The 121,896-nt window shown below is 39.8% G+C and overlaps 2 protein-coding genes across 2 annotated transcripts; one reads left to right on the plus strand and one right to left on the minus strand.

Annotated features, from left to right (window-relative positions):
• Positions 1 to 42,080: 42,080 nt before the first annotated feature.
• rnd2 (Rho family GTPase 2) lies at positions 42,081 to 84,021 on the minus strand. The gene is made up of 5 exons (XM_085404489.1): positions 83,703 to 84,021; positions 83,134 to 83,221; positions 48,739 to 48,848; positions 45,373 to 45,507; positions 42,081 to 43,201 (listed from the first exon to the last, which is right to left on the minus strand). Exons 1-5 carry the CDS (start codon positions 83,802 to 83,804, stop codon positions 42,932 to 42,934), a joined length of 705 nt encoding a protein of 234 aa, XP_085260615.1. The 5' UTR covers positions 83,805 to 84,021; the 3' UTR covers positions 42,081 to 42,931.
• A 7,082-nt stretch (positions 84,022 to 91,103) lies between these two features.
• On the plus strand, positions 91,104 to 119,302 carry vat1 (vesicle amine transport 1). Its single transcript, XM_085404492.1, has 6 exons — positions 91,104 to 91,751; positions 98,019 to 98,226; positions 110,278 to 110,448; positions 111,584 to 111,673; positions 113,412 to 113,653; positions 118,705 to 119,302. Exons 1-6 carry the CDS (start codon positions 91,326 to 91,328, stop codon positions 118,999 to 119,001), a joined length of 1,434 nt encoding a protein of 477 aa, XP_085260618.1. The 5' UTR covers positions 91,104 to 91,325; the 3' UTR covers positions 119,002 to 119,302.
• Positions 119,303 to 121,896: the final 2,594 nt, after the last annotated feature.

Below are 121,896 nucleotides of genomic sequence, written 5' to 3' on the forward strand. Positions count from 1 at the left end.
CTGCAGACTAATCGTGGAGTACCCATGGTGATGCCTATACAAAAGCACTTAAAATGTGTGTGTGAGCATCAGACTTGGATCCAGAAGTGATGATGGTGATGTCTAATAGATCACACCGGGTATATGTGCTTGTGACTTACTTGGAGAATAGATAATGTGTACTCCTTTTCATTGCAATTGTATGCCTGGATGGCAGAGGTGATCTGTTATTGTGCTTGAGCTTTAGTGGAAGAGAGGAAGCTTCACAATATTTTTTTTCAAGTTGGTGCTAATAGTATGTAAATATATTGTAACAGGGGAATTTGTCAAAAAGTAATAAAGTTTTATGTTTTTTGGGACTCTAAATTGTGGTTTGTTATTAAGTGTTCTCTATTTTCTTTATAATCCCCGTGTTTTGAAATCTTTGGTTTATAGATTTCAGGGTTTTCTTAACTTTTATAATTATAATATGCCTCTGTGTTTAGTCTTAGCATTTATTTGGCGTAATCCATTTCTGTTTTTTTGTGATCAGTATAACCTGTGCGTCTAGCCTCCCCTGTGTCTCCTTGTATCTTCATCTTTGTGTTAGGGCTATCCCTGTTATTTTAATTCCTGTTTTATTTTGACACACTGTTCCCTGATCCCTCTTTTGTGACTGTCTACCTATGCGCCACTGGTTAATGTATATCATGTATTATTTTTGTTCCCTTTTGGATTTTATGTTTCAGGCTGTTACAGCTGTTGCAGTTGTAACAAGGTTATCCTTCCTGCTGAGCTTAACAGTTCTGTTAAGCTATGCAAAACCATGCAACAATCCCAATGCAAAATAACAAATTTTTTCAATGTTCATTTAGCAAAAGATGATAAAACACGGCAGAAAACAAAGTGCATAACATCCTTACCAAAGAAAGATGAATTTGTAGAAGCTTGACTGCATAAAACACAGAAAACAACCTCAAAAGCATTGCACATTCCCAGCTGCATCCAGCTACAGCGAGTGAGGTAACAATGAAAAGCAATGTTGCTTCTGTCTTGCAGAGACTAGAAGCACAGAAAAGATGAACCACAAAACGGAGAGAAGCTGAGACAGAACAGAGCGGACTGCCTGTAGTTCACAGACTGACTGTCCATCATCTCCCACAGCCTCACCACTCTGCACATCAAGGTAGAAGACTTGAGGATTTCTCACTATATAAAAATACTTTAGAGGAGCAATAAGTCAGACAGCTCCAACATGTCTGTGAATATGTATCAATCGTCTCTGAAACTTCATGCACAGATTCAAGTGGGACCCTATGCCTGGCCTTATTCTTCTCATCCTCTCTCTTCAGTGAATTTAGAAGAGGAACTTTCTCTTTTTTTAGTATTTTCCTTGTCTGAGCTTTCTTCTGAGAGTTATTTTAAGTATTTATGGTGTAAATTAATCTCTCAGAAATTAATATAAATTGCTTTCATGTAAGAAAATACAATTTGTCATGGCATTTCTTCAGAAAAGTATTTTACATCTTCAAAAATTTAGCTTGATTTCAGCATTCTAAAAGCAAAATATGTACAATTCACAGCTGCTTTTAATGAAGGAAAGTAGCGAAATCCTACATTTAAATCCTGAAACAAACACATTTTTAGCATTTTTAAGTTAACGAGTTGTCAGATTGTTGTCTTTTCTTTTTGTTGCTAGAGAAATAGGGTAAAACGGTGTCTTTCTATCTTTCCATGGCCACGCATCTCAGGTGCAAGTATAGCTAATCTGATCACCTCGTGCCTTGAAGGCACTGGCCTGGTGTGACCGAGGCGTCCGTGTGAAAGGCCTCTTTGTTGAGCCGTGTCATCATTTGTATTCAGCAGGATCAAAGTGTCCTCAGCTTCTTTAAAATTTATCCTGTGGCTTGTGTTGCTGGAGCAGTGAATGACAATGTCAAGGGATGCAGAAGAGCTGGGAAATTTACATAGAAATGGCCCTCAATATGAATGTGTAAGGAATCAATTCAGAGTCTGCAATTTGGGATTGTGTGGGCATGTATCTGTGTATGCTTTATGCTGGTTTGGGTATTGAGTGTGTGTTTGTGCCATACACATGTAAGAGACTTAGAGGGGATTGCTGAACCAGTCTTAAAGCTACTTTTCTCACTACATCACTTTTTTTAGTCTTAAATGTTCTTTTTTTCCCCTTTCTCCATTATTTCCAGCCCCATGATGCTCAGTTTTAACAAGATAATAGGATCATGCCTCTTCCATCTACTACCAGGGGGTGAGAGGACAACCTGAGGAAGTGGCCTCAAGCAGCAGTAAAAAAGCAAGTCAAGCTAAATGTGTTAGCTATGTGATGCAGTGATGTGGGACTGAGTTGAGTTGACTCTGGCTTTGTGTCTACTTTAAGATAGAAACCCACCTCCTACCTCCTTTAATAAACCTTACTCAACTTTATTACTCTGAAAGCACTGACAAGCCTTACAGCTTCTCAGACTGTGCATCACTTTACTGTGGGTAGAATCAATAATGCTGTCCCATATCTGTGGCTGCTCAGACAAGTAAAATAAACAGTAGGGGTATATTCTTGCAAGAAGTCCTAGGTCTAAATCCCGGAGCAGCCTCCATTTTTACCACAACCTTTTGGTATTTTGGTATGTGTATGAGGACTTTTGTGCAAGCAAAACAAAAAGAGAAAACAATTCTGTTATATACACAGGGTGATAAGGTTCTGGTAAGGTTTCTTTATAGTTTCCTAAGCTTAGCCTGCTCAGATGTGCTGCATACTTAACTCACAGCCAGCAAGTAAAGCAGAGCCCTGAAGGAGAAGTTTCAAAAGGTCAACCCTTTGGCCCACACACCTATCAGTTTCCAGATAACCTTTTATCTGAACTTACAGTAGTAATTACCAGGTGTGCAGTTAGAGATGATTGCAAACATTTCAAAAAGTGTTTTGCTTTTGCCCTGAAGCATATTGGTTTGCTTCTTCCTCTATGGTGAGGTAGGTTACAGCTCCCCTTGGACCTTATGTTGGATGACCAGTCAAGAGTTCAGCAAGGTTATTATGCCTCACCAAAACCAAACTAAAAGCTGAAAGTAAGAGTGGGTATTATTAATTCAGAAAATCTTTTAGTTTTTTTTTTGCCTTAGCCTGGTCAGATTTTATTCTGAACAAATGTACATGTTGCTTTTTTGACAAATACCCCCTGTATTCTGACTAAAAACTAAAATTAGCATGTAAAATAATACTCTAAATTTAAACTAAAAATAAAAAAAAGCAATCCTATGAAGGAAACTGAAAAAAATAATAATAAGGAAAATACAAAACTACATTAGTGATACATAAGAACACAAATCCTGTGACATTGATTAATCGGTGTGAATAAGTAAGACAAGTCATTTGTTATAAAAAGTGAAAATAAGGCAAACTCTTGAAATAAGATGATTGTTTAAACATTTAATATGTTTACAAATACGGTCTTTAACCTTTAATACCGCTATATACAGACACACTTTAAAGACTGATGACATCTTGAATTGAATTTCCCCATTCCCCGGCACCTTTGTGTCACACCTTGGCCTTTCTCATTTTCATCACCCAGAGAAAGGCTGTCAGAACATACACAGATTACACTGTGGCTGTTCTGACATCTGCTGCCTTCATTATTATGGGAGACGTGCACCATAAAATCAATAGGGTCGTTGTAGACTTAATAAAGGTAATTTCTCTACAGTCCTGCCTCATGCTGCACCAAAGTGCTTGGCTTATTTCTCAACTTATTTGATCCTTCTGCGCTGTTCAGAGCAGGAGAGATTGATTCATGAGCTATTAAAACTTTCAAAAGCAGACTGTGTAAGAGAAAGGTGAAGGTTTTGGTTTGGGTTTTGAATGAAGCAGACATTTTCAATTGAATAGCTTGTTTAGGTCTGTGGATAGGGCATTTTCTATGAAGAAAATGTTAGAATAAAGGGTGAATATGAATCAAACTACAGCCTTTCAGCCTTCTTCACAGTACCACATCAACATAAAATATTCACTGTCTCTGTACAGTATCTGCCCCACAGAAAGATCACAGAACAAAAGCATTAAACCAGGTTCACATTTCCATGCTCTGAAGTATTATCTGTACCTGGACCATATGTTTCACATTACATTAGTATAATAGAAGACTTTACATTACATATGTTTCTGCTTTTTCCCCCCTTCATAGTTAATTACAGCACACACTGAGTACCATATTTTACGTTAATCTGTCTTCTCCATCTAGATTTTTTTTTATAAAAGGAACAGCCTGCTTTGCTTGTGTGCAAATGGTGATGTTATCTAAAGCTTCACTTTGAATAAATGTGATAAGACACAAAGGTCATTCATATGCACAGGTGTTTTCTATAGCATAAAGTCTCTGCTGCCAGCTTGTTATTATCAAGAAAAATACTTTCAAATGAGTTGCTTTAATTCTCTTATTATGCCTTTTGTTTTAGTGCTTTTTATGTGTCAGAGATTCTGCTTTACTATCAATCATTTTGCTTTTGTCTGCTGAACAAATATATTGATGAGGAAGATCCATATATCCAGTGACATATAGCAGCTATATTCATATATTCCATGCAAATGCAAGGTTCTGTCAGCAGCAAATATTGAAGAAGTATTATTTCTTATACCATCTAGTTTTTGCTTTCATTTTTGTGAAGACCTTTTCTATTGATTGTAATACCATACACAATATAAATTCCAGCAAAGTACCAGCAAACAAAGATATTTTAAGCAACATATTTGGTGCACAAAATAGGAGGACAGTATAAATTATGATCAGTATTGTACATATATACACTCAGTGGCCACTTCAACTGGTTCAGCTGGTTCAAGGAACAAGTTTGACATGATTTGACAAACAATGGTTGGGTGCACTGAGGTCACAAAGGAATTGCAATAATATCCAGGTAGTTAGGCTGTGGCATTTTAACAATGCTCAATTAGTGACTAAAAATGTGCTAAGGAAATATCACCCACCACATTACACCACCACCAGCCTAAAGCATCCAAATGGTTTGAGGCAAGGTTATAATAGTTAACTTAAACAAAAAAGTAAAACTAGCAAGGGGAAAGAAACATTTAAGTCAACTAAAATAAAAATAAAAATGAATTAGTAAACACAAATCTATAATCACTCTGGTTTGGGCTGGGTCGAATGTCACAGCAGAAACAGACTCATCCAAACAGATCAGTCCTTTTAGTTTTGGTGAGCCTGTGAAAACTGTACCTTCAGTTTCCTCTTTTTAGCTAATCACAGTTTGAGTTGTTGTTAAACTTCCAGATGCCTCAAAAACATTTGTTCTTGATTTCATACGCAAGCATTTTCAGGGTTACTCTGGCACTGATTTATGTAATGTTTGGTACTGGAGGATGGTAAGTAAAGCTATGTTAATGTGTGCCAACATCTTTTCTGATGGGACTTTGTCAGTGAGCCATGAGAGTGATCATACTCTCATACTTTTGTGACTATCTTGAGTCCAGCCACAATCTTTATTCTCTGTTCAATGAATGCATCTGTTATTACAGGTGGTTTAATTCCATGCAGTTCATTAACACTGCGCTCCTCTACTAGGGTCAGCTCATTGTAAGTATGAGTCACTGCATCTTAATTTCTAACTCTGACTCAGCCATAGTTTCAACAAACACTACTGAATTTAATTTCTGTCACTGAGCACGAGCATGGTGTCATAGTACTATTTAATTTCAATGTTCCTCATATCTGAATTTGTGGTATGGCTTTAGAGAGCTACCAGAAGATCTACAAGCAAATTGATAAGATTCCAAGGATTTCAGCTACAGCCAAACACCTCCAGAGTTTAGGTGCTGAGAAGAAGCCAGCTCGGTGGCTGGAATAACACCCATGGATTCAAGCTGTATGCCCTGCCACCCATCAGATAACCACATGGAACAAGAGGATGGCTACAGGGGATGATGCTGAGACATAAAAACTCCTCAGAGTGCATGGAAGGTTGCACCTAATACATTTTCCTCCTTAGCCCTAGTTGAACTTATGTAAGAAATTGGCTCATCTTTCACCACTTGCATGCATCTTTTCCATACAAATTTTGAAGTGCTATAAAGTTATATATGTGTGTTACCATTTCTATACCCTTCTGCTCCAGTAGAACTATTTTTATTTCAAGCTCCTGCTCCATCCATTTATTTGTCTAGCAGACTAAAGCTTTATATTCTGCATATAAACAGTGTTTGTCTCTGCCCTTGGAAATGAAGGTAATATTGCCCCTAAAGAAAAATTTTCAGTGGCAGGGTGAAATGTCTCTGAGAGGTGTAACGAGAAGGCGCTTAAATGACTGTCACAGGGTGGACAAGAGGCTGGATAAGAAGCTGTTTAAAAAGGATTGTCTAAGTTGGTGTGTAGCCTTTGGGAAGAGATTATATTATAAATAGGAAACTGTGGTGGAGCTTGCCTTGCAGCCATGCATCAGATCAAGGACATTTTCAGCTTGTACACTATTAAGATACTTTTTAGGATTAAAATTCTTTTAAAGTCGGATTTTGGTGTGCTTAAAGTTTCTTCTCCGCTCCACTTGGACAATCAGGCTAATCTGCTGCAGCTAGAGCACAGTAGCCATCAGAAAACCACTCTCAACCCTTTCGAGGGAGGATAAAGCTGGACCAGAAGAGTTGTATAAAGCTACTGAACCATCCGAACCAAGATTAGTATTGTCAGTGTCCTCTTGAATTACTGGAAAAGCTTTAATGCTGTGAGATCTAATGTTCAATTCCAGATACTCTTTGCAAGGTAGTTCAGCTATTCTGTGTGGACATAAATGCCAGCGGCGAGCACGGGCGAATTCACTGAAAAGGCAGCGGCTTTGCTTTGGCCCGAGGGTTGTTGTCTACGCAAGTTGACCTTAGGCTTACACGTTTATCATCTCATCTCTTCTCTCCGCTCTAACATGACTTCAAGTTTTAAGCACCACATCATAATGAATATTAATGTACACTCCTGAACTTGATCGTCTGGCAGAGCTGAAAATCTTACATGATAACAACACTGACATTCATTCCCAGCATGCACATCGTGTCCCAACAAAACTAAGCACATGTTTGCAGTCGACACAAAAAAGTGAGGAGGAAAATAGAAATTATATATATTGGGAGTTTGCTGGCTACACAAAATAAACAGTAAATATGTTTAAATAATGTTTATGTTGGTTTTAGTGCAGTTTTGGCATTTGTTTCTCATTTATAAAAAAAAAAAAAAATCAGATTAAAGGATTTCCAGTAAAAACCCAGAGATGTTCCAGAGAAAAGTTGTATTTTCATTGTTTTCTTGCACTGTTACAGTAATTATGAGACAAACCTGTTCTGTAAAATTGAAATGATGGTTACATTGTACAATTCTGATTAGAATTTATACCATTATCCTTTATTTTGCGTACCTATTATTTCACTTAAAATATTTCTGCTTGTCTACTAATTTTGAGAGTTTTGCCAGATCTACAACAATAAAAACAGTTATATTTTATTGTACGCAATAATTCAAATATGAACTAGATAGACCTCAAATTTATGCAGACAAATTCTTGTCAAGCTCATCCTGATATGCTGATTATTTTAAGATAGTCACTGATTTTAATGACTGGTCTCCAGCTATGAACCAAAGACAGTCTGCAGCTTTTTTTTCTTTTCTTTTCTTTTTTTTTTTTGATCAGCTTAAAGTCTCCAAACCCTAAAAAACTGCTTCGGGTCAGGAGAGCATCAGAAAGACCATGCCTCTGGCCTCTGATGTTTACTAGATGGTTCACAGTGGTTCAAATTCTCAGTACTGAGGCAAGAAACACGCTGCCCAACTCCCACAAGTGTTTTTGCCACACCAACGCAATCATCGCTCACCACCTGCCCTGTTTGCCTTGTTAGCTCTGTTCCTGAAAATAAAATTCAGGTTGAGAGGTCACTGACAGAGTATACTGACACAGCAAAAGAAAAAAAAATCTTTTTGTTGTGATGGCCCTCTGCTTTGGCCAGGGCCTGTTGTGTTTTCCCCTGTTTGTCCTGTAGTCTTGCAGGTTCCTGGTTAACCAGTGCAGCTGGGAGCGCCTGACCAGTCTCCCTGGAGCATTAAAGAGCTGGCTGTCGCAGTTCCTGTCCCTTCTCTCCTATTTGTGTGGTTGGCTTTGGTTAGTCACCCATCCTACTGCTGACACACTGAACACACTGATTAGCACACCTCATGGAGTACAAAGCGTTTCTGCTTTAGTTGGTAAATAAATTGGTGAGTTATGGTTTCCCATTATTCATCATGGCCTTTGTGCCAGACTATGACAAATTTGGTTGCTCTCCTCCCTGAAACACTTTTTGGGATTAGATTTAATTTTCAGCACAACACTGCATACAACATGCACTCATTTACAGCACTGATTGTACTGACTCACACATCATTTTTAGTTTAAGTTCTTTTCTCATTTCTTTTAATTGGTGTTTGTGTGCATCTCTCCTTCTCATGACTGTGCCGCCTGGTTTGTGAAAGGAAGGACGTGAAGGAGAATTCACAAGAATTTAGAAGAATAAAAAAACTACATTTATTTGAACGTACATATTTTTACATGTATGGTATATTCTTAATCTGGGTCTACAGTGTTCCAAGGATGGACTACAAGATGATGATCTACTATAATAACATTTTAGATACTTGGATTGTTTGGTTTGTCAAATGTTGTTGCTAATTGCAGGAGGGGATTGCCTACTTTCTTTTCTTTAAAGCTTTGCAACATGTCCTTTAAAGAATCTGACCACCTGTCCCTGGGATACAACAGGGTTTTGCATCAACACCTGACACCATCACATATTCTAACATGCATGGTGTTTTTATTCATACCTTCCACCCTATTTCCATTCACCCCTTATTCACCTACATTCTCTTAGCTTGAATTTACTCTCTCTCACACAGACACAGACACACACACACACACACACAGACAAGCAATATGCATTTAATACGGTGCCTGTCATGCCAGAGAGATCAGCAGTCGATGCAAATCTCTCTACTTTGTTTCATGAAGAAGTAACACTGAGGCTGGGTAGTCCAACCCAGCACCTCGCTGCCTCCTGACTGCTGCCTTTTTCACTTTAAAGGCTATGCTCGCACACCTTCTGTGACTGTTTGTATGCAAAGTTTAGATTAACAACTACACAGCAGAATACAAGCAGTAAATACAGAGAGCAGTCACACTGTTTTGCATGGCGTTCCACAGATTATCTTTGCATCATCGCAATCATCAATGTTTTCATCTACATATCTCATTTGTCTCCAAGTTTGTGTAGGTGTGCAAGATATGAACATGACTACATGTTTTTTGTTGTTGTTTTTTTGTCTGAAAGCATGCAGTCTTGTTTATGTGCTGTATCGCTGCGTGGCTGAGTGCTTTATGAAGGATTCTCTCGACAGGCCAGGGTATAATGAGATCCCTGGGGCTGAACGCAGGCAGCCTGTAAAACAACAGATGTGACTGGACTCGCTCAGTCTCCACATTCTCCCCAATAGCTGACAGAGCTGTCACTCATCAGGAAGGAGGATGTCTACCAGGGGAGGAGGGCTCTGGTGTAGGCCAGAAGATGGGTGAACTCTGTGAAGAAAGGGGAGGCAGTCACCTGGGCTGACACCTGATTCCACAGCATGTCGCTCTCCAAACAAAGCAGACTGACAGCTGAAACATCGCAAATGTCAACAGTTCTATCACACCAGAGATGTGATGATGATGATGATGATGATGATGATGATGATGATGATGATGATGATGATGATGATGAGACCTTATACTTCTACTACTGATGCTGCAGTTCAAAAGCAAGTGGAATAATCTGACATTTAAAAGACATTTTGAGACTTTCAGATAAGGTTCCATCTATATTCACATCGGAAATGATGGGTCATTAATCTGTCTTAAACGCAGAAAGCTTGAAAGCGGTGCAATTGGATGAATAAAAAAATGTGTTTTTAATGAAAAGTTATGCTTTCAATAAATCCTTACATTTTATTTGGCATTTTGCCCTTTCCAGAATACCACTCCGATTCACACGTTTCATATGAAATCTAATTCAGGATGCAATCTTTCACCTGTCTTTCTTCTTGAAGTTTTAAGAGAGAGCCAGGCAGGGGAACTGGCAAACGCCCCCAGTCAAATGTTACTGCAGCATGCCAGAAACATCACAATAGAGCCTCTGTGCAAGGAAAAGACCAAATGGGTGCACACACACACACAAAAACATCCCTCTGCTCCTGGGCAGACAGCCACTGACCCAGTGCAGCCCCTCTGTCAATAGATGTTTATTGTGCTTCCTTTAGCAGGAATCTGCAGCAGAAACCTGTTACTGTGCTGTATGCAGGCTAGCACAGAATTGAAAAAAGGTAAGCTCATCTGTAGTGTGTTTGCACTTTTATTTTTGTTTTACAGATCATCCAAACTACATACACCAAAAAAAAAAAAAAAAAACACACATTGTGTGTCAACAGTTTATGTTTTCTCATAGAGTTTTTCCAAAGGCAAGAAGCTTTGGGGATTTTAAAAGTGATAATTTATTGTGTTTAAATTCAGATATGGCTGTTGGTGTTTTCTTTGCAGTACTATAAAACACATACTCTGTTTTTCATGCATTTACTTTGACAGATTAGTGTTGTCTCGAAATACATGGAAAGTTTCTTACCAGAAAGACAAATGAGTGATGAAAGAGGCTATAGCAGTATCATTTGGAGCTTGTCAGACCTCTGACCACACATGGCAACACGTTTGCATAAAATAATGAATGATACCACAATGCAGTAATGCTTTAGAAACTCACTCATACTCTTACTTCTAGCTAGCCAGGGTGGTTTCTCCCTATCCGCTATGTAGCCAAAATGGAGACCACTGAAAGTGAAGGGGTTCAGTAAGGATGGGCATGACTTTCAACTATTTGATTAGTCAATATATTATAAAAAATAAAACTTCAAATAATTTGCACAACTTTTTTAGTCTAAAATACATATTCATACATATTGAGTTCTTCCACACCAAACCCGCACATCCATGTCTTTATGTACCTTGTTTGTGCACTTGTGTGCAGTCATGTTGGAACAGAAAGAGGCCATCCCCAAACTGTTCCCATAAAGTTGTCCAAAATGTCTTGGTTTGCTGAAGCATTAAGAGTTCCTTTCACTGGAACCCCACTCCATAATCCCCCTCCAACAAACGACACACTTGGCACAGTGCAGTCAGACAACAACCGTTCCTCTGGCAACCAACAAACCCAAACTCGTCCATCGGATTGCCAGACGAAGAAGTGTGATTTGGCACTCCAGAGAACATGTCTCCCGTGATCTACAGTCCAGTGGCAACATGCTTTACACCACTGCATCTGACACTTTGCATTGCCCTTGGTGATGTAAGGCTTTATGTAGCTGCTTGGCCATGGAAACCAATTCCATAAAGCTCACTACATACTGTTCTTGAGCTAATCTGAAAGCCACATGAAATTTGGAGGTACAGTGGGGCAAAAAAGTATTTAGTCAGCCACCGATTGTGCAAGTTCCTCCACTTAAAATGATGACAGAGGTCAGTAATTTGCACCAGAGGTACACTTCAACTGTGAGAGACAGAATGTGAAAAAAAAAATCCATGAATCCACATGGTAGGATTTGTAAAGAATTTATTTGTAAATCAGGGTGGAAAATAAGTATTTGGTCACCTCAAACATGGAAAATCTCTGGCTCTCACAGACCTGTAACGTCTTCTGTAAGAAGCTTTTCTGTCCCCCACTCGTTACCTGTATGAATGGCACCTGTTTGAACTCATCATCTGTATAAAAGACACCTGTCCACAGCCTCAAACAGTCAGACTCCAAACTCCGCCATGGCCAAGACCAAAGAGCTTTCGAAGGACACCAGGAAAAGTAGTGTAGACCTGCACCAGACTGGGAAGAGTGAATCTACAATAGGCAAGCAGCTTGGTGTGAAAAAATCAACTTTGGGAGCAATCATCAGAAAATGGAAGACATACAAGACCACTGATAATCTCCCTCGATCTGGGGCTCCACGCAAGATCTCATCCCGTGGGGTCAAAATGATCATGAGAACGGTGAGCAAAGATCCCAGAACCACACGGGGGGACCTGGTGAATGACCTGCAGAGAGCTGGGACCAAAGTAACAAAGGTCACCATCAGTAACACACTACAACGGCAGGGAATCAAATCCCGCAGTGCCAGACGTGTTCCGCTGCTGAAGCCAGTGCATGTCCAGGCCCGTCTGAAGTTTGCCAGAGAGCACATGGATGATACAGCAGAGGATTGGGAGAATGTCATGTGGTCAGATGAAACCAAAGTAGCACTTTTTGGTATAAACTCAACTCGTCGTGTTTGGAGGAGGAAGAATACTGAGTTGCATCCCAAGAACACCATACCTACTGTGAAGCATGGGGGTGGAAACATCATGCTATGGGGCTGTTTTTCTGCCAAGGGGACAGGACGACTGATCCGTGTTAAGGACAGAATGAATGGGGCCATGTATCGTGAGATTTTGAGCCAAAACCTCCTTCCATCAGTGAGAACTTTGAAGATGAAACGAGGCTGGGTCTTCCAACATGACAATGATCCAAAACACACCGCCCGGGCAACAAAGGAGTGGCTCCGTAAGAAGCATTTGAAAGTCCTGGAGTGGCCTAGCCAGTCTCCAGACCTCAACCCCATAGAAAATCTGTGGCGGGAGTTGAAAGTCCGTGTTGCTCGGCGACAGCCCCAAAACATCACTGCTCTTGAGAAGATCTGCATGGAGGAATGGGCCAAAATACCAGCTACTGTGTGTGCAAACCTGGTAAAGACCTATAGTAAACGTTTGACCTCTGTTATTGCCAACAAAGGTTATGTTACAAAGTATTGAGTTGTATTTTTGTTATTGACCAAATACTTATTTTCCACCCTGATTTACGAATAAATTCTTTACAAATCCTACCATGTGGATTCATGGATTTTTTTTTTTCACATTCTGTCTCTCACAGTTGAAGTGTACCTCTGGTGCAAATTACTGACCTCTGTCATCATTTTAGGTGGGGGAACTTGCACAATCGGTGGCTGACTAAATACTTTTTTGCCCCACTGTATGTAGCAACTGAATCAGCAGAAAGTTGGTGACCTTTGCACACTATCTGCCTCAACATCCTCTGATCCCACTCTGTGATTTTACATGGCCTACCACTTCATGGCTGAGTTGTTACTGTTTCAGTCACTTTCACTTTGTTAGAATGCACCAGTGACCCGTGATTATTTCACAACCTGACTTTTACACAGGTAGCATCCCATTTTGGTGCATAGTTGTGGACTATTTTTTACCAATTTTCAGCAGAAACTTTCAGTTGGATTGGGACTATTTGTTGATCATGTCCTTTAGCTGATATTCCTTCCCTGAAGAAAAGCTTGAATACTCTTACCTCTGTAGCAAGACACATTATCATTCTGAAAAATGGCATCATCATCATCATCAATCTTACTTTCTATCAATGGAATCAGAAAAGTGTCCGAAATTTGAGTGTAATCCTGTGCTTTTACCGTTGAAGTAATGGTTGCCATTTCCTCTAGGCTTTTACCTGGCATCCAACACCATGTCATATAAGTGGTGAAATATGGTTGTTTCGTCAGGGAGTTGTCTTAATGTGTTTCACTGGAAACATAGTGCAGATTTCTGAATCATCACTGAACTTTCATCCAGTCAGTCGGACTTTTTACTTTTTATTTTACTTGCTCAGATTTTTTGGCACATCCTACAAGTTCAGCCATCATTTTTTGCTGTTGGATTTCATTCTCAAAGTTGTCATATAGTTCTTCTCATTGTTTCCTTCCTTTTAATCTGCCAGGTGCAACAGCTCATTAATGTCTGCAAGCTCTCTCTTTTAAATCCAAATTATTTTGTGTAAGAATTTGTTTCAGGAATGGAGATTACAATGTGATTCCAAAATGTTTTCCTCAGCATTTGATATTTTTCCTCTGATGAGGAGAGAAAAGGTAATACTACGACTACTTCCACCAGGGATTAAAGTACACTGGCATGATCTGTAACTCTTAGTGATAATCAGCAAGGGGTTGATCAGACTATAAAAAGTACCCCCTCAATGGCTAACAGCTTATTTCATTTAAAGCATCCTTTCTGACACCTTTCTGAATCATAATTTTTGCAAAATGGAATAAATATTTTATTAAATTTGACCCAAAACAAGTGACAGAGCCCATAATCTCATCAGACTTAGTATACATGCAGATCAGACATTTTGCCATTGACTTCTATAGGTCTGGAAGTATTTTGATAACACCTTCTTGGTGCCATTAAAATGAATGAACATTTAAGTCGATTCTAAGTTGGTTTCACTTTCCAGGCCAAGCATTTGCCTCCAAGTACCGCTAAATGAAAAGCTTCACTGACCTACTCACTTTTCAAGTCTTTGACAACAGAAAAGACAAATGGATTCATTGGATTGGATGACTAGTGCATGGATAGATAGCACTCAAAAGAAAATAAACGTACTCTAGCAAAAACAGCCTTGATCCTGCCTTTTGTTCCCTTATCATATTGTCACATCAGTTCTCTACCAGCAGTAAAACAATGACGTTCCAAGCTAAAATATGTTTGCACACTAGAATGCAGTGTTCTACACTAGTTAATGCCTGTGCTGTAGTTCCTTGGTTTCATTATGAGACATGTCATTAGCTAGATAATCAAGCTTGTTCCCATTATCGCTACTCATTTTAATGAGGTGTGTACAACCACAGCACGGTCTCCAGAGATGAGCCATCATACAACACGGCCCAATTCTCTTCTGCATTTTCTAATGCTCTGCTAATGGGCCTAAATAAAACAACATTTCTTTTAGTTAGTTCACAGTCTTCGGGGCTAGACATTTACTCAGGCGATGTGCATAGACCTTTGTTTGTTTAAATGAATAGTAATGCTGGACCTGCATAGCAACTTCATTTCTGCTCCACTGCAATTCGATCAGCACACACTGGTTGGATATTTTCCAGAAGAAATATGTAGTGTCTCCACCATCAGAGAAGGCTATGATGCATAACCTGGTTGACTCGGCTGATAAATGATTTATCAAAAGCACACATAACCAGTCTAGGTCAGGTTTGTGGACACAGCCACATGCAAAGAGAGGCAGGAATACGAGAAAGCAGTGAATGTGAGAGCAGAATGTCGAGGCTCCAGATGGCGTCGCTGACAGGTGTGATCATCATTGGGAATTACACTACACTTGTGATAGTCTGACTGTAGACCTCACAATTTGTGATATCGCGTCTGTAATTTCAGCCACACATCACACCACAATCAAATGTCTTGAACGTGGGTGACTTTTGAAATCAACAACAGCAACATAACTAAACAGAGAGCCAACATTTGTATATAGGTAGGTAGCCTAGAAATAACATTATTTATTTATTTTTAAAAAAACAGCTTTTCAAATCATAAAATCAGATCAGTAAAATGAAAATTAAAGGGAAAACTCAAGCTTAAAAGAAAATCAATAGTAAATCAACTTCTGCTAGACTGATGTGATACATGTGGTCAGACAGAAACCAGATCAGTTTGTCAGCCGGAAGTTATTTCTCAGCTGTTTTTCTAACTGAGATAGCTGCCTTTGACAAATCTCATTACTAAGGCCTGAGAGAATCATTTCAATAAGAAAATCACCATAAAAAGACGATTTTACGTTTGCTTTATCACAGAACTTATCAGAAATTGGTTACATTAAAATGTAGAAATCTAGTTAAGTCCCATTTGTTTTACCATTTAGCTTTCAGCTCAGTGACTGTTGATTAGACATGCTGACTAATTTGACACTAATTTGAAACTAATTTAAAACTGTACATCAAATTGGTGGAAACTGTCTAGATTAATGTTTTAAATACATCTTTTTTAATTGAAGACTAAAAATGGGGATAAAAGGTTCACTGCCCTTGTATTTTACTTTGCTTTGCTCACACTATTTTTGGTTTTGGTTTTTGGATGTTCTCATGGTCGTTCTAGCGCTTTAAGTTTCTAATTTTTGTGATTATTCAAAGGCTAAAGTTTGGACTCCTGTTTAGATTTCATTATTATCCTACATCTTGGTGATTACTCTGTGTTTTGTTGTCACTTCTAGACAAAGTTTAGTATTTATTAAATTTTGAGCTCTCCTTAAAGTTACCTTTTTTTCCTCATGATATCTATATATAATTTGAATCTTTGATTTCTCTCTTCATGGTCTCCTACTCTCTCTACTCTCTCTCCATCTGTGTGAGTGTGTTTGTGTGTGATCAAGGTAACCCCACTTTTGGCTTTAAGGGGCGGGATCTTCACCTAGGTAACGAGCTCACCTGTTCCCAATCATCTCATCCCCCTTACTGCAGTTTAAGGTTGAGGAAGACGTTCAGTTGATCCCTGCTTGTTAAACTAACACTGTTGGTGAAGCTGGCTTGTTTGTACGTTTTTACTTTATTAATCCTTTATTTATCCAGGTAAAAAATCTCATTTCCAAGAGAGACCTGGCATCATGGCAACAAAAGTCACATACCACATAGGTATATAACATTTAAAACGAATACAATATCCCATGTGAGTTTTGCTCACCTTTTTTTCCCGTCTGTGCTTTGGCCTTTATGTGAATCTGAGAGCGAGAATATTGTGGAGGAAACAACCTGTTTTCAGATCTTGAATTTCACTAACTCTAAACCTTTTTGCCTCTAGCTCTGTGACTAACTGTGTGTGTAATTAAACCTGTGAACTTTTCTTCAGACTCCTGCGTATTAACTTCAATCACTCCATTGGACTGGACAATGATTTTGCTAGTCAGATGTTCTGCTTTGTAATCCTGTGTTTTTGTTCATGACGTCATTGTTGTCTAGTCTTACTAGATTGTTGAAATTCTGTCTGTCTGTCTGGCTGGCTTTAGTTTTTATTTTGATTTTGTTTCTCATGTAAGGGTGAACAATATAGGGAAAAAATCATAAATATCACAATGCACAGTGAAATAAATTAAAGCACTACATCTGTCAAGCTTAAAAGTTCCCTTTTACTCTTAAGTGAAGATATACATTGGTTTAAATATTTTCTGTACATATGGTTTTAAAACAGTGTTCGCATCTTTGTTATGCTCTCTGTCCCAGCAAAAATGTAAAAAGGCATAAAAAGTGAAGTGAGAAATGAGGCTCATGTAGGGATCAGATGTGCAACTTGACCAATTCTCGCCACACTCCTGTATAGCTGGGAAAGTGCCGTCTTGTTTAATGCTTACGGCGAGGGAAACTGGTAACAAGGGTCAGCTGCTTTACCAGCTGACATTTTTCACTGTGCTTACTTGCATCATAACTTTGCTATAAAGTAGGCTGCTGCATTTGTGATTTTGCTGTGTCTCTTCATTTTCATCATAAGGCATTATAGAGGAGAGCAGAGTATAAAATCTTACTTTGTGCATGCATTGCATTTTACAGGTAAGCTTTCAACTGTGCATTGTGCAATAATTGCACTGCTTCAAATGGCAAAAATGTTTCGTGGTGTTACTTGTCTTTGTGGAAACATACTTTTGACACAGTTTGCAGTGTATGCTACTCTGATTCTTTGTCAGAGTTTAAATAGCCAAATATACCCACGCTGCAGAATCCCACATAAACCCTTCTTTTCAGCAGTGTCCTTGTCTTTTGAGCCTTGGGCAGTGGCCATCCGGTTGTTCAGTCTGACGTCACTAGCCGTGTCTGGGTCTAAACTCCGCTGCAGGTCCATATATCAAACGATCACTATGGCATTACTGAGAGTTGAAAAACTGTCTAAAGTCTTTCATCTTTAATAAAATGATCAGCGTTCTGCTCTACCAGGTGTAACAATTGAGTTTAACATCCAGGCATCCATGAAAACGGAATATATGACATTTAACGGAGTTAGAAGTTAGCAGGGAGTTAGCTCGCTAGCTTCTATCGAAATACAATATAGCATGTCCTGACTGCGGGGTTTTGGAAACAAATTAAAACGTACAGCTCTGTTATCACTTCCAACATAAATGAAGACAGAAAACTAAACAGCAGTGACGTTTGTAGGGTTACTGAAGTTGGGCTAGCTGGTATATAATGATGTGCTACGTGACCGCTAGCGACACAGCTATGTTAGCATAATATAAACAAGCTAACTTTTTTTCCACTCGATAAAAGTTAACGTGAGTGTTCTCGGTGGTCAGGAACAAATGTAATCGCATGGCAGGATGCTGTAAAAGGACCAAACTTCAGCCAGGAGAACAACTGAGATAATCCATCCACAATACGAGGTTAGTCATTCATATACTGCTGCATGGGCTGGGCTGTAGCTACATCCTAAGGTTTTAAAAACTGAGCTTAAATAAATGATTAGTGGTAATAAAAGCCGAGGGAGGTCAACAGTGATCACTGACTGTTTTAGGAGCTTTTTGAGATCAAATAGAAGAAAATACATAACATTAAACATGTTAACAACACAAAAGCCATATTAAACGCAGACTACTTTAGACCCGGAAGTAGGATTCGTCGCGTCATCACTGAACAACCGGATTGGGGTGTCGTGTTCAGGACTGCTGTTTTTCAAGTTTTTGTTCACAATTTCCACTGACAGTTTGTCTTTTATCTCACTTACACTCTTAACCTCCTGCTGCTGGTATGTACGGCTGCTACTCTACTCTCTGTGGAGGAGGAGCAGCCATGTCGAGCTGGCTCTGTTCCCACCACTTGATTGGTTCGGTGCAGCACTACTCTCATTGCCATTGGTCTTTTATGTTGTTAAATATGGATCTGTTGACTTTATATTTATCTTGTCTCATATTTCTATCAAGGTAAAGTTCATTCTCAATATTTATCTTTGTCATTTTATCTCCCAGCTCTAGTGCTAAGTTTCCACAGCGTTCCCTTTGCATTAGTTTACATCTAATGCAAGTTTACATCCATCTTTCACTAAAAGAGTAATTTCCTGTTTTATTCTAATAGCCAGTTTTATTTCTTGTTTTCTTATGTCTTGATTTATATTTTACTTCCTGTCTCTTGATTGTCCTGAATATCTGTACTTGTGCCTCATTCCCCCAGCTGCGCCTTTTCCATGATTAATAGTGTATTATTAGTTCAGTCTTCACTATGCCTTGTGTCAAGACATCTGTAATACTCCACAGTTGTTTTCCTTGTTTGTTGTTGTGTTTGTTGGATTTTTTTTTGTTGGATATCATATTACATTTGCAAAAAAACACCAAGAAAAATGTGTCCGCTCTTCTTTCACGGCTAAAAAGACTTTGGCTGATGGACAATAACGGGTAGAGGGAAGGAGTGTTGGCATCGAGACATTCTGTGCTACAAACAAAATTTCTTACAGGAGCCTTGATTCAAACATCCCGTGTGTCCCAAATGGTTTGGGACAATTACACATATCATTACATCTCTAACTGAAGAACAAGACAGGACATGTTTATTTTATTGACATTTACCACTTTTGTGTGTGTGTGTGTGTGTGTGTGTGTGTGTGTGTGTGTGTGTGTGTGTGTGTGTGTGTGTGTGTGTGTGTGTGTGTGTGTCATAACCAACTGAAAATACCACACAAAAAGTACATAGTTTTTTATTGTTACATATTAAACACAAATGGACTATGAAATTAAACTAAGTTCATTTTAAGGTCCCTCATATAATGCTTTCAATTAAGCAGTTCCAATGCTTTGTTTGGACTTTCACATTTCCTTGTTTGTTTAATGATTTTGTTGCTCTTTATTACACCAGTGAACAAAATACATTTACCAGCAAAGACGTAAATGCTGCAAAGTGTGGGGACATTTATATTGTCTCTGCTCAACGCTGTCGGACAGAAAAGCTGAGTTCTGCCAGTAAAAAAATGTAATTTGACCTAATGGTAACTTATCTTACGGTGCTTTGTGTGAATGTGAGAGAAAGAGAGTCTATATTTATGTCTTCAAGCACTCACTGTAGGCTGTTTTCAAAAAACCGTCACAAAATAACTGTTTAGATTACCTTGTCTTGGTTGCAGTTGAGCAGCTACAGCTGTGTGGATTGAAGTGTACTCTTCTCAAGCGGAGTGCTTTATCACTATTAACTTCCCTCCCAAGTGCTATCATTTTCTCTCTGTTTTTCTCTCCTCCTCTCATTTCCAGACATAACAACATTTTGTCTCATGGTCCTTCTCTCACTCTCACTGCTTACTGTTAACAGCAAAAAAAAAAACCCATGCATGATGTATATAACATGTCTGTTACCATGCTCTTCATTTTTGCAGGCTGTCTTTCAACGTCTTTTTTTTAACACCACTTCACAGAAAGGAGATGGTGCAGTGAGAGAAAAAGAAGTGGGAATAAAACGCGGCTAGTGTTGTCTGAATACAAATTGCAGCTGTCAAAAGCTGTGATATTAACATTTGGCTCAGACAAATATGCTCCTTTGGCATAAAATATAGTTGCTGTTATTACTGCATCTTCATTTCAAACACTCATTATAATTTGCATTAATTCAGTGTTAGAAAGCTGTGAAAATGTAATTTCCAGTTCAAGAGCTCCAGCCAGAGCTTAGCAGGAGTGAAGAGCATTACACTGTCTGTTGAATTGGTTTTGCCCAGCTGAGATTGCCACGACTCCTCTGCTGAGAGGGACGGGTTAATAGAGCGACGTCTGAGGAGGCAGAGAGAGTGATACAGACGGATAAAGAAGAGCAGGAGTGTGCTTATTTAGATGTAAGGGGAGGAGTGAGGGATGCGCAGGTGTGAAGGGGGATTGAGTGATGGGCTTGATTTCACCTGTGTGTCTGTCATTAATGGACAGCTCGTCTGGCTCCATCAGCTGGCCTGGAGCTCCGATGCAGCTCATAACGCCACTCCTACCTACATCACATGGCTATTTCCAGGAAGCCGCTGTAGTTTGATGGTCAGACATATTGGTCATCACTGACTCTTTGCAGGAAATGAACAAACTGAGGGGGAAGGCAATTTCTTATTTGGCTTCCCTTTCATTTCTCTCCTATAAGCACAGTGAACAGACTTGCTGTATCGTGTTTATTCATGCTGAAAATCTTTTATTATCAGCCTCTGCTTTGTAGACAACAGTTACCATTTTTTCTTTCTGTGCTTTTGTTTCTTTTTTTTTCTTTTCTGATAAATGTTGAACGCGTGTGTGTGTCTGTGTGTGCTTCTTGCCTGTCAGCTGCTTTTGTGCTGCTCTGTTTTAAAGTTCTGTAGGATTTGTTCTGCTTATTGGCTGTCTTGTTCCTCCCTGAACTGTTTGGCTCCAAAACAGGTTTGTGTGATAGTTGGATTTCTCTCAGGACTCCTTGCAGCTAGCTGGGCAATGCTGGCAAGTCTTCGTGTTTATGAGACAGCGGGCATGTGTTTGGTCCCACCTGGCAGGGGGAGATGGACGGGGAGGGGGCTTGAAGTAGCGTGAATGAGAGGCCTGTTGTGTCCCTGTGGGGAGCGGGTGGGCATATTGGAGAGCAGCAGGTGCTCAGCCAATCTGGGAGGTGGCCTAAGCCCCCAGAATGGTCACCTCGAAGAAGGGAGATCCTCTGATTGGCTGAGGATCAATACTGACAGGGCCAGCGATCATGCTGGTTTGCCAAGTACCCAGTCAGAGTGCACCTGGCCTGGAGTCACATGACCGGAGATGTCTCAGACAGACCCTGTGTGTGGTGTTTGTCCCTGGCTCCTTTGAAGTCCTTGATTCTGGCTTATTTGTGCTGTGACCACATGGGGAGAGGAGGCCCTTCTCTTCCTCTCAGGAGGGCCACTGGGAGTGGTTTTGTCAGTCTGCCAGTCACCATGGATGTAGCTGCTTTTCAGCGGATGCCTTTTTGTTTTTGAACTAATTTGATTTTTTTTTTCCTCAATCTCTCCAGGGGTGGCCAGTCAGTGTTCTGCCTCTTTGCTATCAGAATACCAATAACACACCCACCAGTGCCAACTTAACAGTCACCCAACCAGGAGTCCAGAGGGTCTGCTTTCTGTTCTTGGGTCTTTTGAGTGTGTAGATGCAGGCCAACAGAGCTGCCTGGACAGAGTATGAGTGTTGCTGTCACCCATATATTTCACTCCAGCCTTTGAAGCATTGTTAGACGTAAATCAAGCGTTATGAGATCACTGCAAAGCTAGCGGTTGGTCTCATTTATCAAGAAAATGAGAAAATGAGCGTAGTGATGTGCAGCAAAAGTGCCAAAGGACAGTTGTGTAACTCAAGAGGTCTTAGAAAGCACTTTATAGCACACAACTCCAGCAACTCCATACTCAGTGGGTCTTTCAAGAGGAGCCATGTGCACATGCTTGTAGTCCCTGTGATTTATCTTTTGATAACGAATATAAAAATACATTTTATAGGCCTATAATATTTCACATCTGAACTTTAACCATAAAGAAGTGATCAACAGGGCAGAATAATTTACTGTGTCCTTTGCCCTCTACAGTTCACCGCTCTAGCACTTTTCTCCTTGACCGTGAATGACCCTGAATCTGGGTGGCCAGAAACCAGAAAGATGAGGTTACCAAGAGGAAATAACAATCTCCCATCTCTGACTGTGGGTGATCCTCATCTGCTGCTTGCAACGAAAACCTACAGCTATTATGTCATTATTTCCAGCCTCTGCAATAAAAGGCTGAAAAGGAAAATGAAGAGAGATAAGAGCAGGGGAGGGAACAGAAAACTGAATAGTGCAGTCTATTGTTGTAAAATTGTTCATTTTTCTGTGTCAGGACAAAAGGGAAATCAATAGGAGATATTGATGTTGAGCTCAAGGCTCACTTGTATCGTTCCTGCTTTGTCATTTTTCTAACTGTCTCTAAATTGTGATTGTAAAGGTGTGTGGTGTTTGAAGTTGTGTGTTTTTGGTTGTGTGTGTGTGTGTGTGTGTGTGTGTGTGTGTGTGTGTGTGTGTGTGTGTGTGTGTGTGTGTGTTGTTGATCCCAAGAGCAGATGGCAGAAAGACACCCCTGTGTCAGGGAAACAGAATTTCAGCACCATGTCTGCCACTTATCCCTGTAAATAACTAGTGTAGATTCTATGAATGGCACATAGGATTTATGAGTATGTGTGTTTTTTTTTCTCTTTGGTTATACACCTACGTGTGAAATTTAAGTAATACATAAATATAAATACCGGTAAATATATCCTGACTTTATATTTCAAAACAAATATCATAACCCCGTGGGCTGGTGGGCGTAATGGAAGGGTGTGATCCTAAATCCTGCGATTGCAGAGATCATGAGCTTGGAGGATTTATTTTGCTTCCTAAGAGCATTTACACCTATAGTTTGTTTGGTATGAATCAGCTGATGAGGTTGGTCAAGTTACTTGAAAAAAGTAATCAGTAACTAATTACTGATTACTTGCCCCAAAAAGTAATTCCATTACTTTACTGATTACTTATTTTCAAAAGTAATTAATTACTCAGTTACTTTTTTAAAACATGATTTACAACCTGAATAGGTGATAAAGTGATAGATCTTTCAGCCAAATTCTACTTTTTCTGCATAATCCATCATACAAAATGTAATCAAATGGAAAAGTCTCTTTTTAAAACTTGTTTTATTAGTTTTAATCTTTTAACTTTATTCCATCAAGCAAAAATTAAATTATATGCAACATTCTCTGAATGGAAGAAATTTGTTTAACATTTAAACCTATTTTCTGCACATTCCAGGTCCTGTATCCTCTATTTTCAACTGTATAGCAGGTGGAGGTTTGCCCTAATGCAGGTCTGCCGCAGCGGTCATTGGAAGAATCCACGAGTTTGTCTGTGAATTTCCCATTCCCTGGTAGCGTACTCGGTGCTTGCGCGGAAGTTGAGGGGTTTTTTCGCTGTAAAAAGAAGTTTTCTTCCCACGTAGTGAACAGCGGACGCTAATATTTTTGTCACTTTTTACGGAATCAAACTCAAAGTAAGGTCAGTACTTCCACGCTTTAAACACTGCATGCTCGTACTCTCTCCTGCACTCGATATATTATCCATTGTTGATCTGCACACAGCTGTTGCCACGAACGTTGCACTCGCTTGTCATGAGACACTCTTGCAAAACGCAACGTGCTTACGGGAAAGTAACAGTAATCTAATTACCTTTTTTGCAATAGTAATCCCTTACTTTACTCGTTACTTGAAAAAAGTAATCGGATTACAGTGTTACTGCCCATCTCTGTACAGGAAAAAGGTGCTGTGTAAAAAAAACAAACGACGAATTTATGTTTATTTCAAGCCTAGTTGCTAGCCCATACAGACCTTTGCACATCTATAAAGCCTTTCCACATTGAGAATACAAAACAAACCCAAGGTTGATTTAAATGAACTAAAAAACAGCTTTAAACAAGGAAACACAAACTCATAAATGAATTCCCATGAATACCTGCCACGTATTCATAGGTTTTGGGAATGTTTGGAGGGGGTTGGGGGTTGTTTTTATTATCTTTGTATTATAGTTCTATATTCTGTATGACTGACATTCTGGCTTTTTGTTATGGTTATGTTCCAGTTATATGTGTATTAAGTTAACAGGAAGTTGTTTATCCCTATTCTGTTTATTCAGTCTTGTCTCCATGTTTTCTTATCTTCTGTCTTTGTGTCGAGCTTGTGTCATGTCTTAGACCAGGTCTCAGTGTAAGTCACTTCATTGTTTTACTTTGATAGCCTCTCATCCCTTGTGCACTGTGTTCTGTTTTGTCATTAGTTCATTAGTTCCTTATTTCTGCGCCATCAGGATTATTTTGTATTTTTTGCTTTCTTTCATTTAGCAATAAATCTGTTTTGAGTTTTACTTTGTACTTTGGTGTCCTGGTTTGGAACCTGACCTGCCTGCTACATGGCCATCGTGATATAATTAACAACCTTTTGTAAAGTATGTTGTCACAGATGTTGATACATTGTCAGGAATTGCATGAATAACCTAGCAAGTATAATTACATGGCAACTGGAACACAACAAAGTAAATCATATGTCCATGACCGTTTTTCTTCTTCAGTGGTACTTGAATTGCACAATATAACGCATAGCAAGTCCGTAGTAAATTCATTTAATTACATTAAATTACATTAATTACTGCATTTGCATCACCTTCACCTTATTTCAATAACACAACATATGTCAATAAGCCCATTTAGCTTACTGTCACAAAGACCATTTGTGCTTCATCAGCTTGGATATTTTACTTTAAGCTCACTTTACCCGCTAGTGACAAGTCTGTTAGCATGACCTTGCACTTAATACTAGCAGTTACAATCTCATAACATTTTATTTTATATTTAAACTTAAGTTTAACTGCTTCACAACAGTCTTATAATTTCTAATATTTTACGTACACGTCATTTTGAGGACTATTAACCTATTAATAACAGAAAGAGGCACATTTCATGACCTTGGATTTAACTGATTTTATTTTGTTAACGCTTGCCTCAATAAAGGTTTACGTTCCTCCTGAGCGCTATGCGCCACCTAGTGGCATCTTGAAGTAATGCCCTACGATATTACACATACAGTGCAGTGACATAACCATTGAATCAGTAATTAAAGGCACTATAAAATCAAGCAAAAATGTATATCTTAACTTTTTAACTACTATTTTAATCCATATTTATGTCCTAAACACAAATTTTCAGTCTAAAAACTAAATAAATAGGTAAATATATTGGACAATTGCAGAACTTGATTTACTTTGAGTGCCTTGTTCGGTGAGAATACCAGAGAATACAAATGTCAGTACTCTGACATTTGTGCAGGATTTTGGAATATGCATCATGTCTCAGACCTGTAATTAACACTTGGCTTTTTATTAACCTCAGCCGCTATCTGCTCTTAACCAAGTCAGTCATCTTACCCCCACTGTACCTGATGAACATTTTATATGACATAGCTATCATTTCTAATCCTAAAAAGTAACTTGATACTAAAATCAAAATCATTGTTTTTTTCTCCTCTCTCAATGAATTTGCAGGCACTCGGCTACAGAACAAAACAACCACATTAAGGCCCCTTGGAAGAGGAAGCCTATGGTTTCCAACAAACTCTAGAGCAATTCAGTTAGTTTGTTTAGTAAGAATGTGATCTTGATCTAACCCCACCTATTAGGTTTATGCTGCTAAACAGAGTTAAGTCTGAGCTCAACACTTTCCCATAGCCAGGCGTGCTTTGCATTCTGGTATACAGTAGAGTACAAGATAAATGCAGATTACATAAACTATAAATATGAATGTTATGAGTAAATTCTCCATGTTATCTGCTTGTACCAAACACCGCACCTTCTTCTTGTACTTATGTGGTTTGTAGTGATGCATTTTGGCTCCCTTGTTTTGTTGAGTTCATTTGGAGTTTTGTCTGTGTGAAAAGAAAACAAACCACGAGAAAAAGCTGCAAGTTTACCAAGTCATTAACTGTTTCAGACCACAGGAAATAACCTACAGGTGTAATAACACCATTAAACAACTGTGCAGTAAGAATACTGAATAGTTCAAGGTTGGCAAAAACAGGATTTTAAAGGTGTATTAAGTAATTCTTTATACATACAGTTGTTTTCATATACAGCCATTGTCAAAGGGTAAATTTAAAACATGACTTCAAGGTTGTCTCCTTGCCCTCTATTTCCCAACTCTCCAACCCTGGAAGCCCAACTCTGACCACTTGCAGGTGCACATTTGCAATTTCACCTTGGAATGTAAGTTGTGTAGGGAGCACATATGAACGTGTTGAACAGAACACAACGTTCATGTCGATGATCGTAGGTGGTGGAGAGATTTGGCCTCTAGCTACGACTCAGAAACAAAGGAGTAAGGGAGGACATTTGACACAATGCCTCACCCTAACAAGCTTTCCCCATCTGCCCTACTCACCAGAAGCCCACCCGCATCTTTTTTTAGTTTCCAAAAGTTGTGAGTTCATTGTTTTGACATAATAGATGGGGTTTAATTCAGTTTATTTTTATTTTTATTGCACCACTTCACAACAACAGACACCACACAATTCTTCATATTGCAAGGTAAACGCACTACAATAATACAAAGTGAAGCCAAAAGCCACTGGTATTGGTGAGATAAAAAAGAACTCCATTTTAACTGGAAAAAACATCTGGCAGGACCAGACTTAGGGAGGGGCAGCTATCTGTCGCCACTGGCTGGGGATGATGGGGGGAAGACCGGGTAAAAGAATCACTGTGAATGAGAGCCAGAGATGAAAAATAATGATTAAAAATGTAATGTAATTACTTTTCTTGATGTGGCGTTATGGCTCAAGTCAAGACTTTTTAGAGCGCTTTTAGAGTAGCCTCATAACAACAAATTACAATAGTACAGCCTAGAACTATAAACTAGTTTTTCACACAGCCACATTACCCACAAAGTGGATAAGAATATTTACAGTATGTGTCTGGACTGACGTATGCAACTTTTTGGTCTCATCTCCTTAAATCTTCATCAATTGTGAAATGTAACATTCCCATCTGGTGACATGGGTTAAGTCAAAGCGGTGACACACGAGAGATGACCAAACAACTATTTACTTATTTATTATGAATTTATCTCAAGGGTTCTACAATGAATATGTCCATTCCTGCAATGAGTCTCATTCTCCCAATTTGATTGCCAGGCTGGGCTTTCTTTTTTCCACTTCTACCCAGCTTTAGAAAATATATAGTTCTGCAAATAACAGACATTTATTTTTGAATCACAAAAGCCCTCGTTGCTCGTTTCTAGGAGACAGACCTGAGTCAAGCTATCATTACTAGTCCCATCATTACTGGTGCCCACATATGTGCTACTTTATAGTCAAACTACTTAATTTTCATTACCCACACAAATGATTTGTGCACATGTGCTGGAGAACACATCACGGCACTTATAAACATTTACACCCTGCAAGACACGCACACAAACACTTACACAAGTAATTACGTCTGAAAATCTGAAATTAAATCACAAACAGGCTAATTTCCTGGGAATGGCATGGGGAAAACATCTCTCCTCATAACTGGCAATTGAGAATGGGCCTATGTCATTGTCTTAGCAAAAAAGTAATTAGTGTTAGCGAGATAGAGACTGAATTATAGCCGAATAGGTGACAGGAAAAAAGAGAGGTTGAGAGGATGGGAGTTTGACAGAGAAAAATAGAGAGAACCTTTGTGAAGGCAAGTGCTGGATGTATACATCTATAATCTGCTTAATTTTACATGGTGTTTAAACAGGCAATCCATTTTTAAATACTTCCATTTTCCTTGGCAAGCACTTTCTGTTCTGAGGTAAGGGAGCTCTTTTTTTACTGCCATTTGTTGTCTGGCGTACATACTGTGACACTAATAGCCAATGTAGTGCTATTTTAATCACAGCCACAACTGTACTTGGAAACAGTACCCTGAAAAGCATCTGAAAGACTAGCTGTTTTTTGTTATTCTGCTTGTTTAACCACATTCACGATCATTACTTGTCTAAAATTAATCTTCCCCATACCCTGTCGGACTACAGGTCTTAGCATATGCTGTGCGTCAGAAAGCGAAAGATAAGCACCATTTATCAACATGAAGTGTATTAACTAAAATGCATTTTCTTGTTGTTCTTTTCAGCCTGGTGGCAAATATTGGATTTCTAAAACATTATGTTACAGGTGCTCGTTAAAATCAAAAATGTACATATCAATTTCTTCCCTAGTGGGTATAATGTAATAATAATTAAGATGCCTGCAGTACATTTTTGTGGATTTAAGTGGTATTTAAATGAAAGTAGCAGTCTGTACAAGAAAGCCATGCACGATGAAATGTCTCCATGTGGAAAATGGGAAATGGCAGTGCAGCCAGGGAAATAAAAGACAAACTTGGTGGTGGTGGGGGGGGGGGGGGGGGGGGGGGGGGGGGGGGGGGATCATAAGTATTTCTTTCAGGCAAGCAGCTGAAAACAGCACCTCTGACGAAATCACACATCGTCATAGTCAAGTCAACAAACCTAATACTTGTGCACTTGTTTTTGCCGTGGGAAATTTCCCCAGTGTAAGATGCATTTACGCTTGCATGGCTACAGTGGCCAGCTCTGGGCATTCAATGTGCTCTTCTGACTCTGTTGAGATAACTTTCCACCAGTGTGCCAGAGTCTGACCCTGGCTCCAAGCCTGCCTGAGGGGCGTGCGACTCATTTCTAAGCCAGAATGACTTTCTGGTCCTGGATGCTTCCTCATAACTGTCTTGGCTGGTTTCTGACTGGTCTGAAATTTTTATTGGACAAGCCACACGCAGCAGCTTGTGTCTTATAGGAATGTGAATGGACAAAGATCCTACCGCTTTGATTTTTTTCTCCTCTGTCGTTGTCAGAAGTTTTCAGATGAAATATGAACTAAGAACAGAAATACATCTCTGTATATAAATATATATATTTTAAAGGGTAGTAAAGAGGACGGTGGTTTTCTTCTTAGTTTTGCTTATTGAAAAACAACACTATATATAGATTTTGTGAATATTCGGGGGGTAGCAAAGTGTCTAATAGTTCGGGTGAAGAAATACTTTGTTGGGTATTTCTTTACTGTGGCCAGAGTTGTTTTCGGTGATGGGTTTGTGTGGTGTAAAGTCAGTCAGCAGGGGAGACAGTGATTTATGTGTCGTGCAGGAGGGAGGCTACACATCTTGCTGACACAATCCAGCCATCCAAAGGAGTTATGTCCACCCAAGTACACAAAGCAAACTGAAGGTGGACCAAAACAGGACATAAAATAAACTTTAGTTATTACCTCACACTTTCTCACTCTCTCACTCACACACACACACACACACACACACACACACACACACACACACACACACACACACACACACACACACACACACACAAACAAACAGAAATATGCACACACAGGCGTACAAAGCCTCCAGGCCAACCCTCCTTCATTGGCTGTTTGCTCATCTGCTCCTCTTTGCCCAGCAAGAAATGTATGCATTGCCACGATGCATAAATAAACATGGATCAACACATGCACACAGGCATAGATGCACACATGCGATGCAAAGCAAAGAGACCAAATCACACAGTAAATAAGCATGTTTAAACACATTCACACATGCAAACAGAAATACCCTCCCAGTTTATGAAAATCAGCTGCAAACGTATGGGCATTCAGATGGACGGGAAACATGCTAATTAGAATTGGTTTATTAGTAGATTGTTTCTCAGCAGTATCTTTTTTTTTTAATTAACAAGGTCTATAGTCATTATCTTATCAGAAGGACACAGGCTGATGGATGCAATTGTTGTCCGTGACAATATGGAGCAGAACTCAGAGAATATACTATTGTTCTCTTTATGCATGTAAGTGCATGATAACACACATAAATAACATGCATAGATTTGTGGTCATGGTCTTGAGGTGGCAGCCTCTTCTTCGCTTCACTCTTCTGAATTACCAATTGCAAGTCAGAGCCAGATAGCTTTTATACAGCTGCCATTTAGTAACTGCAGAGGCAACATACAACAAGCTCTGCAGAAGCGCTTCACATAACAAAGTTGCCAGTCTGTTACTCAGTCTGGCCTCCGAGTCTGACAGCAATTGCTGCCAAATTGGTCATATGCCATCCAAAACTGGCCACTACTGCTCATCTGGGTCTGGACTACAGCCAGCATAGCCCCCCCACCCACAACCTTCTTATGAACTACACGTGCTCGCAGAATAATAGACAGCTGTGTTCGCAAAGCCAGTGCAAATTTACAGCCCCTTTACCCCAAAAAGCTAGGGCTTTGTGTTAATTATTTAAAACTCATTTTAAATTAATATTTGTAATAGACAATGTTACAAAACAAAATCATATGTTGATTTTTTTTATAACATTTCAGAAGCTCAACAGCTGAGTGCCTGCTTTGTCTTTTTTTGGTTATACCTTAAAATGTTTATCTCACAGACTCTTTTATTACAGAGCAATGCTGGTAGAACATGCATAGAAAATGGTTTGGCATTGTCTTTTCCCTGAAATGGATGGATGGATGGATGGATGGATGGATGGATGGATGGATGGATGGATGGATGGATGGATGGATGGATGGATGGACGGATGGATGGATGACCATGCATATACACTAATTTGACCAATTTTTCAGATTCACCCATTCAACTGCTCATTAACACAAATATCTAATCAGCCAATTACATGGCAGCAACCCAAAGCTTTTAGGCATGTAGACATGGTCCAGATGGCCTGCTGAAGTTCAAACTAAACATGGGGGGGGGGGGGGGGGGGATGTGATTTAACAAACTTTAAACATGGCATGGTTGATGTAATTTACACACACAACCATCTCTAGGTTTTACAGAGAATGAATTCATGCCATTATCCTAATCTTTGTAGGAAACTTGTGTTCTAACCCTAACTCGGGATAAAAAACAAAGACATATATGGTACTCCTGCATATCAGAAGGACCAATGGAGGTGGTATCTTGTTAGGAGAAAGGTGTTTCAAGGTACTCCCCACTGGGAAGAGATGATAGGGTAGAGCAAGAACCTGGTCAAGAAATTTTATATCTTGTCCAGCCTTGGAATTCCTCCAGGATGAACTGGAAGGTATGGCTAGAGAAGAAAGACATCTGGAATACCCTGCTTAACCTGCTGCCATGATGACCCAATTACGGATAAGCAGTAGGTAATGAATCAATGGATAATGGATCTAGTGAGCGACAGTTCTTTGGACAAAAATGAGTTATTGACTTCAGAGCTTAGATCAGAATGGCCCGACAGCTTCGAGCCAAAGAGTAACTCAAATATCAAAGTGTCCAGTGAGTGTTAAGCCCAAGCATTGTACTCATGCCACGTGCATTAATGATTACACTTTCCCTCTGCTCTTCAGCTGGATGATACTATATTTATGTTTTTTCAAAAGGAATTTCAAATATTGATTACCCAGAGGACAGTGTTCTGCTGTGCCTCCACGAGTACAGCAACATTTATGTATTCTGCTTATGTTTTTTTTTTCTTTTGGAGTGCTGAGTTTTAAATTGGATTTGTGATTGCGGCAACAAACTGTTGTCACTGACACTGGTTTTCACAAGTGTTCTGGAGCCCATTCAGTGATTTCCACTACAGTGCCATCCCCATTTCAATACAGTATTGGTGTTAAAGCCTTGTCCTTTACATAGAATAAAGATTTCTCTGGGTTCTTTTACTGATATTATGTAACATAGATGATGAAATCCCTACATTCTGCAGTTTGACAATGAAAAGGGCATTCTTTAACAATTTCCCAATGCGGTTTCTTACAGAATGTTGAACCATTCCTTATCTTTAATTCTGAAAAATTAAGCCTCTCTCATGGTTATTGACCTGTTATCAATAAACTTTAATAGCTATGGGGATTTCTTTTCTAGCTTTATAGAAATTCGTTCTGCCTTTTGTTCTCTTGTCTGAACTCTTCTGAAACATATTGCTGTCACCACAGATGAGCATATTTTGAAAAAGTAATAATTTTACAGTTTCAAATTTTCAATATGTAATATTTTGTCAAATGAAGAATACGGCTTAAATGATTTGAAACTGCGACATTTTAGATTTCATTACATTTTACAGTCCCTCTTCTTCTTCTGTTTCCTCTCAACAAGTTGAGTCTTCAGTGGAAATTGAGTTGTAGACATGTTCTACATAAGCATGTTTGTGTTTACTGCATACAGATCTATAGAGAGAAAGACACACACACGTATAAATCCACAAATACACAGAGAACACCAAATTACCAAAACTCATCTGAGAAAACTCATCTAAGACAGATGCGTCGCAGCTTAAAGTAAGGGTTTTTTCTAAGCGTGAGGAGTTTTGGTCCTGACAATTATGGCAAAAAATGTCCTGAGTAGTGGGCCAGACAGAAGTGACCTTTTATAATGCAGAGGCAGACAAAGCAGGATGAAGAGAGAGGAGGTGGGCAGCCGTCTAAACACACTCCAGCCTTTGCGTCATATTGGAGTGTGTGCTTAGGGCTACATAGGTCTGATTAGGAATGGATCGGTGACTTTTTCCGTACCAATAAACCAAGCATGTCCACATTTTCTCTCTCGCTCACTTGGTTTTTTTCTCCTTCCTCTTCTTCTTCTGTTTCCTCTCAACACGCTGCACTTTTTGTTTGTGCTCTGAGTGACTCACCTCTGCCAGGTAACTGACAACATATATTGGACACCAGTGAGCCCATTAGCATTCTGAAGCATCACCACCGGAACAGTTACATGACGTCAGCGTCTCTGTGGAAACTCATTCGGGGATAAGGGTCAGATTCACATTGTGCCGCAACCATATTAAAATTCCTTCTGTCAGGTTGTCAGAGAACACACTTTGAATAATGTTGTGTGTCTCTCAATCTGTTTGCTGTTCCCATAATAGCTATCATTTACAATCAACATTGTTGTTCTGTGCTGCTGCTGCTGATAAATAGTCTGAAACACCTGCAGGGCACATGTATAGGAAGAGAAATCCAACCGCGGTGAGAGGTGACAAAACACCTCACTGACTCGCTAATGTGTGTTTAATTGTCCAAACCAGCCTGAAAGCTCATATGAGCAGGAGGACGGATTTCGGCCTGAGATTAGTTCTGTTCTGTGATACATGAGTGGACAAGGGTTTTATTACGCCGTACTCACCCCTACTGAGTGATTGAGACACTTTTTTCCAGAGACAATAAATAATCACAGCCTCGTTTTCCTAGCGCTGGGATAGCTTATTTTCATATGCAGAGACATTGTAGCGTGAAGACCTATGGACACAAAACTCAACTTTATTTCTTACAGATGAATTCATTATCTCTATGGACTAATGTATTTTTCTTTTGCTTTCTGTTTGTCTATATTAGCATCTGGACAGATGGCATCAACTGGGACATTCATGAGGGATTATAATCCGTCCAGTATCCATGGCCAAGAGAGTGGACATTAGCAAAGGTGGGCTAGTGCAGACTGGCCAGCACACCGCTGTCTTGCCGCTAAGTTGGCTAACAATGCTAACAAAGGAGTTATCCTCAGTGACAGACTCTACAGTTACACTCAGGACCAAACAGGATGGAAGGCCTCACACCAACCAGGCTGAGGACATTGCATTTCCATTGAAGTAAGCTCCCTCCTCTTCTTCCTGTGATATACACAGCATGGTGGGACAGATAAGGGCGCCTCCTCTTCATGGATGCTCAGCGACCAATGAGTGGCAGCATTCGCACCAATCCAGGCCTGCAAGGATTGGATTAGTTGATTCAGGGTTGATGTGTGAGGTCTGCATGAGTGTGTGTATGGGGCCCACAAAGGTATAGTATTGAAAAAAGAATAACTTCAGAAGTGTTTAAATCCAAATTTTGCAAGTGACTGGTTTTTTTCTGTACCTCAGTAAAAAATTCCCTCAAACGCCATCAGTATTTTTTTAAATGCTGTGTGTTATGTTTTCTCCATTGTTAAATTGCAGAAATGTGCTCTGAATGGTTACATCTGCTATGCGTGGCTCATGTTTCTATTACATATCAATGTTGGTGGAATAACAGCAATAATAATTGTGTGTTCAAATCACAAGATATGCGGTTAAATTGGTTTTAAATCACATCATCTGCACTTTTGTTAACGTCAGCATAATTTCACCACACACATCTTCCACAACAAAAGCCACAACCACTTCATCCCTAGTTTAAACATCATTGAAGATTATATTTGATTGGTTGACAATACTTGTATTTAGCTATGTGACTATGTGCTGCAGGGTTCAGCAGCTGCCTTATCTATCTTAATTATATCTGTCTCTCTCTGGGGGTGGGGGGGGGGGGGGGTGTGTGCCTTTTTTTTGTGGCTGTATATGAAAGACTGTTTTAACCTTGAAGATAATAAAATTAAAATTTAAACTTAGACAATATCATCATAAGGACTGCTGAATGCAATGCCATTTTTCTTGCATATTAAATATCAAAATTAATTAGCACTTACTACTGAAGAGGGCAACAACAAGGACAAAAGTTTTATTTCCAACTTTCTGCTATGCCTTAATATTGCTGTTCTTTTTCCAACATAATTTATTGACAAGCTTCATGGCAGAAATATAGTGAGCTGATTACACTATTGATCAGACATTTTCATTTTATCTACCTGTGGAAGTGGAAAAACAAAATAGCCCTACCAGTGTCTCTAAACTACTAAGCAGCTTTGTAGTGCATTAGATTGAAGGCCAATAAGACTAAAGGTGGATTATGTAAAACTGTTTGTTAAGCAACAGCTTAAAGTTTAACAGTTTAAAACATTTGAGAAAATAATGACTGGTCTTTTATTTCAATCTGGTTTCATTATTTTCTGGCTATATTCCTTCACTGTGTGTGGATAACAAGTTGAGAGGAAACTGGAGCAAGAGTGTTCTTCTTGACAAGTCAAAGTATTTGTGTTTAGTATTTGTATTTTCGTCACATATGGGCTCAATTAAATCTGGACTTCACTGTCGCTTGATTTTTTTCACATTTTGTCCCAATTTCTTTTAGCACTGATTGTTGTTTACACAGCTGTTGTTTACTTGGATTTTTAAATATATTTGTTGATGATGATAATGCAACAGCATATGCTCGTATCTAATTCAGTCATCATACACTTACATTTGAAAAATTTTTGTGCTGAAGAATACCTCAAACAGTTACAGGCACCATTGGCGAGCAGGAGTAAAAGTAGACCCAGCCAATTAGATCTTATGCTCTTATTCTGCTTTTTACATCGCTTACAACGGACCCTACCCCAGTAGATGACACTGAAGACTAGAGGCTGAAATCCTGTAACTCCTACAACAGAAAATCATGCTGGTTGGTTGTTGGATAATTTCTATGCTGCTGCACAACATCTGAAGAAGGAAGACATCACCATGTCCATGTGCCGCAGAAATTAAAGAAAAACAAGAAACCCCACCCATTTTTTTTTCTTTTTACATCTGGCACCTTTAACATTTTCCCTTTCATAACTACTAGACATAAAAATGCTGCAAACTTTAAAATCCACTTATAAGTAAATTCCATTCATTGTGCGACTCGCATGTGGGACATAGTCCACTTTCTATAGTAAACATTCTGCGTACCCTTGTGCAGTATGTGAGTCAGAGGGTGTGACAGCTTAAGGCCCTAAAGAAAAACATGTGCAAGCTTTTGTAATGTGTTTTCTTGTTATGTATTCTCTGCTTTTGCTCACCATAAGCATCTCTGCTGATCCTCACTATAGATTTTAATCAGCCCCAAAATTACTTTTATGCTCTGATTATATTTTCTACATGAGCTGGCTGACTAAACTATGAAAATAAAGCAATTATAAGAAGATATTGATCTCTTTCAGGTGAAACTGAAGCAGTGTAGCAGTGATAGGTGAATGATCTTACTCCATTTGACAGAATTAAATAGATATTGCTCTCCCCATCCTTAGAGATTGACAGTGACATGGCCTTTATTAATGCACTAAACCCCTAGCTGCTCCACTCAAGCTGCTCGGTGGCCAAACAGTGAACAGCTTAAAGGGCATCTCCCTAATGTGTCACTATGTAAATGGGAAACACCCTGCAGCAAATATGACAATTCCAACCTGGAGTGGCTGGTGGGGGGGTGGGGGGGTTGTGTTGGGATTTATTGACCCACTCAAGCTGACACAAACAGACGAGAGACTATTTAAATAAACTGTTCACCTGCATTGTTGCACTACACGCAGGCATAAACTGATAAACTGCAGTAGTATCTGTGCTAGCCAGCTGTCTGTCATCCTGAGTAACATTTACATCCTGAGTCTGGAACATTTGAAGGTGTGTGTGCTCAAAGAGTAATTAGTGCTTGCCAGCATATAGTGTGATGAAGGTAATCTTGGCCCACCTAGATGTTTTTATGTTTTGTCTTGGCCTCTCTGCAGTTTCCATATAGACCAAATCTGAGAGTCGATGCTCCAGAGAGCTCAGTCACATTTAGATAGTTACAGCGGGAGAAGTGAGGTGATCACCTTCTTTGAGTTCCCAAGTGCATTTAACATGATTCACCTGCAGCTACTGAGAGAGAAACTGCAGGAAATGTCAGTAAAAACATCCAACATCATGCACTACTGACTACCTGACAGAAAGGCCACAGTATGTGAGATGGGCCAATGCTCTGTCTGATTTGGAGATGTGCAGTACAGGAGCTCCACAAGGGACTCTGCTGTCTCCATTCATGTTCACCTTGTACATCTCAGACTCTCAGTACAATTCTCAGTCACGCCACCTACTCTGATTATTCTGCAATGGTTGGATAGATAAGGAGTACAGAGAATGAGGGGATGATATTATGGAGTAGCCTTGGAGGAATCATCTGCTTCTGAAAATAAAACCAGAGAGATAATGATTGAAATGGACACCAGCATGACCTGTGTTTTTACTGGGAGGGGATGCTGACATAGTGAAGTAAGTAACCATAACTGCATGCCAACTGCATGCCAACATCAACCACAGGTTGAACAGGAAGATTAATACAAATGAGCAGGTGCATGAGGTTATGTGTTTGGCAAAGTGTGTGGTGAAAAATGATGGAGATCAGTCAGCTGTGGCGAGTGCAGTGGTCTGTTGAGGGAGCACCATTGGAGTTGGTGATACCAACAAACGAAATAAAGCTGATTAGGAAGGCTGGCTCTGTGACTGGCTGCAGATTGGTCAGGTTTGAAGCTGGTGGTCACTAAACAAACTGTTATTCATCGCGACTGATCCTGACCACCTTCTCTAACAATTACTGGACAGCAAAGTGGAAAAGGTTCTCTGACAGACTAATTCATCACAGCTGCCATGAGAGATATAGCCTATGGTATTTCTCATTTTCATTCATTCATTTTCATATTTTTTTTACTATACTAACCATGTTGATATGGCATCTTTGGCTAATGAGAAGAGGTTAGACCATTCTTTAGTATATAGAGCATTTTTTTTTATTTTTGCAAGCAGTTCTGAGCCTGGTTTTCTGTCTTGAACTCTTGGTTAGTATCCATAAGTTTTATACCCCACCCTCCACCCTGTGAACCTGGATTGGATAAGCAGAAAAGAATAGATGCTTCCTAATGTGACTTTTTTGCAGAGTTATCTTTGTATTATTTCCTGTTTTACTTTAATAGTTGTTTCTTGTCCATTGCTTTTAGCTATATTTCCCTCCTGGTCTCATTGTATAGATTTAATTTAGCTGTGTCTCGATGCCCTTCTGTTTCCACCCTCCCTTTGTGTATCAATAGCCCTGCCTTCTATTTAATATTTGTCGCTCAGCTGTTGTACTTTCCAGTGTGTTTACCTTGTGTACTCCTGTGATTGCTTTGGGTTTCACTTGGCTTGTTTTTGGACTTTGTGTTTTCTTCAATAGCCTAATAAAATGTCTTGCTTTTTATTAATTAAGTTTCTCTTCTGTGTCTTCCATCTGTGTCATGATATTGCAATCTCTGAGAGAAATGTTTTGGTCAAAAAAATAAAGTTGTTCTGTAAACTGCTGCTGGAGCTCTGACCCCATTAGACTTTATGCTCTTTGCTCTGGAATTAGGTGAATTTGTGCCAGAAACTTCTAGTCTGTTTCTGCGGCCTTTGCCAATGAAAAATAAAAATTAAAAATTAAAAAAAAGAGTAAAGCTAATAATGATGGTACTAGCTTAAAAGAAATTAACTGAATCGTGTATCAAAGGTCTACAATTTTCTCTAAGGGGCACTAATTAAAGACATTTGGATGCAATTGGAGTAACACTAAGTAGCTGTTGGGTTATTTCACAGGATAATCGAAAGTTTTGACCTCCTGGCATTCCTCTTCTAGGATTCTGTTGAGACTTTCATGGCAATTTATCAAATAGTTACAGAGATATATGTCTAACTTTTAGTCCACCTATTGAGAAGAACACAGCCCACATCAGCTGGCCATGAATTTCTTGATAAACTCTCCAAATTTGTTTTTCATAGTCATGGATAAAAGCTGGTTTATTCTCCATTGATGCCCTCCTTGATGTCTCTCAGTCTGTGGACTCCAATTTAAAAACTCAAGCAGTGGATACTGAATATCATTGCCAAACCTTCCCATCTTTTTCATCTTATCAGACCTCCTCTTGCACAGCTCAGTCACACAAACAACACACACACAATCTCTAATCCCTCTGGGAAATTTGTGCTCACCCACCTGAGAACCGGTGATGGAAAAACATTACCCACAAAATATCAATTACTCCTATCAGGCAATCTGTCCCTGTTTTACTTTTGATGTTGAAAGGCATTAAATTTTTTTCTCTGTAATATCAGTCTTGTCCCAGATGTAAATTCAGACAAATACAGATAAAGACATATACACACACACAAACACACAGGCAAACTATTTGAAAGCGCACACTCACACATTTTAATTAGCAGCACTTTAGTGCAGAAAGCACTAAACCGTAGGCTAATTAATCTCCACAGTCTGTGTTTTCGCTGCGAAACCACCTTAGGGAGGGGTCCAGGTTTGCCCCTACGTTAAGGAGTTTATCTGCTGGGAAACAGGAAACAATAAAGTTGAAAATATTATAAGGCAACAAGGGAAAGGCCATCAGATTAATATGCTGTTAAAAGTATTTGCTTATGCAGTACACTGATGGTCAAGTCCCGTGCCATGAATGTGGAATGTCAACTATCTCTGCTGGCTTTCTGTGTGTGTCTGTTTTGTGTGAATATGTGTATGAGCGTGTGTGTGTGTGTGCAGGTTATGTGTGAGTTCAGCTTGGTCACATACTGCTTCTCATTACAAATCCTCTCATGACTGTATGCAATTTGTGCCTCTGCTCTGTAGCCTTTTATCAGCAGGCAGGCCAAGTACCATCTCTCTCTGTCTCCTTTGGTCTCCATCATCCCTCCTCAGTGCATATTTGTCAATCACTCTGTTTCTTTCTCTCTCGCTCGCTCTCTCTCTTTCTCATGCTGACATTTCTGTGGACCTAAAGTGCAAATTGTAGTAATTAGCCAAGAACATCTACAATTGTTTGTTTCCTGGGCGAATGACGTCAGTTCTGGCCATTTGAGGATAAGATGACTGGATTCTCTGTGCTCGTCGGAGCTGCTTGGAATATCGGAAAAGAGAAGAGAAACTCAAGAATGCAAAATCAGAGCATGAACCCACAAAGGTACTTCTAATCCTCCTGGCGTCTCAGCGGTAAAGGGCAAATGGCTGATCAGATTGCTGAAATTAAGGCTAGACATCCTGCAGTAATAAACCTGAGTGTGAGTGGGAGTAGATTGTCAAGATAAACTGCAATGGCAGTCTAATTTCACAAACAAAGCAGCAGTTGATTTGCCTTCATCCAGATGACATGTACAGGCTGTATTAATGTATGGATGGCTGCCTTTTTTTGATGGATATGCAGGTTGATGGGGAAATGTGGGCCAGTGCAACTGAGATGATTTTGCCCAGTGCCTCCACCATACCCACAACCCCTCCCCCATTAAACACACACACCCAAACACAGATAGACACATATCGGCACCATAATACTAATCCTCTTAAGTGTCAGTCTGAACTGTAGGGGCACAACAGGTCTTGTGCCCCCACTGTGTGTGCTGGCCTTATTTCCATTGCTCATTTCCTGCCCTGGGCAACACCTTTCTGCAGCTATTCTGTGACTCTTGTGTCCATCCAACAATGCCCCACTTCTATTTTTTCTGCTCTATTTCTCTAATATTTAAAAATGAGATATTTACTTCCTTGGGGGCTTGAAATGTGGGCGGTTCTAAGCGAGCACCTTTGTGGGGCATCAAAGTGGCTTTACTAAAATCTTCGCCTTAAACACAAATTTGCCTCAACAGAGATACTAATAACTCAAAAGTATACAAAATAGCAGTAATTCAGTAAGGACCACTTTAGTCAAAAGAAGTGTCATTTTCATCTACAGGTATTGGTAATATTTGGTAGTATTGCTGTTTTCTGGGACCCCCACACAGAGTTGAGCAGACATCAACAACAACAGACATGCCATATCAGACACAGCACAGATATTGGGTTAAGATAGGTTGAAAAGTGTTTTGCAGATGGAGCAGCAGCTCTGGGTCATCTAAAGCAACTAACAGTGATGAGATCTGCCAATAGGATCTGTAGAGAGGTATGAATTTAGCCAGCAGCAAAGTCTGGGGCAGAGCCCAGCTGTCACTGACTGACGTACGGGGATTACAGAATTTGGTGCGTCTAAACTGCAGTAACGGTACATTCAATTTTACTGTTTTTGAAAAAAATCATGATCTGAGGGCAATTTAACCAAAGAGGAATGTTTCACTTCAAAATAGGTATTGTGTGTGTAGCTGAAATGTATTTTTTTTAAATAGCCTGACCCCTGGCAAGACATTATCACTTTGAATACTCAAAATATTTTTGCGACCCAATCCTTTAGCACTTCCCCCACACACCTTACACTTTTTTTGTTTTTACGTCTTGGCTTGTTTCTCTTATTATCTAATCCAGCTTCTCTGACATTCACTCCGTCTGTGGAGCTCATCTTGTCTATTGTTTAATGTCTAACAGGGAAACAACAGCTGTTATAAAGGCAAAGCTTTTACTTGCTGCTTGAATGATGTGACTTACAGGCTTATCGACTCTCACCTCCACCTAAGAATTGTTATAATACAATGGCTTCTCAAGACTGCAGGTCTTGCTGCCAGAAATGAACTGACCAGCTGACTTTTATAGGAACAAACTATAGAAAAAAACCCCAAAAACTTTAAAGTATCTGGAGTCCCAGCATCAGCTGGATGCTCTCTGTTGATTGAAGAACTCACGCATCATCTCACCTAAAGCTTCTGAAACAGTATTGAGTCAGTCATTTAAACAACAGCACATCAGTGCTCTGGTGCTGATGCAGTGCAGTTCAATTTTATTTGTGCCAGCTGAGAGGTGTTCATAGTGTGAACAACACCTTGAAGGACTGACTCACTCCCCTGGCTGCAATGTTGTTTATCTTGCAGGGCAACATGAGAGCACAGAGACGGCATTAACACAAGAAATGGGCAGTTAGCTTACAAATGTCATTTCTGAAGGCTGGAAGAGGAAAGCACGTGGAAGTGTTTAACTACGCAAAAATTCAGCACTCTGAATGATTTATTTGTTCCATTGTGATGAGCATACAGTCTAAGATTTGCGATGGCATTTAAATAACAAAGATCAGGAAAGAAACTTCAGCCAAAAATGATATTTTCCCCAATACAGGCAGGCTCTTGCTTTATTTTAGAGTTTAGTCAAAGTACAACAAAATAGCCCTAACATTTTACCACTTATCTTCCACAAAGAAACATATTTAAAGTAGCAACAATAGCATTCATTACAGTGAATCCAATTGGCATGAATGTAGCTGACGAGGAAAATGCTGTTAAATGAGCAAAATAAAATCAGATACTTTGCTTCTAAAATGCACTTGTGGTAGTTATGCTCGCACACACCTTCATGGTTCTTCACTCAGTCTTAAAAAAATCTAATTTTAAGCTCTTAATTTGCCATCATTCACTAGAATTCCTTTCCAGCATTACCGTACATACAGGTTTTTCTCATCCATGGCAACAGGAAGCAGTGTCAGGCAGAAAAGTTAAACAACGACTCCGCATGTCTGCTGGACAACACTGCCTTTGTTTCATCTCCAGACATTCTGCTTCAACATGGTTCCGCGCACTCTCCGTCAATACGCCGCCGTGCCATCCCTGTTATTAGAGCCGTTTCAGGAAATTAATTCCACTTTAATTCCAGGGACTAGACAGCACATCCACTATCACAGCTTCCTCATGTCCAGAGGCTTAGTCCAATTTGCCATAATTTCAAAACAAGACAAATATGTAAACAGCTTATAAAGTATGCACACACGCAACAAAAAGGAAAGAAATCCAAAGCATTTGTTTCCACAGTGCAGTGTTTCTTTTTTCTCACTCCTCTGCAGTGCAAAAAAGGAAAATACGAGAAAAAAAAGCATCAAATAATAAATAGACTTTCTCTTTCATATATATATTTCTGTGTTTATACATATATATATATATTTGTAATGATAGGTCTCTACATGAGCACACAGCTCTTGGCCCGGTCCTTCCTCATGGCCGGGGCCTGGTCTATTTGCTCAGTCCGACCCGGCAGAGGTGGAAGGGGCAGTTGCGAGACTCGTTTCAGGCCTCTGCGGGAGCTGCTGCGTTTTAGCTGCGGCTTGTGCGGCCGTCGCACTGACGCCAAGGTGGTGATGTGGAACACATCCCGAACACTGTTTTCAGAAACCTTGGAGGTGCACTCCACATACGCCACCGCTCCCATCTGACGAGCTATCGTGCTTCCCTGGAACATGGAGACGGGCAAAGAAGAAATGAAAAAGGAAGCAAAGCTAAATTTGAAAGTACAAGAAGAAGAAGACAGGGGAAACACGCATCATTTTAACAATCAGAAATCATATGGTGTAAATCCTCTTAACATTCATTGTCCTCTCGTGATTTTGAGTACTTGTGCATTCTTCTTTTTTTTGTATGTGAAATCCTGAATATCTCTCAACAGTGGCTTTTCATTAGTTTCCTCAGGCTTTAAGAGGTCGTGTAAGACATAAGTTTCCTTCATGTCCTTTTTCAGTGTTTCAAAAAGAAAATTAAATATCCCCATATGCACTCCATCCTTCATTGTTTCTTGGCACAAGCAGACACTATAGCTCAACAGCAGAAAACTAAATGTCCCCCAAAAAAGAGGCAGCAATTCTGAGATATAGATGTTGATCTAAACTGATGACTGAAAGCCAGCGATCTGAACATGTCTGTAGATAAATGAATTTCCTCCAACTGAAGCATGAATAATGTAGATGCTGACTCCTCAGTCTGCAGTAAAACAAAAGGATGGGAATCCGCTGGGCCAGTTTTGATATGGTCTATGAGGCTATTTACAGGGAAGACATTCACACTAGGTACCAGAGCTTACCCCTGAGTAAACTTACAATAACTGAGTTATTTGAAATTGTAAATTGTTTGCTCGTGATCAAATCAGACACAAATTTAATTTGAAAACCCCTGAGCCCCTGCCTTCATTACAGTACTACATATCCTCATCTGTTGTTTAATGATCAGAGTTTAAAGCTGTTTTCACACAGGATCAGCACATGCCAAGGATCTAACAGATGAGACAGAACTGCATTTCCCATGACCCCTACAACTGCATGTTCTCCAGCACAGAGAAAGCTTTTCATCTCAAGTGGAAGTGGTTTGATTTTCATCACAGCTGCACTGAGGCGTGTATAAGAAGCAATGAAGGCCTCATTAGGTGAAACAGCAGATTTAGATTCCAGGGTGGCGGTGGGAGGGGAAAGAGGTAGATTGTAGTGACAAGTGGAAATGCTCGATCGAATCTCGGGCAGATTAGTGTGGAAATGTCTGGAGTTCACCCAGTGGTCATTCGCAAGGCGACTTCTCAGCTCTGTTGGAATTCAATTTAAAGATCAGCAACAGGATAGCAACACAGGCTATTAGATTAGAGCACCGAAATGTTTATTGTGCACAGCTTTGGCATCTGCCATGTGACACACATTTTCTGGGCATATTAGAGAGGCAAACAGTAGGTGTCTCAAACCAAAAGAGAGACTGAGAAGGACCATGACAAATGTTTTCTATGGTTCTAGCCAGTAAATGGTCCCAGCTATTTTACATTACCTCCGTGGTTTGTCACTCTTCTTTTGTTTATGTGTCTTATTTATATGACCTGTCTGTTTTTTTCAGTTGCTGAGTTTTTTTAGAAACAGCATGCTTTTAGCCTCCAGTAAGCTCTTAGACAGTAGCGGGAAAAAGGCTCCTTTGTTTTGAGGGCTTTTGTATGGTGGTGAAAAAAGCCCCTCCACTTTTTGTATGTCGAACACAGGAGAGCACACAAATTGAACACACTGAAAGCTGATTAAAATTCACAGATTTACAGAGCAGTTTATCATCCCCTCCCTCTTTTCCCCCATCCCCTTGGCTTAGAGGTCACGGCAGCATGTGATAAAAGGACTCACTCATTTATCATTGTCCATTTTCTATTCATCCTGCATTTTGAAAATCTGTAAATCTGCATGAATATTTCATTTCAGGGGGAAAAAAATGTTTCCCTAGACATAAACTAGACTAACCACTTGTGCTTCTTCCGCAGCCCTTGCCATAAGCAACATTACATTCCCTGTCAGCAAATTTTGGCCAAAACGCCAACCCCAGCAACATGTCCCCGAGGGGTTTAATGCTGTTCTAATAGCAGTCATGTGGTATTTTATTGTGTTGCATGAGCCTTTTCTCACACTCCTTTCCTGTGGGACCGCAAAAGAGAGGTAATGCCTCTGCTGATACAACACAGAAAAATCTCATTTTATCGCTTTATTGCTTTCTAATTTCTTTTCCACATCTGTTTTCAAATCTGTCTGTCTTCCCAGGGCACCTTGCAAGTCTCAATCTTATTATTTATCTCACTCCATTCTCCTCTAATATCCATCATCTGCTAGCGCTCACCTGCTCGTGGGTGACAGGGATGAGGCGCTGTTTGGAGAGTTCCCTCAGGGTGTTGACGTCTGTCCTCATGTCCAGCTTACAGCCCACCAGCACCACCTTGGCATTTGGACAAAACTCTTGCGTCTCTCCTTGCCACTGCAGGAACGTGAGCCGACAGAGAAAAACTGAAAGACACTCTTGATTATGTCAAATATGAGCACTGAGCGCTGAGCTGCCTTTGCTGAAGTACAGAGATGACCTTTTGGCTACTCAGACACTGGATACCTGAGTTTGAGGGAGATTAATGCTCTCTTGCTAAAAGACATTTGTTCAGCTTAGCAAACACAGCAAAAACAAATGCATAACTTTGGTGTGTTTTTTTGTGGGAATTTAAGTCCAGCCTTCAAAGGGTTGGGGATTTTGGTTCCCAGTGACCTTTCTTATGTCATTTTGTTCTCAGCAAATTACTCAATGTAATTCAGTAAAGACTTTTTAACTTGACTAATCCATTCATCCATTGATGTCTGTTCTCTTTATTTTTTGTCAACAAAGCCATTCATCAGTCAGCAAAACTAAATATTTTGTTCCAGTCATTTGTCAACCACAAATGCCGGAGGTTGTGTTAAGCTTCTGCTGGATACCGCTGTATGATGAATATGATTTTTTGTTTTACTTTTGTTTGAGATAAACAAACATTTTTGAAGACAATCCCCTTGGTAATTGTACCAGGTGGAATGAAAAAGTTCAACTATTCTGCCAGTAAACATCAAGCATCCTACTTTCTTTGAATTTGTCGTCACCACTTCCAGCATGGCTGCTATTTTCAGATATTGCTCCTTTTAAGTCCCTTTTTGTGCGCTGAATCCCCTCACTGTGTCAAAATGTCAACTCTTCAGCTTTCATTTCTTTTTGCAGTAGAGGACAAAGTTGCGGGAAGCCAAATCTGGCAAGCAGTGTGGATGAGCGATTATTGTGTTGGTGTCGCCAAAAAAACTTATCACTGTTCTGTGTGCTGGTGCACAATGACACAGTGACGAACCCCACAGTTCATATGCTCTTCTTCAGACACCTGAGAACATTGAGAGTCTGACCCAGGGAAATTAATTTACAGCGCACAATTCCGAAAATCTCAAAATTAAAAAAGGAAAAATAAAACAATGTACATTCTTTTAGTTTGTACATCTGGCCTTTATGAACTGCCTTTTGGCTTGGACACTGCAGATATGCAGATCTCATCAACAAGGAATATCCTCCACATGAAAGTCAGTTGAGTTTGATGTTTGATTTCCTCTCAAGTTTGGGCTCCATGGTAAAATCTCATATGAATAAAAGGGCAAAACAGCAGCAGTGCTGGAAGTGTTTCAGAGGTCTACAAACAGAAGACCTTAACGGTGCAATGTGCCAAATTTAAATTGGGTATGTTTGGGGTTTTTTGCATTTTTTGTTTTATTTTTTAAATGGGCAGATTTGTGAAATTTTACGAAAGCAGCTCATTATTGGCATTTTCAGCGCAAAACAGACAACTAATTAATCTTAAGTGTGATGGAAAGGGGTGATAACTGTAGAGATTTATTTAAAGTTACATTCATTGTGGGTACATTTTACATTTTCAATTGTTTAATTAATGAATTGTCAGACTGTTAAAAAATTCATAAAACAAAACAAAAAGGACGGGAATGGAAAAATCTTGGCATAAAATCTGTAAATTATCATGAGTAAGAAGCTAAAACTAGAAATATTTGGCAGTTTTGCTTGAAAAATGGCTCAAAGATGAAGTGATCAGCAAAAAAGCCACAGATTAACTGGTGCTGTCAACCATCCAGGATTAATCAAGTAATTATTTTACCTCTAATCAGATTAAAGAGACTTCCTGTTTTTTTATGATACAAGGCAATGTTCACTATTTTACTGCAACAGCTATAGGGCCACGTACTGTGACTTTTTCACTCGTGCCAGCTTAGTTTGGACGTCTGTGTGGTGTGTTATACTTTCCTTACTCAGTCTCCATCAACAAAATCTATTTCAGGTTCTGTTCCGAAAAGGTTGAGCAGTCTTCCTTCTAAAATCACCCTGAGATTAAATGTCACTACTGAAACTCAGCTGAACCAACACAGTCTCCTCCTGGCAGCACAAATACATGACAGCACTGAAATATTCCGCATGCCATGTGCAGAATGTCAGGGTGTCCATTCATCCCTTGTACTGAAAACAACCTCTGACCTTTCAGGCACATCCCCATTCTGTCAATGACATCCAATCAAAACCTTTGATTGTTTAACCCTCTTTCCTCCCCCAGCTGTCGTCTAGAAATATTGGTGACCCCCCCCCCCCTAGCTCCTGGAGGTCAAGAGTCTAATTTAGGATGGTGATTGTGCAACAGGTTTTCCATGTGCGCCTGAGTTTCAGGGATTATTGGGATGACAACTAGGGGGCAGGGGTCATGGCAGCCCCCTGCCAAGTGATGCATGGGAAAAGCTAAAGCTGAGGAGCAGTGCTGCTTCCCCTGTTGACAGATTCCACGGAGGCTGGAGAGATATTGGCGGGTTAAAGAAATGGCGTCCCGGGTTAGATCTACAAAAGTCTGCAGGGGCATTTTAGCAGCTCCCTTCAGACCACTAAACACGTCAACAGACCAGCCATGGGAACTGTCTTCAGCTCACAAGGGGTGCAGTTCAAAGGCAAACTCACACACACATGGCTTCAAGATGAGACACCACTAAAAGGCACAGGTCTGCTTTTCGTGATACACATGCATGCAAACAGACCCATTAAGTTGGGTATAATTACACCATGGGTGTTTCACTATACTATGTGGGCACACAATCTGCCACTGGCTGTAAAAACACGTCCAAAACCACATTTGATGACGCCACCCGGCTATTACACCCATCCCAACTGCACTGTTCCCAGCCATTAGCCACCTTGCAAATGTTAACAGACACCAACAAGTGAAGTATTCAGCATAAAACTCAGATTTTATATTTTAAATGTTCACAGAAAGTCTGTTTCTAACACTCCTCAACATTCTCTGAAATGTCTTCTCTGATATGTCTGGTGTGTCTAATATGCGTATCTGATATTCCTCTTGAACCCACCCGGCTGCAAGCCCTCTTATTTCATTCTTCGCATTGACCTTCTATTGCTTGCAGGGACACGGGTCAAGTATCCATGGCCGTTTTGATGAGATAAAGGAAAGCGAGACTTTAACCTCAGTGCTGATTTGCTCCATTGTTAAGCCGTGAAAAGCTGCTGGCACAGAAATCTAAGTCGATACAAGATGCTGATCAGGAAAAAGTGAATTGAATTGGTTTTTCGTTGGTTCTCCACTTTCACTGCGATATTAAATGCTGATCCAAAGTATTGAGAGGAGGAGTAAAAAATACTGACCTTCTTTATGACACTGTCCAAAGTCTCTGGACGGCTGATGTCGAAACAGATAAGCACTGCATCTGAATCAGGATACGCCAACGGCCTCACATTATCGTAATAAGAAGAACCTGTGAACACACAATAACATATGGTGTAAGGTCATGGTGTCTTTGGGGAAATTCCTAACTGTTTTTAACCTGATTTAACCCTGCAAGACTCTGCATCCCAACCATATGGCCTACTCTGTCAATTAGAAGCATACTGCACACCCCCGGAAAGTGATCCAAAGGTCATTAATACATGAATAGCCCATTAAAGCAGGCGGTGTGGCACACACATCGACATGCTGCAGCTCGAACACACTCTCCAGATGTAAATGAACCTTGATCTTAGCAGTTATGTGCACATATTTGTGCATCTTTTTCTCTTGGGCTTCCACACAGCTGTGCCTCTTCTGTCACAGTACTTCAGGAGGAATGTTAAAGAGTTAGTCATAGCAGCACACACACACATACACACGCATACACACAAAGGTGAATTATAGTGGCTTGAGAATTGGAGGACTGGTACATACGATCCATAATCATCTTGAAACGACAGCGAATGCCAGCACAAAGGCCAAACTAAAGGTTGAACCCCTTAATTCTCTCATCTCATCCCTCTTTCTGTCTCACTTGCAAATGGTCCTTGATTTAAAATCTTCCATTTTCTTTTAGACTCTATGAGATTCACATGCGCTCACACGCTTCTCACCACTCTTGCTTTTCAATTTTGTACCTTGATCAAATTTGAGGGCAGAGTGGCGCCTCTGTACTTCCACAAGTTGCTCACTTCCACAGTTCCTGCTCTCTTGCAGCTCTCATTAGGAGGCTTGTAAAAATATCTGGGCTCTCGTGGATGTGTGGCTGCGGCCACGGGCACCCTCCCTCCTACCGTCAGAAGCTGCTGTAGACCTTATGTTCTGCATAAATTTCAAGCCTCCATAACTCAAAGGTTTGTCACATTGTGCATCAAATTTGCCAAAATTAGCTAATCACATTACACCGTAAATAAATATTAAACACTTTGGAAGATTAAACATATGATTTAGGTTCATACAAGCTGATGATTTTTAATATTTATACAAAACCAAAGTTTATGTTTGTTTGGTGTGTCTGTGCTTCATACCAAACCTGACCTGCCACACAATAAACAGACTGTTAGAGCTGCATGCTTTAGTCTGGTGTTCTGCACAAAAGCACTACACCCCGCATCACTATGTTCTCTTTGTTAATGATGGAATGAGTATGTGACAATAGCTGCACGCGGCCCGCAACCCCATCATTCAGCTTGCTTTCCTGTAGTGACCTGCTCATTGCTCTTTGAGAACAATGCAACAGGCTGCCTGTCACATCCTCACAAGCTGGAATGGTTTTGTTTAGTGACATTTGTTTGTCACTAAAAATCCATATTAACATCAAACGCTTAAAAAAATGACCTGAAATATCAATTAAATCAGAGAAAAAACAAGTATGCTTTGTTTACAGTGGCTTCAGATTTCTCTTGGTTTAACACTACTGACTTTGATATCATTGTTTATACAAATTGCTACCCCCTACAGCTGGCAATAATACATATTACCACATTCTCACAGTGTGGTGACTAGATAGTGCGTTTCAAAATAGCATTCAATTAATTTTTATAAAATCTTGCTCACCACATGCACACAACCATTAATCTGCTGGCTGACTCTTTAACACATGAATGATGCTTGTCAAAAGAAGATTATTGTTTCCATTTACAGTAATTTGTAGTTCTTATATGGCCCTGTTTAGGACCTCCCTGCCCTTCTGAATAGTTGGAGGTGGGAGGAGGAACAGTAGGAACCCAGCACAGACAAATAGAGGTGGGTTGCAAGTGAGCTTTCAAGTGGATTGTAACCACAAGTAGACTACAGCAGCTTAAATAACCAGTAATACATGTGTTTTGTTTTGTTTTTTAAATTTGATGCATAGAAACCAAGTTTAGCTGCAGCACTGCACTTCTGAGCTAATGGCATGTTTGATCAGCTTTGCACATCCTCATGCACCTGGACATAGAACAGAAGACACAAATAATACATTAAATCTAAATTAGGAATGCTCTCAAGCAGCAACACCACAACAATTGAACTCTGCAAAATCCTTAAGGATGCTGGGCAAAATACATTTAACAAAATTCCTTTGCTAACTTTAAAATATTTATGTTGCAATTTCAGTGCAATATACAGGAAAGAAAAAGTAATTTTAGCCTACACCTTGCAGGGCATTATCAGGAATTCATAGTCTCCTCTTCATCTTATTAACACAATATTGCTACAGTTCTGTATTGCTGAGAGAGCAGGATTAACACAAGCACACACAACCACATCCCCAGAAAAGGATGCCAAGTCCGACACTCAGCAAAGCTCACTTTGTAAGACAGCAAGCTGTGATGGGTAGCGGTCACACATGAGGTGCTGTAGCTGCTGAAGTCAGTCTTTAGTATGTATCGCAGTGCAGCAGACCTGTACTAAGGTTAGAGATGAAGAAGAAATGAGACACCCCTGTGGGGGTGGAGTAGGGACAAAAAAGATTTAATGAGTTTGATGCCGGAGCTAGGGCGTGTAGCGGTTTTTTGCAACAGAGAGAGAGAGTAGCAACCACGGGATTAAAGCAAAATCAAGATGAAGAGAAAAAGACGTCAGATGAAGCAAAGTTGAGACAACAGTACTAGTTTGACTCAACATGTAATTAGAAGCTGAAATGAGGCCATTGGGATCAATTTGTCAGTCCCAAAGATCAAAATGATTGACAGGTCATGGTCACGGCAGGGCTTGTCACAGCACAGCAATTCAGAGCTCCTCTGCCCTGAATGACAGGAAAGCTACCTCAGCACTTTTGCAAAGTCGGGGAAAAAAAGTCCTCTGAGGGAGCGGAGAAAAGTGCTGTGTTTAAAAGAAGCCGAGCAGGCACAAATAAAAACCAATCAACATAACAATCAAGAGCACGAGGGGAAAAAAAGGGAGAAAGCATTTTCTCCTGCCATTTCTCCAACAAAAAGACATGACCAGAGATAAAAGAGGATGTCACTGAGGGTAGGGTTGGAGTGGGTGTTTGGGTAGGTAATGAAAGCACTGGACTCGGCAGGACAGATCAAATAAAGAGGTATGAGAGCTCTGGCTGGGTTGGCTATTGGTGAAGTTGGCCTGTGCCCATTCACTGTGAGGTGGAACAAAAGGTCAATTGAATTTCAGACATAGGCAGCATGAGATGGATGGGCCAGATGAGTGTGGGAGGGGAGCGTAGCCTGGCAGGAACCACTAAAAATCATCACGCCTGGCAAGAAGCGGGGCCCTGCCACGCCGTGCCAAGGACAGGCATAAAACACCCCTCACAAAACCTCCTTAAACATTAGCATTAGCCTAGCATTAGCCTAATTTAGTACAGGAGATCTCTCACAGTGGAAAGTGGATTTCTGCATTTATATCCACAGGACTAATTAGTGCAAAGCCACACTGCAGAACCACACAAGAGGTTGCACCTAAACATAATGACAGAGTTAGGAGGAAAGCAGTCCTTGTCTGCCGTCACTTGAGCTTCATCAAAGGCCAGAAATGTCCCAGAGGATGCTGAGGCGGACAGGAACTTAGTGGAGCGCTAATGTACAGTAATAAGACTTGAGGGTTTGCGGTATGACTTCATTTATGCCTCCTGTCCCTTGACACATCGACTCTCCTGTAGGGACAATCTATCTGAGACATGACAGCTCTCTATCTGCTCATTCAAAAGCTCTTCTGTGAAAAACTCATTTTCTGATAGAGCTGAGAAGAAAAGAAAAATCACAATAACACACAAACAGAACATGTAACAGGGCAGAGTCTTTGGGAATCCAACACTTCAAAAAACCTTATATTTTTCAATACATTAATCTGTAATATCACAGCAGGAATGATCTCCTTTCTGTTTTTGTTGCATGCTTATTTCAGGCGCAGCTAAAAAGCCAACCATTATGAGCGTGTGTGTGTGTGTGTGTGTGTGTGGGGGGGGGGGGGGGGGGGGGGGCTTTGCCTCTAAGCTCTCTGATGTGTTCATGCACATATGGCAGGTAGTCAACAGCAACTAAGAGCCTCATTAGGCCATATAGAAATCCTGAAAAACACCCATGCAGACAAAGGCAGGGTAACGAACACCCTCCCAAATGTGACCAAATCGCCAAATTAGCGAAAACGGGATCTTTTTTCTTCTCCTTCAGCTGTTTTCCTCTTGAAATCCACCTTCAGTGTGAAGGGAAAACATTTTAAGTCGCGGTGGCAGAGTATCTTAGCAACCTGGGGGATGCAAATGGCTTCATTGCGAGGCCTTAGAAAGGAAGAAAGAAAGAAGAGAGCAGGAGACTGAAGACACTTCAGTGCATTGCTGATTAGAGGTGACTAAAAGGAGAGTTGGTGCTCCAACCTTTAAGAGGTTGAGAAGACTTTCAAACACTGAAGCTCCAAGCTGTGTTGTGATTTCTTCTCAATTAAGGCTCAGCTCAAATAGAAGTAAACATACAGCTGCCAAGACACCCTTTGAGAGGAAGTAGTTACTCTGACCTAATGTAGCCTACTACTGTACAAGACAGCGTGTGTTTTATGTGAATGTAAGCCTGCGTTCTTTTGAAGTCCACATCTTGAAGCCATACAGGTGCACATCGAGCCACTGACCTTATCTAAACTGTCATGCAAAAAAATCTAACCAGTAGATAAAAGTACGACATATATTGCAAATTCGAGATTTTTTTTTCACTTTTAATATCATCTGGTTTTTCATAAATACATATTCAGAAGTACTGACAAGCAAGTTTGGATAATTTATGTTACATTTTTGATAGAGCCCGACCAGTATAGGATTTTTAGACCGATATCAATGCCGATATTTGGTGATACAAAAATCCAATATTCTGATATATCAGCCAGTATTTTTATTCCCTATTATTCAGATACACAAAGCAAACTGGTTCCTGAACAATTTTTATGTGTATTTATTTAGTCTTTTTTTTCCCAGGTGGATATTGTGTTTGTAGCATTCCAAACACATCACCAAAGAGGGAAGCTGCAGAGTGCCCTCTTGTGAATAAACTATGCAATGTCAACACTCCTAACACGATTGGCTGTTTCTCTGGTCTTTAATTTTCTGCAATTATCAGCAATTATAAAGGATACTACTAATTTATCAGTAAATAACTGATATTGGCCAATAATATTGACCTGCCAATAAATACTTCTAATTTTTACTCCTACATGATATTTTTCCCATGTCATACTGGGGAAAACTAACATGTCCCTGCTTCAGCTATTTAATTCATCACTGACAAGGTTACGCTGGTTTGTGCAGTGCTAAATTGTCATTTCATAATAATGCTGTTTAAAGAGAAAGATAACATTTTGGGAAAAAAAGCAAAGAGATTATGTTTGCAATCTTATCCGTCCATCAAAGAGGCATCAGATTATTACCAATCTAAATTTGCAACAACACACAACACATTACAGCCAAAGCAATCAAGACCCATCTTTGAATGATAAGAACAGAAACTGCTGCAACAAGAGTGCTGCAGCTGTAACAGGCAGAATTTGCTAAGGAAACATGTGGTCACACCAGTTATCGGCTTGATTTTGCATTTATCTGTTTACTTTCTTAGTTTTAATTACAAGTTTAACACACATTTATAACATTATTTTTAAAAACTTTGCATCTCACTGTTCTTGCTTAAAAATCTTTGTAATTTTAGTTTGATGAATCCATGCAAAAATGTGTAAAAATATCACATTGTGATTTAACACAATGTTACTGTGCCAGCCTATTTCTTCACCAGGTGAAATAACTTTTACTTCTGTGCCTCCAATTTCAAAAACAGACTACCTCGTGTGAAAGAGTTGTTTTTCACGTGGACTAGTGTAAATTCATCTGCATGTTCAGAGTTTCATGCCATGATTTCATACTCATTCATACATGAAAAATCATTCATTTCTTATCACCTACAACTAATTCATAAGTACCTATATGTAATTCATTAATAGTCAAAGAGAAATTAGCTATGTTTAATTTTAGCTTTTAAATATATTGTAGAGACTTGACCTTGTGCGTATCCCATCAAAATGTTGAAAGTGTCTAAAAAATATTGGACCTGAAAGCTAATACTGCAATTGCAACATTCATATTACGCCACGACATGAAATCTTTGCCAGATTTTGTGCAATATCTTAATTCGACTATTTACAGCTCAGACATACTTGACATACACTTTATATGAGAAGCTTGAGGCAATGAATTCCTAAATGAAAACGAAATGTAATGAAGTGAAAAAGATGGAACACATGTAAGCCAATGAACTGCAGCTATTCTTACATAAATTTTAACACTTTTCTGGTCTTACTGACCACTCTCCACCACATTCACGTTTTTTTATTCATTGCATACACCTCTTTCTTATCACACACACACACACACAAACACACACACATCCTAGGGAGTTTTGGCATTCAGTATATTGACAGTTTGTCGTGCAACCCGGAAAAGCTAAGGATCGAATCACTGACCTCCTGCTTGGCTGATGACCTGCTCCATCTTTGGAGCCACAGCCACCAAAAACAAGAAAAATAATAATCCTGTAATTACCAAACCCCGGCTGGCCTGAACTCTGATCTATGCTTACATCTTTTGCTGCTCTTTCAGGTTGACATATATTACACACACACACACACACACACACTTCTCACACACAGGTAAAGCTACCGATTTGTAATAGAGATGGCTGTGTCAAGTTTTCAAAAGCATTAGTGCACAGCCAGGACAGTGGAGGTGACACTGGGTTAAATGGCCATTAACCTTGCATGTCTGCAGCCTATACGCAGAAGATATTGATCAAAGCCCCCACACTTTCCCTGTGGAGGAAGTGCAGCCTTTGGAGAGCATAAAGCACCTTCCACAGATCTGCTCTGAGCTCTGCTGCCAAGGAGTTAATACCTGTGTCTGTCATCCAATCGAAGATTGAAAAGAAGGGCCAGCCAAAGTACTGACAGCGCAGGCTGGAGACAGAGCAGCATTACTGTCTGTCTCCTGGTTGCCCCAGGGGTATAGAGATAGAATACTGTGTCCCCTTTCAGCTTCTCCTCACCCCTACTCCTTGCTTCACACACAGACACACTTTCATTCCATCACAGTAACAGCTATGCATTTCATCTCCTGTGTCTGTGGTTCAACTTGTGTTTTTCTTTTAAAGATCACTATGCTTCTTTGTCTCTCACTTCATCTTTTGATATATTAAAAAAACAACACACCAGATGTGTCAGTACTTTGGTTTTCCCCTGTGAACTGTTTGAGAAATAGGTGACTGGTGTGGGAGTCTACATTGGGCTACTCTTAAACCTTTGGGGATCTTTGTGTGTTTAGATGTTATAATATAAAAACTCCCAAGCGTTTGTTTGTGTGAGGAACTCAAGTAGCTGTGAATGACTTCTGGTTATGTACAGGAGGCACGCACACACCCAGTTTTCATCTTTTTTATAGTCTCCAGGCTTACCCCAATCATCGAGGTTCATCTGCTTCAATAGAAGCAGCAGACTGGTGGGTCCAAATCCACCAAATCCAAATAAAATAAAAAAAAAAAACAGACCAGAATTAAAGGACAACAAATACCATCTTCATAACAGTTTTTTGTTTTTGCTTTTTTTTTTTTTCCATGCACAGTCATTTTGCAGCTCAAACAAAAATCTGGTTTAAATATCTCCGACATAGATCCATCTTTTTGTTTTGCTTTTGTCGGCTCAACTTCAGATAGAGAAGAATCTTAGAGGAGGAGTAATTTTTCACAAGGATCATTAGCTTGTAGGATTGCAATTTTAAACCCTGATTTTTAAAAAAGGACTTAAAAATGAGATAAAACAAAATAAAACATTAGTTATAAAATTAAATCAGTGATTTTCTGACCAAAATATAGAAAACTATTTGAGAAGAAGAAAATAAAATCGATGTAATGTTGCCATACTGTGTACATTTTAACTACATGGTTAAAAATCTTCTGCAAATTTGGGAATTTAAAAGATAATTTCACAGTCGCTCAGCACGATAATTTTTTTGTTGTTGTCCCATTTGGTTCTTTAGCCGTCAGAATTGTTGTCTGAAGGCCAACAAGGATACCCAATGGATTTACTTTGCCAAGTGGATCATCACGGCCTTGCCGTATTGGTCCATTTGATCGACCTTTTTTGTTATTATTTATTTTATTTTATTTTCAGTTGTTACAGATGGGACAGACATGACTAGGGGATAGGAAAGGGAGAAGGAAAGATGAAGGAAAAGAAAAACAGAGAGAAAGAGGAACAGTGAGAAAGGGCACTTAAAAAGAGAGAGAGAAAAAAAACTCCCAGATCACCTGTTGAGAGAAAAAGAAGAGAAAACAAGCAAAAAAAGAGAGCAACATAATAAACATAACACCATCGCATTAATCTAGCTAAGTGTAAACAGCAGTAAATATTGAATGTTGTGGAGCAGCACGCAGGATAGACAGCGCACAATGTGCTTTGAGGTAGCAGCCAAGAAAGGTGTAGTTTATGTCTATGGACAGTGAACACCTGTGAGCACACCTGTGTGGATCAGCGCACTTGTATTCAAAAGGTTTCACCATGTAACGGTCTTCTAGAGGGTGTAGGGAGCCATAGCCCCGTCCAACCAGGGCATGAAGCAGGCATGGAGGAGATCCAGACCCCAGACATCCAGAGGCCCCAGAGTGCGAGAGCCCAAGCACTCTGGGGCTCAGCACGATACTTAATAGATAACCTGCTTATTTAATACCTGCTAATTTAATCAAGTTTGTCAACACACACAGCTCGACCACAAATCCACCCATTCATCCAGGAAATGAAACTCAACACCAAGCCCTATGCTGCACATAAATAAAAGAGGCATTTATCCTTGCAGATTATACACACTAGTTTAAACTTAGTGGCAAAGACCAGGGCTGATCTACCCAGCAGGTGGATTCTGACATGGGCTGGTGGGGCAGCAGCTGTCTACCAGGCTTCACCTCTCCTTAATTCCAGTCACAGAACTCAAACCGCCTACTGGGACTGTGGTGTTAAAGCCTTTTGGAGCATATTTAATGCAATTTTTATGGCTTGCCGTGTGGAGGATTGTGTTCCCAGTACAGTTGTAGTGAGTGATTGTAAATTACTGAGCACTAATTAGCAGGTATTTATGTTTGTTAGCCAAGTCTACCCTATCATCCACACACGTTCACTTCTGACCATGCAAACATGATGGTGCCAAAATGCTAATGCTGAGGCTTCTAAAACCAGTGTGTGACATTATGGTGGGTATGTCCATCTTTCTTTTTTTACACAGTCATCACTTGACTCAAGGTTAAAAATGGTTTGAAAAAAGTTGGCTTAAACCCCAGTGGCTGCAGTTTTCCGAGTCTGTACCACCTTAACACCACCATCTGGTGAGGACGGAGAATGTGTTTTGTTTTGTTTTAAAGCGCCAATTCTGACAGTCTGTGAAAACTCTCCAAGTCGTTTCAAGTTATCTGCCAACGCTGCCAGCATCACCCACTGACACCCAATTCTTTGAGCACTGGGGACTGCCATGCCACAATGAAATCTGCTTTGAAAAGCTCTCAGCCCTGCTCAAATATCACCTCTCTCTCTCTTACACGCACACACATACACAGTATTCAAATTCATGTCTTTATATTCCTTTTCACCTGTAAAAAAGGAGTGATCACATCCTTTATTCCCACTCCCCTACACCTTTGAGTTTCATACTCTCCGTTCGGAATTTGTACCCAGTCTGGAAGCTTTTCATTAAAACTTGTAATAACACTGACTGCGGCTTCTCTGTCCACAGCTGTCAGTCTGATAAGAAAGCAGAGGTGAGAATATTCAGTCAGCAGCTACAACCACATATATATGAAAGGAAAACTTGAGTGAAAAAGGGGGATCCTCTGCTCCACTTCCTCTGCTGCACAGCCATGCAAGCGCATCTCTATCATTCAGCTATCTATGCACCCCCGCCACCCCAGCTCCCCGCTCTGCAACCCCCACGGGAGGCCAACAGATAGACAAGACACTACTTCAAGTGCAATTTCACATCCACAAAAGTTGCAGCAGTGAGAAAAAGAGCGGGCTGGATCTTGTTTATAAATAAAGTCATTCATAAATGATGGCATCTGTCAAGTGTGCGTGAGTGAGGTGCAGGTGAGAGGTGAAGGATGGAGGTGAAATATGGCCTCTCTCTGTGTATCCCCTTACGCTCGGATGGGTTCCAGACAGATGCTGAGAGGGTTTTGCTCCTCTGGAGGTGGAGGGCCATCAGGACTGAGAGTTAGCTTTATGAGAAGCAGAACGAGTCAGTGTGGCTGTTTGAAGTGAATTGATCAAAGCTGGGGCGGAATCGGGTACAGTTGCAGTCAGCAGAGTGGAGTGGACTGGGTGAAAACACACAGAGCCATGGTTCTCTGGGTGGCTTTCCCATCTGACTGAATGACAGAGGAATTCACTGCTGCTCCTGCCGCTGCTGCAGCTTGAAAAGGAGCAAGCGTCTGATTCAGTGTCAGGGTGGATTAGTTTGTGTCCCACATGAACAGTGCTGGAGGGGTATTAGATATTACTGTAATGCTATTACTTCTCCAGGTTACACAGTGATTTTTTTTTTTTAGTCATTACATTTTTTAAATAAAACATGCACTCCTACTTTGTTTTATATTACATTCTTGTGAGACATTTAATTAAAACCTGCATAAATATGTATTAAGCGTAATTAATTTTTACTGTTACCGGGTAAGATTAAACAAGCAAAATTAGCAGCCCAAAAAAGTTTTAATAGAATTATCATCTGTTGTGTATTTGTTAAATTAATGATTAAGAAGAACATAATTTCCTCTATGAGAATATATAATGGGCAAAATGATGCTTTTAACCAAGCTTAATGGCCAAAGCATATTTGGGCAATAATAATGTAGCTACAATATATAAGCTTACATTTTAAACTAAGAAAGCTGCAGCTCACCTGGTCATCTTAATATGCCCTTCAAGTAACTTATATATGATCAATAATTTCTTGGTGTGTCACTGGATTCTTTTGTGTGGGCAGACACTTAGAACGAGTGATGGAGGACATTAAAAAGACATTTTTACTTCCCTTTTTGTAGTCACTCACCATCTCTTTAAGGATAATGCCGACACAGCCAATCACCCTCTGGAAAAGACTGAGGTGCACAGACTGAGGGGGTGCAGCGAAGTATAAGACAAGACATCAATGTGTATGTGCTGCTGATGAGGGGAGTAGGTAGAGTGCATTATGATGACATAAAGGTGCTTTATGATTGTATAAATATTTAAGCACCAACCGCTAGTACTGAATCTACTTTACTAAGTGGATTGGGTAATATTATTAGGTAATACTAGTAATATTCTTATTATTGGTGCTGTTTTTTACGCTGGCTGGCCACTTATACATGACTTATAACACAGCGTTGGATCCTCTTTATGGCATAAATTCAGCAAGCTGTCAGAAACATTCCTCAGAGAATTTGGTCCATGTTGACCTGATCGTCTTAGTTAAAGCAAATTTATCATCCTTGACGTCACTCTCCCATTCCACCACATCCAATAGCTACTCTATCGAAGTGAGATCTGGTCACTGTGGAAGCTGTTTAGTACAGTTAGTTCGCTGTCATGTATAAGAAACCAGTTTGAGATCATTTGTGACATGGCATGTTATCCTGCTGGAAGCATACATGAGAACATGGGTACACTGTGTCATAAAAGGTAGAGATGGTCAGCAACAACAAAGACAATGTTTTTCCAGTCTTCTCTTGTCCGATTTTGCTGACCCATCAAGTGTCATCTTCTGCTGTTGTAGCCCATCTGGTTCAAGGTTTGATGCGTTGTGTGTTCAAAGATCCTCTTTTGCATACTTTGGTTATAATGAGTGTTTATTTGAGTTATTGCTGATTTCCTGTTATCTGGAAGTATTCTGGCCATTCTCCTCTGACCTCTGGCATAAACAGGGCATTCTCACTCAGAACACTCACTGGACATTTTCTCTTTTTCAAACAGTTCTCTGTAAATCCTCAAGACTGTGTGAGAAAATCCCAGTAGATTTCAGAAATCCTTAGACCAGCCTGTCAACCATGCCACAATCAAAGTCACTTAAACCATCTTTCGTCCTCATTCTGATGTTCAGTTTGAACTTCAACAGGTCATTGTGAAATTGTCTACATACCTAGAACCATTGGTTGTTGGGGTGTCATTGGCTGATTAGATATTTGTGTTAAAGAGCAGTTGAACAGGTACACCTAATAATGTGAGTGTAATTTTACCTTGTTTAAGTAATACAATAAAGCCTTTGTAAGAATCATTTTGAAAGTGTGCTTGGAGAGTTGATTTTTAGAGATACAATTGTTGGAATGGGGTTAAAGGAAGAGGTACAGTATATCTGTATCATTTACATCCTTTTAATTCAGGTCAGTGAAGGTTACAGAATTGCAGAGTTAACAGAATCAACTGATACAAGCACTGCAATAAATTCATAATGACTCTTTCATATTGTCATATGTATGTATAGACAACTGTTTGGAGAGGTTACAGCAGTTTGAAAAAAAAGTGGCATTTGTGTGTCAAGGACCAAGGAATGGGACAGATCCCCAAAGACAAGCCTTAAAACACAAAGCCCACAAATGTGGGAAAAGCACAGATGTATACCTCTCCTTTTTTGCTCCTTCTGTTTCCTTTCTCTAGATGTCAATCTAGTGAACACTTCCTGCTCTCACAACCTGCTCTCATGGTAAACACACCCACTATTCTTTCTAGTCACTTCAAGCCCTCATTCCCCCAACCTCTTTGAGTACTGATTGAGGCAGCAGATGCACTTTTCAGCCTCATTGTGCCCCAGCTGCTGCCTGTGCGTCCTTCGACAGCACCCATTATGTCTCTGGTCAGCTGAGAAACATTAAGATTAAAGTGTCAACGCTGTAGCTATTCCCATCGTCACTCGATCACACGATATCCATGACTCGTTTCTTTTTTTCTATGTATTGTGTGCTTTCTTTTAAAAAACACAAATATCAGAAAGAGTATCAGAAAACTAATCTTAATTTAGTTAAATCTGCTATTGCTGCTATCAAATTGCAGTATAAAAATAATGGAACAATATGATAGGCACCACACACAGCAATGAACTTTATGAGATTTTCAGTCTGTCTGCAAAGCTCCAGACACAGTCACATAGCCTAAATAACAGACATTTCCCTTAGAAGCTGGTACAGATCAAAAATAGAGACAGAAGCAGTGCGTCTTAAAGCAGATAACTCATAAATTGGAAGGGAAATGGCATCTCACTAATTAAGAAAATTTTCATTTAGCCTGGAAGAAGAATTAGTTGCTCTATATAAAAAAAGCCTTCCATAAACCTAGGACATCTCACTATTCATCACTGATTGAAAACAACAACAACCCTAGGTTTCTTTAAGCACTGTAGCCGGGCTGACAAAAAGTCTGAGTTCAGTTTAGCCAAGCATTCCTTTAACCTTAACTAGTAATGACTTAAGGAATTTCTTCACAAATAAAACTTTAACCATTAGAGAAAGAATGCTCATAACCACCCCAGACATATCATTATGTAGAGGTATTTTCAATACAACTGATATTTTTTTAGATTCTCTCTCCAATTCATTTTTTTGAGTTAAGGTTTGCAATTACTTCCTCCAAACCATCAACATATCAATCAGATTCCATTCCTGCAAGACGGCTCAAAGAAGTCCTACCATTAATTAAGTAATGCTTCAATCTTAAATATGATCAATCTATCTCTATAACTGGGCTACGTACCACAGGCCGTAATTAAACCATTACTTAAAGAGCCATCACTTGACCCAGCTGTCTCAGCTAATTATAGGTCAATCTCCAACCTTCCTTTAATCTCACAAATTCTTGAAAGAGTAGTGATAAAACAGTCAACTGAGTTTCCATCAGATTTCAGAGCTCATCACAGTACAGAAACAGCTTTAGTGACAGTTGACTCATCTCTGTGCAGGATTCAGTACCATTCACCATAATATTTTTACAGAGTTTCGAGCATGCGATGTTAAGTAGTGTTTAACCCTTGTGTGGTGTTCGTATTTTTGTTACTCAGCCAGTGTTCATGGGTCTGGTGGACCCGCTAGAGTTTTGGCTTTCCAAATTAACACTATCAAACAATTTTATGTTAAATTACTCAACAGATGTTTACTTCATCCCAATTACAAGACATATGAACAGCAAACATGGTTAATTTTTTCCCTTTACCTTTGTTAGATCACATTTATGAATTAATGTGCTTCTCGTTTTTCTTTTATATAAAATGTTATAAATAAATCAGTTATAATCAAGTGGAGTGAGTGGAAAGACACAACACATTTACACGTGAAAAAACAATTAATTGTTTAATTTTTCTTTTGAAAAAAACTGAACACGGGTCTCACAGACCCGAACACCATACAAGGGTTAAGTTACTTCGCTGCAGTGGTTTCTATCATATCTATTTTAGAGACTCCAGTTCGTTCTTGTAAATGGAGAGGCAGTAGTCTCACACACTAAGGTTAACTGTGGATTTCCACGGTTCTGTGCTAAGACCAATTCTGTTTACATTATACATGTTTCCCCTAGGCAGTAACATTATATGGCATAGCCTTTTCATTGCTATGCAGATGATACCCAGCTTTATCCATGAAGCCAGAAGTTACACAACAATTAGTTAAACTGCAGAAATGTCTTAAAGGCATAAAGTCCTGGATGGCCTCTAATTTCCTAAATTCAGATAAAACAGAGGTTACTGTATCTTTTTACTGTGTTTAACCAGATACTTACTTCTGGAAGGCATTACCTTGGCCTCTGTGAGGAATCTTGGAGTCATTTCTAACCAGGATATTTCCTCCAGTGTGTATATTAAACAATTATGTGGGACTGTTTTCTTGCATTTACACAGTACCTCAAAAATTTGAAAAATCGTGTCTCAGACTGATGCTGTTCATGCATTTTTTTTACTTCTAGGCTGGATTATTATAATCAGGTTGTCCTAAAAACTCCCTAAAAAGCCTTCAGTTGATCAAAAACGCTGCAGCAAGAGTATTGACAGGGAGTAGAAAGAGAGAGTATTTTTCTCCTATATTGGTTTCTCTTCACTGGCTCTCTGTTAACCCTAGAATTGAATTTAAAATCCTTCTCCTAACACACAAAGCCTTGAATAATCAGGCACCATCGTATTTTAAAGACATCGTATTACCATATCTTCCCATTAAAGGACTTTGCTCTCAGACTGCAGGCCTATAATATTTAAAAGTAGAATGGAAAGAAGAGCATACCTCTCTTTTTGAATGAGTTTACCGTTAAGGCTGGATCAGGTGACCCTGAACCCTCCCACACTATATTACAACAGGCTTGGGGCTAGGCAGGAGGCTTCACATAATGGACCTTGTTTCACCTCTTTTCACTCACCATGTGTTTATACAGCACTCTGCATTTAATCATGAGTTATTATTAATCTCTGACTCTCTTCCTCAGTCTGTGTTTTGTCCTGTCTTCCACCCCTCATCCCCAACCAGGCATGGTCTCTCCCTCAGCCTGGTTCTCCCAGAGGTTTCTTCCTGTTAAAAGGGAGTTTTTCCTTCCCACTGTTGCCAAGTGCTTCCTCATACGGGGTCGTCTGATTGATGTGGATTTCCCTTTTTCTTTGCTCGGCCTTTACCACTGAATTGTATTTCATTGAGAGCTAATGGATAACTCTGAACAAAGACTACTGCTGTTGCAGTTTGCAATCATGATGCACTAGGCGGCACGATTTGTTTGTGCTGCCCAAGTGTGGTTCAGTTAATCGGATATTGAGGTTTCAAGTTAAATAAAGTCACAGGATGCACATCTAGGCTGACCTGGGAAACAAAATTAAATTGTTTTTTACAAAAACATTTCATTTGCCGCATCTAACAAAGGTGTCAAATGCATTTTCTTTTCAAATAAAATAGCTGTACCTGCTCATTGTCTTCTTTACTGCCCTCACTGCCTTCAACTTTCAATCGACAGAATAGCAATAACCAGTAATAGGAAATGTGTTTTGCCTGTGTCCTCTTATGCATACACAAGTATTAGGAAAGAAGGACAACAAACACATTTAAGCATTTCTTCATATTATCAATCACCTGTTTGTATATTACCTTTTATCCAGGTTGTTACAGTTTAAAGTGCTTCACAGAAGACTGATAAGACAATAATTAGACATAAGAAATAAAACATCTTACCACTAGTTGTGAAAAACTACAAAGAACAGGCCTATTTATAAGTCATGATATGTGGACTACCTGTACATATACATTTTGAATAACCTGTAATATTAGTTATATGCCTTGTCATATGGTTTAGGCAATATTAATAAATATGCTATGTGATATTTTTTGTACTCGATATAATCTTTTTTAAAAATGCTTATTTATAGGTCTTATCACTTATAAGTATTGTCTAACATTACCAGTTCTATCAACCACTGAAAATAATATGCATCAACACTATTAATATTAATATATTCTCATGTTGCACTCCTCGTCCCTTTGATTCTGTGTCATTTTTAGTAAAAACAGCTGCAATCAAAATTTGATTACTTTTTGTGCATCTGTCATTATAATAGCTTAAGCCTTTTCTGTCAGTAGCACAGCGTGGCAAGACTTAAGAGTCCGTATGAACTCATCAAAAGCTTTAAGACTCTAAAAGACTTCTTTTAATTCTATCCAGTGAATGTTCAGTGCCTAATAACTTATCACTGTACTTAGTTAATATGTCATTGTATAAATGTGCTAAGTAAAAGCCATATGCAGCCTATCAGCAGTGTGCAGTACTGTTCAGCAGTGGACATACTATTTAAGCAGATTATACACTTTTGCCTGGTGCTCCACATTAAGCTGACAGTTCACGGAGGCTGAGATGCGGTGAAGGAACGTGTGCTGATGAGTCTTAGCTTATAGCTGTATCCATGGGCACATTTACAGGTTCCTCTCACTGAAGAAGGTCATAAGGACTTGGATGCTACAGCCTCTGGGACCTGCCAGAAGTGCTGGGCAGATGGGCATTTGGACAACTCGAGGTGCTTTTGTATGCATGTAAAAATGGGTAGGAATATGTAAGCACATGTAGTACAGAACATCAGTTTGCACTGTGTGTGTGTGTGTGTGTGTGTGTGTGTGTGTGTGTGTGTGTGTGTGTGTGTGTGTGTGTGTGTGTGTGTGTGTGTGTCAAAGTTTCACTGAGAGAGGAGACATTTTGTGTGGTAATTACAGCCTGTTTGTTCCATCAGTGTGCCTGGCTGCCTTCATGCAGCATTTCTGCACACCTCTTGCTTAACACATTCCTAACTGCTAGTGACCCCAACGCAGTGATGTCTTGACTAATGGGCAGTCAGAGATGGAGAACATCGACAGCTGAACAAAAAGAGGGGGGATAAACCGATAGTACACAGATAAAGATGCATGAATTCAACTCTTCACTTGTTCTCTTTTAGCTTCCTTAATCTTCTCCCACACCTCCTTTAATGTAAAGAGAGCCATTGATTATTGATTCCTTGATACAATCTAACTATAATTCACAAAGTACTGCTTGCCTGCTCCAGAATAAAGGCATCCAGCCCAGAAGCCAGGAGTGCCAGCTGTCTTGAAGCGATTGTTTACAAACCCACTCACAAAGTCATGGTGCAATGGAGTGAAGCACTATGCACAAGGCCATCATTTTTCAAAAAGTTTAGGGGTAGAGTTTGTTCTAAAAGACGAAGAAGAAAAAGGAAGCAAAGATTAGTCTAAATTTCTCTCAGTTATTTACAACACGAGGTAGACCTACCTCTCTATTTCTAAGATATAGTATTATAATTAACAGGGTTTTTGTTTGTTTTGCAGGTTTATCTGCTAACTTTATTACCAAAAAGACTGCAGGCTCATCCCAAAATTAAAATCATGTGGTTGACATAAAGGGACCAGAAGATACATTCTGTTATCATGCTCAGGAAGCCCTAAAGGACTGAGTGATAGACCCTCCTCCAAAAATATCCTCACAGGCATTTCAGTATCTGTGTATGGAGACTGTCAAAGGGCTTTACCTTACACCAGAAAGTGTCTTGAGGCAGCTGTTGTTATGAAATGGCATTCTATAAATAAAACTCAATTAAATAGAATTGACTTGGAGGTACAAAGACCAAAATCTATTTACAAGCTTTGCAAAATTCCAACAGTCACAAATCTAGTATTTTTCCCCAAACCGTGCCAATCGTGCTTCCATGAAAATAAAAATAGCCAGTAAGCTTGAAATGTGGATTCTTTTCTACAAAAAAAATATCCAGAGTTACACCTGAGATGAATTGTTATGCTTTATCTAGAGTCTGCAGCCAACATCATTATCCTGAAAAAACAGAAACATAGACAGATGTTGACATTGTTTATAGACCATTTTAACATACATAAATAAACAGAATTTTTAAGCCATTTACATTTATGTACATCTGAGTTCTGTCTCATCTGTTACACGGTTGGACTGTTACAACTATTGCCTCTCTGTCCCTGATGTCAGTATGATAAACCCATTGATGCCAGTGCTTCAGTGCGTTCAAGGACTACCTCGAACCGTCATTGAGGTAAGGTGCACAACATCAGTTAAACTTTAATTTTGGAACAATTTAAACATAGAAAATGACAAAAAAAACATCAGCAGATGGTTGTTCAGAGTTTAAATGTTTGCCGAGTAGCTCTTTGATGTCTTACTTAGGCACTGAGGTGCTCTGCTAAACACTATAATGCTTACAAAGTCAAAATGAATGTCTTTGTAGTAAGCTTAAACGCTGTCTATCTTGATCATCCTGCTAACTGAGACAAAAAAGTATTAGTCTTAAACTAATCTCTCTAACTAAGGGCATGAGTTTGAGATATTAAACTAAGTACTTTCATCTGATCCCTTATTTCCCAAGTGTTTAACACAGCACATGGAGCTAATGCAGGACTCAAATTGGATGCCCTTCCTGACACAACCACTTGCTTGCGGTCCTCTGATGCTGGATTTGTGCCTCCTCCTTGTGCCAAAGTGGGCATCTGTTGCATGCAAGTTGATTGTGTTAACCACTACACCCTGCAACCATCAGTTTGAGATATAAAACTGAAAGTCATGTTAACGTCATTCAGTATAAATCAAGGGATCATCAGTGGATCCTAGGGATTCATCCACCAAGGATGGTGCGTGCCTTTGTTGAAGTAATCCAAATTAGTCACCTGGATGAAAGTAGAATACTTACCAAAATGCCAGCTGATGACTTATCACGCCCTAAAAAGTAACAATTTGTTACTTTTCTTGTCTCACATGTTAGTAAACTGAATATCTGAGAAAAACCAAATAGTCTTTTCCGCTAGCCAAGTGGCCAGTGGACCAGCAACAGCTAGTTCTTGGGCTCTTCCGGTGTAGCCAGTGAACATCCAGGTTACAGCTTCTTTTTAAATCAGTTTTTCACAAATGCAAATAAATTTAAAACAACTAACGAAACAGTGAATGGTAGTTTTAAAGCTTGATGGGTCACCAGAACATGGAATAAAGACAGGCTATTAATGGGGGAAAAAAAACCAAAAATCTGATCTTTTACTCTAGATTCTACAATATTAAGGAAATATCTGATCATAGGAATGAACTATTTTGTAACCATTTCTATAACTTCTTTAAAAATTGAAATAATATAAAAGATAATTGTCGCATTGTATGCTGTTTGTGAGCAAAAACTTGTGTGTGAAACCAGACTTTTTAAACTTCTTCAACAATTGTTTGTTTAATTAGAGACACAAACGGTTATTTCAGGTTACAGTATTTCACCAGCCTTGCACTTCTTCTGTTTACTCATTACCTGAAACTGTCAAGCTGGAACAGGTTCCCAGTGCAGGTGAGTGCCTTCCAGCTTTCTGTGCATCATCAAAACCTGTTTTCGTTTAGGCAGCTATTGCCCTGGGCTGGTTCAGCAAAGAGTATGAACAACTTGTGAACAGCGTTTGAAATGATGTCGTCATCCTCCCATCAGGGTGTTGACAAAAATAAACAAAAGGTGCATTTACAGTCTGCAGCTACTTTCCAACAAGTCCAATGACCTATAGAGCAACTAAAATTGGAACTTGTTCAGAGGAAAGTGAAGAAATCTAAGAATTTATGTATTTAAATATTTAATGTTGAGTCCTGCAGTGGTAATTCAGAGAGGGCGAGCTGAAAGACTATACAAGCCAAGAGCAGACAAAGTTATCTCTAGTGATCAGCATAGTCCCTACTCAGATAATATCAGGTCTGATAGAACATTCTGAGCATCCTCCACCTCCAGTGAGCCGTAGGTTTGGGTGCAGAGGAGACTCCGTTGATTTTATATCTGCTCTGCGTTGTGATTGTAGTTCATTCATTGTCCATTAAATATTAATCAAGCGGAAAGTGTTGAGGAATGCAAAACCCACTGAACACGGAATGTTTTCACAGGCCACTGGATGTCCTACCAGTCCACTGCACTAAGTATGTGGAGTTTAAAGAGCATAAAGACACCAGGAATGTTGGAAGGTTGGTATGAGAGGAGGGAGACAGCCAGACTGTGACTAAGGAAGCGCTGGCACTGGGAGTGGTGTTACACACTTGTTAGTGTCTCTCAAGTCAAAAACAATCACACCTCTGACTGTGAAAACACACGGAAGCTTTTTAATGAGAACGCGCACAACTTCAACTGTGGAATACTCATTAGAGGCTAGGGGCTCGGAAGCTCATAAGAGTGGTAATTTAATTTAAGAGTCTGTTATCCAGGTGTAGATTAACAATCTGTGACATTTTCATACAGATAAGTTCCTGCTTCCTGTCTTCTCTGCAGAGCACTGCTTCAAACTGAAACAAGTTCAACAAAGCTTTTATACATTTTGTTGTGAACAGCCAGAGTCAGGCAGGTCTGTTGCAGGAAAAAACATCCTCCACAGCACTGCAAGTGATGTGCTTCAGTGTTCCCAGCAGCGACAGAACTTTGTTGGAAATAAACAGAGAAAGAACAATGTGCTTGGAATCGGAAACTATAGACAACATTGCTGATCCGACACAGAAAAATCAACAGAAGCTCAGAAATTTCATTTACTGAACTCCTCAGGTTAAAAGTGATGAAGATAGGATCTGAACTAGAAAAATTTGCATTTCCTGCGAAAATGCAGTGTGGATGCTTTAAAGCTGAAGCTGTATGCAAAAACTAGCTGAAAAAGCTGAAAAGTTGCAGAAATTGTAAAAACTTTGCAGAAGCAAAGGAACTTTGCTAAAATGGAATAACTTAGCAGAACTGCAATATCTTAGAGGAAACATAATACTTGGCAGAAATACAATAGCATAGCAGAACTTAGCAGAAATATTGTAACTTACCAGAAACATGATAACTTCTCAAAAATACAAGAATTTAGGAGAAATAGTTTAAGATAACAGAAAGAATATATTTAGCCAAAAATACTTAAACATTACAGAAACACTATGATTTAGAAAAATAGTGCAACATAGCAGAAATACTGTGATTTACCAGAGACACTGTGATGAGCTATGAATATTGTAATTTTAAATGAAAACTATGTTTTTGCACAAATACTATAATTTGGCAGAAATACTATCATTTTGCAGAAATACTATGATACAGCACAAATACTCCGGTTTAGCACAAATATTATAACATAGCAGAATACACTTATATAGCAGAAATGTTATATTTAGAAAGAAAAATATAATATAGTAGAAATACTATGATTTAGCAGAAATACTGTAATCAGCACATATACTGTAACATGACAGAAATTCCTCCACTTAGTTTTAATACTATAACATAAGACAAATGTTATGATTTGGCACAAAAACCAAGATTTGGCAAAATACTATGATTTAGCAGAAATACTATGATTGAGCAGAAGTACTAAGATGTAGTAAAAGTACTTTGATTTAACAGAAATACAATTATGGAGGAGTAATACTTTAAAATGGGAGAAATATTGATACACACACACATACACAGAGCCTAAAGGGAAGAGTATTTGTGCCATGGAGTGTTAACAAGAATCTGAGGTCCATATTAGAAAAGCTGGTAAAATCATAAAAGTTTGCAGAATACTGTAAAAGGCTTTCTCTCTCTCTGTGTGTGTGTGTGTCTCGCACACACCCACACACACACACGGCGAGAGAAGCAAGTTTCTAGGTCTGGGAGCAGCTAAATTTGAATCCACCAATCAGAGAGGCTGTGTACTTTTTCCCGCCAAAACAGGTGCACGCAGCACAGAGAGACACAGGATTTTTGCAGTCTATTTCTCATAGTGAGGACTCCCCTCCAACAAATGACCATAATTTCCTAACCGTAGGGGCTAGAACGGTCATTCTTACACCGTTTTGTTCAGAAGAGATGGGGGAATCTTCAAGTGTTGACAATTTATCATTAAAATATGGATTTTTAGAGATATATGACATGGATGACTTGTTGGCTTAGAAGCCACGAAGGCCCCAATATGCAAATTTGAATGCCTCAACCCACATATATGATTGGCTGGCTGGGAAGCCGTGCAAGCCCTGATATGTAAATTTGAATGTCTCAGGCCTCACAGAGGATTGGCTGCCTGGGGACCTGGCAGTAATATATAGAAATAGTATGATTAAGCATAAATACTACATTTACCAGAAATACTATGTTTTAGCACACATACTATAAAAAGCAGAAATACTATAATTTAGCAGAAATACTATATTAAGCACAAATCCTATAAAAAGCAGAAATACTATATTAGGCACAAATCCTATAAAAAGCAGAAATACTAAAATTTAGCAGAAATACTATATTAAGCACAAATCTTATAAAAAGCAGAAATAGTATGATTTAGCACAATAGTAATAACTTAAACAGAAAAATTGGAAAAGCAAAATGGACAGCTGAAAAAATGCTGAACATGCTGAGGGTCCCTCAAATATACTTGTTAAATGAAAAAAATCAGCAAAAAAAATATATAACAGCAACACAATCACAAATATGGACACATAAGGAAACACACACACACACACACACACACACACACACACACACACACACACACACACACACACACACACACACACTTCTCTCTCCCTGTGTGTGTGTGTGTAAGTCTCTAGCTCAGTCAAGCAGCCTGGGAGCTGCTGAATTTGAATCCACCAATCAGAGAGGCTGTATACTTTTTCCCGCTAAAACAGGTGCACATAGAGACACAGGATTTTTGCAGTCTATTTCTCATCGTGACGACTCCCCTCAAACAAATGACCATAATTTCCAAACCGTAGGGGCTAGAGCGGTCATTCTTACACCGTTTTGTTCAGAAGAGATGGGGGAATCTTCCAGTCTTGACAATTTATTATTAAAATATGAATTATTAAAGATATTTGACTTCTAATGCACCATAACTGAGTAGAGCAAAGCAAAAACTGCCTTGACTTGCCCTCAAACAACGCTTTCTAACTCTAAATCTATTTGGAGTATCAATATCATTCTTTCACCGTAAGAGACAGCAGGCTTTGGTGAACAATCATGGAAATTTTCAGGTCTCTGTGGAAATCCATTAAAAAGATATGACGAGAGAAAAAAGTGGTTCATTTCCAGAGTTTGAAATCTGAAGAAATCTGAGCAAAGGACGAATTTCCTACCCTCAAACAAGTCTAACTCATTTCAGAATGGTAATAGGTGAGAAAGAAATTCTTGAATTGTGAGCGTCAGGAGTGTCTGAAGATATACTGGGACAAGCCTTATGTCTTAACTTTGCTTCGTTAAGGAGATATGACAATTCGAATATGCCTCTCATTACAGAAATCAAGCGGTGATTTTGAACAAGCTCTCCATTGACTTTCTATGGAGAGTTTTGTGACATTGTGTTGGTCTGAGGAGATTTGCCAAAATTCTATAAATGCCACAACAATGATAGTGACATTTCCTGAAAGCCAGCAAAAATACCTACGTTTTGATGTATAATTTGTGGAAGTTGAGTGAAAATTGAGCAAGTAGCAAGAAGTTGTTCGGACATGAAGAGAAGACTGCAAAACCTTCAGTGGCACACTGGAAGCCAAGTGCATAGCAACCATAACAACGCATGTATTTTGTGAAAAATCACAATTTTGCAACTGAAAACTTTAAGAGGCATAAAAGTAAAACGGTAAAAGATTTGAAAAAGCTGATTTATACCTGAATAGCCCAATAACTTGAGAACATTTTAAAGTTTGAATGGTTGTTCTACGTGAAAATATGAGGAAGTAGTTAAGTTTCAAAAACAAGCAAATTTTAGCAGAATTGCAGAAGTTTCCCATTCATTTCAATGGGACAAATTAAGCTTAATATTTTAAAAAGTATAATAGTGAAAAATACCAAAAGACATAGCCATAATTAGCAGAAATAGCAGAATAGTTTAAAATTTGAACGGTGAAAATCGGCTGAAAATTGTGGAAGTAGTTAAGTGCCAAAAAGTGTACGGAAGTCCCAAGAGGAACTCAATAGTGTGGATGCTTAAAGCATCCACACAATGACAAGCGAGCTCGAGGAAGTAAGTTGCAAAATAACACCACAGCATGAGCGATTAGTACTAAAGATGTCAGCAAAAGAAGAAAGGAAAACAAGATGCCTGTGGACTGCCACTTAAAAGTGTTGGGCTTCACGTGAGAATCAGGTCAGTACATAATTGTGTGGATGCTTTAAGCATCCACACTCTTGAGTTCCTCTTGGGACTTCCGTACACTTTTTGGCACTTAACTACTTCCACAATTTTCAGCCGATTTTCACCGTTCAAATTTTAAAATATTCTGCTATTTCTGCTAATTCCTGCTATGTCTTTTGGTATTTTTCACTATTATACTTTTTAAAATATTAAGCTTAATTTGTCCCATTGAAATGAATGGGAAACTTCTGCAATTCTGCTAAAATTTGCTTGTTTCTGAAACTTAACTACTTCCTCATATTTTCACGTAGAACAACCATTCAAACTTTAAAATGTTCTCAAATTATTGGGCTATTCAGGTATGATTCAGCTTTTTCAAATCTTTTACCGTTTTACCTTTATGCCTCTTAAAGTTTTCAGTTGCAAAATTGTGATTTTTCACAAAATACATGCGTTGTCATGGTTGCTATGCACTTGGCTTCCAGTGTGCCACTGAAGGTTTTGCAGTCTTCTCTTCATGTCCGAACAACTTCTTGCTACTTGCTCAATCTTCACTCAACTTCCACAAATTATACATCAAAACATAGGTATTTTTGCTGGGTTTCCGAAAATGTCACTATCATTGTTGTGGTATTCATAGAACTTTCGCAAATCTCCTCAGACCAACACAATGTCGGAAAACTCTCCATATAAAGTCAATGGAGAGTTTGTTCAAAATCACCGCTGCATTTCTGTAATGAGAGGCATATTCGAATCGTCATATCTCCTTAACGAAGCAAAGTTAAGACATGAGGCTTGTCCCGGTATATCTTCAGACACTCGTGACGCTCACAATTCAAGAATTTCTTTCTCACGTATTACCGTTCTGAAATGAGTTGGACTTGTTTGAGGGTAGGAAATTCGTCCGTCGCTCAGATTTCTTCAGATTTCAAACTCTGGAAATGAACCACTTTTTTCTCTCGTCATAACTTTTTGTTGGATTTCCACAGAGACCTGAAAATTTCCATGACTATTCACCAAAGCCTGCTGTCTCTTACGGTGAAAGAATGATATCGATACTCCAAATAGATTTCGAGTTACAAAGCGTTGTTTGAGGGCAAGTCAAGCCAGTTTTTGCTTCGCTCTACTCAGTTATGGTGCATTAGAAGTCAAATATCTTTAATAATTCACATTTTAATGATAAATTGTTAACACTGGAAGATTCCCCCATCTCTTCTGAACAAAACGGTGTAAGAATGACGGCTCTAGCCCCTACGGTTTGGAAATTATGGTCATTTGTTTGAGGGGAGTCCTCACTATGAGAAATAGGCTGCAATAATCCTGTGCCTCTCTGTGCTGCGTGTGTAAATAGATGCACCTGTTTTGGCGGGAAAAAGTACACAGGCTCTCTGATTGGTGGATTCAAATTCAGCAGCTCCCAGGCTGACCTAGAAACTTACTTCTCTCTCCCTGTGCATTTTTTTGCTGATTTTTTCATTTAACAAGTATATTTGAGGGACCCTCAGCATGTTCAGCATTTTTTCAGCTGTCCATTTTGCTTTTCCAATTTTTCTGTTTAACTTATTACTATTGTGCTAAATCATACTATTTCTGCTATTTTATAAGATTTGTGCAAAATATAGTATTTCTGCCAAATATAGTAGTTCTGATTATTTATAGTTTTTCTACTAAATCATAGTACAGTATTTCTGCTTTTTATAGGATTTGTGCTAAAACATAGTATTTCTACTAAATGTAGTATTTATGCTTAATCATACTATTTCTGCTTTTCATAGAATTTGTGCCTAATATAGTATTTCTGCTAAATTACAGTATTTATGCTTTTTATACTATTTGTGCTAAAACATAGTATTTCTACTAAATGTAGTATTTATGCTTAATCATACTATTTCTGCTTTTGATAGGATTTGTGCCTAATATAGTATTTCTGCTTTTTATAGGATTTTTGCTCAAACATAATATTTCTACTAAATGTAGTGTTTATGCTTAATCATACTATTTCTGCTTTTTATAGGATTTGTGCTTAATATAGTATTTCTGCTAAATTATAGTATTTCTGCTTTTTATAGTATTTGTGCTAAAACATAGTATTTCTACTAAATGTAGTATTTATGCTTAATCATAGTATTTCTATATATTTCTGCCAGGTCCCCAGGCAGCCAATCCTCTGTGAGGACTGAGCCATTCAAATTTTCAAATCAGGGCCTGCACGGCTTCCCAGCCAATCATATATGTGTCCTGAGGCATTCAAATTTGCATATTGGGGCCTTCATGGCTTCTAAGCCAGCCAATCATATCTGAGGGCTGAGGAATTCAAATCCACAAATCAGGGCCTGCACGGCTTCCCAGCCAGCCAATCATATATGTGGTCTGAGGCATTCAAATTTGCATATTGGGGAATTCGTGGCTTCTAAGTCAACAAGTCATCCATGTCATATATCTCTAAAAATTCATATTTTAATGATAAATTGTCAACACTTGAAGATTCCCCCATCTCTTCTGAACAAAACGGTGTAAGAATGACCGCTCTAGCCCCTACGGTTAGGAAATTATGGTCATTTGTTTGAGGGGAGTCGTCATTATGAGAAATAGACTGCAATCCGGTTGTTCAGTGATGACGCGATGAATCCTACTTCCGGGTCTAAAGTAGTCTGCGTTTAATATGGCATTTGTGTTGTTAACATGTTTAATGTTATGTATTTTCTTCTATTTGATCTCAAAAAGCTCCTAAAACAGTCAGCGATCACTGTTGACCTCCCTCGGCTTTTATTACCGCTAATCATTTATTTAAGCTCAGTTTTTAAAACCTTAGGATGTAACTACAGCCCAGCCCATGCAGCAGTATATGAATGACTAACCTCGTATTGTGGATGGATTATCTCAGTTGTTCTCCTGGCTGAAGTTTGGTCCGTTTACAGCATCCTGCCATGCAATTACATTTGTTCCTGACCACCGAGAACACTCACGGTAACTTTTATCAAGTGGAAAAAAAGTTAGCTTGTTTATATTATGCTAACATAGCTGTGTCGCTAGCGGTCACGTAGCACATCATTATATACCAGCTAGCCAAACTTCAGTAACCCTACAAACGTCACTGCTGTTTAGCTTTCTGTCTTCATTTATGTTGGAAGTGATAACAGAGCTGTACGTTTTAATTTGTTTCCAAAACCCCGCAGTCAGGACATGCTATATTGTATTTAGATAGAAGCTAGCGAGCTAACTCCCTGCTAACTTCTAACTCCGTTAAATGTCATAAATTCTGTTTTCATGAATGCCTGGATGTTAAACTCAATTGTTACACCTGGTAGAGCAGAACGCTGATCATTTTATTAAAGATGAAAGACTTTATACAGTTTTTCAACTCACAGTAATGCCATAGTGATCGTTTGATATATGGACCTGCAGCGGAGTTTAGACCCAGACACGGCTAGTGACGTCAGACTGAACAACCGGATAATCCTGTGTCTCTCTGTGCTGCGTGTGTAAATAGATGCACCTGTTTTGGCGGGAAAAAGTGCACAGGCTCTCTGATTGGTGGATTCAAATTCAGCAGCTCCCAGGCTGACTGAGCTAGAAACTTACTTCTCTCTCCCTGTGTGTGTGTGTGTGTGTGTGTGTGTGTGTGTGTGTGTGTGTGTGTGTGTGTGTGTGTGTGTGTGACAGAGAGAGAGAGAGAGAGAGAGAGAGAGAGAGAGAGAGAGAGAAGGCCTTTTAATGGGATGATCTCATTCTAAGATTCAAATTCAATATATTTAGACTGGTTGACTGAATTGGATCTTGTGTGTGTGTCTCTCTGTGCATGTGTGTTTCCTTATGTGTACATATTTCTGATTGTGTGGCTGTTATATTTTTTTTTTGCTGATTTTTTTCATTTTACAAGTATATTTGAGGGACCCTCAGCATGTTCAGCATTTCTTCAGCTGTCCATTTTGCTTTTCCAATTTTTCTGTTTAACTTATTACTATTGTGCTAAATCATACTATTTCTGCTATTTTATAAGATTTGTGCTTAATATACTATTTCTGCTTTTAATAGGATTTGTGCTTAATATACTATTTCTGCTTTTTATAGGATTTGTGCTTAATATAGTATTTCTGCTAAATGTAGTATTTATGCTTAATCATACTATTTCTATATATTTCTGCCAGGCAGCCAATCCTCTGTGCGGACTCAGACACATATCACATATCAGGGCCTGCACGGCTTCCCAGCCAGCCAATCATGTCTGAGGTCTTCCGTTTCCTCTCTCGTCATATCTCAGCGACGGTTGTACAAAGAGCAATGAAAATCGCAGTCAAAGTACACCAAAGTCCGCTGATTCACCCAGTACAAGAATTATGCCTCTAGTCCACCTAGTTTTTGAGTTACACAACGTTTTGTAACTCCAAAAAACGGCGTTTTTCGCCTCTCACCGGGATCTAATTCTGACTGCTCATCACCCTGTTTTTCAAAACGGCTCCTCTCTTTCCCAGTGGCGCAGTTGGTAATGACACGGGTCTGCAAGCCAAAGATCGTGGGTTTGATTCCACCTTGGTCAACATGTTTTTTTCCCTACAAATTAATACACTGTCACAGACCAGTAATTCATATTCATCATTTATTACAATTCTGCAAACTTTTATGATTTTACCAGCTTTTCTAATATGGACCTCACATTCTTAACACTCCATGGCACAAATACTCTTCCCTTTAGGCTCTGTGTATGTGTGTGTGTGTATCAATATTTCTCCCATTTTAAAGTATTACTCCTCCATAATTGTATTTCTGTTAAATCAAAGTACTTTTACTACATCTTAGTACTTCTGCTCAATCATAGTATTTCTGCTAAATCATTGTTATTATGCTATATTGTAGTATTTCTGCTCAATCATACTATTTCTACTATATTATATTTTTCTTTCTAAATATAGCATTTCTGCTATATAATTGTATTTCTGCTATGTTATAATATTTGTGCTAAACCAGAGTATTTGTGCTGTATCATAGTATTTCTGCCAAATTATAATATTTGTGCTAAAACATAGTCTTAATTTAAAATTACAATATTCATAGTTCATCACAGTGTCTCTGGTAAATCACAGTATTTCTGCTATGTTGTACTATTTTTCTAAATCATAGTGTTTCTGTAATGCTTAAGTATTTTTGTCTAAATATATTCTTTCTGTTATCTTATACTATTTCTCCTAAATTCTTGTATTTTTGAGAAGTTATGTTTCTGGTAAGTTACAATATTTCTGCTAAGTTCTGCTATGCTATTGTATTTCTGCCAAGTATTATGTTTCCTCTAAGATATTGCAGTTCTGCTAAGTTATTCCATTTTAGCAAAGTTCCTTTGCTTCTGCAAAGTTTTTACAATTTCTGCAACTTTTCAGCTTTTTCAGCTACTTTTTGCATACAGCTTCAGCTTTAAAGCATCCACACTGCATTTTCGCAGGAAATGCAAATTTTTCTAGTTATAATAAAGGTCAATCAAATGGACCAATATAGCAAGGCCATGATGATCCACTTGGCAAAGTAAATCCACTTGGCATCTTTCTTGGCCTTCAGACAACAATTCTGATGGCTAAAGATCCAAACAGGACAGGCAGGAAAAAAAAAAGAATCAGGTCAGGCATTAGAGAGACAGCTGTGAAGAGAAACACAAACAGACAAGAAGGTACTGCTGTGGGAACTTTGGGAAAACCCGACTTGTCATGAATTGGACTTTTTGAGAAACAGCATGCACACCTCTCACTGAAGTATTACTCTCAGGCCAAAGCTACAAGAAATCTTTCTCAGGCACCTTTACCATAATGGGAAGAGAGGATGAGTGCCTCATTGCCTCAGGCTCAGTAAAAGCTCCTGACTCGCTGACTACCAAAGAGGCCCACGAGCATCAACAGTTATCACTAACGATCTCTGATAAGTTATCACCGACCCACGCTGACATTTTGACCACTTGACAGCTTATGTTGCTTTTAAAATAAATTAAAAAACAGATACAGCACTGCTGAAACCGACTACACCATCTATCACCATGTCATGTAACATGGACACACATTTATCCAAATATAGTGTGTTTATTTTCTCTTTTTATTTTCTCTTCTGAATTCCATTCAATCACCGTCTAATTGATTTAATTCTCCAGATGGTCTAGAGCCGAATGCAGGGAAGAATACAAAGTACAGCTGAAGGTTGCCCTCTGATTCCCATAAGCTGTCTGACCTCCTTGTTTCTGCTTAATACGTCTTAAAATACCCATATGTTTAGGGAGTTCTATAAAAATTGCACATGAACAAACGTACAGATTTACAGGGAGTGACGACCTCAATTAGATAAACAGCTTACCTTTGTTCTCACCCATCCTGCAAAGATGAGACCTAGTAGAAGAACTGAAATTATGGTGACCACGTGAATCAGTGGTTGACTTCCATGCAAGAGTGAACGCTGGGAGCATTTCTAAATGATTATATCCATTTATCCTTACTGGAGAAATGTGAAACAGGCGAGAAGCAAGTTGTTTAAATAGCCTCGCCTCAAACGGCAATCAATAATGTTTTGTGAACTGAGCCCGGCCACAGCGTGCAGACTACAGCAGCAATTAAAAGGGAGACAAAAGTTTATGAGAAGAGGCTGAAAGTGAGACAATAATGCGTGTATAAATGGAGTGGAAAAAATTGGAGCGCAACGCGAAAATTGATTGATGCAAACAGGTCAAAATGAAAATGTTCAGTGGATTGTAGTTGCACCTGTACAGATAACAGCATGTGTTTACCAGCTATTGGTCTTTCATTGTCTGTTCCCTTTAAGGTCAGCTTTGTCAAGAACACTTGCAAGAGCCTCACAGAGTAAATTCACAGGTCAAAGTTCACCAAAGATGACTGTACGCCAGGCATGTCAAGACATTTTATAGCACTGATCACTGTGATTTTACTTAAATTAACTGATAAAGTCTGAAATACTTGATCAATGATAAATGACTGTGTGACCCAAGAGAGTCCCAAGAGTCTCTGCACTGAACTGCTGGCGACGGTGCTTATGGTACATGAAAGAAAATTAAAGCAGAGCATGAGAATGGGAGCCGTAGGCGGAGAGAGGGTGAAGCAATAAAATACTCAGACTCAAATAAAGGAACGATGGGAGACATGCTATTCTTTTCAGATGAAAGCCTTTTCCATCTAAGTGTGAGCCAATTATTTTTCTTGTTGAGAGAAAATATGAACATCTGTGTTTGCCGTGAATCAGTGAATAATGGCAGACCACCAAGGACCTCTGAATGTGCACACACACAGAAGCACATAGGCAAACAACCACACATGCACACACACATTTGCCCTGTGGGCTGGGTGACGTCATGTTTGTTGTAGGGTGGGCGGCTCCTGATTGAAGATTAACGTCTAAAACTGCCAAAGGTGCTTTAGGCGTTTAAAGATGGACAGAAGCACAACATTCCCACATTAGACTCTTACAGCTGAGAGATAAGGAACTCTTCTAAGTTGTAGCCCTGGGCCTGAGAGGGCCTGGAACCCCTGACTGACAGGCTCAAGCAGATTTACTCTCTGGAGCTGACATGAGGTTCAAGAAAAAACAACATTCTTTGGCTGACTGGTCTTGTAACATAAAAATGCTCTCATAGTCTCTCCCAAGACAGTTTTAGGTTTGGGAATGTTTATGGTAACATAAAAGAATTCCCTCTGGAAGGATCCCATACAGACTGCTATAACTACTGAGCCATGTCACCGGTCAGATAACTGGCAGGAGCCTCTGGCATGAGAAGACTGTGACATGCAGCATCTCAGATCCACATAGCTGTAAATCTAACCACACTGACAAGACAGGGATAGATCCTGGCTTCCCATGCAGGAGTCCTACAGCCTGGTCATACACCACTAAAATAAAGATGATTTGTTTTCAGAGAAAGTTCCACTGTGATTCAACAACACTCCCGACATGTGGATTCCTTTCTATGGAACAATAACACTTATACACTGATATCACTGATGCTGTTATTCAGAACATATCAGCATGTTCAAATTAGACATTTTTAATGACTGAAAAAATTAAAGTTAGAAATAGAGCAGGGTGATATGATCAAAAATATTTATCACGATATACATTTGAAAATTTGCGATAATGATATAACTGACTATATAATTGACACTAGACAAAACTCCACAACTTTATTAATGCAAAAAAAAAACATCAATGTATTTTCACTTAAACAAGAAGCTGTTTTTTGCATTAAAGTTATATAAAAATTTAACAGTGCAAATTCCTTGCTGACAGTTTAACCAAAAGGCATTTCCAGTGGAAATTGGCCGACATATCCTCAGCATAACCATGTATAATATCCAGAAATCTTAAAAAGAGGTTATACACACACAATACGGTAATATTATGTTGAAGCACAGTACGTATCACTCAGCGAGGCTCCTGCCTACTATAGTTGTAATGCTCCGACAATCCATCAAGCGGTGCAGCTTCGTAGCTTAGCAAAGTCGTACTAAAACATTTGACAGATTTTCGAGCGCTGTGTACATAAAATCATTTCGAGGTGAGTAAACACAACCAGAATTCATACATAAGGCACACGGGATTATAAGGGGCTCTGTCGATTTTCAGAAAAATCAAAGGATTGATTTTAAGTGTGCCGTATTTTCCAAAAAACACGGTAATAACGACAGCCGCTAGCATGCTCTACCAAAAATAGTGCTTTGTTGTGTATCTGACAGACAAAAGCTAAACCAGTTCCACACCACTGAAGTTGCAGCATTTTTACAAACCAATTCTGGTTCATCCGTTTCGTTCAACGTTCCGCTTTCGCCCTTCTCATTCTCTGTCACCGCAGTGCTTTTTCCGCCATGTGCATATGAAAACAAAGGCACTGCGCATGCGTGTTTTACCCATATTCTATCACGATATTTCATTTTCTTATCGTTGCCCAACATTATACCGGTATTACCGTGAACGGTATGATATGGCCCTTAGAAAGCCCCTGAAAGTAATGAATGTGTATGGAGTTGAAAATAAACGTAATTAATTAATTTCGCACAGGGTTGAGGAATGAAGTCCATTCATGAATTATTTGTCAGCAAATTACTTAATAAAATATCCAAAGGAAACAAAACTTTATATAAATCTTGATCGGATGTCTGAAAATGTGTAAAATGGGGAAACTTAATCAAACGAGCAGACAAAGATTAGCCCAGTACTAGCCAGTATGTCAGCCAACTGCTGCATCCATCTAAATCTGAGGAAAGCTCTTAAATGGTTATAGCTGTTACGGGTCCCTTCAGGCCCATCCTGTCTGAATTATCCACGCCATAACCCCTTTCACCTCCCCACAGTTGCCTGACCCTGAGCCAGATCATGAGAAGAGGCAGCCACACACAGTGGACAACTCATGAAAGAATGCACACACAAGACACAGAGAGACATGGCTGGCACCAAAGTTTCCAGCACTAGCAGATGTCCTGAGTTAAAAAACAAACAAACAAACAAACAAACAAAACCGTCTAAAAACAAAAGGCATCTCGAGTTGGCTAGGTCAAAGCAATTTGTCAAAGAGATGACTGCTGAAAAAGTTGGAGAGGGAGTTGGAGGCAGTGCCACCCTGTCGCACCCAGGGACAGACACCACGGCAGGGCTAGGAGACGACTGATTTAATGTCAGCCTCTAAGACACAGCACAGACAGAGACGTGAAATAGTCTTACCTGACGTGTCCCACATATTCAGTTCAATCCGGTGCTTCTCTATTTCAAAACTGGCTGTGTAGTTTTCAAACACTGTGGGCACATAGTTCTGAAAATAAAAGATTTATTTTAGTTACCCGATGAAAAGGGGCATAATAAGCCTCTGTTTATAGTGACTGTGATTAGACTGCTGAGAGTATGACATTTGAAACGATGCAGCTGACAAATACAATAAAGGCAGACACATTTCACAGCTGGGCTGCCTCAAATGCTTTCGGGGATATTATGTTTAGAAACACAGCAAAGACAAAGCCTTAAAGTTTTGTAGTCTGTATTGGAGACACTACAGTTCATTTAGTCATTTTACAGTCCTTTATTTCATGTCTGCGCTAAGGTTCTTTCTCCTTCTCTTCTTTGAGCATTAGTGTGTTTAGACAGGTGGATGTAACCTGCCGGATTAGTGCTGAAACTGAGCTGCCGAGTAGAGCGTTACATTTAAATGACGGTGCTGTAGTTATTCATAAACTCCGCGGTTCCCTCCTCTACAGAAAGACCGAAGTTTCGACTGTTTTTTTAATAGCTGGACCTACCTCTGGGTAGCAGTCCTTGGCAAAAACGTGCAGGAGCGCAGTTTTCCCACATTGCGTATCCCCGACCACCACAATCTTGCAACGGCTCCCTAGACTGTCCATGGTTTGTCCGTCAGACGTGTATTCTTGACACGGAAAGGTGTTGCATCCAGCATCCGATAAGAGGCGCAGCGGAATTCAACACTTTGAAGAAAAATTAGCAAATACATGCGCAGAGCCGGTGCGCTTTATCCAGCTTCTGCTGTCCGACGCGCAGTGCCCCGGTCCCACTGACACACTCCGTCTGACACTCCGCTCCCGTAACTGCGAGCAGGACGCACACAGCCCACCCTGGAAACTCCGCTACTTTGGTTACTGGCCACGCCTTCCTCATTTTCACATATGAGCCACATCGTTCACATGTTGTATGCTGCTCTTATTATTATTAGAAATTAAGGTCCAACTATACAAATGGCTCACAGGGTTTGTTTTTCTCTTGTATGATTTCACTGAAAAAGCGACCCAGTGTTCATGGAAACCAATCAGTGCTATTTTATGCCTGTAGTGATTGTATTCTGTTGCATCAGAAACCTAATTAAGTCCACAAAAATGATATCACTAGGGTTATGACTAACACTACTAGACTACAGCTAATTATCTCAAAGTTAATAAGGACTCAGTATCATGTCTTTATTAACTTAACTGTGTCATATTTCATGATGAAACGCGTTTAACATAAAATTGGAGCATCTGCTTAAATCTGCCTTTTCCCTTTTTAAAAAAAGGCCTATTTAGTATAAAATGAATAAATACGTAATAAGAAAAATTCAAAGCCTGCTCAGTAACGTTTTGTGATGGGTTTTGACTTACTGACCAGCTACAGGGGAGGAATTATACTTTTTGCTAATAAATTATTGTAAATAGGCTTAAACTTATGGATGTGTTTATCATCATTTTAAATATAGAGCTATAACTATAATGTGAAAAAGTTAAAGGGGTAAATTCCAATTTCCCATTAAGATTTACATGGTCTTATTAGCCCTAATGTGTCTTTGAGAATATACATTATTAAATGTTTGTTATGTAATATTTTTTAAATGGAGGGATAGCTGTTTGTCTTATGATAATTACCAAATGTAAAACCTTATTTCACTGTTGGCAAAGCTGCATAAATGCTCAGGACATTGTGCCCCTCGATTTAATGCCAACGTGACCTTTTAATGGTGATACAATAAATGCAGCATACCATGATAAAATAGTCCATCAAATTAAGTAGTTGGAGGTGAATGGGCTGTTTTATGGCTCTTGCAGCCCTTCAATTAGTTGATATCCCTTAGAAGTGCGTGCCCCGCAGGGGAGTTAATGTTTTTGTGAATGAGATAATGAAATGATGCGGTACCACGTGCCAAGACACAGCGCTTGACTCAACTCTGGTTGTTTGAAGACCGACACCGCCTCCTTGTGGACGAAAAAAAGTGTCAGCTCATATAAATGTGGGCTATACAACAGCAGTGACCCCAAGTCATAAGCGTATAAACCAGGGGTGTCAAACTCAAATACACAGTGGGCCAAAATTCAAAACTGGAACAAAGTCGCGGGCTAACGCTAATATTTATTGAAAAAAAAAATCTTCCTCTAGATATAAGAATGAATCTTTTCTTATGGACTCAAACAAGTTTTGCTGAAAAACTGAATATGGAACAAGCAAAGCTTAATACTAAACAATATATATATTAGCTGTATAATACCAGTAGGTCAGCTCTAATAGTAATTTGGTATGGCTTCGCGGGCCAAATGTAATTGGGCTGCAGGCCAAATTTGGCCCGCGGGCCAGAGTTTGACACCTATGGTATAAGCCAATACAAGTTACCTGAAACTTAATCAATCAATCACACTTTATTTGTTTAGCATCTTTAATGCAGGTTAGTGCAGTTCAAAATGCTTCAAAGATTAAGGACAAGCCAACAAGAGATTAGACATATCAAGAATTAAGAAAACAAAAATATGCAGCAATAAGCAACTTTAAACTACTCAAAGAGTTTGTTTGTATTAATGAGAGAAATAAATCCGAATAGGACTATGAGCAGACAGATGCCTCTGTTCAGTAAGTTTTTCTAATCCTGGATGTAGATTTTAAAAAAAAGTTCATTGAAGCACTTTAGAATATCACATTTTTCACCTAAATTACCTGAATCTTTAAGAGCTGACATCTCGTCTGTGGTTACATCGCTGTACAAAGTTTTATTATTTTCCAAAAGGAGTTGGGATCATTACGGTGTTCAGTGGTTTTTGAGGTAGAATTCTGATTAGGCCTTTTTTAATTAAAGAGGTTTAAGAGTTTCCGAGCTGTCTAAAAATCAGCCAGTGTGCCTCAGATTTAGCTTTTCTGGCCCAGGTGGCATCTCTCTCTGTGAGGAGATGGAACAGAAAAAAAAAATAAGGATTGTCTCAGCTTTTTTCTCTAAATTTGTGAGAGGGCACATGTTTATCTATAATTTTGATAAAAGCATCATAAAAGTATTTTTACACTGGGTCTACATCAGTAAACCTAGTGTGGTAGCTAGGTAGATTCTATTCTAGTCACAGCCTGTAAAACGTGGGAGAAAAAAATCAAGGAAATGCTTACAATCGTATTTAAAATATTAACTATTTAACTATTTGTGGTCTTGATTATGAGGGCTTTGACTGTCTGACTGTAGCTACCACTCAGTGTTTAACGATATCATTTGCAAAAATACCAATACCGGATAAATTGAAACATCAGTACCAATTACTCAATCAAATCTTATTTTCTATAGCACATTTGATGAATCTTAGTGCAGTTCAGTGCTTCACAGATGACTAATAGGCCAATAATTAAAACTGCAGAAAAAAATTAATAAAATTACAATGATTTGCAGTAATAAGCAATTATATAAATTAATTAAAGAGATTAAAAATCAGACATAAGTCTTAATAATAAATACATCTGGGGAAGATTAGAATATAGAATACAGTAATATAGAGATAATACTGATATATTTTAAAGGTGGAAGTAAGTGCTGAAAAAACAAGGCTCTAAACCATATGAAAAGCTCAAAAAATGTAATCTGGGTAAATTCAGAGTATCTTTGCTTTTGTCAGATGATCTGTTTGGTTACCTTGTATCCATCTTTTGTTGATATTGCTTTTTGTGCAATATTTTCATTTCCTGTCTTGCTTTACCATCGTTTTTGTTCATTTTGCCTTCCTCTGCATTCTACATTGGATAACTCGCTTATGCACACCTGAGCTAAATATTAACATTTGTGTTACCGTGTTTCATTATGTATCATACCACAACAATATGTTGAAAGTATTCTGCCAGGGTTTATATGTTATCTTGGTTACAGGCCTTCTGTAACTGTTTGCTCTAACTTTACCAGTCTAACATTTGAGTGTGTGTGTGTGTGTGTGTGTGTGTGTGTGTGTGTGTGTGTGTGTGTGTGTGTGTGTGTGTGTGTGTGTGTGTGTGTGTGTGTGTGTTTGCTTTTGTTTGGGATGTCATGGAATGAATCAGTGTTTTGTCTAAACATAACAAAAAAACAAAGGATCCATTTCAAAATGTCTCTTTAGGCAATTTGTTACAGACTGGGTTTTTTTTGCAAAATTACGATTTGATGCCCTTTTTTTTTAGTTGAATCTATAAAAAATGAGAAAGATAATACAATTCGACAGTTTTGCACCACCAAGGCATTTCCCCAAGAGCTATTAGCTGAAAACTTAGAACATCTCTGCATAGTGTGCAAATCGTCCTTAAGAAACTGAGGAAACTCGACAAATAAGGAATAAAAGAAGAAGTGGCAGGCCTAAAAAACTATCTACAGCATTTCAAAAGTATCTAAATCTCATGTCCTAGAAACAGGAAAGAATTCAGCAAAGACCAAACACAGGACCTGAGAGATGCATGTGGCTCTTCAGTTTTCAGAAGCCTCATTAGAAATGGTGTCAATAGATGAGTGGATGTCAGGAAGCCATTCCTAAGGAAGGGAAACAGGAAGAAAGGTTGAAATATGCCAACATACACAGGAACTGGATTGAAAATTAGTGACATCAGGCCTTACGGTCTTATCAATCCATATTTGAACATTTTCATTCAACTTATCATCAATATGTATGAAAGAAGTCCGGAGAAAGGTAAAACTGTGATTGTCTACGATTATCTGTAAAACATGGTCCTCTTTCATAGTTTGGGGCTATAATTTAGCAGTGCTATTAAAAGCATACCTGAACAGAAAAACAAACAATGGATTGGCTTTCCGAGAGCTTGGACCTCATCTTGAGAGAGAACAGAGCAAAAGACATCCAACATCCAAAGAACAGCTTTGAATGTCCCTCAAGAGGCCTGGAGAACTATTCTTGAAAAAAGAAATGATGAGAAAGAGAGTTCAGGCTGTGCTGAAGAATAAAGATGCTCATACCAAATATTGACTTTCAAACTTGTTGGAATTGTACAATTTGTTTTGCCCTGTGTACTATGTATATTTATTTCAATTAATTTGAGTGAAATGAATCTTTAAAAAAGTAAATGCTTCATGTTGGAGTCATTAGAGCAGCAGGTGGCAGTATTCATTCATTTTTAAAGCAGGCTTTTGTTTTGTTTTACTCGGGGAACAAAGACCTGTAGCATGCAGAAATTTAGGATGTTTTCAAGATCATTATCAGTTTAAGAAAACTTGTGTACATTATAATAACTATATCTAAAGATTTCATGGAGTTTAATTTTACTTAAACAGCATACCTCTGTTAAGGGACCTGGAGACCTGGTTTGTTAAAATAGCTGAACACGAGGGAAACAATACCTCACACAAGAAAAAGAGACAGCCTTACTCTGCAGAATGCACAAACCACTCACATTACCCACATTGCATTTATTTGCATAAAAGTGTTTGTAGTAAAAAGTGGGAGATTTGCATTCACCGTAATGTTGACGGTTCAGTCTGCTTTACCTGCCATTGCCAGTTTATCATTATGACTGTGCTGAATACTGCTAAATGCTAAGAGATGCTTGACAGTCTACTCAGCCAGCAAATTCATTACACCCATGGATTAATAGTGCAGATATGGCAGTGGATCATTCGACACCAAACTATAACCAATTTTTGGAAATGCCCAGTGGGTGATCATCTTATTTCCAAGCTTTCAGTTTCTGTAAATGTGCCAAGTACAACTGATTGAGACTGAAGGCTTTACAGTGAAATTATTACAGTCTGCATTTTATTTCAAACTCAACATAAAAACTGAACCGTGTTGCCTTTTTGCTTTGAAATACTCGCATTTCGAACCTCCCTCCAGGTCAGCCTTTGTGGCAGTTGCACCTGTAATGCTAAGATCAAAAAGTTTTGGGTGGATCTAATGGATTAAGGCACACACATACACTTTTTAGCACAATTAGCTTCTTAACCTCCTCCCGTCACAGAAATTGCACAGATCATAGGTCTGTCACGGAGATTCTGATTCTTGGGGTTTGAACTGGTCAAGATAAAATCTTAAATAGTGAAAAGAATTTTACTCTTCAAGTCCCTGAAGAGAATCGATATGATACAGCCAGAGTAGGATAAATTCAAAGTAACAGTTTAACTTTTCACAATCCACAGTCAAAAATAGTTGCCTATGAACCTTATCTTAATGATAGGGTTCATAAGCAAAAAGGGCTGAAACCACAGATTAAGCAAGAAGCCAGTTCTGAAAATGATTTCCTCCTCAAGGATAATGTAACCAAACCATACAGGAAAAAAACTACCTTTGTTTTATTAACAAGGTAAAAACATTCACCAATAAGCTGATAAGTCACCATAGCCACACAGCTGTATTCATTTCATACATTTGCAGTAATAATTCATGCTGACAGCCACGTAGAGGGTTTAAGTGAGCTCTCATTGATTTTTTTTTTCTCATAGATTTGTTGTTAGTCCCACAATTTGCCCAGTTTTAATGGAAATGAAAATATGTGTGTGTTTGTAGTTCACACACACACATCCTCGGTGACTAGCCAGACTCCCTGCAGACTCGGTCTATTATTTCCTGGCAGTGTGGTGACACAGTACTTTATTCAGGCTGAATTACACCACCGAGCAACATAGTGCATTCAGTAACCTACTTAGACAATAGAGAAAGTCTCCACACTACACCAGGTGTCCAGTACATCTTTGGTCCTACTTTCCTTTAATTGCAAGCCTATTCTGTGATGGACATGTTTTCGAAGCCCCTTTGTCGCTGCTACATGAAGCCATTTTCCTGACTTGTCATAGTTAAAGTGAAGAAAGGCCTCTCAGATGTGAGAAACCTGAACATAGCGATGTACAGAGTGGCTCAGTGCTGTTGGGAAACAATAGACATCTGCCTTATAACATTGTGTCAAAGTGACAGATCAATAATGCCTGCATCCTACATCATTACACTGCTGTGGGATATTGATTGCTGAGTTTGTGCTGAGTGGCACTTTACAGCCACAAGGTGTCTCACCACTCCTCTTGTGGTCACAGCTCTCTGAACACTGGGCTAGGCCCTCAACTCTAAAGGCATTGAGCTGATGAGTGGAAATGTTTCTGTTTGGGACAAAATATAAGCAGCTACGTGTGCTACTTGCTGTATGTTTTTGTTCGCAACAAGCTTCTAAAAAATTCTAAAATTATACAGCGAATAATATTCACAGTAAAGCTGGGAATGTTATGAGTGCCAGTGTTCCACTTTTGGAAGAGTCATCCTGCCCCGTGGCTCTGGATCCTCCTTTCTGTGGAAGGATAACACAAAGCAGGTTATATCGTTTCATCAAACACTGGCTTGACCTCAACACAAGCTCATATTTTTTTCTGAGCTGTCTGTGCAGGGAAGTTACAACAATGAGCAGTAAGCAGGTCCAAAGTTCCTGCAAATCCTACTGCAGAATAGGCAGCATAAACAGACGTTTCCTGTGGCTCCTGGTGTTCCACAAACCTCACTGTTAAACAGGCTGCAGTAAACAGCCAACACATTCCTGCTAAAAGAAATATTAAATAAACATGTTTATATAATTCAGTGCCTAAAATGAAAAGCCTACTGAGTCTATGGTGGTATTTTTGTGTCACATGGTGTAGTTAATCTTGTATTAATCTTTAACTGCAGCTTTCTTTGAAGTGCTTTTCTATTTTTAAAGCTACTTTTTCCTTTAACCACAGCACCTTAATATTCTTAAGAGGATTGGAAGGAATAGCAGGCTTGAACGTTTTTCCAAGGATTGCTTTACTTGCCTTTCAGTCTTAATTGACATTTTTTGTAAATCATCCCTCTGCTTAATGCAATATAGGCTCATTCTATAGTCAAAGACAGACAGCCAAATCCACCCAGTCATACAAGCCAATCCCCAAGCTTCATCAGCACTCCGTGTTTTCCAGACTGCCTATGTCTCGTCCCACTCACACTCTCTGTCAGAGCGCGGCGTTGACAACCACTGGCCACTGATCAGCCCACTTTGCACGGGTCGCGTCTCCATGCTAGACTGCTGAAAAAGGAGCTCTGTCCCTCACATTTTCTTTTACTTGCAAGTCAAGCATCTGACTGAAAGCAGCAAGCCCGTCCACGGCAACAAAAGCACAAGAAGTCAAAAAAACCTCCAAGTGATTTTCTAGGCTCATCACTGTCTGCACAATGTCTGGAGAAGACGCACCTGCTCAGCAGCAAAACGCCGTGGACCAAAAGCAGGAAACCAAACCTACCGAGGAGCCCAAAACCGAGCCACCCAAGACGGAGTCCCCACCCGCCGCCGCCGCAGAGGCAGCGGCCACCCCGGCGGCGACCACCGAGAAGGTCCCTGAAGAGGAGACCTTCACCTACCGCGCTCTGGTGCTCACCGGCTACGGGGGGTATGATAAAGTCAAGCTGCAGGTGAAGAAAGGCAAGCCGACACTCAAGGCTGGTGAGGTCCTGGTTCGGGTCAAGGCATGCGGACTGAACTTCGCCGACTTGATGGCCAGACAGGGGCTGTACGACCGGCTGCCGTCCCCGCCGGTTACCCCGGGAATGGAGTGCTCCGGGGTGGTGGAGGCTGTAGGGGAGGAAGTAACAGACAGAAAAGTAAGCACAAACTAGCTGTTGCCTTTTCTTTCTTTTACTGTGTCATATTAAAACAAGCACAGCAAGTTTTTTTTATGTTTTGGTGATATGTATTTCATTCAGTTTGGGGCCGAACTGTTACATCTGGGCATGGGCGTGTCAGGCTTTTCTCCCTTCACTGGAAAAAAGTAGCGGTCGGGTTTCCATTTCCACGATTAAATTAATTTAACGTCATCAATCGATTGCAGGGCAATTCATCCAAAATACGGGGATAATATAAATCGGCTTTTTGGTTTAATATTGAGCTAATGTGGTTTCACATCCATTCATTCACTTCTGCGTAGAAAGCAGATGGCACTTGTTGTCTTAACGTGAAAAGCAATAAAGCATGTCAGTGTGCTCATGTTGATTTTTCATCTCTTTTGAAGAAGCCAAAAGTGTGTTAATGAGGCAAGTTGTGCACAATGCGGCCAACAGAGGCGTCGCCCCTCTTGTCTCCCCGGTTTTCGAATTGCGCTACCAGTGCGCACTTAGATTGAGCAACTTCAAGTACAAACTAGTTGCTGAGATTGAGAAGGATTCTCTGTTCACACCAAACATTCATGTTGAAAGTCTAAATCTATATAAACACATGTAATCTGTGGGATGCCTTCCATCCTTGCTGCACCTACGCTATGCTGCGCTTTGATGTGCGCCATGGTGCGGCGTGTTGCGTCAAGTTAGCTGGAGACACCGTGGACAAGACCGGAAATGAGTGTGTTCTGCCTTCAGAATTAAAGCTACTAACGCGTTCATGTGTTTATTAGCCTATCATATTTTGTTAAGAAAAAGAAGGAAGCAATTAGGTGTAAGAAAACGAGCACTTTTGATGGAAAATTATTTAAAAGAGTGGCTAATGGGTATACAAACATGGCTCTACTTGCAAAATGTTAGGCTAATTAATAGGCATTTTATTTTGGAGAATATGGAACGCTGTCACAGTAAATATTATGACTTGACACCGGTGGCGGAGACCGAAGTCACCGACGCCTTTTGTTACCGGGAGCGACGATGGCGCACACACGAATGGAAAGGGCGAGGCGCGACGCAACAGACAGCATGGTGTGAGAAACTGAATCAGTCGCACTATGTTCCAACAGATATCGAATCATATGTCCTGTGCTCAGAGATCTCTTTAACCCAGTGTTTCAACATCAAAAGTTCAAACCACTGCGCTCTCAGACAATTAAGTAAATTAAACAGAATATTGAAGCCCCTTCCACCTTGATTGTCATCCACAAAGAACGATGCGTTGTGATGGCAGCAGGATTATTGGTGTCTGTCTTAAATTGCACGATGAGCCATATGAATCTATGTCTTGTCTCCTAGCAGCATGGCATCACCACGGTAACGCCTTTTAAAGGTTTTTAAACAAACAAAAAAAAGAACCCAAGCGTTACAAAGCAGCCAATGATGACTCACGCTGCTTGTTGTACTAGTACCAGATTTTCTCACATCGTCCAGTTAATATCTGTGGACAACACCATGTGATGCAAGTGCAGAATCAGTCCATCTGACAGGGAGTGGCACATATGTCTGTAAGGTGTGGATCCCTAGATGGATGGCTAATCTATTGCAGGATAACAGTAATAGGGTTAATTAAATGATTGGTGATGGGTGAACTTACAGCAGCCAGACATCATAGAAAGCGAAGACCCCTGTGTTTCAAGAATACTTCATTGCTCCTTTCCACATTGTCAGGGATGTTGATTTGATTTAAAGGTCACAAAGCACACATAGAAACACACAGCCTATCGATACGCTCCTACATCCCCTTGCGGCCTTTAGCTTATAGAATTAGGAGACAATCTTCCTAATGGATAGAGATCACTGCAATCTTTTGGCAGCTGACTCTCATGGAATGTGCTGACCCCTGATGGCACAGAATTTTTGGGAGGCTCATCACCCACTGCTGCATTATTTGTCTGCCCTGTATCTCTCCCAGATAGACATATGCACACAAAGACATTCAACAGTGGGAGTGTCTGAGTGTCTTTCTTCCCATATATAATACATAAAGGCAATAAATTTATTGCTTCTTAATTAAATAAAGTAAGATAAACAGTGGTTAAGTAGAGTGCAATCCGTTTTATTTCATATTTCCAAAACATTGATATAGCATATTAGATATGCAATGCTTTAGGTTAATTTTTGAAATGCATGAGAACTGCTTTAAAATACAGAAAACTGTGTACAGTAGTGTTTTTGAGTCTTTTTAATGCTTCTACACTTTCTCCCCCCTTTGGCGAGTGCAAAGACTCGTGGGATTCTAAATTTCTCACTTCAAAGCATGACTTTAAAAGTGTTGTTGTGTTTAAACAGGTGGTTTTGTATTTAGACTCTGTTGCCGGTGTGTGAATGGGTTTTTGGTGTTTGTCTGGCCAAAGAGAGAGTTAAGGTTTATCTAGCTATGGGCCACCCTGACTAAGACACCCATAGCAATTAATGACATCTGGTCAGGATTCATCTTCAGGAAGTTTGTTAAAATGCTGAATAGGACAGTATTCACATACACATGTGGTGCAAGAAGTAGGGGAATTGCAAGAACACTGATGTCCTGTTATAAGAAACTTAAGTAAGGAAATGCAGCAAGGACATGTAATTATTCATTAAAGTAATAAACTGTGAAGTTATAGTTTAGAGCTCTCAGCTCTTTATTGTAGTTTACTAAAATTCTTGAAGTATAGATAAAGGCTATTAAACATTTTTAGATTATGTTCAAAGATTAAGCAATATTTGTTTTGAAACTCAAATCAGTACATGGATCAAACAGTCCCGTACGCTGGTTTTTCCTCTATCTTGACCTCCTTTTATTGATTTTTTTTTTCTCCTCCATTGTCTATCAGTAACTTTCCCTTCAAATAACTATAAGTTGACTGAAGTATTACAGGAGTTGAGTCACCTGAAATAACCCTAGCAAGCAAATGTGGGGAAAAGTAAAACACTGAGTAAGATCAGAAAAATCATGAATCACCCTGAAGCTCCCGTGACACTAAACATCAGCGTTTTTTTTTAATGTTTTGTTTTTTGTTTGTTTTTTTTACATCAGACCAGCTTTAAAAATGTTCTCCCTCGGTGAGGATCTCGCCCATATGTTCTCAATTATCTCCCTGGCCCACATTGTCAGTCTGGTATTTCCTCCATCAATCCTCCCCTGCCTTTATCTATAGCTTTTTTCCCTTTCATATAAGCTCTTAATTCTGTCTATGACCGCTGGGCTATCGGCGACTTGCTCTGTCGTGCTGCCTTCACTTATTCTGGCCTTGTAACAGTTGCTGGCTTTCTAAAGAACAGCTTTCTCTATTGTCTTCTTGAGCTTGTAACGCGTGCTTTCCTTTCTCTTCTGGAAATTTCTAAAGGTGAACAACTAGACTTTCTTAATTCATCTGAGGGGAAAAAAGATGATGGATAAAATATAGAGATGCAGCAAGTGAGTGCAAAAAGCAAAAAACAGCTTGCAGACCATCACGTAGTTTGCTGGATGGGAGCTGGGTGTGGCCTTAACACCATACAAACTCCATGTTGAACCTAACGCCTACTGATGCAGCAGAAATATGTATGCTTTAATTTTATTCACAGGAGTCACAAGAGCTGTGTGGGTGTTATGTTTAGCCTTTATCTTTCGCCTGAACCTGACTTTGTTCAAACTTTCTTTTTTTTTAAACTTGATAATTTTTTTGCCTACATCATCAAAGCTCCAAGCCACAAAGCAGCTGACTAGGAGGCTTGCATACCCCAAAATTGAATCACTATCTGATTAAGTCCATTCATATACAATGTCTTTGTTCAAGGTGCCTGCACTCCTCACCCTAACTACATCTGATGCAGCATGAAGGCAGAGAAAGGAAGTGCAAGAAGAGGCTATGCGTTTGTCACACTGTGAAGATGTTGTAACAGAAGTGTCACAAGGCTGGTTTATTTGGCCTTGAATGTTCCTACGCAGCTTCTGTGTGACTGACAGTAACTCACATGCTTTACATGGGCATGGAAGAATGGCTGCAAATGCATTTGTGAGTCATGTTTGTTTCCTGTAAACGCCTGAACTCCCCCGCGTATCGATTTGTACCACACTGCACCCCCAATTAAATCACAGAGGTTGATGAATTTGAAGATCCCAGCGGTAAGAAAAGACAAGGAGATGGAAATGTGAGAGAGCTGTCAGCAAGCCAAGGGAAGTAGCCCGTGGTAAAAAAGTGATAGTATACTCTGAAATATACCAAACGACTCAGCCTTTAGACAGAAAGATGAGGGTATGAAAAGAGAGAGAGATCTCTCTAATTGGAATGGATAGACAGCGAGGCGCATGGCTCCCTCCAGACCATTAGAGAAGCCCGGGTGGAGAGGGTTTGTTCCCAGGAGGCGAGAGCTTGTCTTATGCTCAGCCATGGGGAAGAATCTGGCAGGGACTGTGATGGGTGGAGAGAAGCCAGGGGAGAAGATGGGCCCCATTGTCCTGTCTCACTGATGAGGAAGAGGTGATACGGGACACTCCTCACAAGGGAAAGAAGAAAAAGGATGGTTAAGACAGAAAGAGACAACGGAGGATGAAGAACTGGTGATGAAAGAGGGGATGTCAAAGAAGTCACAGACAGGATGAGACGCGGGACTGGAGAAGGGGAAGGAAGACATTCTATAGTTATAAGAGGAAAAGGAGTCAGGAAGTGAAAGAGAAAGAAGGGAAGAGAAAAAGTGGGGAGAGTGGAAACGAGGTGGGAGGGTGAGCTATGTCAGGAGCTGTGGTTAGGGGGGAGGAAGAAAACAGGAAAAGATTTATAATGCTACAGTTGTCGTTGTTTCTTGTGTCCCTCGACTAAGTTCTCCTGATTGGTTAGTTAGCCCGCTGGGGGAGGGGGGGGGGGTAATATCATGGCTAATTGTGGCTTTTGCGAATTGGAGGATCCTGCTTTGATAAGGATAGTCTGAGAGCGGTAAAAGGACAAGATGGTGATTAGGATATGAAACACACATTGCACCTGGGACCAAAGTTGTTCTAAACCAGTACACTGGCAAAATTATTAAATGCTTCTCACATGTTTTCTCATATTAAGAGCCAAGAGGGCACTTATGATGTAGTGATTGTTTGGTTTTTTCCCCTTCTTGAGTGTTATTTCCTGATCGCATTTAATACTTTAATTCTTTCTCATGTTTTAATACGATGCATGTTGGTTTTTAAAGCTAACAAAATCTTCGTGCAAGCAGTTAACAACTTCAAATCTTTTTTTTCTTCTTTTTCTTTAACTGCATCACTGTTTTTCTTCCTTTATAAACTCGGCGCAGTTCTGGTTACTATTCTTATTCTGCTCTAGTTTATCGCTTTCCTTCTTTGCTTCCACACTTTAAAAGCAAAGTGTTTGAGTTTGGTGACCGAGGTGGCCGCATGTTTGTGTGTGTTGCTATAAGATAAAAATAAACCTTAGTCTAATTATTTCTGTTCTGTGGATTGCATCATTCACACTGCACTAAGGACTATGAGACAAAGATAGCAGGAGATGAACAGACCAGCGCCTCCAGCAGTGAAATGGGTTCATCTCAAGAACTCAGTCGGTTAAAGTATTGCAGAATTTAGACCTTATTTAAGAAAATTGTTTAAAAATCTGTTATACATACATTATTGTAATGTGTCACTCTGCAGTTGATACAATATTGACCCAGAGACAGAAAGGAGAGGTTTTTCCCTGGCTTACATCATTGTAAGGTGGTCCACGGGATTCAGATATATTTTAGTGGGAAACAGATATCTTACTGATTTTCCAGTGCTTTAGGACTTTGGTGTCAATCTTTTTTGTCAGGTGGGATGAACTCAAAAATCCCCTCATCGACACTACTCATCAATAATGCGAATGTGTTCAATTAAATGAATTTTAAATGGGATCTTATTTTAATTCTGCATGTTCCAGTCATTTGTAGAGCTGCAAGTTGCACTGGAAAACTTGTAACCATTTCAGTGATTTATCCATTCATTTTAGCCTACATTCCATTCATCTATACCTTTAGTTTGCTGTTTAAAGTATTGTCCATGATGCTAATTCACTCACTTGTTTTCTCTGCATCCATAATCTCTAATTATTTTTAATGCAGATTCGTTAAGAAAATAAATTGTTCACGTGTTAACTTAATATGTGCATGTAATGTAATCAGACCGTCTATAATAACTATTCATTTACCCCCTAACAAGCTCTGGCCCCCGGGTTACAAGAACTGAATTTACAATTTCTTTCCACCCATGTCTTGCTGTGCTCTTTGTTTCAGGTTGGTGATAAGGTTATGGTGCTGAACCGCTTTGGGCTGTGGCAGGAGGTAGCAGTGGTGCCAGCAAACCACACCTTCCTAATCCCAGAGGGGATGAGTTTTGAGGAGGCAGCAGCCCTGCCTGTCAACTACATCACCGCCTACATGATGCTGTTTGACTTTGGCAACCTGCGACCCAACCAGAGCGTGCTCGTCCATGCGGCTGCAGGTAAAAACTAAGCAGAAACCAGTTTTCAAAAATATAGAGAAATTTTTATGCCCATGTGGAACACACAGACTCCTTGTTTTCTGCTAGGCATAGGTTGAAGATACATTGATAAAAGGGATTGTTACTTCAACCACTGTGCTTGCAGCTTTGAATAATTGCCTGCATTCCAAAAAGGTCATATGTAAATAAATGTAATCCTACAGCTATTTGTCAGTTTCATCTTAGTTTGCACCATCTCTGTGATTGTGAACTGTGTTTATATCAACCTCTTTAATAGAGTTAAAGAGACCATTTTACAGTTCATCAGAAGAACACAAATCAAAGATACAAAGCTGGTATTACAGACTAAAGAAAACACCCTTTGGCACTTTCACTTCTTGACTTTCTCCTTCTCTGCGTGCCCTGTTTATGCATTTTTCTTTATGAATTATAGCCAATGGAAAAGGTCCCAGACTTCATCTGTATGAGATATGGCTCAGTGTTTTACTCTCTCTAGGACTCCACTAATATAAGAGCACCTGCCACCTGGAGTGTAAACGGTCAACGTTCAGAGCGAGTGGGTGGGAGGGAGAGAGATGGGGATTGAGGGAGTAAAAGCACCTGTTTTGGGGTGTGATCCACAAAGCTTGAGAGCATTTAATTCTGCTCTGTTTACACAATCAGGCCAGCTGGAGAGAACTGAAGAACACTAGCCAAAATAAGACGCTCTCTCATTCTCCCTTCCCCTTTTCTGCTGTCTACCACTGCACATTTCTCACTTTTTGTCTTATTCCCACTTTAATTGTGTAGAGGGAGCAAGAAAGGGGTCCCTCAGCTTTGGGAGCAGTTTGTGGGTGAGGATTGCTAAGAAACCTGACTGCCAGGTGAATGCATCCCTTGACATTAACACTGAAAAAAGAATGAATTTGTAAACTAAACTGCGATATGCCCCGAGCTGAATGACAGCTAACGTGCTCATAGTTGTGGAACTGGTTGTCTACAGAGGAATCCCAAATGTTTGCATTAATCATATCATCTAGTTGATGCAATTCATCCCTGTGAATACAAAAACTGTATGGCCCAAGGGTTCCTGTGCAGAGTGTGTTGTCGATGAGAGGAATGCTGTGTGGTGTGGTGTAAGACACATTTCCCTGCTGGTTTGGTTGATGCGGCATCTCTGGTTTCTCAGGGCAGGCTGCCAATCCTGGCTCGCCAGCTGTCCGGACATCAGGATTGTAAAAGCACATTGCTGAGGCTATGACAAAAATATTTGCTGAACAGTCTTGCCAGTGCTCTGTCATTCCTTGCATGTGTAAATAATCATTGCAAATAGTGTATGTCCTGCTGCACCGCTCTAAAAGCTAGCAGTGTGTATATTAGTAGTGCCTTTTCTGAATAAGGTGTTAGAGCGTGAGAGCTGCGTGCATCCTTCTCTTAACATCATCATCGGCTGCGTGGCTCAAAGTGCGTGCGTGTGTGTGTGCGTGTGTGCGTGCGCGCGCGTGTGTGTGTGTGTCCCACCCTGAGTCTGTCAAAATTGTTCCTGATGTTCTCTGATTAGTGTGATCAAAGGTGTCTGCTGTGACAGGGTCAAAGAGAGATGGGGGTGGGGTAAGACTGAGTGTCTACAGACCTATCTGCGCTGTTCTTTCAAGTCTGTTTTCCAATAACAAGAAGGAGATTAAAGCCAGGGGTGCTTATGTTCCTTACAAAATGTATTCCACCATTCCAGTGCAACTGGTTATTTCAAATTAAGACCTAACAGGCTTGTCTTTCAACCATCAATGGAAACCGGAGTAACCAAGAGAACTCTCACAGACACAGGGAGAACACACAAACACCATGCAAAAAGCCACAAGCCAGCAGGCTTATGGATTCAAACACAGGACCTTCTTGCTGTGAGGTAACCGTGCAAACCACGGCACCGCTGTGCTCTTCCGCTCAGACAGTAATGAAACTGAACAATTTGCTGTATGTAAGTGTGCGGAAGCTGAAATTTCTGGCCCAGAGTAAGAGAGTGCGTATTCAAAAAGCTTGTCTATTTTTATAAATATATAAAAAATAAAAAGTGGTATCAAAAGTATGCTAGTACATATTAGTCTAAAGCCTTTTACTAAATGAAAGTTTAGCTTGCACAAAAAGACTTGTTGCTTTTATGTCATTCATGTTATTGTAAATGAAATTTCTATAATTTCTGACAGAAAAAGAAAGTGATCTGATGATCATGGGAAACTTTCAGTACTTTCTAACATGTTTATAGACAAAACAATTACCACTTTGTTTTTAGATAATAAACAACTTAACTGCTAACACAGGCATTGCTTCTAGCTTTATAGTAAAGTAATCTAAGGCGATGGTTCCCTTTTTTGGCTAACACTGAAGCAATGTTTACCTGTGACCCCTTTTTGCAGTCCATGATTAAGCACATCACATGATTGAGTTCTGAGCACATCACAACTCAAATATCCCTGGTTTCATTTTGACATGGAGGGGGCAGGGGTTATGACTCTTAGTTGGACTTTCCATATTGTTCATACTCACAAGGCACTCTTATTATGTGTAGTAACTTTGAGAAGATTTATCTTTTATAACATCATTTGTTAGTGCTGGTGTTTGTTATCATCTGTTTCCACAGGTAAAATTAATCGATATGCAATTCCAAGGTACATGCATCTTTTATCCTATGAAGTTATGACACAATTAGGGCTGCCACAAACGATTATTTTGATAGTCGACTAGTCACCGATTATTTTTGTGATTAGTCGACTAATCAGATCATCATCCATTGGACGTACAGCTTATTGCACCAGCAGCATCTGGTCTTATATAACTATCATTAGCTTACAGCTTGAAGTGTTTGTGCTAACTAAAAATAAAGACAAGATGGTAGTTTATTAATTTTTAATGAAATTTGCAGATTGTTTCGGTGAAGTTTAATAAACTCCTTGCTTTCTAAAATATAACAGGACACCGGAGTATATTCTCCAGCGTCTCACACTTCTGTTAATCAGCTGTCTGCTTGACAGTTTTAGCTGTGCAAAAACTATACCTTTAATCTCAGCCAAACCGATTTACTCAGGAACAAATAAAATACTGAAAAAAGCCAAACAATAACATTTAAGTTATCTAAGTGACTTATATATATGTTTAACCTGACTAGCGAAAGACGGCGGTGGGTTTGAAAACGATTTGCCGGGAGTCCGGTGTTCTCACGGCTCTAGTTAGCCTTGCCCCCGCCTAGCTAACGAGCTAGTGGGTAACAGACGTCTCCGAAAACGTCGGAGCGCTTTTGAAAATATGCGGTGTCTTGATAAACTGAGCAGATATTTGAGGTTTACACAGCTACATTCTCGCCTGAAAATATGTTAAACGTTTATTTTGTGACCCAGAAAGAATAATAAGAGTAAAGTTAAAACTAACTAGCTGCCGCCATTGTTGACAACTGCGCTGGGCTGCGCTATGAATTCTGGGACACAGCTTCTTCTTCTTCGGGGTTTAACGGCAGCTGGCATCCTTGGACATGCAGTGCTGCCATCTTCTGTTTCAGTCCGTTATTACACTCTTAAATCCTACTACTCATTCCTGCGTCCTTTGTGATCTTACAAAGCTTCAAACGATGCGTCGACTATTAAATTAGTCGTCGACGATTTTAATAGTCGACATAATCGTGACTAGTCGACTAATCGTGGCAGCCCTAGACACAATAGTGAGTTACAGCTAAACCTTTCTCACAGCTCCACCCATTTGACTAGCATAAATAGGCAAAGGGATTTACATTAGACTCATTAGACTGTCTCAAAATTTTGCAATTGCTGGGTGCATGTGGAAGTGCACCCAAACAAACAACACTGATCTTGTGTGTAAGACATGTCTGCATAACACCACGTTCTTGCAACATTTGTTTATGTTGAGCAAAGATAATATAGTGAGCTTTAAGATGAGATTAACTGGGCCACATAACCCAGGAGTAGCACAGGCAGTGATTGGTTTTTCAACCTCAGTGACAAAGTACAGTTGTAACTACGATATAAACTGGTTATTTTTTCTTTTTATTGAAGGCCAAGATCGACAGCTTTTTACCACATAGACTCTCTGTTTGAGTAATTTTTTTCATTCCTCACCTTCATGTCTTTCTAGTAAATTCTTTGACTCTGACTGACTGTTTTTCTTTCTTTCTTTTTTTTTCTTATAAGAATCTAATCCGCTAATTAATCGCTTTGGAAAATGATTAATTAAATTATATTTAAAGCGTCCCTGAAGGTCCTAAAACCTTTAGTTGAACAATAATTCCTAATAATGAACATCTAATCATATCATTTTTGACAGATTTGGGAGTTTTTCTTATATAAAGGTTACTAACATTGATGTATATCATAGTTTGGATAAGAAGAATAAAATGCAAAAAAAATCTTTAAGTCAGGGGACAAGTAGCAGAGTCCTGGAAGACCAACAGAAGAGGGATCTCCTCTTCTAGAATGGATTTACAATATAGAGAAAATTATGTCATTAAAAAAAAGTTGGTCCCTTTCAAGAAATAATCTGGCTCTTAAATGGTTAACTTGTAATTGTTCCACTTTATTTTAAGACCTGATGAATGAGCTGAAGAAATACTGGTAGGTATACTGGTAGGTTTGTATACTTTCGGATGGAGGAATTTTTTATGCTATTCTAACTCACTATATGTTTATTATAATGACATGAGGGTCATTCTAATTGTTAAACTGTGCATGTGAAATTTCACAGAATCCATCCATTCTCAGCTTCTTATCCTTTTCGGGGTGGCGGGGGAGATGGAGCCTATCCCAGCTATCTTGGACGAGAGGCTGGGCACACCCTGGACAGGTCGCTAGTCTGTCGCAGGGCTAACACACAGATGCAGACAACCATTTAGACTCACATTCACATCTATGGGCAATTTAGAGTTTCCAATTAACTTATCCCCACTAATTGCATGTCTTTGAAAGAAAAAGACATCCAAGTAACCGGAGTAACCAGAGAGAACCCATGTGAACATGGGGAGAACATGCAAACTCCACACAGAAAGACCCTGGCCTGATGGTGGAGCTGAACTCAGGACCTTCTTGCTGTGAGGCAACATTGCTAACCACCGTGCCACCATATTTCAAGATTTAAAGATCGTATGAAACTGAAGTAAAGGTTACCGGTAATGTCAGAAATAATAACATAACCCTTCGCAGCTGGTTGCTTTGAATCAGTGGCTTCTAAAAAAAATTTGCCAGGTCTCACTTCAAAAGCTGGAAAAAAGTTCACACCACACATGTCAAAAAGTTTTATCATTCTGTAGAAATAAAAAGGATTCAACAAGTATTTCAGTGTAATGAAGGCCAGCACTTATTTTTTTATATTTTGGCCTCTATTTTCCCTATAAAAATAATTTATTCATTAGTTTTACTCCAAATTTCTCCCAGGTCAATACTCTTGCTGATGGAAAGCAGTGACAGATGTTCATGGGAATAACCTGCTGAACTCTGTTGTGAGCGTCTTCAGGGATGGATGCTTTTGTGTCTCCATGTTTTCTGGTAATGTCACATCAGCATGAAGAGCAACATTTCCTCAAATGTATGGTGACCTTAACCCATCAGGATCAGGTGACCAGATAGGAATGCCTGCCTGGTGTTTAGACTCTGTCTGTCAGTCAGGCCTTTATGTGCATGTAAGTAAACTCTGGTGAATAGTCCTCAGCTGCTTCTCTCGTGGGTCCGCTCCTGTCCTTTCTCTCCAAACAATGGCTTTTTGTATTTCCTCCCATCGTGCCTCTCTACTCCACTGCGTTTCACATCTGCATCCTCCGTTGTCCTCCTCCGCCTCCGGCACTCCGTGACCTCTGCTCCCTCTGCTTGACCTCTCCATATCCGTGCTCTAGTCTTCGTCATCGGGGAACGTACGCACGTTTCCCCTTTTGTTTTCCCCAGAGGGCTTGGGTGGGGACGAAGTTTAGCGGCATTAGGATGCATCTCGTGGGTTTTTCACTGTACCCAGCCAACTGCCTTTCCTCTGACCTCTCCCTGAACTGGCCCTAATGTTTATGAACCCTGGCCAGTCGTCGCCCCCCCCCCACCACACCCACACTACACATTCCTGCATACATATGGGGCTCCACTGCTTCCAAACATGACGTCTACCTCTGTTTTATTTATGACTGACTGCGGTCCAGCATTAGGTGTCACGCATTGTGTTGGAGATGTAGAATGCATAATAAGAATTAGGTGGCGCTGTAGGGGAGGATTCTGCTTCTGTGCTTCAGCCATGTCCCCCATGAATGCCTGGATTTCCAGCTCAATCTTTCACTGCTTAAAAAAAAAATACTCTGCACACTAATAGCACTGTAAGGTGCTTTCGTCTCCATCATATGTTATCAGTTATCTCGGCTCATAAAGTTTGAGGTTCGTGTTTTGGATTTTATTTTTCTCAGCGACCAATTATGGTGGCTGCTGCAGCTGCATCTTCCTGGAGTGTATAGGATAGCCTTACGCCAGGGTTACACTGAGGATTAGCTGGCAAGAGTTGAAGTGAGAGGCTTCCAGCTGCTGTATGTTGGTGAAATACACTCTTGACTGTGATGGGGGACAGCAGTCACAGCTGAGGAGTTAAATCCTTGTTAATGGTAATCTGTAGAGCTGATGGTCCTGGAAGTAATTTCTACTCATGTAAATTTCAGCTTGAAAGCATGCTTTTAATCTCCATTGCGCCGTGTGAATTGTGAAAGCAATAATGAAACAACTGAAAGTTTCTTAGACCATTTTTTACCTTTGAATCCCTCATGCCTCTGCAAACAACTAATGTGAAGGGATGTTATTTTTAACTGCTTTCATACTTGTCCTGCTTTAGAAGCAGCTGTCGGACAGTTCTCTACATAGCACATTGAAAGGACTTGGGGAACTTGGGTATCTGAAATAATTACAACTTTTCCTTTTTTGTGGGGGGGGTTCTATATGCACCTCAGTATTGCAAGTGTACTGTCAGTGATCTCTGAATGCTTAGTGAGTGAAACAGGTGGCTGGATCTCTCGGGTTTGGTAAATGAGAACCATATCCTGGTATAGATCTTCATGACTGCTGTCAAACCTTCAGGCAATGCCTAAGGCATATGTGTAAGCCACCAGTGCGCAGTTGACTGCAGATGGGACTGGCAAAATGTGTGTTGTTGTTTTTTTTGTTTTTTTTTTGTTTTGGGTTTTTTTGGGGGGGATGTTGTATGATTCCAAGAAAGATTCTTATTTCAGTGTAATTTTCTCCTCCCAGGACTCCCTCACAGATTACTGTTCTCATTAATTATTTACCAGCTAACAAAGTCCCTTGCTGTTTAAGCATTAGCTCATGCGTACTTACATCTCTGGCTCTCACAGATTTGTTGCTCCTTGGAGTGATTACAAAAGTCTGTGTCTTTATAAATGATTTCCCTTCCTCTTCTTTCCAGTCTGTGTGCACAGGAGGTCGTACCCTAGTTTAGCAAATGCTAATTCACTCTGACCACTAAGCGGGAATCTGGGCTGCGTGGTTGAACCGTCTCTGCGTTCCCTGGGCCTGGCATTGCCGGCAGGCAGATCAGCTGCACAGATAGGAAAGAGAAACCAGGGCAACCTCCAACCTAACCCACCAATCACGTTGCTTGTTCGCGCTCTCATTGCTGTAGCCGTTGACAAATGACCCCATCTACCCTCATCCCAACCACCACATACAGTCACAGGTGTATGTGAAACCTTTTTCAGGACACCTGTTTGTGTGATCGTATCTGTATCTGTGTGGCAAAACAGAATAAGTGCACACCAGCTTGTGTTTCATTTTGTGACAAGAAAAGAAGGTTATGTCTATACCTTTACATGCATATTATTATTTGGTCTGTGCTGTGACTGTTTTTGTTAGTGCTACGTGAGAATCATTACTCAGGAAATTACAGGGGCCACCATCACATATGTGCAAGGGATGTTTTTTTGTTTTTTTTTTTAAATTCACTCACAGTAACTAAAAGTGGATTTCCTGTATGAAACACAGAATTTCAACATTAGAGAGAGCACATTAAACTGCTCTTCAAGCCCACAGTGCAAGTACACACACTAGAACAGTCATTCCAGAAAACACAGAGTTTGTATAATGTAGTATAATACCTCAAAAGTACACATTAACAACAGCCAGCCACAGCTCCTTTTGTCATTACAGGAGTTGTATCTGAAGTCAATTATAGAGCTGAAAAGAACAGCAAGAATCTCAACAAGTTTATTTGGTTCAACTTGTTGAGATTGTAACCCTGCCATGGTGACTCTGGGTAACAAGAGATTCCTGTATTTCATTCTTTGTTAGCCACTAATGATAGGTTAAGGAGGACATGAGTCCTTCTGTGAAGAAATCCCAGAAAAAGAAACAAGGACCAGGGACTAGTCATCTTCTGGTGTTGACAGTAACCGTACGGCCTCCATCTGTCCCCATACTAACACCTGAAATCACAGACTGACTCATACAATTGAGTAACACCGTGACGTGTAAGATGATCTTCATTTGGGCAAGTAACACAAAACGCTGACAAGGATATGGCTTTAAAGTTGATTGACGCTCGACGTGGATATTTCATTTATTTTTATAAATCTGAAAAATATTTCTCATGTCCCCACCCTCCCCTGCTGGTGAACTCTGGGTGTGGAGCAATAATAGTGGCCTCAGTGTCAGTTTGGATTCCACTGTGTTTTGGGGAAAATTCCTCTTCACTCCTAACTCATATTGTGGAAGCCAAGTGCAATTTGTGCCAGAATGTTAGAATGTACGGATTCAGGGAAAGACAAAAACCCTACTGTTTATCCAGCTTCTCCGGAGAGGGAGAGGGAAGAACACAACAGATAGGTGGATGCTTTTTGACATTTCCTAATCGCCGAGTGTAAACAATTCAATTGAATCTTCAGGAGAAGAAATGTAATTAGCAACAAAAATGTACTTAAGCTGCTTTTTGCTTCCCTGAGCAAATGGATCAGTGTTTGTGGCTGGTTCTAAATTAACATGAATTCACACTCTGCTCCTGCCAAGAAACATTATTTTAGTTAAAAGAAATAGATATAAAGGGAAGACTTATAATTCAGGAACACAAGCAAAAGCACTAGGTTAATAAGAGGTTAATATTTTAATCTTGGCATATTTGTGAAGATTAGCAGATACCAGCAGCCATTAAGAGCTGTTCAAAGCTATGGCCCCACTCCTCTCTCCTTTGTGATCTGTGCATGTATCAATGTGTGTGTGTATTTGCGAATCGAGATGGGGTGCAATAAGGGGTTCTGGCACAGCTCAGGAGTCTTGTGATGGAGGATCAGGAGTTTGTTCTCATGGGATTCAGAAACAGGTACCGTTCTCCTCATTGGCCACAATGTTTCTTTGACTGGAAACATTTGTAACCAGCCAATATGAACTAATTTTGTCTTCTCTCGTTATCAAAATATGGGTGTACAATATCATTAAAACAGACACTTATTGCTACGTTTTCCCCTCACTATGTATTACTGCAACAGAAGGGGAAAAAGCCATTGACTAAAAACAGCTCTTAAACCTCCCACATGACAGGCGATGCATATTCAACAATTTCTCACTTTGTCTGCCTTCCCCTCTACCTCACGTAAACTGTCGCGTGTGCACTAGTGCAAAAACTCAAGTCAAGCAGGCATGTTTGCGCTGTGTTCGAATGTGTGGAAACATGCATGCAGCTTTGTGATGAACTGTTTGTTATCACATATTAATTATAACGTAAGATATGATACTAATGACAAACTTGCCCAAAGCAAGAGCAGTTATTGAAACAAAATGGCTCCCTCTGCTCAGTCATTGTCGGCAATTTGGCCGAGGTTTCCTTGGCAACGCAAACTTGGTTTCTCACTGAGGACAAGGAGAGACGGTGCTGTTATAACGCAGCCGTGACGGCACTCACATCCAACAGCAACAGCCTCGATTTTGTTTTCTCGTCAGTTGTACCCTCGGTGTCAGCAGGCGTGATTATAGTAACGAAGAGCGGCTGATTCATCTCTCCTGGACTCGGGCTCTTACATCAACAAAACAACACAGAATACATTTCTTTCTTTACACTGAAATGAAGGTTTGTGAAGGAAGCAAATTAAAATGATTTGGATTTGTCTTTACAAGTTTTTTGACCCTTTTTTGAACCCTGTGAAAGATTCAAATCTAACAGAAAATGAGATCAGAATCATTGCTGTGAACCATGAAGTGTTTGTTTTAAGTCTTTTGAACTGACTAAAGGAATTATTGTGATTTTAAATATGCCGTTCGCTGTAACTACTTTTTTTTTTTTTTTTTTTTTTCTTTAAAAGACGCTCCTTGAATGATTTTGGTGACTGTGTATCAAAAAACAGTTTATTGTTCACTTTCATTTTTACTTCATGTCCAGCAGCAAGAGCTTTGATTCTCATACCCTTCAATAACGTTGGTGTCAGTAGGCTTGATAACACCAATGCAGAGTGATTGATTCACCTCTCCTGGTCGAAGGCTGTCAAATTAAAATCACAAAATAAAAAGAATTTCTTGTCGTCACATTGAAAATAAGGCTTTTGAAGCAGTTGAATTTTAAAAAATTCGGCTTTTATTTCCTGGTTCTTTCTCCTCTATAACACATTTTAGTTACAAAACTTTCATTTATTTTTAACACGGGAGTAAAAGCAAACCATTTTATTTTTCATGCTGGTAAGAGAATGGGGCCTAATCCTATCATTAAATCTTGGTTCAGTTTATTTATTTTTTGCTGTTTTTATGCAATAGTGCATCCGCAGAGAGGAACTGCTGAGACGTTGCTCTGAAAAGACTGGTTCACTGGCTCAGAATAATCTTTACGTTTATATGAAGGGACCAGAGGTGCATCAGTGTCATCTGATGCACAACATTCGCTCTGTGCATCACAAAAGAAACAAATTCCAACGTTATCGAAAGCACTGAAAACAACACATCCCACGGCATGTTCAAAACACTTTGCTACTGTGTGCATTTTATCACTGTATGTAAAGATAACTTATTGACAACAATCAGTTCCACAAGTCTAATCTTTTGCACAAGGGCAATCAAATGTGTGCTTCTCATGCATGTCTCTGTCTTCCTGTCTTTAAGATGATCTTGCTCTTGATCTTCCATAGTCTACTAAATATTTAAGTGTAGATGTCTATGTAAGCATGCAAATTATTCATCTACTCCAAACCTTTCTAGCAGACAGGCAGCCCAACTATGCAATTAAAAATTTGTTATTTAAATATGTTTTGCTTTACTCTCTGATTCAGATAAGATGCACTCTTTACTTGGTCAGGCATGAATGACCTTTATGGATGCCTTTCAGTTCAAGTCCTCAAGTCAGGCCCTATTTCAAACAAGCCACTGCTTATCAGTAACCTATTACTTCTTGCGCTGGCTGCCTTTGCAAACACTGGCAGAGGCTTTTGCCACAACTATGTACACACTTTGGAATACAGCACACAAAAAACACAGATATCCAAAACATCCAATCTGTCTTTAAAGTCTTGGACAGTGGAGCCCTTTTTGTTTTCAGCTGACATGATCATAAGGAACTATTTCATTTGTAATCCAACTGTCATTTTCCAAATGGTGGGGAAAAAAAGACTTGAGCTACTTTTTTTTTTTTTTTTTTTTTTTTGACTTTGGAATTTTTGACAGGTTGTTTCAAATAAGAGAACCAGAAATTCGATGTCATTTGAGCTACAATGGCTACTTTCTCCAGACCTGGATGTGTGTGGGTGTCTATTCACCCCAGGCCAGCTGGGTTAATGTGATTGTGTTTAATGCGCTCCTTACATACCCCTGAGCAAAACACATTCACACTGATATTGACTTGCTTGTTTGGGAGAATTAATAATTAAAATCACATTTACCTGCCATAAGTATGTGTAGAATGGAAATTCCTAGATGCTTGTGTTGAGGTATGTTTTGTTCAGGGTGTTGCCTTGAAAGATTAAGTTGGTTATAAATCCATGCCAAATAGAGTTTGCACTAGAATTCATTACAAATCGTGTTTTTTTTGCAGTTCATGATTTCACACATCAAATTAACTCTTGTCTTCCTTCAGGTGGTGTGGGGATTGCAGCTACTCAGCTGTGCAAGACAGTGAAGGATGTGACTGTGTTTGGCACTGCTTCAGCCAGTAAACATGAGACCATCACCCAGGGTGGAGTTACGCATGCCATTGACTATCGCACCAAGGACTATGTGGAGGAAGTCCGCAAGATCAGTCCAAAAGGTAAGAAAATTAGCCATATGCACTGTTAAAGCTGCCTAAATTCATATTGAGACTGTTTCATATTTGAAACTGAAACAATCTGAAATTCAGATTGATATTTTCCCCTGGCAAGAACCAGTACTGTGTGGCTGCAAACACTGAGATGATACATTTTCAACCACATTGTCTTTCTCGATAGAGCTGGCTGCAATGTGCACTAGACGGATAGCATGTAGGGAGTCATTTTCCCTACCCAGCAAACTCATTTCACTAAACAGTGACTGTTTGGATTCTCACTGCCACCAACAACGTATCCACACAGTTTTATGTAGATGGACTCGCCAAGATGAGCACAAAAGAATTCAGCTTTTCAGTAAAATGAAACAATGTTCAGTTCCTGTTTCTCCTTCCAACTACTGCTGTGATCCTAGCAGGATGGAGACTGTTATTATGCTGGTGGCTCATTTCATAGTCCCCTCTTCAGGCCGTCTCTGTTCTTTGTAACATAGAGTTAGACAGACAGGCATTACAGAGACAGATAGCGAGAACTGACACTTTGGACACAATGTATCTAATTAGAAGCCTGGATCAATGTGCAGTCCTGCTCTCTACCTTTCCCTCTGTGTCTTTGGCTGCCTGTCAATTTATGTGTGCTGTGGTCAAGGCGGAGTCCTGCTGTGAGCCTCCCACAATCAATAAAAGCAGGGTTTAATAGAGCAAGGAGGGGTAGCCCAATTTGAGGAGTCCCCTCTGGCGGAAAGGAGCATCATTAGGCCTGAGCTTATATAGTTCACCATTAATAAGCCACAAAGAAACCTTCATAGTTAGATTGCCATCCTTTACCATCTGTTCAGAGGGTAGGTTATTATTCTATCCTCCAAGGAATGGACAGCAACAGAAAGTCATTGTATCCCTCTGGTCTGATCAGTGACAAGAATGAAAGAACATCAAACAAGCAGGCCCTTACTCGACTCTTCTTCTTACGTCTCTTGGAATATATGGGCTCGTCTCTGTGCAAACATGGTGCGACTTGGCCACACTTGCTACTCCCAGTGAACTCTGCCATGCAGAGGTGGCTGCTGAGGAGACTTGGCAGGCTGTTCTCTCTGAATTCACACCAGTGATGACTGTCCCTTTCTTCTCTATTCTGCTCCAGGGATGGACATAATACTGGACCCTCTTGGAGGATCAGATACCCATAAGGCCTACAACCTGCTGAAGCCTATGGGCAAACTTATTACCTATGGTAAGTAGAAAAACAAGGCCAATGCTTGAGAGTTAGTTGGTAATTTTCACGAGACAGCCATCCACAACATTGCTTTGGAAGAACAGGCCAATAATTTGGGCTGTAATTTTTTAACTATACTATTAAGTGGCCACTTTTTTTTTTCTTTTTTTTTCTAAAACTTAAGGTCTAAACCAAAATGTTGGCCATTATAATTGTTGGTGACCTTATTATAGCGTCATGTAACATTAGTAGGAATGCTAAGGCTTCAATTTACTGCTTCATTTTTTTTAACTGCAACTCTACAGCTTGAAATAAAGCACATCAACAAAAGACAATATACCCAATATAAGACCGATGATGTCAAACCTTTAATTTGTAGCAGACTAGTAGAGTGGTGGGCAGAATAGAGGCCCATGTCATCGGCATGCTGCATGTCATTCGTGGGAAGCCCTTTACACTAGCTGTGTTGAGATGCCAAACTCGAACCAGTATACATGCAGTGGGTGGGGTCGGCATCCATGGAGAACAGGGTGCTCCCTTTGCATGTTGCTCAGAAACCTACTACCCAGCATGGTGCCCTCCACCCTCGCCCATTCATCCATGTCACCCCCACAAAACCCTCCAGCTCCACCCCACCATCCTCTCCCTCAGCTTCTTTTCCAGCTTATCAGAAGTATGCATAGCCGAACAATGAGTGTTTTATGCGCAAGAAACCTGGAATGTGTCTGAATGTAGCAGACTGGGTCCCTCTTTCTGTCAGAGCATGCTTTGTGTCCCCTGTTTCCCTTGAGAAAAGCTCACACAGTGAGGCCATAGGCTACATGAACGCAGGATGAGGGGGAATAGGGATGTGTTGACAGTGACAGCTGAAGTGCTAAAGAGGTTTTTTTTTTAGGGTGGAAGGTGTAGGTGAGAGTTTGAGGACTGAGGGGAGACAGAAGGGAAACAACAAACTCGATATAACAAGGTGCAGCACTTGACGCTTGACAGAGATATTCAATTTACAGTGACGTAAAACAGCCAAAACGGCAAATCTCCACACTAAATGACCAGTTAAAAAGAAACATTTGTGATCTTTTTGTGTACATTACTTGACAAAAAATTACCTGTCGTCCAATTTTCTGCTCATTTTTTAATACATTAATAGAGTGGGTCTTTCACCACTAAGATGAAAATAGGTTATCAGGAAATGAAAATAGGTTATCAGGTGGGTAAAGCTGTTGCAGATGAAAAAAAACTGAGAAAATTGGTGGGGGACTGGGAAATTTCATAATTGAATCTCATGGCAAAATTTTGTCCTGGAGAAAATACTGTATTATTACTACCACAAAGAAGATTTAGACTATTTTGGCAGGCGTGCATGCATGTTTCTGTCTGTGGAAAAATAAGTATTAATCCTCACCACTGAGGATGAGAAGTTGAGATCAAAACTGAGGTGTAGTTTGAAAATGGGTGTGGTCTAACAAAAGAGTGCAGAATAAAGGGTTCCAGTTCCTTCCCCATCTATTTACAACTCCCCATATTATATATCTTAATATCTATAGACATATAAATTTGCCAGCCTCAATAACAGTTCAATGGTAGGAGCCAACACAAAGAGTTTTGAGTAGTCTGTGTTTCATGAATTTAAGGTAGTCACAAAACCTTTGACTGCAGGTGTGTAGCTGGCCTGCTCTAAGTTAGTTTCTAGTTGAAAGTCTTTCTTAAGCTTTTTATTCCAGTGATAAGCGATTTAAGCTCTTACTTTTTCTGCCAGGAGCGGCTAACATGCTGGCAGGACAAAAGAAGAACCTGCTTGCTGTGGCAAAGAACTGGTACCACCAGTTCTCCATCCACACACTCAGCTTGATTCAGGGAAACAAGTCGGTGTGTGGCTTCCACCTTGGCTACCTAGATGGGGAGACAGAGCTCATCACCGAGGCAATGAATACCATTCTGGATTTCTACAAGGACGGCAAAATCAAACCCCGCATTGACTCTACTTGGCATCTTGAGCAGGTTTGTGTCTCTGTGCTTGCCTATTTATGCCAGTAATTACTATTAGTCTCATGTGGATTATGTCTTGGTGGATTACGTTCTTTATTCTCACATAAAATAAATTTATAAGTAGAGGCTATGATCGGTTAAATACTATGAGATTATATCATTGTTATTTTTTTTGTTTTTTGAAATTTTGCTTAAAGTGGTCAGTGTAGTTGAGTAGATTAGGTCATTGCAGGGACTATTACAGTGTAGCCTTAGAATTTTTGACATTACATTAATTTAGTATAAATGTAATGGCTTGTATTTATTTAGTTCATTTGTTAATCTAAATTCTATTTTAGATGAATTTCTGCTAATCTTTACAATTTAGCAGAAATTCATCAAATTTTTTTCAAAACTTATATTAATAATAGAAAATCTTCTGTATTTTACAAGATATATGCAGTAGTTTTCCTTTTTAGCTGAATTTGCCACTAAACAGTTTCCATTTCATGTCCTTTATATCTTTTTTTTTTTTTTTGTAAGACCAGATGATTTATCACAACACTGGTGCATTTACACCTCTAATATATATGCTTATTGACTCACATTTACAACCCCCCCCCTTTCTTAAAATGGATGTGAATGCCAGGTGGGCCTGTGTCTGTTTATGCATTTGGTGGTAGGATCTGCAGAAGCTGGGTGTGGCCGTGATTCAATAGGCCTCCCATTCAACAGCCAAAGTTTGTGCAGAAGAAGCGCTCTGTCTCAGTCAGACAGACAGACTCAGATTGTTGCTGACAAAATTAACGCTGCTAACAGATATGAATAGAGATGGTGTGAAAAACACAGATAGACGGAGAGAGAGAGAGTCAGAGGCTGATATCTTCTGTTGTCAAAGTCAGTATTTTGGCTGTGTGACTGGGACCGGAGAGAAACACCCGCTGCCTTTCTCCGCCATCTGACGCTCTTTCTCTGCCTCTCCATCTGTCTGCTCTTTCTATCAGATTCTTTTTCTCTGTCTTTAGGTTATTGACTCCCTCTCTGTCTCTCTCTGTCTCGCTGTATTCTCTCCTTCTCCCTCCTCACAGTGTATCTTTTTTGCTCTTTCTCTCTTGTTGCTATGGTGACATCCTTTAGTCAGCGTGTGCCTCTGTCTTAGGGAGGGGCCCTGATGTATGAGAAAGAGACTTGGAAGGAGAGTGGAAATACACAGAAGAGAAGGTATAATCTCTGTCTGGCTTGGAGCAAGTTTTTGGACAAAGTCTGCAAACATGGGTTAGATTTACATGAAGCCTAATGATTCTGAAAGGTTTAAAAGCTCCATACAAAGAAATATGAAACGGCTGAAACTGACTGAAATTTAAAATGGTTGCATAGGGTGGGACCTTTTCATAAACTGATCAGAATTTAAAAAGAAATTATAGCACATAAATGATTCCTTTTTTTTTTTCTAAACAAAGGTTGTAAACACTTTTTACGATTTTGTAAAAATGGTGGTTTGAGCTGAATTGGCCCTACGTGGAGTTTGATTTTAAAGAAGATAATAATGGAAACTGCTTCAGATCAGAGAGCTGCTCCAACACCCATCAAAGGGATAAGAACTTTCACAAGAACTTAATACTAGGAGAAACCAGTTGGATCATTACTCGTACTTGGCATGAAGCAGGTTATGGTCTGTTTTGAATGCCTTCTCGCTTCTGGTAATACGCCTGTAGGAAACTTGACAACCACTCATTTGCTGTACATTCACTCTACTTTTGGCTACGTCATCTTACAATGGCACAGTGAAATATCACAGGACCAGGGAGCTGGCAGGTCAAATTCCGATTAATGTCCAATCCAACTCTCCAATGTTCTTTCCTGGGTAATGCCTGTAAAAATTCAGGGCTGCAGTTTGAGTGAAAATGACTCTGTTTATTACTCTTATGCATGTTACACTGTCCCAGTTTAGTGTTTGTGCATCCATGCATGTAAAACTCAGACCATATTAAATCACATTCCATGTAAACAGCTGACCTGAAATCTTCAGTCAGAAGATGTAACCGTAGCCAGTCACACTTCTGCTAGCAGAAGTAAAAGCTGTGGGTTAATAGGGTTATGTTTTAGTGTACTTTTCAAACGCAGGCACCAAGGCAGAAGATGCATTGCAGAGTATATAATTAAGTTAATTAATTTACAGATGGAGGGAGAAGACCATTAAAGTTAAGGTTTGGGGCAAAGAAATCGATACAGCTTAGTATCCTGATATTTTATGTGGCAATTACGTGGCGATACAGGGAATCCATTTATTTTATTAGATAAATAAAAATACTCTGGGAAAACGATGAACAAGAGGGCTCACCTCATGCGCCACCATCCCGTGATCATGCAACCCGAGCAAATTTACATTTAATCGGCTCAGCAAACTAATGGCTCAGTCATACAAGTTAAAATTGTCCAGAGCTTGGAGGTGTTACGGCCAGTGATCGTGATTACACAGGTCACTTGATAGGAGGCAACCTTTCTGCAAACAGTTGCTGTCAGACTTGGACTGACTGCAATCACTCTGTGGTTGTCAAAGGTTTCATATATTTGCTTAAATAATTTATAAATGCGAACGCACAACTTGAGAGAACTCGACTCAAATGGCTGCCAGGTTGTAACCAGGTTAAACTCATATAGAACAGGTTGCTGAGTTCAAATGTCAATTTATTTCTGGAGAAGAAAAATTAGGGGATTTTTATGATAATTTATCACTGTTAATAACAACAACTTGACCACATGGCAACATTTATGACAGGTTTTAGTGACACTGTTGGTTTGCTTCAGTCTCATTTTGCAGCAAAAAATAAATAACTGAACTGAAAAAACTTTTATCTTATTGGATAAAAATTTCCAAACAGGAGGAGAAAAGAAGGGGAGTCGCCGACAGAAATGGGGAGGGAAAAGTCACAAAGACTAAGTAAAACAGGTCTAAAAGTACATAAAGTAGAGCAGGATGGCAATCAACAGGCGAGGGGAAAAAGGCAAATCAGACCATAAAAATATTGGAAAAAATAATAAAGGCACGAAATAAAATGGACACATACACAACAGAAACTTACAAATAAGAGGAGTTAACTGAAAAAAAGAGACATGGAAAAACTAATGACACAGCAGACCATGACAGATAGTTGATCGATTTTTATGACCTCGGTTGAAATGCCACATCTTGACCCCATTCATCACATCCCATCCCCCCCACTGTCACTCTTTGTTTTTCCTCCAGTAATCAATGAACATGCTAGGACCATGTTTTTTGTAAATTAGACTGTTCCTTCCTTTCCTGTAGTTCCTCAGGATTCATTATCTACATCTGCACCGATTTCCAAGAAGATAATGGTCATGTAAGTAGCCACAAATAGCACACCCTTATCAAGATGCCTGGGAGTGAGAGAGGTTGGCAGATCTTAGAGAGTGAAGCCTAGAAGTCGGTGGAGTCGTTAAAAGGAGGCAGTCTGTGATTTTCATTCACATCGAAGATGATTCTTATAATTCCTGGACTCACCCCTCCCTTTCTTTCATTGTCTGTTCTTCATTTGTGGGATACCAGTTGCTCCCTCCGCCTCCTCCTCTCCCTTTCCCATGTGTCTAAGTCGTCAGGGCCACGTTTCAGCCAGGCTTTACGTTGCTAGGAGATGGCCCTGTTGCCGTGGCATTGGTCGTTAGGTGGTCTGCCTGCCTCGCGCAAATAGCGAGATTTGAGGAAGGAGGGAGGGAGATGTGATGGAGACGGGAACAGACAGTGGACAGAGCCCAGTGGTCAAGAGGAGGGTGGGGCCAGTCTGGCTGGGATTCTCCACTCATCATTATGATGAAGGAGCAGTAGGACCAACATCACCCATCCATCAATATGGAAAGGGGAGCCTGAGGGTTGTAATCTCATCTGTCCCCAACGTGAAATATTTAGTTTTTGGAAAGAAAATCTCATAAATATCAGATTTGCCACTTCATACTTCTTCTTTTTTCTAATCATTTTAACCCAATAAGCACCTCAATAGGACGGTGTAACATTTTTCCAGGCCAACCTTTCAATAAGAATGACATGCCAAATTCTACAGTACCACATATTTTGGTCACTATAATCCTGTTCATTCTAGCCAGCAAAGAAATCTCTTCTTAAAAGAAATTTTACTTGAAGTGATGGAGCATAAAATCCTCAATCCTTGGTCTTAGGAAAGAAAATCAGTTCTTAAGTTTAGGCTTAACGCTTCAGCAATCTGAATTACACAATACTTTGAAAGTTTTACTGCAAAATGTATTTTTAGTGGAAAGTTTCCTTGCACAATATTTCCAAGCTGAGCTGTAGTAGAACCATCAGCTATTATGAAGCTGATGAATGTTTATAAATGTAGATTACATTTTAAAAAGCAATACCTAAGTTGTCATCAGTTGAAAGCCAGTGGCTTCAAGTTTGCATTTCAGCAAAGTATTCCCTCTTTTGCTTTAAACACAAACTACTTACTTCCATGTAATCAACACTCCGTCTTCTTGAGGAAATCTGTTACTTCCTTCCTAATGCGTAGTGATTAAAACATCTTAATATTGTGGGGGGATGTCTGTTATTTGATAGAATGGGTGAATTTGATAAAATGAAGCAAAAAGTGATTTTGATTTTAGTTGGCCCATCATTAAAACATTCACTATTTTTATATTTAAGACACACTAATATTAAATAATGCATGTTTGAAGTGTTCATTATTCCCTCCATTTGCTCCGTTATCCTGTTACCACTTCTTATTTGCTGTGTACTGCTGCAACAATCTAATTTCCCCTCAAAGATTATTAAAGTCTCATCTAAACAAATATAATTTCTCATATACTGCATATTAAAGTCATATTTGAAGAGCAAGCTTGCAATATTTGTTTCCAGGCTGTGGTGTCAAGAAGGGAAATTGGAGGCAGATAATGTAAAGAAACACATATTGCTGTGGAAATGTTTTTGGAGGGATGATACTAGCTTCTTCTGTCTCAAAGAGAACTGTTTAAAAGCTTCCCTTTGCTCCTTTTCGCTATTTGCTCTTTCATCTCGCCTTAAATAATCAGCTTCTCCCTCTCTCCTCCAGGTGGGTGATGCCATGAGAAAGATGCAGGAAAGGAACAACATTGGCAAAGTGATCCTCACTACAGAGCCGATGCCCGAGGAAGAGAAGAAGGAGGAGACCAAGAAGGAGGATAAGAAAGAGGATAAGAAGAAAGAGGATAAGAAGAAGGATGACAAGAAGAAGGACGATGCCAAGAAGGAGGAGAAGAAGGATGACAAGAAGGATGACAAGAAGGATGACAAGAAGAAGGAGGAGCCCAAGAAGGAGGAGAAGAAGGAAGAGGAGAAGAAGGAAGAACCCAAGAAGGAGGAGAAGTGAGAGGGTTGAATGGATGGATAGTCAAGCAGACCAGCAGGGAGTTTGTGTCTTGGGATCTCGGGTGTGGTGTGGGATTGTGGAGATGGATTTGGCAATTTAGATGGATGGGGTGGGGTTGGGGGGGAAGTAAGAATGGGAATGGGTTAGAAGGATGGATTAGAAAATGATCACAGCATTGTCAGTCTTTCACATCCCCTCTCCATCACCTTTTGGGTCCACAATGACAGCGATTACTCAGACCTGGCTCCACCCACCTCCCCCTCCCTTCCTTTTCTTGCATTTATGTCTTAAAGATTCTGATCACATCGAAGCTCCGAACCTATCTTCCTCTCTGACATTGAGTGGAAACGGCCAAAAAAAAAAACAAAAAAAAAAACATAACGATAATGGCAGAGACAGAAGGACCATGGAGGATTGTGGGTACGGTCCAGGCCTGGGGCAAATTACTGTTTCCCTGACAACAATGATCCCCACTCTCACACCGGCCCCACCCTCGACCCCGTGCCCCTCTGCACCTCAACTCCCACTGTGCTAAATTGTTCTGCTCTGACTTCCACCTGCCACCTCTGCTTCCCCATCCCCTCACTGTGCTGAGTCCCCACCCTGCCCCCACTCCACACACACACCTCCCACACCACCGCCCCTGCCCACCCACCTTCAGGCCGGACCCACAGACAGGCACAAAGACGGGCAGTAAAATGAGAGAACCACACCCACCCACACGTTGCTCTCAGTGTCCAACGCTTAGTTATGTCACCAAGGATGAGTCAGAGATGCCTGTGATTGGCTGGTGCACCTCCTCTGGAGATATTTGCATCATGGCTTTTATCATGATGTTTTATGGCTCAGACAATAGTGTTAATACTGCAAGACCTAACCCTGGTTGTCATTTATGTGGACTTAGCTTGAAGCTTGTATCGGTGTTCATATAAAGCAAGGCGAAACCTCTTAACAGTGCATTCGTTCCCACCAAATTAAGTGAAGCTAATATAGAATCTGCAGTTTTGCACTAGCCTGAATATGAATTTGCCTCATAATGAGCCTTTCAGTCCAACGTTGAATAGAGAGGCAGAAATCATTGCTCAGCTTCCTTCTCCTTAGTTACAGATTTTTCTAGCTGACCAACTGTTGGCAAGAAGTGCACAGTGCCAATTAAGGGAGAATTTGTTTCTGTTTAAACAAGTACACACACAAACATAGTGTGATGAATGAAGCACTGTCATGTTGAGATAGCGAATCGTCTGAAATGAGCAAGTTAAGAAGGTGAATACCAGTTTAGCTTTTAGTTCACTCTGGATAAGGCTTTCTTCCTCCTCACTCCTCCTTGAGGAATTCCATGGCTCCTTCAAGCTGGCGTACATACTTTGTCTCTCTCTCTCTCTCTCTCTCTCTCTCTCTCTCTCTCTCTCTCTCTCTCTCTCTCTCTCTCTCTCTCTCTCTCTCTCTCTCTCTCTCTCTCTCTCTCCCCCCCCTCCCCTCTTGCCACTTCCCTCTCTATGGTCGGCATAGCAACAGGCGTCAGGCTCGTCAGAGATGGCACTGTGGTTTGTTTCTCCCCCTCTCCCAGAGTCTCTCCTTTCTGCTTTCTTAGTCTACATTTGCCAACAGTTGGTGCTGTCGACACGTACTTCAACAGGTGTAAAATGTATTGAGAATGAGGAGCTGAAGGCTTAGGCCTTTAAGACTCTATATAGAGAGAGCGATGTCTGCCTCCTCTTGAATATGATGAAATTGGACAGCACTTGCTTTAAGGTGGTCAAACTATTTTCCTCAAACTACACATGACACTGTGCAAAAGGAAGAGTGAATCTGCCCATGACAAGAAGCTCATGCTCACAACCAAGTGGTTAGATTAATAGCTTCCTACTTTGCACAGCCAGCTGCACTCTTCTTTTAGTTGGTAGGCGTAGTTGGGTAAAAGGAGAAAAAGTTCCTCAATGAAGCTGTTCTCAAGTTTTGTGGATTTGTTTGCATAACTGGGCCATGATTCCTGGAAAAAGATACTGCTGCTGAGCTGTTCAGATGCATTTCATTTGAGCACCTGAGGCAAGTGCCATATAGTTTCACTGTGTTCAAGAGAAGTTAGACACCTTTACAGCCGGTCTCTTGAAAACTGGACACTGAGACCATCTAAATAGAAAAGTGGCACTACGGGTCAGAGAAAAGACATTTGTTTCTTTTCATTTTTTTGGAGAGTGAATTATCCCTTCAAGGCCAGTCCTTCATATTTCATTGCACCAAATCCTTCACGTCTGAGTCAATCTACTTTAAACCTTGACTATTTATCCACCTGCCCGCCTCACTGCCTGTCTGTGAGTCTGGCCTCTGTGTCAAGACTCAGATGGTGACTAGTGACTTTGTAAAAAACAAAAAAAACAAAAAAATGTTTCCGAAAAAAAGTTGTTGTGTTAGCATGAGTGGCCTCCCTCATGTGCTGTGTGTGGTGTGCCATTATGTGTGAAGATGTGCGTGTGTCCTCAGGTCATTTGTCAGGTTTTAAAAGCACCCCCCCCCCCCCCCCCCAAACTCCTACCAGACGTTCCCTCCTTACACTACTCTGCTACAGTACGATGTAGCTCTGAAACCAACCAACCAACACATCTTACTCTATCTCTCCCTCCTGTCTGATAAGAGGCCTGTATTATGAGGACAGTTGGTATTAGTATTTTGCACTCTGCTCGCTGATCTTAATGCACTTGCAAGCATGGCGGTCTCACTCCAGTCCAGCACAGGCTTTGATTTTGCTCCAGGTTTGCAGCCCATTTCCCATCATGCGCTCCCACTGTATCTGCTAAAGCTCACTGAAAGCACAGGTGGCACACACACACACAGAAACACACAAACTCATGCAAAAGTCCCCTCATTTTCAGCTTGCCAACTTCTCCTGGGTGGCAG

Source organism: Rhamphochromis longiceps, linkage group LG4, assembly GCF_057381845.1.
Source record: "Rhamphochromis longiceps isolate RC_006_pf linkage group LG4, R_longiceps_female_GT1.1, whole genome shotgun sequence".
In the NCBI taxonomy this organism is placed as follows: Eukaryota; Metazoa; Chordata; class Actinopteri; order Cichliformes; family Cichlidae; genus Rhamphochromis; species Rhamphochromis longiceps.

What these genes read in the sequence shown, in the direction of transcription:
- rnd2 (XM_085404489.1), bottom strand. Translation starts at nt 83,804, where the DNA reads ATGGACAGTCTAGGGAGCCGTTGCAAGATTGTGGTGGTCGGGGATACG. An exon ending in CCAAGGACTGCTACCCAGAG is followed by an intron (nt 83,222 to 83,702) that starts GTAGGTCCAGCT and finishes TTTTATTTTCAG; the next exon opens with AACTATGTGCCCACAGTGTT. An exon ending in TGGACAGTGTCATAAAGAAG is followed by an intron (nt 45,508 to 48,738) that starts GTCAGTATTTTT and finishes ACGTTCCTGCAG; the next exon opens with TGGCAAGGAGAGACGCAAGA.
- vat1 (XM_085404492.1), top strand. Translation starts at nt 91,326, where the DNA reads ATGTCTGGAGAAGACGCACCTGCTCAGCAGCAAAACGCCGTGGACCAA. An exon ending in GCTCGTCCATGCGGCTGCAG is followed by an intron (nt 98,227 to 110,277) that starts GTAAAAACTAAG and finishes GTCTTCCTTCAG; the next exon opens with GTGGTGTGGGGATTGCAGCT. An exon ending in GGGCAAACTTATTACCTATG is followed by an intron (nt 111,674 to 113,411) that starts GTAAGTAGAAAA and finishes TTTTTCTGCCAG; the next exon opens with GAGCGGCTAACATGCTGGCA.